This window comes from Typopeltis vanoorti, chromosome 4 (genome assembly GCF_054136105.1).
Source record: "Typopeltis vanoorti isolate ZY-2024b chromosome 4, IOZ_Tvanoo_1.0, whole genome shotgun sequence".
Classification (NCBI taxonomy): domain Eukaryota; kingdom Metazoa; phylum Arthropoda; class Arachnida; order Uropygi; family Thelyphonidae; genus Typopeltis; species Typopeltis vanoorti.
In genome coordinates, this window is record NC_143552.1 from 158,986,458 (window position 1) to 159,099,381 (window position 112,924).

General features: G+C 37.2%; 1 protein-coding gene and 1 pseudogene across 2 annotated transcripts; both read right to left on the minus strand.

The window, feature by feature from the left end:
* Positions 1–21,770: 21,770 nt before the first annotated feature.
* Positions 21,771–21,854, minus strand: LOC150107793 (U2 spliceosomal RNA; annotated as a pseudogene).
* An 11,438-nt stretch (positions 21,855–33,292) lies between these two features.
* LOC150107794 (uncharacterized) lies at positions 33,293–77,986 on the minus strand. 2 transcript variants are annotated; one of them, XM_090391547.1, is made up of 3 exons: positions 77,755–77,986; positions 42,192–42,314; positions 33,293–33,978 (listed from the first exon to the last, which is right to left on the minus strand). In XM_090391547.1, exons 1-3 carry the CDS (start codon positions 77,823–77,825, stop codon positions 33,492–33,494), a joined length of 681 nt encoding a protein of 226 aa, XP_090247673.1. In that variant the 5' UTR covers positions 77,826–77,986; the 3' UTR covers positions 33,293–33,491. The 2 variants fall into 2 exon arrangements, with proteins under 2 accessions (XP_090247673.1, XP_090247674.1); XM_090391548.1 differs by lacking the exon at positions 42,192–42,314.
* Positions 77,987–112,924: the final 34,938 nt, after the last annotated feature.

Consider the following 112,924-nt stretch of genomic DNA (forward strand, 5'->3'; position numbering starts at 1 on the left):
TTAGTTTATTTTCACAATATTTTTATATTGCCCAGGGGATAAAAGGCATTAGCTAATTTTTTGTTATAAAAAATCAGTTATCTCCTTTTATTCCCTTATAAGGAGTAGGTGAGGCCGTTTTAGCCCTAGCTAACTTTAGGAGACTGAGTGGACAATTCAACCTCCACTGGTAGCCAATTAGAGATAGCTGGCCCAAGGCTATCACTAATTTAAGTGGAACGCAGTGAAGACATCTGACAAGTGCTGCCATTTCATGTTCTTCTCTAATATCAACACAATATTTTTAATGACTGATATATTGTGTGTTCTACGGTCGTTTTTTTTTAGTTTCATGACGACAAAACAAGAGGTCCCGAAAAAAAAGAAGAAAAAAGATGCTCGCCTGTGCCAGACATCGACTAACTCTGGAACCGGTCGACAAAAGGCTTAGAAAAGGTTACGCTAGTCCGCGAATAGAATTAATCTCATGAGACTCATTCTTTGGGTGGCTTAGCACTGAGAAATACAAACACCAATTCCACTGAGCTATACAGGGTCTATATATTCTTATTCAAATTAAGTGGATATTGAACCCAAAATTATTTCAAAGCCGAATAGAAAAACTACAAGAGTTTCGTGCCGATTAGAGAAACTATAAAAGTTTCGGCCGATCCAAGCGTTAGCAAGCCTTTCATGACAGGGGTAACTCGTTGTTAAGGTGGGGTAAGATCTGATCACTATCCTTAGTATTTCACATAATGTAAAACACATCTCCTAGTGGACATGTATGATGTCATACATTATGGAGGGGGGGATCACTACCCAGACCGGTTTCGACCTTTGTTGAGGTCTTGTCTGACGAGACTTCAACATCAATATTCACTTAATTTGAATAATTTTGAATCGCCGATGTGAAACCTTTAGGTTCTTTATTTCAGTAGTCTGTATATTCTTTTTTTTTTTTTGGATGATTCTTCGATATATTATTATTGTAAAAAAAAAAAACAGCTAACGCCATTTATTACCGTACAGGCAATTATTATTATTATTATTATTTCATGGCATCTCCATGAAGTCCTGAGACTTATCGTGGGAACCCTAATTAGCCATTATATACGCAAATCCTATCATACATTTTCTTGAATCCCTTCACAGTCAGGGAAGTCAAAACTAATTCTGAAATTCATTCTGTTCACTCATTATTCTCTATGCAAACCCTCGAGACCTCTCAACTCTTATAACCCCACTCTTACAGAACTTCCATGGATGGCTCCTATTTCACTATTTGTCTTCTCCATTCTGCATGCTAGGCCTGCTAGCTTGTTACAAAGCTGTCTCCAGCCCTTATAAGGTGACGGGAATAGAACCCAGGACACTGCTTTCTCCAGGCATATGGTTGCAAAGCACGCAGCAACTAGGCTAACCACACAGACTTCTCTATTTGTGATATATTTAAAATGTTCACTTGCATCGATTTTATAAAACCCCTTTAATATCTTAAAAGTTTCTATCAGGTTCCTACTTTTCCCCTTATCAACTAATCTTTGTTATCCTCAAGCCTTCAACCAATCCAATTTCTAAGGAGTATTCATCAGACCTATTACCACCTTGGTCACTCGTCTCTGAATCCTCTCTCCCACTTCTGGTCCCTAAGATACCCAGGTGACCAAATCTATGCACCGGTCAAGATGTGGCCAAATCATAGCCTTATAAAGAGGGATAATAATTTTCTTATCTTTACCTGTTAGCGTGTTTTTCATCACTCAAGTAATTATTTGAGCTATTTTACCAACCTTTTGCTATATGCCCTCTATACTTCAACTCCTTGTTCGCCATTGGGGATTATGGTTTCCTACAATCCAATATCATCAATTTAATACACCACATGCAATGTGCAATGTTTTCAACCGAAGTGCATAACCTTACATTTTGTAATATTAAATTGACAATCATTATCCTTTTCCCAGTATTCCAATTTATTTAAATCATCCCGCAGAATACCTACATCACTTTTATTAACTATCGCTCTCTCCAGTTTTGCATCATCAGTAAATAACTGAATAATAATAGTAAAAAAAAAGCCAGTGTAAATCAGTAGAAGTGGCGTTTGCACACTACGACGCTTGACCGCACAACGAAAGACTTGGGTTCGAATCTAGTCACTGACTAGAGGAACATTTTCTAAGCCTTTTCTCTCGACAGGTTCCCGAGTTAGTGATCTCTGTTACGGGCAAGCGGGTTTTTTCTTTGGAAACTCGGGTTTTACTTCCCATAAACTCAAGAAAATCGGCCGTCAAACCAACACTATTTTCACATTAAAAAGAGTTTGATAGGGTTTGGGACCACTAGATGGCGGCACTTGTTAGCAGTTTTCTTCAGTGTGCACTGATTAATTAGTGATAGCCCTGGGCCAGCTATCTCTGATTGGCTACCAGTAGAGATTGAACTGCCCACTCAGTCTTCAAGAGTTAAATTGTGATAAAACGGCCTCGCCTACTCCCTATGCGGGAACAAAAAGGCGTTAGCTGAATAACTGAATATTCCATCTTAAATCTTTTCTTATGGCATTGATTTTCCTATTTCATCATCATGCTTCTGAATTCCAGTGCACCATATACTACTCTCTAGTGTCTGCCTGTTTGTCAACCATCCCCTCCTGTCCATGCTACTTGCCTGATATCCATTCCAATCTTCTCTAGTTTTTGTAATAGTTTTCCATGTGGGATTCTGTGAAATGCCTTGGCAAAGTCGAGCAGTATCATGATGTAGAACAGTTATCCAATTTTATCCAATTCTGTTGTCACTTTATTACAAAATATTAATAAATCATTCAGACAGGACCTACCCTTTATAAAGCCATGCTGCCCACTATAGACTGTCGCATTTTTATCCACCCACTGTTATATTCTACCTTACATCAACCTTTTTAATACTTTAATAACCACTTCTGATATATTAATTGGACTGTCGTCTGCAACCTCTGTCTTGGAGCCACCTTTATGCAATGGTACTATCATGCCCTCTTTCCACTTCCTTGGAAGCCTTCCAAAGCTGAGACGTAGATTGAACAACTTCTTTAGAACACTGCCGATTCTCTTGTACATTCACGTAATACACGGACTGATATGCTACCCATTTCCACTGCTGAGTTCACATTCATATTTTTTTATATGCTGAAAACCACCTGTTCATCTACCTCAATGTTGATATGTATCTCTGTAATATGAGCAACTCTAACATCACCACCTGGGCGATACACATTTGCAAAATGATCACTAAGAAACTCAAATATTTCTTTTGGTTCAGTCACCTTCCTATCATGAGCATTGTTTAAAATCATTCAAAAGTAGTAATTGTCCTCTTACTTGCTACATAAAGAAAAAACTCTTTTGGGATTACTTTGTTTGTTGGGCTAATTCTCTCTCATAGTCTGATTTGGCCTTCTTTACCATACTAGTCATCCTTGTTGCTTGCACTTTGTACTGCTCATGAATATGCTGATCACGTTTTTTCTTTACATTTGCCCCACAATATTTTCTTTTTCCTATTATAATTACAGCTATTTTGCCTGCTTCAGTTTAGGAGTACCCCTGTTTAAATGTCATTGGCTGTTTACTCATGGGTTCTTAGGGCATTATGAGTGTAGATGTACTAAAAAGTATATGTAGCTTAAGGAATAGAAAATTGCACATACCTTTTTCTGGGTGTTGTGGCTTTTCCTCTGTCTGCGATGTCGAGAACTGCAGAGTGTGTGTGGTGTGTGTGTGTGGGGGGTAGGCAGTTTGGTACACCCCCCCCCCACACACACACACCACACACACTCTGCAGTTCTCGACATCGCAGACAGAGGAAAAGCCACAACACCCAGAAAAAGGTATGTGCAATTTTCTATTCCTTAAGCTACATATACTTTTTAGTACATCTACACTCATAATGCCCTAAGAACCCATGAGTAAACAGCCAATGACATTTAAACAGGGGTACTCCTAAACTGAAGCAGGCAAAATAGCTGTAATTATAATAGTTTATAATGAGGAGTAACATGGGAGTTTTCCCAGAAATAATATACATAATTTTCTTTTTCCTTTTTTTTTCAGCTTTTGTTTTATATCTCTACTCATCCACTTAATTCCAACTTGGTTTATCCTCCTGACATTGAGTATACAGTCTGATATTACTACTGTTGGATCGTACTTCCTTGTTTTTGATCCGCCATCTTGTTTCAACTCTGTTCTTAAACAAATAATAAGTTGCTGGTTGATTACTAATTCAAATATAGAGAAATTTACATTTTTAGACTGCGCCACTCTATATTTAGATTAGTCTAATGAAATGTAGTGAAACCAAACATCAACTAATTTTATATCAATAATATTTCTTACGTGGACCGAGTTTATCTCTTATTTTTGATTTCACAGATTATTTCATGAACGGTGCAGTAAAAGAGATTCAGGCAAACACAATTTTAAAATCATCAAAACAAAACATTTAATTCAGGGTTATGTATTATACATATAAATTCAATTCTGAGAACAAGATAATATAAATGTCTTAGCTTAACTGGTCATAACATCTTACAAATTCAGTCTATGGGCATTCTGCTATCAGTTTTATAGCTTTCACAATATTAAAATAACTTTTAATAGAGTTCAATATCACAAAATCTCTTAGTAACAAATTTTACTCTTATCACACAGTCAGTAAAGTCTCAATACATTAATGGTGGCAACAACTGCTTTATGAGTATACACTTTCATACTTCATACTCCGGCCGATTTCAGCAAAAAACGTTATAGTTAATGTGGGGAATAAGAGGAGGAATTACGCATATATATCTCTGCACTGAAGTAATATAAAATTGGACAGTTGTTACCGGATAAATCCTTTGCTCATGGTATTCACTGACGCACACTCAAAACTTTAGTTAACTTATTTAACTATCACACTGGAGCTACACATTTCAAAAGTAATCTTCTTTAAAATAACTTAATCATTAATCTCTGCGCATCACTCTTTCACTAGAAAATTCACTTGTTCCTCATTTACTACTTTGCAATAAAATCAGCTTTTCACTAATCTTCCTTAAAAGCTCTGGAATTCGTCATAACTTTAGAATTCCTTATCAATATTGTGAGTTGCCAATTTACATCCCGATTCTTCTTAATCTAATTACAACACTTAATTCCCATTACTACAGCCTCTTACTTTACTCAGTGTTGCTAATAAGCTATCTCCTCATCTCTTCTTAATCTAATTAGCACCTAATTCCTATTACTACAGCCTCTTACTTTACTCCGTGCTACTAATAAGCTATCTCCTCATCTCTTTTTAATTTAATTACAGCACCTATTCCTATTACTACAGCCTCTTACTTTACTGCGTGCTGCTAATAAGCTATCTCCTCATCTCGTTTTAATCTAATTACAGCACCTAATTCCTGATTACTCCGTGCTGCTATGAGTGCTCCCTGCTTCTCGCCTCTCTGCACTGTCGTGAGTGCTTTCCCCCTTTCTCTTCACCGCACTATCGTGAATCTTTTTGGTCTACTGATCCCCTTGTATACTGATAACTGATAACTTCTGTGGCTTGATGGATATCAATCCCATGGATTCTGATCCCTTCATCGCTATGAAATAGACTTATATTAGAGGTTAGCGAGTACTTGGCTCACCCTGTTTAGGGCAATGCAGAAGCGCCTGAGCCGAAATGCAGAGTAGCTTTCGGGCACTTAGAAAACTCCTGAATGAGTTGCTTGGAAGGAAAAGCTGCTTAAGTGAATAAGTAGTGGTAGTGTTACAGAGCAATGTGGAAATATCTGGGATATCAGCATCGAGATGCAGGAGAGCATGTCATTTGCTGATCATGGCGAAGATGACTTCGGTATTCCTGAGGAATTTCTTAGTGTCGGCTTGGCTGGGGTTTATGTTGCTAAAGGCCGATAGCATCTCCCCTACTGAGGCAGCAAGAATCAGTGCAGAGGTTTGCTGTAAGCTGTCGAGGCTCCGGGTAAAATCCGCGGAGAGACCGCAGAAGCGTATGTTTTATTGGCGGGAACACTGTGATTTCCGGCGAAAGTTTCGTGGCATCTGAGTGGGCGCAGCAAACACCGCTCTTGTCTTCTGTAGGTTAGAAGGGTGAATTGAGCAGCCTTTATAATTGGCTGGATGGGGGCACCACAATTCGCACATTTGGCAGGTGTAGACCGTGATTTTGTGCAAGTGTGCGAGGGATGGCTCTCAACACACTTTACGCACTTGTAATCTGCTTTACATAACTTTTGTGCATGCCCAAATTTTTGGCAGCGATGGCATTGACCGGCGGATGCCTTTCTTCTGAGTGGTTCGGTCTTGATGACTAAGTTGCAGACTATCTTAAGGTCGTAAATTTCTCTGTGGTCTTTACTGATCTCCACTAAGACCAGAGGCATGGGGCGCTTGTTTGCGCGGTACATGCGCTATATCTTAATTGGTTCAATGCCTTGTGATCTGAGGTCAGTAGCTATTTCATCAGCCATATGGTTTCTGCCAGACCTCTAATGACTACCTTAAGGTTTTTTTCACTTTTCAGTTGGTATGTGATATGAGACATTCTTTTCATCCATAAGTCTGGTGAGCTGGCGGTAGTCCGTTGCTCCTTCGGGCTGTATGCGGACTCCATCGTCGGTGTTTTTAGCTGATGAGAACTTGATGTTATTGTTCTTCATCGTCTTTGCAAGTGACGCCCAGTTTCTTTAGCTCTCAAGATTACTGGAGGAATCCTCTCTTTTGGCTGTGTCAATGTATCTGTCTCTGTTCTTTCATCAGATAGTGCTGATGTGTCCATAGGAGCTGTAGTTTCCAAGGTCTGGGTTATTATTTCAGGATCTGCTACGGGGGATTTTTTCTTTCTCTTCTTCTGTCTGACCTCCTAAAAGCCACTGGAATTTGAAAGAGAGATCTCTTCAGTTGTTGTTGCTGGCTCGCTGGCATTGTCATGTGAAGAGGGAGGAAGTTCAGAGGGCTGGGGGTCCTCTTTCTCCACTTCAATAACCTGGTGTTTTCCGACTTTATCAGGCCATTTTGTGTTCAGTATGTTGTCTAAATGCTTGAAAAGTGCCAAAAGTTCTTTAAAACTGAGATCTTCAAAAGGCAAATCCATATCACGTTAAGGAAAACAAGTCTTACCTGCACTGCCGAACGATCACGTTGCTGACGCTACAGGAAACTCTCTCTCTCGCCTCCAAGCCTCAAGAATCAGGAACTTAGCCATCAATCCATCGCTGACAACTTTCACAATAAAGAAAAGCAGAATCATCCCCTTGTATACTCTCGATTTTCGCTTATATATCTTCACTTTCTTTCTCGCTGTTACGTCTTTAGTTTCTCTTTATTCTATTTGATTTCTTACTTGTACCAGGAGTTAGTTCCGGCAAATTTCTTTAGTTTTAAACGACTGCGCCAGCCAGCGACTATTTCCTGATTCTCAGGTCTACTTTAATTACTATCTCTACAATAATGCTTAGTAACGGGAACACGTGGTATGCAGTCGCGGCTTCCCCCCCCCCTTTTCTTACACAAATGTTTCCTCCTTCACTTACACGGGTTCGAAATTTTAATAAGTGATAGGTCAGCCTCGTTTAACAGAACATACAAACTTTGATCTAAAACAATGCATTTTAATACTACTAATTATAATATATATGAAATCAAGCAACGGTATTAATATACAAGAAATACATTTCTGCAGACGTGCAATGAACTCATGCAATCTCTCTTACGTACCTCTTAAAATACAGGGTTATGCAATCATAATTCAGAAGAATTATTTAATCAATGTTACTTTAGTGGTTTGCTCTAAGATTGAATGAGCTCATTGCACGTGTGCAGAAATGTATTTCTTGTATATTATTGTGTATGTGTGAACTTTTAATGGAACAGTTCAATCAATGCATTTTATATAACACTTCGTTTCTTGAACTGTTCCATTAAAAGTTCACACATACACACTTTCATAAGTCACAGCAGGAAGGTCCCAACAAGACGTTCAGTCCTAAACGGATCTCCTATTCGGGTCAAGCAAGGCTATGCTTAAGGCTTTTTCCCTTTCTCTTTGTTCACACTGGTTTATACAGCACTTCTTATGCATATAGGGTAGGAAATATTTGCCTTACCGGATAATCTCCTTAGCGAAGTTGTTCCTTGTTTTATGGCTGATCTTTCCTCGGATATGGCAAGACTTCCTTGTTGTCTCCGCTGTCTTTCTTTACTCAATCCTTTCGAAGTGTTGAATCCTTCAAAGTAGTCACATTGGCGGTAACTCAACAATGGCCCTGTCTGCTGGTTCCTCGTTGTACAGTTGGATGACTAGCACGTAACGGAACCCACTGCAACGTGGAGGGTTGCTGGAAACCGGCGACAAGCATCCTCAGCCTTCACGGCCGGGGTGAAAGTAAAGGAGGATCTCATCATTGGCCTACTAAAAAAAGCGCAGTCAGAGTGCCCCAGTAGAAAAGAGAAAGAAGGGAAGGGACAGTGAGGTTGAGGCAGGGAAATGAGGTGGGATGAGAAAGGGGAAAAGCAGAGGAGAGGAAATAAAATGGGAAGAGTGAGTGGGGGTGGGAAGTAGGAATAGGAAGGGTAGGCCTCAGCTCATATCTCACATCTTTCTAGCTCAATGCTATCAGATGATAACTTTTCCCCCCAGCCGACTTCCTGGCTCACAAGATCGAAAGGACTATGGAGGTAGCCGGTGCCCAGGTGACTTGCCCTTTCAGGGCAGCCCACCTCAGGGGACAACGAATCCCCCCCGCTTCTCCGGAAGTTGAAGGATCTTGATATCAACTTCCGGATAAGCGGGGGGGGATTGCCCCAGAAGAACTTCAGGGGCTTCCTGTAAAGCTGGATTTCTTGATCCTCGCTGATGTTGGTAATGTTCAGGGCATATGATGGTCTTAATGACAGAGGTCCTGGAGGAGAGTGACAGCTGTCCATTTTTCCAGTCCTTGAGTTTCTCGACGGTGTTGTTGTCGAGATGTTCTATGTTGAGCACGAGCTGTTCTTCAAACGGGAACCCCAGGATGATGAGGGGGTCGGGAGTAGTGACGAGACCTGCAGGAATGTTGTTCAGGTCCCAGACTCAATACGTTTTGATCTTGGTTTTGAAGGGAGTTGGATGTTAGCCACGACACTTTAAACTTCTCTAAGATGTTGTAGAAGTTTAATACAGAGCCATTGTCCCTAAGAGTGCCCACCACGTCATCCGTGTAGGCGATTACCTTGGAATCATCCGTGGTGAGAGGGAGTGGAATTCCTCTAACCACAGGAAAGTTGTTGACAGCTCGTAGGAACGGTTCAAGGGCTAGAGCAAAGAGCAGTGGACTGAGAGGACAACCTTGTTTGACCCCTTTCTGAACGGTAATGGGCTCAGATAGGTGTTTGTTGATGAGGAAGTGAGTGGAGTTGTTGTTGTAGCCTCCTCTGATGATGTTGAGGAGTCCACTGCTAACCCCGACTTTCTCCACGATGTTGAAGAGAAAGGAATGCCGGATGCTGTCGAACGCTCGGTTGAGATCAATAGTCAACAATGCCATAGAGTAGTTCTTGATGTTAACCAGATGTAGCACTTCTCTGATAAGGATGACATTGAACTCAATCGATCGACCAGGAACACCATACACTTGTGTACTTTTGATGATGTACCTCATCCCGATTTTCAGTCTGTTGTTGAGAACACGGGCGAGGATCTTATAATCCGTGTTCGACAGACTGATGGGGTGCCAGTTTTTGATAATGAAAGGGTCCCTGTTGGTCTTCGAGAATTTACGGACTTGGCATTCCGTAAATTCTCGTGGCATGTTTCTGGTGGTAAGGAAGATGATAAGTATTGCCACAAGAACAGGGAGGATGTGGTCCCAGGCCTCTCGGTAGAGTTCCGTGCCTAATCCGTCTGGCACAGGCGCTGTCTTTGTATGGCACTGTTTGAAAGCTGGTGTTATTTCAGTTGCTGTAAAAGGTGCATCCAACCCTGCTTGGATGTGCGCAGGGAAGGAGTCAGAATTCCAACGGGAGTAATCCCGGGGGGGGGGGGGTACTGTTTTCTTGGTAGAGCTGACTGTCATGGTGTTAGGTGTTGTGGTGTGGTCACACCCACCTTCACTGATGGTAGTAATGGTTCGCTCCTGCTGGAAGTTGTTGAAATAGCTGTTATAGAAGGCGGCCGATTGCCTGTCTTCCGAGCGGAGGTGAAGACGGATCTTGATGTTCTTTTCATCCATCTGCTTTTGTTTCTCCAGTTCAATGTCGAGATTAATGTCACGGATGGCGTTGTGACATGGAAAGCCTTGGCGTTGGCTGGCCACGAACCAGCTCCTCTCCTTGTAAAGGTCCCGGAGCTGAGCTCTTCTGAGGAAGGCACTTTCCTGGCCCGATTTTTTCTGTTTTCTTTGATGTTGTTCTTGAGTCGTGCCCAGGCGTCCCAGTCCCAGCGAGCGGTGCTCCAGGTGGAGCACAGTTGATTAAGCTTGGCTGAGAACAGGGATGGGAAGTCTGATGGTAACTTCCAGGGGCCCAGACCAACATCTCCATCCTTTAGAAGCTGTAGATGTTGGTCTGGGCCCCTGAAGCTAGCACGACTAATTTGTGGTCCGAGATGGAATAGTTAACTGGAACGTGCTTTATTGTCTCAGCTCTGGAGACAAGAGATGGTGATAGATAAAGGCGGTCGATCCGTGTGCCGATGCCTTGGCCTGTCCAATTATAATCCCGACAGTAGGGTTTGTGAGCCCTCCACATGTCTCTCAATTGGAGGGCTCACAACTGACATCATCAGGTACATTAACATCTACGCCCTCCGCCGGGGCGTAGATGTTAATGTACCTGGTGGTACAGCCCTGGGACTTCCAGTCGATGGCAAGGAATCTCCCTTCTGTATCCCTCTGGATGTTATGGAAGGCTCTGAGGAAGGGGGCTAGCATTAGTACCCAGACCTTGACACTGTGACTTGTGCCGAAGCTCCAATATGATTGTATGGAGTACTTATGGCTCAGTTCCTGCAAGTTCCTGTAGTGGAAGAAATGGGTCTCCTGCAGGAACAAGAGCCGGATGTTGTGGGCTAGCATGATTTTTCACACCTCCTCTTGTTTAGATGGTGAACGGAGCCCTATGATGTTGAGGGAGGCAACACAGAAGGTGGGTGGCGACCTTACGATGTTTTAAGTAATTAAACCCGACCTTGATCTTTAATACGTAATTTTCATACATATCTTTTAAGGTCTTCGATCTGTAGGTGGGGGAGGTAGAATATCCCGCATCCTGCAGACAGGCTTTCAGCCTTGTACGCGAGTTCGAGAGAACCTCGAAGTCGTGCTGGGTATTGACGATCTTGAAGCTGGTAATTCTGTCGTCTTTGATTTAGTAGTCATACAAGCTAAATTGGAAGTCGGTCAGTTTCTGGATTCTGGATTTGATGCTTTTTTTGTGGGAAGAGGAGGTTTCCACCTCCATCTCGGACTCTGATGTTGTATAGTCCTGACCTCCCTTGGGGCGACTTCGCTGATGTTTTTTCTCCTGTTTTGGCTCTTTTCGTTTTTTTGGGAGATCCTTGGAGGTTAGAAGAAGTTGTTCCCCCTCTTCAGCATTCAACTCCTGTGCAGGAAGGATGTTGGCTACCGCAGGGGAGATCTGCATAGCATCCCCAGAAGAAGCCTCCTCTGATATTGATGAGGGGCGGATAGCTGATGTTACGCTATCCATAGCTACTTCTGTACTCCCTCGGCTATGTGTTGTTCTTGTTCCTGTTCCGATGATGGTGGTGGTGGTGGAACGATGGTAATATCCGAGGGGGGACTGCCTCCTCAGCGGATGTTGTTTCTGGAGGGGAAACAGTCTCTTCTGCTGGTGTTGTTGCATTTGGACGCTTCTTTATTTTACCCAGCACTGTTTGTGCAAATGTCTTCTCCCCGATGGTAGTGGGTAAAACCGGAAATCCACCGTCTTCTTTTGCAGGTTGCAGCGATAGTGCCTCAATCGGGACCCCTGCCCTCTCTGCAAATGTGTGCAGAGAGCAAGATGTCACTGTGTGTTCGGTGCTTGCGCACTTTCGGCAGGGATGTGGGCACTGGTTTGAAATGTGCCTGACGCCGACACAACTGAAGCACTTGGCTTGGGGGAAGTCACTACCCAGATGTTCATTCGGACCGCACCGCGGAGACTGTCTTTGTACTCCGGGATATTGAACTAGGACACGCGACGTACCGATGTTAACAAGGTTTCGTACAGGCTGTCACATGTCCATGGTGAATGTGACTTCACCAGAGAACTAGGCGGGGTTTTACTGGGAGATGCTCTTCTTAACGTTGCTCACTTCCCACACTTGTTGAAAAATTTGTTTGAGCACGTCGTCTCCATCTTCGATGTATTCCATGGGGAAGCAGCTGATTTTGATTTGCCGCACCTGGAACCCGACCATGGTGGGGGTCACTTGCTTCCCCTGGACTTGAAAGCCCTCTAACAATTTGTCCATCGTCGTCATGTTCTTCACGACGAACAGAAATCAAACCCCCTCCATAAGAATTGAAGGAGAAGATATTCTGTGCTCCTACGGTCTCCTTTAAAACTTTTGTCAGTACTCTGGGGTCTTCCAATCCTGGAATCTCTACTCCTAAGGTCCGGGTTCTTGGGGGGACGAGGATCACTCGACTCATTCTTGATCTCTGCGTCGATAAAAAAAAAAGAAAGAAAATTAGAGTCCGTAGACTCTATAAGTAATCCCGTAGCACTTTAAAATGAAGTGCTACCAGCAGGTTAATGGTTAGTGGAACAAAATACAAACAGCAAGTTAGTACAATATAACAAGATGTTAGTATAATGTAACAATAGTAACAAAATCTGCAGGGTGATAGTGAGGGCGGTCTCATCATTGGCCTACTGAAAAGAAGTGGGGTCAGGGTGCCCCAGTAGAGAAGAGAAAGAAGGGAAGGGGAGTGACAGAGAGGTTGAGGTGGGAATGTTAGGGGGATGGAAAAGGGAAAGGAGAGGAGATGAGAGGGAATAGGATGGGAAGGGCGGTTGGGAAGGTGGGGAGTAGGAAAAAAGGAAATGTAGGCCTCAGCTCATGTCACACATCTTGCTAGGTCCACGCTATCAGATGATATCTTTTCTCCCCAGGTCTCCTGGCTCACAAGATTGAAAAGACCACGGAGGTAGCCGGTGCCCAGGTGACCTGCTCCATCAGGGCAGCCCGCCTCGAATAAGCCTGCCTGGGTTTTTCCTCCGAACTACCCCCGTGGGAAACCAAGGAACAAAACATACCTCAGGGGGGGGAGACGCAGAGACCAAGGCAATGACTAGGAATGGAGCTGCTGCTGTAGATGGAGATCTTAAAGCAGCAGCAGGCAGACTTGATGGTGTTGTGTCTGACACTGCACAGGATTGGAGGTGAACACCACTTGATCTTAAATGTGGTGTCACCCAGAGCCTCCCTTTCGAGATGTAAAAACCTCCTTAAGGAACCGTAGAACATGTAGAGAACGATCCGAGAGAGATCCAACAGATTGGGAGGATTAGCAGGATTAGAAAATTTTTTCTTACCTTCCAGATGTGGTATTTGAGCTCATTAATAATAAATACCACTAACTTCTGCTTGTTGTTGGCTGGGGGAGCGAACTGCAGGAAGATGACTTGCTCCTACAGTAGGAGGGGGATGCGGAGCTCGACGCTTAGCCTCCTCCAGATGTAGATGGAAATGTGACACCGGTAGAAGGCGTGCTCCACAATGTCCAGGCTCCTGCAGAAGTCACAAAAGTGGTTCCGGGTGTTGTGAAACCACCAGATGTTGATGTTGACTGGAAGGTGTCCGTACGCAATCTTCCATGCCAGGTCCTTTCTCGACGGGTAGCCTCGATGTTTGGAGAGGTGGCCGACGAGGTTCTCGTTGTTGTTGATCCTCAGATCCGGAACATCGGTACGAAGGATGTTAAAGAAATGTTCGTACCATGTGTAGCTGTTTCACATCCCGGCAATGTTCACACCCGATGAGAGGAGTTGTTGCATAAGCTGGCACAGTCTGTTGTAGTCTACTGGAACAATGTCCGCCTTGAGACCCTGGTGGACTGGGATCCCAAAAAGGTGAAGCTTGAAACCTAAGAAATACCGCACAGGATAGCTGCAGGGATGTGTGGTCTGCAGTACCCTGTTTAGATGGAAAGCGGTATTATATCACTTAGGTACCTGATGTTCAAGGAGGGAGAGGCCGAGGCCCCCCCGCTTCTCCGGAAGTTAAAGGATCTTGATATCAACTTCCCGACGTAGACTTCCTCAGAAGAACTTCAGGCGCTTCCTGTAAAGCTGGATTTCCTGATCCTCGCTGATGTTAATAATGTTCAGGATGTGCTGAAGCACAGGGCATATGATGTTTTTGATGACAGTAGCCCTGGAGGAGAGTGACAGCTGTCCATTTCTCCAGTCCTTGAGTCTCTCGACGGTGTTGTTGTCGAGATGTTCTATGTTGAGCACGGGCTGTTCTTTAAACGGGACCCACAGGATGGTGAGGGGGTTGTAGTAGGGACAAGGCCTGCAGGGATGTTGGGCAGTTCCCAGACTCCATACAACTTGATCTTGGCTTTGTCGGGGGATGGATGTTAGTCCCAACGCTTTAAACTTCTCCAGAGTGTTGAAGAAGTTTAGTACAGAGTGATTGTCCCTAACAGTGCCCACCACGTCATCTGCATTGGCGATTACCTTGGAATCATCCGTGGTGAGAGGGAGTGGAATTCCTCTAACCACAGGAAAGTTGTTGACAGCTCATAGGAACGGTTCAAGGGCTAGAGCAAAGAGCAGTGGACTGATTGGACACCCTTGTTTGACCCCTTTCTGAACGGTAATGGGCTCAGATAGGTGTTTGTTGATGAGGAAGTGAGTGGAGTTGTTGTTGTAGCCTCCTCTGATGATGTTGAGGAGTCCACTGCTGACCCCGTCTTTCTCCACGATGTTGAAGAGAAAGGAATGCCGGATGCTGTCGAACGCTCGGTTGAGATCAATAGTCAACAATGCCATAGAGTAGTTCTTGATGTTAACCAGATGTAGCACTTCTCTGATGAGGATGAGATTGAACTCAATCGATCGACCAGGAACACCATACACTTGTGTACTTTTGATGATGTACCTCATCCCGATTTTCAGTCTGTTGTTGAGAACACGGGCGAGGATCTTATAATCCGTGTTCGACAGACTGATGGGGTGCCAGTTTTTGATAATGAAAGGGTCCCTGTTGGTCTTCGAGAATTTACGGACTTGGCATTCCGTAAATTCTCGTGGCATGTTTCTGGTGGTAAGGAAGATGTTAAATATTGCCAGGAGAATGGGGAGGATGTGGTCCCAGGCCTCTTGGTAGAGTTCTGTGCCTAGCCCGTCTGGCCCAGGCATTGTTTGAAGGCCGATGTTATTTCGGCTGCTGTAAAAGGTGCATCCAACCCTGCTTGCATGTGCGCAGGGAAGGAGTCAATGTTCCAACAGGAGTAATCCTGGGGGGTACTGTTGTCTTGGTAGAGTTGACTGTAGTACTCCCCAGAAGGCGTTTATGATGTTAGGTGTTGTGGTGTGGTCACACCGGCCTTCACTGATGGTAGTAATGGTTCGCTCCTGCCGGAAGTTGATGAAACGCCTGTTATAGAAAGCGGCCGATTGCCAGTCTTCTGAGCGGAGGTGGAGACGGATCTTGTTGTTCTTTTTATCCACCTCCTTTTGTTTCTCCAGTTCAATGTCGAGATTAATGTCACAGATGGCGTTGTGACATGGAAAGCCTTGGGCTAGAGCCCAAGGCTTTCCATGGGCCTTCCATCCCGATCTTCCATCCCGAGATGGAAATGTTGCATTTGCCGGGTCGTAGATGTTAATGTACCTGGTGGTACAGCCCCGGTTCTTCCAGTCGATAGCAAGGACTCTCCCTTCTGTATCCCTCTGGATGTTATGGAAGGCTCCGAGAAGGGGGGGATAGCATAAGTACCCCGACCCCGGCGGTGGTATTTGTGCCGAAACTCCAGTATGATTGGACTTGGTGCTTATGGCGCAGTTTGTGCATGTCTTTAAAGTGGAAGAAATGTGTCTCTTGCAGGATCAAGAGCCGGATATTGTGAGCTAGCATGATTTTCCACATTTCCTGCTGTTTAGGTGGTGAACGGAGCCCTCTGATGTTGAGGGAGGCAACACAGAAGTGGGGTGGCGATGTTACTATGTTTAAAGTAATTAAACCCGACCTAGATATTTAATACGTAATTTTCGTACGTACCTTGTGAGGTCGTCGATCTGTAGGGGGGAGGTGGAATATCCCCTGCCCTGCAGACCAGCTTCCAGTTTTGTATACGCGAGTTCGAGAGAACCTGGAACTCGTCAGATCTTAAAGCTAGTAATTTTATTATCCTTGATCTTATAATTGTACAAGTTGAACTGGGAGCCGGTAAGTTTTTGTATCCTGGAGTTGATACTTTCCCTGTGGGAAGAGGAGGTTTCCACATCCATCTCGGACTCTGATGTCGTAGAGTCCAAACCTCCCGTTGGGCGACCTCTGGTGTTTTTTCTGAAATTTTGGAGCAGCCGCCTCTTTTCTTTTTTAGGGAGGTGTTGAGGTGGTGGAAGATGTTGTTCCTCCTCTTTTTTAATCAACCCCCTCTGCAGGGGGGATGCTGGTTACTACAGGGGGGGGGCTTGTGAAGTGTCCGCAGACGAAGCTTCCTCTGGTGTTGATGAGGGGGGATAGCTGATATTACACTATCCATAGCTTCTTCTGCACTCCCCTCGGCTGTGTGTTGCACTTGTTCCTGTTCCAATGGTGGTGGTGGTGGTGGAACGATGGAACTGTCCGAGGTGGGGACTGTTTCCTCAGCGGATGTTGTTGCTGGGGGAACTCTCTTCTGCTGATGTTATAGCAGGACGCTTTTTAATTTTCCCAAGACAGTCTGTGTGAAAGTCTTCTCCCCGATGGTGTTGGGGAGTACCGGAAATCCACCGGCGTCTTTTGCAAGCTGCAGAGATAGTGCCTCCATGGGCACTCCTGCCTTCTCTGCAAATGTGCACAGAGAGCAAGATGTAACAGTATGGTCAGTGCTTGCGCACTTTCGGCAGGGGTGTGAGCACTGATGTGATATGTGCCCTACACTGATGCAGTTGAAGCACTTCGCTCGGGGGCAGTCACTCCCCAGATGTTCAATGGAGCCACACCGCAGACACTGTCTTTGCACTCCGTGATATTGTACTAGGACACGCGACGTACCGATGATTACGAGATTTGGTACGGGCTGTCGCATGTCCATGGTAAATGTGACTTTACTGGAAAACCAGGCAGGGTCTTCCTGGCAGAAGCTCTTTTTGATGTTACTCACTTTCCCCCACTTGTTGAAAGTTTGAATGAGCACGTCGTCTCCAGCTTCTAGATATTCCATGGGGAATCGGCTGATTTTAATTTGTCGCATTTTGGGACTCGACCATGGTGGGGGTTACCTGCTTCCCCTGGACTTGAAAGCCCTCTAACAATTTGTCTCTCGTCGTCACGTTGTTCCCGACGAACAGAAATCTACCCCCTCCATAGGAGGTGAAGGAGAAGATATTCTGCGCTCCTACGATCTCCTTAAGAACTTTCGTTAATACTCTGGGGTCTTCCAACCCTGGAATCTCCACTGACGAGGATAACCTTACTCATCATAGTCTCTGCGTCTGTAAAAAGAAAGAAAAAAAATTAGAGTCCGAAGACTCTAGAATAATCCCGTAGCGCTAAAAAGCGCTACCAGCAAGTTAATGGTTAGTAACAAAACAACAACAAAGTTAGTATAAATGTTAGAAAAAAGAAGAAGAAAAACACAATAAATCCAATAAAGTAACTATAAGTAAAAAAAAATTTCCGGCTACCAACACTGCCACACAGGAAAAATGCAGGAAACAAGAGAGCGTTTGAAGAGCGCGCCACGCTTATATCATGGCAGCGAGCACCCTCTCTCTCTGGGTATGTTACTCACTCAGCCGTCTTTGAGTAGTCTCATACGGTCACGTTCTTTACTCGGCCGCCCTCTTGACGGAACTCTTACTGCAAGGATTACCGGATGAGGACTCGGATTTTTCTGCTGTGTCATGGACTGATACGTAATGATGAGACCCTCCGCTGATTGGTTAACAACTCCGAAACCACTTAACATAACTTTCCCTGTATCGGGCATGATTCTAACATAGTTTTTGAATTACCTTAAATAATATTATCCATTAAATTACTCTCATATTACTCTTTACTTTCAAATTACACTTTATTCATTGCTTCTAAGCCTTTGCTCTTGAGAGCTTAAGCATGTCTTTATCTTAAGTGAGTAATTTCTCATGTTGTGGCTGAAACAAATGGCGGACACAGAGAAATTGACATAAGAGAGCATGAGAAAGAATTTTGGGCGGTGTTGTGTCAATTTCTTCTCTGCAGTTGAATACCATATCTCGCGATCCATGCACGCGCTAACTATTTCTAGCCCGTCTTCATAGTAACAAACAAAATAAAATAAAAACAGAAATATTACATAATATTATACCTTTACATACTGGTATTGAAAATTAATAAAAAAAATATTATAGTTACTTAAATTTACCTTCACCTTCATTCACAATAACAAAAAAAAAAAAACATATATTACAGTTCTCATAAGGCTCATAAAGTTACATACATACAATTTCTTATAATATTATTGAAGGAATTATTATTATTATTATTATTATTATTATTCCTGACGCCTCCAAGGAGTCCAAAGACTCATCGCGGGAGGACACCTACAACTGTCTCAACCACTACACCGAACCTCTACTACGAATCATCTCCATCAACGCCATCTACCGGCCACCTCCACCACAACTGGTATCCTATGTCTGTAAATTGCGTGTGTTCGGAAGGGCCGATTTGTCTGTATGCGAGATGAAAACCCGAGTTTCCGGGAGAAAAAAAAACCTGCTACCACCGTATGAGATCGGTTAACTCACCTTCGATTGAAAATCGTACAGATAAAGATTCCTCCGGTCGCGACGAGAATCGAACTTAGGCCTATTCCAATCGAAGGGCGCAATGTACCGTTGTTCTTCCAACTGCGCTGCGGAGGCGCGAATAAAGTAATAAAATAAATGGCATTTACTACAGAGTCCTTTCATTATTATGACATATTCTAAAATTATATAATTAATTAATAACTGACAAAATACAGAACAATTATATGAGTAATACAGTTTAAGCAAGAGACAAACAATGAACAATATTTACAAGTCTTGCTTATGTTATGGAAGATCATGTTGGATTCTGAAAGAAATACCAATAACTTTAATTTCTCTTCATTCAGAATCCAACACTACCAAGCAATCTCTGACTACTGCCATTCTTTCCTTGGAGCTTCTCAAGCTATGGCACTGTTCCAAGATGATTGTCGAGTCTCTCATAATGACCAGCATTATAGTTAAACATAAACCCCCTTCTTGACAGGAGAATTCCACATGGTCACTCTCCCCAACTGGGTGCAGAGTATCTACCTTCGTTATGGATATGTCATCTGATGCTATTTTCAGATCCAATACTATCAAATCCCTTGTCCTCTCTATAATATATTGTTTCATGTAAGTATCCCTTAGCAAGTGCATAAATCCCACTTCCATCTTGCCATGCCCCCTTTCGTGCCTCCAATCGATGTTCCCATAATTAACGTCTCATGTAAGTATGCTCCTCTCTCACTGTGCTGTTCTGCCAATACATGGCATGTACATCTTAGGGTCCACAGGAATATGACCCTGTTGACGCTTTGGTCTATAGCAGCACCCAGCAACGTGTTTTGTCCTATTTGCCTCTATCTCACACCAGACAGCCTCAGATGAACCATCTCCCTCAGACCAAAAATCCTTTTTAACTTCCAATTTTGTTGGATGCAATTCTTCAGCTATTATCAGCAATACCCAACCTCCTGTGCTGGTTCCCTCTATCTTTGAAAATACAATACCCTTTACATTCTATCCCTGAAAGTATATCATTTTCAGTCAACCAGTTCTCGCTGATGCCTATAATTTTTGGCAATGTCTAGCTCGTCAATGCCAAAACTTCTTCACCCTTATTCTTGATACTTTTTGCATTCGTGTACATGCATTTCAACATCCCTTTTGTACGCATAGATACCCTTCTCTAATGTCATTATCAACCCATTCAAATCCGAAACCTGTGAAATCCCATTCAACATTGCATAATTATTACTATTCGCATGCTCATTTATCACAGGGGTCGCCAGACATAGCTATATTTTATCCTGCTAATACCTCTAGTTCCACTACCATACTTTTACTAAACAGCACTTTCTCCAAACATCTAAATCAGTGATTCCCAATCTGGGGTAGACGTATCCCTAGGGGTTCAAACCAGGACATTTACGGATTCGCGAAAAAAAAAAAACTGAATAAACGTGGAGGCAGGCACAGCCATCAACAGAGGAAGACATGATACAAGTCAAAATTTCTGAAAATAATTGAACACTATACTGAGTGAAGAAAACCTTTTCCTTTGTCAACCGCTGTCAGAGCACACAAGTGATGAGGATATACTGTATTTAGTGCGATTGATTGTTATTTCAAAGAAAACTACATTAATTGGTCTAATTGTTGTGGGCTATGCACTGATGTCGGAAAGCTATGTCAGGTTTTTACTCCGGTCTTCGCAGTCTTGTCATGAAGATAGCCCCAATATAACCGGGAGTCACTGTTGCATCCACAGGAAAAGCCTAGCATATAAGCATCTCCCTGATGAATTACAAGGTCGTTCTTCATGAAGCTGGTAAACTGGTTAATTTTCTAAAGTGAAAGTCCACAAACTCGAGGATTTTCAAAACACTGTGTGAAGAGATAATGAATCTTCATTCATTCTGTTCATTTATGCAGAAGTAAGAAGTAAAGTCCTTACTCCCGGCTGTTCGAACTTAGACATGAGGTCCAGATTTTTTTTTTTTTTTTTGAAGACCATCCTTTCCAACTTGCTTCCACGTTACATGACTGTGATTGGCTTTAGAGCCTTGCATACTTATCAGATATTTTTCTACAAATAAACAGTCTAAATTTAGCAATAGTTCGAAAACAATATTCAAAGTTTCAGACAAAGTCGAATCATGACTAAAAAATTAGATTTTTTTTTGTAGGTCATGTATTGCAAACGGCAAACAGAGGTATTCGAAACTTTAGACAATTTATTATCTGAGAACATGCCACAGCTCTCCTACGAAATTAGCGAGAAAATAACTGAACCTTATTTTCAGTTATTCTCTAAAAGTTATTTTCTAAAATTAATCTTTCGAAAAGAATTATACTTCTCGAAACGTGGAGAAGAGAATAACCGGATTGCGAATCCCTTTGAAGAAGAATACTTCCGAACTGCCAGATTATTTATCAAGGAAAAAGAGACATTGATCGAACTTTCGACAGATACTTCTTTAAACGCTGAATTTCTTATTATCTTATTAAAAATATCTTCATAACTTTGGGGCAGACATCAGCAGAGAATATGTACAACTTTCTGAACAGGCGCTTAAGGTTTTGTTGCCATTTACAAATATAAAGCTGGAGGTTAGGGCTTTCTCTTCTTATACCTTTATAAAAAAATAAATGCCATAGTAAGCAGAATGCATTTCAGATTTAAGACTTTATCTTACATCAACTGAACCTGATTTCAAAAAATTATTGGCTCAAAAAAAAACTCAAGGCTCACACTGAACATTTACATTTGTTGTTCTGTATAATATACTTGTTGTGTTTAATAAATATTATTTCAAAACGTATTAAAGTTTTTCAATTATTAATAAATTAAAATACCAAATTAAATAATACTACACTTTGATCTTAGCCAAAAGGCCGAGAAGCGATTTCCCGAGTTAGTTGATCTCTGGCACGGGCAAGCGAGTTTTTCTTCCCGGAAACTCGGGTTTTTCGTCCCGTAAACTCAAGAAAATCGACCGTAGAACCCACATTATTTCAGACATTAAATATATTGTGTTAGGGTTAGGGACCACGAGATGGCGACACATTTGAGCCGTCTCTCTTCACTGTGTACCGCTTAATTAGTGATAGCCTTGGGCTATCACTAATTAAGCAGTACACAGTGAAGTTTGTTCTTTGTTTATTATTGGTTTATCCTATCTATGCTGCGATGTTGTATTAACTTGTGTTGTGCTTACTTATCTGGTTATTATGCTACTCTATCTCTCAATTAATATTCTACCTTTGGTGACTCTGTACTCCTTACAACTGAGGGCAATGGAAATTTATTTTATTTTTTGACTGCGCCACCATGTCTAGATGTCGTACAAGGAATATTAGTACTTCCGGTAGATCCTAACTATACACAATAATGTCCTCTCTTATCCCAAATGACAAATTTTTACAGTAGTGGCTTCTATTAGTCCTCTATCATTACCTTTAACTATCTTTTAGTTTCCCGCCTATAGGATCGAATTATTTGGGATCAGTTTATTGCAAAGTGAGAGCAGACAACACTCTTTGATTTTAATTAACAAACATGTTTAATAGCTACAAAATTTAGAGAATATTACAAAACATAAATCAGGGGAATTTCCCTCCGTAATCTCAGTTTTAGTTATGCAAATTATAAAACTCTTAAAGCATTATCTTGTAATTATTCAATTAGTTTATAATATTCACTTCAGCTTAAATCTTAACCTATTTCAAATAATGGCATGACTTAAACAATAAAATAAGCACATTAAGCACAAAAGATATTAGGAGTACATACAATTATCAAATTGATCTCTTAGCCCAAACTACTCCTTAGGAAATTAGGTTTACTCAGTTCCACACCTTTTCACAAATTCAATCATATAATTGCACCGGTTACCCATAGGTTATATTTATCTTATTTTATCCATCCTAGCAGTCCATTAGGACTTTCTCTTATATTACAAGTTTAACAGTACACAATAAAAAAGACACACATCAACTCCTTCTTTTCTCCAGTGCACTTTTCTTCTCTGCTCCTCTCGGCGTTCTAAGTTTTCTTTCCCTTCTCGTGTTTTGAATTTCTTTCTTCAGGGTCTCGGAGTACCAATGAAACCGTTGAGTCAGCTAGCAGGATATGTGGAGAGGTTTCCCGGTGTCTGGAACGATCGGGCGAAGGATCACGGCTGTCGGGGAATGCACAGACTCAGCTGAGCGGCAACGCATCTGGTCCGAATGGGCTCGATTTCTCCTAAGTTAATCGCCTCTGGTTATCCTCATTACTGAACTTGAGCGGCTCATGGCAGATCGACCTCCGTTTTCCTCCCTCGGACTTCTCTGTGTCTGGCTACCATTCCCTCTCGAACCTTTCTCTCGATTTCGGTTCTTGAAGTCGATTCCTAAAAAAACTTCAAGATCAATGCCTTATATTATCCTCTCTCCTCGAACCTTGGGTTAGGTTTTGGAATCCCCTTACTTTCCCGTGCAAATCTGGCATACAGTTATTAGAACCCCAGACATCATCTTGTGACTCTTGGTTTTCGAACTTTCGCAGACCTCTTATGTCTCCCCTTTCATGTCTTTAATCCGATTTTGGTGGCTTGCGAAACTTACGTTTGATTCTCGTTGCCCCCTTTCCGTGCTGCCCTTGAAGGTCACCTGAGATTGAACTCATAAACAAAAATCAAACCACCTTCCGATTCCAAAGCATTGCCCTTGGCTTCACGGATTTTACATCCTTTGTTTAAGCAAGGAGCAAGCTAATTCCCTTTGGACTTTTCATATTCTACACAGAATAGTTTACAAAAACGAATAGAAATATTTGTACAAGGTTTCAAGATGTGACCTTTCTGTAAAAAGTCGATGCATTAAACGGAAGAAAATTTATGCGGCATCAGAGTTTTTACAATAGCTAGCCTATATGAGCATCAATAATTATAGGCGGCAACCGATGAAGAGACCGCCAGACAAGTCCAGCCATGTCTTGGTACCTGACCCTAACAGGAGATGTTATGTTACTATCTGAAATAATGCTAATTTCTATGGTCCATTTTCTGGAGTTTACGGGACGAAAAACCCGAGTTTCTGGGAGAAAGAAATCCGCTTGCCCTTGCCAGAGATCGACTACCTAGGGAATCGGTCGAATAAAGGTTAGAAAAAGTTCCTGCAGTTAAATATAATGTAATAATTAATGTAATGTAGTTTTCTATGCAATCTGTGATGTATTTATTCGAATTCATTGTATCTTTTGAGTGGGGAATGTAAATATATTTACACTGTCTGTTCACCTTATTATTCCATTGCATTTAATCCCATTATTGGGTTATTTATTTACAGTTACAACATACATTTGAAATAACAGCACTATATTAATTACAAACATTTTGGTAATATGAAGGATACAATTTATACAATAGGCTGCTAAGGGGTACACAAGTGAAAAAGGTTTAGAAGCCACTTTTATAATTCCAAAACTATTTAAATACAGTCCGTCGGGCATATATAAGTCCTTTCATGCATCAAATTCATTCCATAGAAAAACTTACATTTCTAGCACACGTTTGTCAACTAAAAGAGCAAGAGAGGGTTGAACCTCCTTCGCACACTGGGGGTGATGATCAAGCTTCATTGCGCCATCTTTATTGTGCACTTATGCGTTCAAAGCTGGATTATGGGTTTCAAGTCTATGGTTCTACATGACAGAGTAACCTGGGATGGTTGGATTCCATCCATCATCAGAGTATACGGATAGCTACTGGTGCCTTTCATACATCACCCACTCAAAGTCTTTATGTTGAAGCAAATGAACTGGCTCTATCACTTCGACAGAAACAGTTAACTCTTAATTATGCCCTAAAGATAAACTCTCTCCCAGATCATCCTACATGGACTAGTGTATTTTCTATGGGAAGCTCAATATCACACACTTCCAACTGCTATATGTACTTTCAGTATGCACGTTTAAGAGACTGTGCAAGCTGTTGATATGCCTACGCTAAACATAACAGTATCCCTCCATGGTAGCTTTGCACTCCATCCTGCAACCTCTCACTCTGTCAGCTACAGAAGTCTCACTCCATCACCTGTAATTCTATAACGTACACAAAGCAGCACACTCTGATTTCTTTCGCATCAATAATGATGGTTCAAGAACTACCTCAGTTGGCTGTGCTGTTGTGTTTCTTGACGTTACGAGGGTGGTGTGAAAATTTTTCGGCCTCGACCATAGATGCCAACACCATCTGCAATATTTTTTTTCTAAGTTGGTACATCTGTCACAAGCATCCATGTGAAATCGCAAGTCATTCTATCAAGTAGTTTGTTTTATACAGCTGGCTGAAATGTTTGTCTGTATCCCTTGAAATGGATAAAATTGAGTATCATATGGTTGCAAAATTCTTTGTAAAAGAAGGTTTAACGGAAAAAAGAAATTCATTCGAAGTTCATGAAAGATTATGCACACTATTCTCCTTCGTTTTCGACAATTAAAAAGGGCTGCCGCGTTTAAACATGGTCGTACCAGCCTTGAAGATGATCCACGTGAAGGACGTCCAAAAAGTTTAACAACGCCAGAAATCATTGATCAAGTGCACAATATGGTATTGGATGACCTGTTAGTCAAAGTGCGTGAAATTGCTAAGACTATAGGCATTTCAAATGAGCGTGTAGGATATATTTTGCATGAAGAATTGCAAATGAAAAAGCTTTGCGCAAGATGGGTGCCATGCTTGCTCACAGCAGATCAAAAACGCATTCGCATGAAAATCTCTGAATAGTGCTTGGAGCATTTTAACAAGAATAAAACTGATTTTGTGCGTCAATTTATTATTATTGGTGAGACTTGGATTCACCATTACATACCAGAATGCAAACAGCAGTCAAAACAGTGGACAGAAACCGGTTGTTCATTGCCAAAGAAGACAGTCGGTTCCATCAGCAGGAATGGTCTAAAAAAAAAAAAAAAAAATATATATATATATATATATATATATATATATATATTTTTTTTTTTTTTTTGATATGCTTACTGCTCTATGATCTTATATCCTTTCCTTAAATCTTGGCTTATGTTGTATTATTTTTTTTTTTATCTTTTCTTATTATTTCTTCAACTCTAAAATTTTGTCGTATACAATTCTTACAGACTCTACCCTTATTATTACCTATAACCCTTGGTCGCGATGCCCACGTGTGCAAAACTCAATAGACAAAGGAAATGCCTCTGGCCAGAGCCAATTTCTTTGTTAAAACTAGTATTAACCCTGTTTCAAATTTCGGAAAATTTATTTGTTAACACTGCACCACCAAAATCTATAGATAAATGTCTTCATCTAAGAGCAAACACCCAGTACGGCACACAATCCTGTATCCTTTCCTCCTCTATTTCTAAACAAAATAATCCAATATATTCTTATTTCGCACTGCAGTCGTGACTATCCCGAATATATTTACACATAGGTTCTCTTTATGAGTGGTGCATTGAGATTAGTGATCAGGCAAGTTATTTGGTAAAAAAAAAAAAATCAGCTAACGCCTTTTTATTCCCGTATACGAAGCCATTTAGCCCTATCTAACTTTTGGAGACTGAGTGGGCAGTTCAATCTCCACTGGTACCAATCTGAGATAGATGGCCCAAGGCTATCACTAATTAAGCGGTACACAGTGAAGAGAGACGGCTCAAATGTTCCGCCATCTCGTGGTCCCTAACCTTAACACAATATATTTAATGTCTGAAAATAATGTGGGTTCTACGGTCGATTTTCTTGAGTTTACGGGACGAAAAACCCGAGTTTCCGGGAGGAAAAACCCGCTTGCCCGTGCCAGAGATCGACTAACTCGGGAACCGGTCGAAAAAAGGATTAGAAAAATTTCCTCTAGTGGGCGACTAGATTTGAACCACCAAACCCTTTCTTCGTGCGGTCAAGCGCTGTAGAGTGCAAACGCCACTTCTACTGAGTATATTTTTATTAGCACTAAAGCATCTATGTACAATCAAACTAAATATATATACAACTATTTACAATATATACATTTGTACATAGAATGCTTATTCTAATTGACATTTTGATTTACCTTTCTTGAGGCTACTTCTACTGAGGTTATTTGTATCAACAACAGCAGCTGTGTACATTTAAAAATAAATATATATACAGCTATTTACAATTTGTACATAGGCTGCTAATTCTATTAGGCATTTTCATTTACTCGTTACAATATACTTGACACCTGTTTTACAATCACTGTTTAAATAAGATACAACATCACATGCTCAATTTCTATTTTCCTTATTGTCCTATTGAATTGCTTGAGCTGTTATTTTTGTTGGTATATGTTACATTGTGATTTCAGTCTATTTATAAGTTCCATTATCAGATCAGTCTATTCTCGTTTTTATATATATATATATATATATATATATATACATACATATACATATATACATCCATATACACCCAACCACACACACACACATATATATATATATATATATATGTTAGCATTGACATTTTCCATATGTACAATTCGTTTTACATATATCTTCATTTTATATCTTTGTTCACATATTTTGGAAGACTATTTTATTAACTTAATTTAAATGCACATCTTATTCTTAAAATACATACATTGCTTATGTTTTTATTTACATTTATATATGCATATATTTTGGTAGTATCTCTATATCTCATGCAGATTTTATTTTTTTGTAGGCACTCTTATTTTTATAAAAAAGAATTCCATCTTGCTTTATCATTATATTGTTTGCTTAACTTAAGAGATAAATCTGTAGTTTCTTATATACAAAGTTTTCTGAATTGCAGAATTAGTTACAGGTCTATAAATGGATAATATATCCTATTAACATGTTATGAACTTATGTTATCTGCATTTCTTACAATTGACATTTCTACCGTCCTTGTGTCTCTGTATATACAAGAACATATACATATGTCTGGTAGTATATCTTAATCTATATATTTATTACTAGAGTAGTACTGACTTATCTTAAGGAGTAATTTGCTATTTACTTTTTTTTTTTTTTTTTTTTTTTTTTTTTTTTTTTTTTACACAATTAGATATATATATATATTTACACTTAGCTATTTTTTTTTCCTTTGGGTTTTGACTTCCGGCTTTTGGTGATGTTAGGCGTAAAATTCATTTTTGCTCTCTTTACTGGGGTCTGTTTAGTATTCCATTCTGATTTCTCTACTTCGTTTTCTAAATCCGTTTTACTTTTTTCTGTAATTTGTGTTACCGAGATGGTTTGAATTATTTCACTGTTTGGAAGTTCTTCATCTTCAACCGGGCAATTATTATTTGATTCTTCATTTGTGTTATTCGGAGTGATTTCTACTGAGCTACACAGGCCTTAAGTTATTTGGTTGACAAGAAAAATTTTATTCATTACTAAAAAAGCAAGTTACAATTATTTTATAGACACTAACTTATCTAAAGTTGGTATGAAAGGCAAATAAGATAACTCGACGTAACATGGATATTCTAGTTCCCTTACAACATTTGATATTATCAATCAGTATTAAAATTGGATGTCCTTCTAATTATTTAACACTCCTAGATTATTTTCACACAATTATTTGTTCAAGAACTACCCAACAATGACAAACAAAATTATTTTCACACTGCACTTTTCCAAGTTTTCTGACTCAGATTAATCATTCCCTATTCATGGATCAACTCCTAAAGTCCTACAACACTTCATAAATCACAATTCTAATTAGTCCATTTACTGTCACAATCCAACTTTCTTTGTATACAAAAATTCTTACTTTACCGAGATCTCACTGGCCTTTACTTGCGCTCATCAATTGGAATAATACCGCTCGCATTTTCTTCATTTGGTCCCTTTTCAACGAAGTTACCTGGCTGATACGTTCCTTAGGTTCTTGCTTCTGGAAGGTAGATTTGCGAATACGATCACGATTCGTGCCTACGATGTTCACGAAGCACTGCTGCCGACGTTAGTCCACGAGGTTCCGCATTTCCTTCTCGTCATACGCTGACCTGTTATGCCGAAACCTATAGGCACGTTGGCCGCTCTCATTCATCTCACCCTGACCTCACTGGAACTTCCCTTCGCCGGGAATGACTCGAACAGATAGAAGGCAAAAGCCTCATTTCTTGTCTCAAAAAACTATATATCCCGTGAATGACTTCACACGGCACCTCAATTCCTCTGCACTCCGTTCTGACGCTTCTCGTTCTTGTCGATGGGATACCCCCACCCCCACCCCCTGCGCAACATAGACCTTTGCGTACGTGATGGCCTCAGGTCATGACTTAATCTTATCTTGTCTGGGATTTTAGCCTAATGTTTGCATACTAACACATATTTCACTCATTCCTAAATTGCTTCCCCCCCCCTTTTTTTTTCCGCATAAGACATTTGACAATACAATATTCAGCTATTTTCAAATCAAGGATGTTATTATCATTTCATTTACATTCAATTTCTTTTTTATTAATATACAAGTATTACATCGAGAATTTAGATACTTGTTAAATCTGAATGAAAGGCAATACATTATAAATTCTCTTTCATTCAAAATTTAACAATGGCATCAGTGCTTTGGGATACAAAAGGTATTTTGTTTATTATCTTGAAAAGGGTAAAACAATAACTGTGGAATATTATTCCAATCTTTTAACCAGACTAGACAAAAAAATTCATGAGACCTGGTTTTGCAGAAGAAAAAAATCATCTTTCATCAGGACAATGCACCTGCCCACAAGTGTTTTGGCAATGGGAAAATTAAGGGATCTGCACTGTGAATTGTTGGAACATCTACCCTATTCCTCATATTTGGCTCCCTCTGACTTCTGTCTCTTCCCAAAACTAAAATTCTTCCTCGCTGGTCAGCGTTTTTCTTCAATTCAAGAGGTGATTGGAGCTGTAGATGGGTATTTTGCAGATCTTACTGAGAACCACTACAGGGACGGGATAATGGTGCTGGAGCATAGCTAGAATAAATGTATTAGTCTTAAGGGAGTTCATGTTGAAAAATAAACATAATTTTGAAATTATAAATTTGTTTTTTCATTTTCATCAAGAACGTTTCAGACCACCCTCGTAACTTCAACCAGATCCCACTTGATTGCAGCAGTTATACAGGAGACTTACATGCCATTCAGCTTACACTCGTGCATATAAAAGAAAACTGCTACCAAATGTGTATAATTTATTGACTCACTGAGCTCTTTTACAGGCTATCTCCTCTCCCGTGTGTAATCCATATCCAGTACTTTATGAGGTGTTATACCTGTTGTACAAAATGAAAATCCTTAATTTTCATGTTCAGTTGTGCTGGATTCCTTGCCTTAGTGGAATTAAGGGAAATGAAGCTGCAGATGCTAAATCAACTCATACTTTTTCCACGTACTGTTTGACAGTACCATATACAGACAGTTTATAAGATCAAAGCTAATTGCTCAATAGGAGTCATCATGGCAGGAAGTATTGACAAACAAATTCTATGACATTAAACCTGAAATTAATCACTGGCATTCTAGTCAATGTATAAAGAGAAGAGAGGAAGTTGTTCTTGCTAGGCTTTGCATAGATCACAGTCATCATACACATTCTTATTTATTGAGGGATGATGAATCCTCCCATGCGTGAAAAATGGAATACACATCTCACTACTTGTCATATTCTTGTGGAGTGCCAGCACTTTAAATACGAGAGAGGAATGAAATTTTTACCTATCTAGCCAAGCCATATACACTCAAGCAGATTGCATGTTTAATTTTTGACAAAGAATTAATTTGTATACATACACATTTGACTATAATTTTATTTATATGTAAATACTGTACTAAATTCAACTTTGTACATATATTATTCGTGAATTTAATCTTTGATTAATTTAATTTTTGACCAATTATGTATTGCTATAACCTTTGATCATATATATATTTGTGTAACCTTGTTGTAATTTTGTTAATATGTAAATACCACATTGCTAAACTTAATTTTTATGCATACACATTGTATAATAATTCCTTTTTGACTCTATTATTGTAATAACATTTGTTGTAATCTTCTCTATATGTAGATACTGCATTCCTTGGTTTGGTTTTGTACATGCATTTTGATTATTAACTTGTACTGTTGTCTATTTATGTACTGCTGTAATCTCTGTAGTAATTTTGTTTATATGTAGACACTGCATTGCTTAACTTTTGTGCATACATATTATTTACTAGTTTATTTTTTGACTAATTATGTTTTGCTGTAGTACAAGCCATTAGGAAAAAGAAAACCAGGACATCCTCTTAAACGATGACTTCTAAGGCCAGAACATGCCTCACTAGGCCTAAATCCTTGATATGCATGATGATGATGTATTGCTGTAGGACACCTTGTATATTTGTGTAACCTTCTTGTAATTTTGTTTATATGTAGATACCACACTGCTAAATTTAATTTTTATGCATGCATATTGTATAATAATTCCTTTCTGCCTATTTATGTACTGCTGTAAAAACATTTATAATTTTATCTATATGTAGATACTGCATTCCTTGGTTCGATGTTTTGTACATGCATTTTGTTTATTAACTTATATTGTTGACTACTTCTGCACTACTGTAAACTTTGACCTTCTGTGTTGCTGTGCCCTCTGTAGCAATTCTGTTTATCTGTAGATGCTGGTTTGTGGAACTTAATTTTTGTAGAGACATATTGTTTACAATTTTCTTTAACTGCTTACGTATAGCTATAACCTTTAGTATGGCACAGTATGAGCTTTGTTGTTTTTGTGCCAAATAAACCATAAACCTAAACCAAAATTCTACAATGAGACTATTGACTCCACAGATGTTTAAGGCTTATGCTGTGTGCACTTGAGATTATTTAGTCGCAAAAATAGAACTGTTTTTAATATGAATGTTCACATATGTGACTAAATAAATTCAGTGATTAAAAAGATGCATGACACTGTTTTTCCTATACACAATTGCTGAAAATTAAACTAGCCATGTGGACTGGCACAAACCTGCACGCACTAGAGACTATTCAGTTGTAATTGTTGGCGTAGTGTCGAACCGCTAATTTGTATCCAATAACGATTCTAGCATCTTCTGGATTCGACACATAAGTATGTTGAATCCAGAAAAATTATAATTTATTATTATACTGATATCTCTATGGAGTCTGAAAACTCATCACGGGAGACCTAAACTACCCACACAATATCATAATGCTCCTTGAATTCAATAACAGACGAAGCATTCACAACTGAGGTAGCAATGCATTCCACTCGTTCACCACTTTATAACCAAAAATCTAGTTCTTATACCGTTGTTAACTACACTCTTCCTTAATTTCCAGGGATAACCCTCTTGTTCTCCCAACACTAACCAACTGCTGAAATATTTTCCCTGCATCAATCCTGTAAAACCCTTTTAGTAATTTAAATGTTTCTATCATAAAACGGCCTGCACTTTATAATACGAAAATTGAAAGAATATAGTGATCGGAATTTTAAAGAAAAATTGTGGAGAGAAGTTTGTACGAACGTTAAACAACTGGATAGAATTATCAGCCAAGGGAAAAAAGGTATTATGTATATTTTATTTTATTTTCGCAGTAAATATATTCTTGTGTGTGTAAAATAATATAATATAATTAAAGCCTTTTTAAATATAATTTATGTTTTATCATATCATAAAAAGTTCACATTAAACTATTCATCAGTAACATGCTTTACGGATGAATGATTTCTTCCACTCCTAAGCACAACACGCTTCTATAAAATCAATTTTGAAAATGACAATTTGCGAATCAACAGTCGCAAGTCTGAGCCATCGTAGCTCAGTCAGTATAGACAAAGCCCTTTGGTCAGAAAGACCCGGCTTTGATTCCCATCTATGATATGAGGAACCTTTATCTGGTCTCTTTTGACTAAAGGTAAGCTAACCAGTCTCATATGCTGGTGAAGGGTTTTTTCTTCTGGTAACTCTGGTTTTTCATCCCTCAAAACAGGCAAACCAGTCCCATGAACATGCACAGCAACAGTCATAAATATATTACGCGAAGGAAGGCAATGGGAAACCACCTTGCTCATAATCATCTCCTTAGTATGGTAGCATATAGCTACCCCCAGCAGCCATATGGCTGAGGGAATAGAATAGAATAGTCGCAAGTTATATCATAATATTTTGTTACAATTATGATTTTTCAATCACGACAACGGAAAATTGCAAGTGCGTGTGCAGCCTTAGCTGTTAACAAAATTTGAAGGTTGGATGACTGAAGTTTGATTAGTTTGGGTTGCAAATCATACATCCATATAAAATTAATTTTAAAAATAAGAAAATAATCCAGGCAATAAAAAAAAAACATATGAAATGTTTATTAACCACAAGTGCTTTATAAAAAATTTATGTAATATGCATACAAGTATTTACTATCTATGTAACAGATCTGAAACTGTTATATACACTACCTAAATTCAAAGAAAAAAACTAGGTGGTAATACGCTGTCTTTATACATTTCATTTTGAGTTAAAATAGAAGCAAAGTGAAAGTCACTTTATTTTATGCTTTAGATAAATCTTCATGCTTTTTTTGGTAGGTAATAATCCTTGTGTAAGTCCACTTCTTTTCCTTGATGGTAATGAATTATTCTTCTCATGAGAATTTGTACCCTGTTCATTTTCTGAATCTATGTTTTTAAAGCCAACCTGAACATTGTTTAATGCTGTTCCATTCACATGAGCGAAACGACATTTATTTTCCAAGTGGCATTTGCCTTTAAAATATTTCCAGCATACCTTATCTTTCACCGAAGCTGCTTCATTTCTTAATTCTGTCATTTTAACATGTTTTTCCAATGCTGATTGTTGACTTTCTTCTGCTTCGCGAAATGGATTGGAAAACACAGATCCACTTAATTTTCCGGTAAGGCAACATGATTTTGTGCTTCCGAGATTCAAAAATTCTGGAGATGGTAATTTATCTTTAACCTGTAACAATTTATCAGATTGTAAGGATTCTTTCACTTCAGATTTGGACCTTAAAAGAAAGAAAGAAAATAGTTTAGATACAGAATTCAATGGTATTAATAATTATATTAATAAATCGATTAATTGATTCTGATGTAACACTGTCACATAAGACAAAGCACTACAGAAATATCAGACATATTGTACAATATATGAGAAAGAAAAATATTATAAAAAGAAAAAAATTATAAACAAAACCTGCTATTATTGAAAATAATAATTGTGAAAAATAATTAAATTATGAAGATGCACTTAAATGCATTTATAAAATTTGTAATTAGCCTTCCAAACTGTTCTATACTGACTGAAATCACATATATAGTTAATGGTAATAAAATCTGATATGTGAATATAGGGGGTGGGGGGGGGGGGGGGAAGAGCCATCGACTAGTTATACAAAGCCTCCTAACAATGAAAAGTTGCCTTCAACAGAATTGAGGATAGGCAGCAGCAACAACATAAGCAGCCCCTTCAACTGTTCTTGTATACCTGATGCTTCATTAACAGTGAGGACAATTTCTGCGATTCACTCAGAGCTAATGTTTGGCTCAGAAGAATGAAAGCAGTACTTAGACCATGGAAAGGAACAGTAGAAGTTTTAAAGGTCATCTCATTTGTATTTGTAGTATCAAAAAACATGAGGCTGGGAATGGTTGGAGGGAGGGCATTTTATGAGAAGAAACTTGCACAAGATTGTGATCTGAGTTACTGAGAGGATAGGTGGGGAAAAAAAAGATCAAGAGCATTGGGAGAGTGGAAGAAGTTATCAGGAATTCAGGTGGGTGAGTAGATGTACATTTTGCATTAGGTTATTGCTTATAACAAATTTCTGCATCATATCCAGTTTAGTCAGGTGCTTAAAAAAACTGAGCCAGTTGCAGTTGTGGAGATTAAGGTCACCAGAAGGTGATTTTACTATTTGGATAGCCGGACTGCAGAAAGTTGAGTTTAGGAAGGTGAAGAGATCTTCTTCTTTTAGCTCTACAACCCTTTATAGGTTTACACTTGCTTCACAATATTTTTTCATTCTACTCTGTTTAGTACAATACTTTTCCAATTCTTATCTTTAAGAATTCCAAGATCTTTCTCAACCTCATCTAACCATCTCTTTTTAGGTCTTCCTCTTCTTCATTGTCCAATTATTTTCCATTTATACATATATATTTTTAACTCCTCTACTTTCTTCCATCCTTTCTAAATGGCCAACCCATGCCATTCTTTGTGCATTACTAAATCTAACAATATCTCCTCCAATTATCATTCTTCTCTTTAATTGGTCCATAAATTTTTCTCATCATTTTCCTTTCAAAAATCCTTAAACTGTTCTCTTCTTTTTGGAGTAGAGTCAATGATTCATATCCACATGTTATTACTGGTCTAATAATAGATTTATAAATTTTTAATTTAGAATTCTTATCTACACCTTTATTTCCCAATAATTCATTTATGTATGTGATAGCATTTATTTCACTATTATTCTATTATTTATTTCTTCTACTATGTTATTCATTATTGTTATTAGGTATCCTAGATATTTAAAATGATTTACTGATTCAAAATTATATCCATCTATAATACATTTAGAAGATATTCTATTTCCAATCCATATTGCATATATTTAGTTTTGTGTTCATTAATTTGTAAAACAACTTCTTTTGCATTTAAATTAATTCTTTGAACTTACTTTCTAAATCTTTTTTGGTCCAACTAATTACATCATCTGCATATGCACAAATCTGTACAGATTTATTACTAATATAGCCTCTTTATTGAGTCTTCTTATTTATATATTCAAATTGGGGCTAATTAGCGTGGTTAGTGTACTAAAGTGTTTTATAACATAATCTATGTCGGGAAGTCGCCGCTAGATGAATTCGTAATGTGTAGTGTTCGTGCAAGCTCCAGATAAGATAAGTATCATTTTCAGTTATCGATACAAATTACTTAATATTGTGTAGTTTTGTTTTGTTTGCCTTGCGTATTTTAGTGTGTCTATTTTTGGTGTGTTATAACGTATAATTTGACAAAACACGTTGCAAATAAGGATGGCACCTGTGCGAAGGAAAATGGCGGCCAGTAATGAAGTTTCGCCATCGTTATCAAAGAACGGTAGAATAAAAGAAATGAGTCAGTGTACTATCTGTGAAATGTACGTTTTGCAGAGTGCAGTCGGAGTGTGGTTAGATGATAATAAAGGATTGAATGTGTGTAGAAAATGTAGGGAGAATGAGGAATTGAAGTGTATTTCGGATCGTGAGTGTGATATTTTTGTCAACCTTCAGAATGAAGGAAATAGGGATATGACAAGAAATGGCAAGGTTGTACATGAAAATTGTGAGAGTGTGAATGTAGAAAGTGTGAATGATAGTATAAATGGTTTCTCAGAGAACAAAAAAGATAAGATAGATGCATTGAGTGAGATCGCGTTGTTGAATAGTGCGATAGAAAGAGCAAAACAACAGCTAGAGTGCATGAACAAAAGTAGACTGAATGAACCAACCAATAATAAAAGGTATGACAGGAAAAATAGACGTATGAATGTGAACATGAACAAAATGAAGGATAGAGTGCTGTATGCAGACTCGTTAGTACGAGGTGTGTTAGTAGAGGATTTGACAAAATCGTACCAACCTGGTACGACCATAAAGGACGTAACTGCGTCTATTAGAGAGCAAAAGGAAAGGGTGAAAGAAATGATTGTTGTGGCAGGTACGAATGATTTGAAAGGAGATAAAATGGAAATGATAGAAGACCTGAATGAATTGTTTGAGGTAGCAAAAGAAAAGAGTGAGAGAGTTAGAATGATTAGTCTTTTGCCACGGTATGACAGTGAAATGTTTAAAAGGAGGGCTATAATTGCGAATGACTTTATGCGTGGGTTATGTATGACGAGTGGTGTGGAATTTGTGGATGTGTGGAGTGAGTTTGATGGGCGAAAGGATCTATATAAGATGGATGGCTTGCATTTGAATGGTTACGGTGTAAGAAGACTTGACAAAGTGTTGCTGAATGTAGTGGATGTGCAAATTTAGGGAAACTAGATTTGTTAAGGGGGGGGGGTAGATATACAGTCCTTAGGGAGGCAGTTGAATGTAAGAATGAATATAATATGCCAGAGCAAATAAGGACAACAAACCAGAGTGGGATAGTTAATATAAGGCATCAAGGTAGGGTTGGGGCTAATGGGGGTCTTAAATTCATGTACACTAATACTAGGAGTATTAGGAACAAGAAGGAAGAGTTTTTGGCCATGGTTGGCACTTCCAGACCACAGGTTATAGGTATTAGTGAAACATGGCTGACTGTAGATGATATAACTAGTGGGATTGAATGTGATGGGTATAGTGTGTTCAGGAATGACAGAGAGAATAAAATGGGGGGAGGAGTATTGTTGATGATAGCTGATGAGCTCCAGCCAAGGAGAATAGAAGTTGAATTGCAGGATAGAGAAAAGAGCACATTTGAGGCCATTTGGTGTGAGATTGTGGCTAGCAGAACTAAATATAAAATTGGGTGCTGCTATAGACCAGGTGATGGAAAAGATGATGGTGACAGTATGCACAAGCAAATAGAAGGAATGGGTGGAAGGAGGGTGATTATTATGGGAGATTTCAACTATGGTCGCATTGATTGGAGTGAGGAGAGGACACACGGGAGGAAGGAACTGGATTTTATGCGGTTATTAAGGGATAACTATCTGCGACAGCATGTAATGGAAAATACTAGGGGTCAGAGAGTGCTTGACCTAGTAATTACATCTGAGGATTTGGCTGTAACAAATATGACCACATTGCCACCAATCGGTGAGAGTGATCATAGGGTCTTAACTTGAGAGGTGGCTAAAGGTGTAGAATTTTCAATTAAGACGGGGTACATGTGGAATTATCGGGCTGGAAAGTATGACATGCTTAGGAGTTTGATTGGTTCAGTGCCATGGCATGTACAACTGCAAGGACTAGAAGTTGATAGTGCATGGAAGGTAGTTAAGAAGTGCTTGCATGAAGCAATGACTGACTGTATACCTAGAGTCCGAATAATAAATCAAGTAGGGGTTAAATGGATGAATAACACCATTAAGCTTGAGTTGCAAAAAAGGAAACAACTATGGAGGGAATTTAAGGAGAAGGGTGACCGGCAAGCACATGAACGGTATAAAGCGCAGGCCAGAAGGGTGACGAGTGTGGTAAGAAAAGCAAAAAAGGATTACGAAAGAACATTGGCCATGCAGGCTAAAGAGAATCCTAAACAGTTTTTTAGATATGTAGCAAGTAAAAGGAAAAATGTACATGGCAGATTGATTTTAAAGAATGCTGATGGTAGGGAGGTAACTGAATCAGTTGAGATAGTTGAGTTACTGAGTGAGCACTTTGCAAAAGTATATCATCCAGGTGGTGACATTGCAGAAACGAATAAACCAGTAGATTATACGGGAATTGTGGTTAATGAAGTGGAGGTGAGTAGTCTATTGCATAACCTCAATGTCAATACATCTGTGGGATTGGATGGTATACCAGCTCGTGTTGTACGAGAAGCAGCTAAAGAATTGTCAGTACCCTTGACCATTTTGTTTAATTTGAGTCTCGGGTCTGGGTTAGTCCCGAGCGGGTGGAAAGAGGGGAAGATAGTTCCACTGCATAAAGGTGGTTCCAGGACTGCTGTTGAAAATTACCGACCGATTAGCATATCAGGAATCATTGTCAAGGTCTTAGAGAAATTGGTCAAGAAAAGAATACAGGATTGGATAGATGAAAATGGGATACTGTATGGGGGACAACATGGTTTTGTGAAGGGTAGATCATGCCTCAGTAACTTGCTCACATTTTATAACACAGTGACGGCTGAACTGGATAGGGGTAATGGGTTTACAGTGATACTACTGGACCTTGCCAAGGCCTTTGATAGGATACCACATGGAACCCTAATCAGTAAACTGGAGCAGATGGGTATAGATATAGGGTTGGTGAGATGGATAAGAGGGTGGTTGAAGGAGAGATATCAAAGAGTGGTTTATTCAGGAGTGGAGTCTAAAAGAGGTCTTGTGACTAGTGGAGTGCCACAGGGCTCTGTCCTTGGACCACTGCTTTTCAATTTGTTCATCAATGATATTGGAAAGGATCTGAGAGGAAGTGTTCACTTGTTTGTTGATGATGCAAAGTTGGGTAGAGCAATTGTTGAGTGCACAAGAGGTCAAAATTTTACAGGATGATTTGGATAGTTTGGAGGACTGGGCTAGGAAAAATGGATGTCAATTTAATATGGCAAAGTGTAAGGTTATGCACTTTGGGGTGAAAAGAATAGCAGCAGTATATCGCATTGGTGGAATCATACTCCAGGAGATTGATGAGGCCAGGGATTTGGGAGTGTTGGTGGATAGGGAGTTGAAGTTTAGGGGGCACATTGCAAAAGTAACTAAAACAGCTCACCAAATCACTTGGCTTCTGAAAAATACTTTAACATGCAGAGACGAACAAGTTGTTGTTCCTCTGTATCGAGCCTTGATAAGACCCCATCTGGACTTCTGTGCCCAGCTATGGGCACCAGGATTTCTTCGTGATGGGGAGGAAGTGGAGAGGGTCCAGAGACGAGTGACCAAGATGATAGCAGGTCTGTGGAATGAACCTTATGAGAATAGGTTGAAGATTTGTGGGTTGCAGAAATTGGACGATAGGCGAAGGAGGGGTGATATGATTGAGACATTCAAATTACTGAAGGGTTTTTATAAGATTGATCCAGAAGATATTTTTGAAAATATGACTGGTGGTGGGAGGACTAGGGGCCATGCATGGAAGCTGGGCAAGAGCGTGGTTGACAAGGGTGTTAGAGCTAGGTTCTTTACTTGGAGAGTGGTGAATGAGTGGAATAAACTTCCAGAGTCTGTTGTGGGTGCTACGACCGTGAATGAGTTCAAGGCAAGATATAATAGATACTGTGTGAATGTTGAATAGTTGTTCCAGACATGGCGTTAGGGCCTCCCTCGATGAGTCTGTCGACTCCTTGGAGTTTCCCGGAACAATAATAATAATAATAATAATAAATATCAAATTAAACAAACTTGCAGACAGTGCATCTCCCTGTCTCACTCCAGAATTTATTTCGAATGCTCTGTTAACTCACCTTGTATTTTAATCCTCGCCTTAGATCCTTCTAGTGTTGTTTCAATCATTCTAATCAATTTTTGTGGGATTCCCAATCTTTTAAGATTAATAATAATTTTTTGTCTATTTATTTTATTAAAGGCATGTTTAAAAGCAATATATACATTATATAATTCTATATTATATTTCATACATTTTTCATGCATATTCCTTAACATAAATATATTATCAATGGTAGATTCTCTTTGGTCTAAAAACCAGGTTGGTAATTTACTAAAATTTCTTCAGTACATGGTTCTAATCTGCTATTTATTAAACTTGATAAAATTTTATGTTTCATTTAACAATGTGATTCCTCTATAATTACTACAATTCAGTTTATTTCCTTAGGCGAAAAAGATCAGAATGGTAAATATAACAGATGAATATAACTGAATGGAGCATGGAAACCTTAAACCAGAGGAGGTCAAAAGCAGAAAAATTCTAAATTGTGCATTCTCAGATCTCACAAAAGCACAGGTGTGCCCCTGTGGTGAAAGGAATCATGAAGCGTGTGGTTTGGATATTGAAGGTGCTGCAATATGTGTTTCTGTCAAGAGAAGATCTTGTATAGATATCCATAAGTTATGGTGTATATCTTAGCATTTATGCTGTGGATAATGGTGAAGTTTTTTTTTTTTTCTTTGTAAGGATTTTGTTTGATTTGTCTTTTTTTGGTGAAATTGGTTTTCAAGGAAGGCTTATTTTAATCATATTGACAGGATATAGCAGGCACATGTGCAATGAGAGGGGTAGACTAGAACATTATTTCATTCGTATGGAGATACTACCTCTGTTTATCGAAATGGGCAATGGAATTCATCTCCAAACTAAAAATAATCACAAACATCCATGCCCATGGAAGGATTTGAACCCACAGCCTGCTAGTCAGAGATTAGATATACTAACCACAGTTCCACTGTATAAACACTAATCAGTGCCTTATGAAGAACCTGTAAAATACTAAAAATCAACATTTTTCCATATATGCATATATATTTATTATATGTCAGTCTTACATGAGAGATCATAAAACCTGCATCACACAAATATGGTGTATGGGCAAGCAGTTCAATGAAAAAGAAAGAACTTTTGTTTCATGAACAGCTAGAGGTCGTAGTTCTCAAAGAAAATTGGGAATGCTAAAGAACAGGGAGATGGAGTGAGAGAAAAGAACGAAGTTGATATGGTATGTTGCTCTTAAAAAGATCAAAAAATTAGTGAAGCAGCATCCAAAAAAGACATAGGGCAGAAAGAACATATGCAAGATAGACTGAGAAGGATCATCTATTAAGCAAGACTGTCCTCTCTGGATGACACCAAGCATTTTTAGGGATGTTTTTGATGCACCACCCAAAAGCATAAAAATGGTAGTGTGAGGTTGATTGAATATGGATTTATAGAGCGTCAGCAGGGGCGGCTCGTGCATAGGCACTGCGGAACTGAGCACCCCCAATTTTTCTCTATATATAAATATATTTATTAATTTATTTATATTTGCTTGTAATATTTAATTTTATCATCAGCAATCCTATACAATTCTCTTATTTTGTATAAAAAAATAATAAAAATCCATCTTGTAGCACTTAGGAGGGCGAAGGACGCTAGCAGCACCGTGTTTACCACAGTGTCATATTGCTATGCGCGTAAGCAAGTCATAATGAGATGCGATCTATTAGCATAATGCGGCACTGTCCGTAGCGCAGTTCCACTATTGTTTATATGCAGTTTGCGCCAGTAGTAGAGCGTTCACAGTGCTTATTGTGTTTACTCTGTCTCTTTAAATATTTGGACATTACAATTAAAGGATTTAATTGTAAGGTCCAAAAATTGTAAATCCATTCCTTTAATTACAATTAAAGGAATAGATTTTATTTTTAAGTAATTTTGAATTATACTAAACTATATAATTTTATCAATAATAAACAATATTTTTTCATGAAACAAAACAAGAAGATATATTTTATTTTTAAGTAATTTTGAATTATACCAAATTGTATAATTTTATCGATAATAAACAATATTTTTTCATTTTTAATTTTTACGATAATTTTGATATTTTATCGAAACACGTATACACTGTACTTACAGTGTGTATGTATATTTTGAAAGTTGCAGCACCCCCACGATTTCAAGCCATGAACTGCCACTGAGCGTTAGGAATTGTACACACGGGAATTTGTGTCTTGAATTAAACAGGATACCAAGTTTTCTGGCAAATAAAAAAGAATATGAATGTAATGTGTAACTCAGCCTGATAAAACAAATTCAATCTTGACTGAAAATTTGCCTAATATCAAAAAAGATTTAAAGCTAAAGAACGTTTAGCTAAGAGTTGCAAAGTTTAGTCAATAGACAGAAAAGAGGAGACATGATAGAAACTTATAAGTTATTAAAGGGGTTATATGAGATTGATAAGAATATAGGAAATTTTTTAATATATGATGAACAGAGAGCGAGAACTAAAGGTCACTCCCAGAAGTTATGTAACAGTGTTGTTAGTAAGGGCGTAGACTAGATTGCCAGAATTAGTCACGAGTACCCACCTGACAGTGAATGAGTTTAAGGAGAGGTATGATAATTATGGTGTTATATGATGTGTCTTCTGACTCCACAGAGATATCTGTATAATAATAAAACCCCTAGGATTATTTGAGTGTTACAAGGTTTGCTAAATGAAGAAGAGGAATAGAGTGGGATATTATCTACAACTATGCATGGATTTGAAGGTAGTGAAGGTCATTAATGTACAGGAGGAAGAGTATGGATGAAATAAGAGCAAGTTACTCTCCACTGGTGGTGAAATTTAAAGAGAGGAAACCATCCTCTACCGTTCTTTCTTCCCAATCAGTTGGCAAATAATCATGCTGCTATCAAGGCCACACTTAGGAATATGGACGCTGTCTGCATGGAAGTTACATGCCCTGCTGCATGTTCTGCTCTAAGTTTTTAAGCATTATTTCAACCAAGAAAGATAGCTAGATAAATGCTTGAGTTACTGGTTATAAAAAAAATTCTCAAAAAGAATTACACCCCAAATAAAATCAAAATTTCAAACAATGAAAAGCACTTCCAGGAATCCATTCATTTCATCAACTTCTGGGATATCAACATAAACATTAATGACATGCACCATTACCAACACCACCTACAAGCATCAAACTATTTATTTCTTAAACCTCATATAGCATTTTCAATAATTACAATTCAATCTCAGCTATTCCTGACTATATTATGCCCTTCACATATAGGAAGGAATATATGAAGGAACATATTAAGGAACATGGTAATCTGAATCTAAACTGTAAGATTATCTTCCCAGTACGCTTTAAATGTTCATAACTGAAACTTCCCTGCCAACAGAAATACCAGATAATCATCACTCTCTCTCAACTCACGTTAGACCTTTTCTTAACCAAATTATCTTCCAAATATGCTACAGAGTTTCTCTCCTCCTGGAAACTTTAATACCCTCAACCATGTTTCTTTTTCGACATATGCTTCCAGACAATCTCAGCCTTGTATTCTATGCCACTACAATGGTGCCAACCAGGACGACCTCCAGGATTTCTATGCATTCTTTCTATTTCTCTTTCATAGTCTGATTATTGTTTCAGCTCTAATAATCCAAACAGCTGCTTTGACCAAATAAATGAACTTATCTTTACTGGAATGAGGGGTTTTCAATTCTCTTCACTACACTGCAAACCTCTATCCGCACTGTCCTGGTTTTCTTACAAAAGTACCAAAGTTATTCAGAATATGTTCAATGGCTTAAGTCAAAAACTATAGTTTCTCATTCTGTCTACACTACAGCCCAAAACAAGTGTAAGAAAATCAAATCCAAAGAAGACTTGATAAGGAACCAAATGCCAAAAACTTTCTCCTTGTTCAAATAGCAGTTGAAACTTCTGATTCCTCACTAACACTATCAGGCATAACCTCTGCCCTTCCTTGTTTCCACCTCTCTGTCTCTCACATTTTGATGATACCATAGTAATCATCATCCAAAGGGAGGAGAGACTTCTTGACATTAGTCTTTTCCTCCAACTCTTGTACAGGCAACTAAAACAAATCACATCCTCATATACTACAACTGTTCATCACAACATGCTTTTTCTAACTTTTGTCAGAAAGATGTCAAAAATTCTCAATACTCTTGATACTAATAACTCTCCTGGTCTAGAAAGTATCCCTCCAACGGTGTTAAAATTTTGATATAGAATTAACATCCATCCTATACCACCTGTGCAACATACATCTTTTGACATTTACCCAATAGTACAGAAACAAGCTTTTATCTAGCCTCTTCCCAAAATGGGAGATAGGGCAGCCAAAGTGTCACCTCAATACTCTCAAAAGTGGAGTACCACTTTTGAGTTATCAATAATCAGCTTCTTCACTACTTGGAAACCCACCAGAAGGGCTCGAGGCATTGGAGTGCTCCACAACCCCATTGTTTGGGGCCCTTAAACTGCTCTAATTTTTCAGAGTCCCCAGTCTTGTGCACCTGAGCAAAAGTATGGCCCTGCCCACCAGTAAATTTGTAAAATAGATAAGATTAGCAAGTTGACCTAGCTAATCTTACCTACATTTGGATGCAGGCCATGCATAAGATTGAATATCTTGTGTGATTGTTCTGTATATTTTAAAGGCATTTGTTTGTGTCTGGAATAGCAACTATCTCATGGTCGCCCCCCTGCTATTTCTAACTGGATTGGCAGCTTCTACTCCAGTCATTCAGTGAATATCATGATGGTTGACTTCATCACAATTTTGGCATCAATACCAGAGTGCCCCAGTGCTCTGTAATCCTGCCCATGCTCTTTCTCTGTTTCTAACCTGAACTCCCTCCTCCCTGTTTTCCTGACAACAGTGCTCATCATTCCACTTCTTCATTAGATAAACCACATAGTATTCAAATGATTCAGGCTTCAAAATCTTCCATAACTGATGTCTTGAAGACTGATCTCACTATTCTAAAATTGCATGAAGATAATTTAGTTAATTTCAATACTATCAAACATAGTCCAGTCTTATTTACCATAAGAATGATCTACTTCACTCTCTCTTATTGTTGACAATGTTCTGATCCAGTCAAGATCAGTTTTCTAATCTTGGATAGCTTTCACATCTAGCCACTGGCTCAAACACATGCCATCAATAGCCTCCTGAGCAGCCAAAATACATGGCACTCCCTCCTCCCTGTTTTCCTGACAACAGTGCTCATCATTCCACTTCTTCATTAGATAAACCACATAGTATTCAAATGATTCAGGCTTCAAAATCTTCCATAACTGATGTCTTGAAGACTGATCTCACTATTCTAAAATTGCATGAAGATAATTTAGTTAATTTCAATACTATCAAACATAGTCCAGTCTTATTTACCATAAGAATGATCTTCTTCACTCTCTCTTATTGTTGACAATGTTCTGATCCAGTCAAGATCAGTTTTCTAATCTTGGATAGCTTTCACATCTAGCCACTGGCTCAAACACATGCTATCAATAGCCTCCTGAGCAGCCAAAATACATGGCACTCCCCCCTCCCATTCAAAACACTACTCTCCTGTTCAGCTTCCAACACTTTATAAATTCCAAATCCAGTGTCAACCTTAGAAAACTGTTTTTATATTTGGGTTAGTGCAGCTAAAACCTCCATAGGAATTCTAGAATGTATACAGAAAAGAGTAATTCACTTAACAGATAGAGGACATAACTACCTCCAGTCACTTTCTCATACACTCTTTCTACATTATATCTTTTTTTTTTTTACAAGGTACTTTCAGGGGGATCGACTAAAATGGCCACTACCATTCCTCTGCTTTCCTATAATTGCCTAAGAACACAAGCAGCCACTGACAACATTCATACAGTTCAACCCTAAACTTAATGAACCAACTTTTCACCTTCTTCCTTCATTCCATCTACCAGTTCTTTGGAACAGCCTTCCCCCAAAGAATACAACCAACCAGCTTTTCAAGAAACAGATTCCTTATTTTTTCCAATTACATGTCCCGCATCACGTGGTGCTGTTATGTTATATGTTTTGTGACCTCTCATGTGGGGTTAATACGTATATTTAAAAAAGACTGACATGGAGAAGAAAAGGATATGCTTAATACAGGATGGTAGCTTGGTAAGCAGGCTTCCATACCAGACCCAATTCAATGCCTTGAAGGTGTCAAACATGACTACAAACTTTCTCCAAAACATCTTAACAACTTTGTGTTCAAAAGATGGTAAGTTTGCCTGCAGCTGATCTAGAAAAATTGGTGGACCTGCAGGTAGTGAGGAAGTTGACTGTTAAGAAAATTCTCTATTCTTTTCAAGAGAACTGAGGTAATAACAATAGAACAGCACCTAACGACACTTTCTTGATGAACTGAATAATGGCCTGCATTGGTGCAGTTGGGTAAATGCAAAATGTGTAACAGCTGGCACAGATGATCCACAATGGATAAATTCTAGAGTTTAAATTTTGAGCATAACTGGTAAGATGCCTTCTATATCACAAGACCTCTTAGTATCCAAGTTATGAAAGATTCTGATTCCTTTCTGCTGAATAATGCTGTCAGTACGCCTGTTTAGCTTAGTGGGTAGAGCACTGGTCTTGTAAACCTGGGGTCGTAAATTCAATCCTCAATCAGAGGGTTCATATTTTTTTTAAGTGCCTCAGTAGTGCAATTGAAAGAACAATGGTATGCTGCAATCTTCGACTGGAAAAGGCCTGAGTTTGATTCTTGTAATGACAAGAGGAATCGTTACATGGGCTTTTTCAGTTAAAGGAGAGTTAGCCGATCTAATATGGAGGTAGAAGGGCTTTTTCTCCCGGAAACTCTGGTTTTTCATCCCACAAACAGACAAATCGGCCTTGAGAACATGCACAATTTACAGACAAAAAAAAAAAAAAAAAAATATATATATATATATATATATATATATATATATATATGCAGTAGATGGTGTTGGTGTAGATCAGCGCTTCCCAAACTGGGGGCAGTAGGTTTTGTTGACGAGGGCCGTGAAATAATGAAAACAAATTGAAAATGTTTTAAGACTAAGTAGATTATTTTATTTTAAAAGAAACATATTTAATTTTTATTATTTCTTTCTTGTTATTTTTATATTTTAATGGAAAAAAAAATCACACATTGGTGCCTGTTCACAAATTTTGCTTAATGAATATTGGTAAATCTATGCTTATTCAAATAAGTTTCATTTCAAAGCAGTAATCTAAGAATTGCAGTTACAAATATTTCACCTGATATTGACTTTTTGTGTAGCAGCATTGAAACACATCCATCACATTAAATTATTATTAAACTTCTTTTGTTTTTAATTCTTTCTTTATTACTAATCGTTTTACGTTTCATGTACTTGTACTGCAAATGTACAATAACAATATATCTATCTATATAAAAATATGAGATAATGTGCCTTGTCAAATGTGTATGTAAGATGCTAAAAATGGAATATTTGCATTTGATTTTTGCAATATTCACTGTGTATGTTTTGTATTGAATATAAATACAATAAATATTATAATAATATATGTCTATATTACGATTTTTTTTCGAGGGGGGGGCATGAAATATTTTAATTTTTCCAAAGGGGGCTCTGACATCCAGAAGTTTGGGAAGCACTGGTGTAGATGATGATGATAGTGGCAGTGGTATGGTTGGTAATCGTGGTGGAGACAGTTGTGGAAGTAGGTGCCTTCCCTCAATGAGTCTTTGGACTCCTTGGAGGTGTCTTTTAGTAATAATAATAATGAGAGGAGACATACAGATGAAATGTTTTTGTCTATGATATGATTTCCCTTCACTGCCTGCAAGAGATAGAGAAGATTCATGTCAAATACTCATCACCTTTGAGTAATGTTACAATGGCACCATTCAGAAGCAAGACATCTGGAAGCATGACAAGTTTTTCATTTTGAATAAAGTTATCTCAGAAATAGTTCGGATAAAAAAATTTAGTAATGTAGTAGTAGTGAATAACATAGTAATGAATACTATTTATTTGGACTACAGATGACATTTATTTGTTATATGCCTTTTAGTCTCTTGAGTGGGAGTGATTACACACTCTTTGGAATGAAGTCAACGGACAAGGTGTATCATGCTACATAATGAGTCATGTAGCTGCAATTATAGGAATATGATGCTCCCAAGTCAGTGCAACTGCGTCCAAGTGAATGGCTGTGAGAAGAGAACTGATGGAAGAGTCATTGTGATAGGATGCAATGTTGCAGGCCTATCTCTTTGGTAATTTGTTGAGAAATTGGGCCTTTCCAGGTCAACAATTGTACTGAGATGGAAGTGCAAAGAGTCAACTAAAACTGACTCCCTGCACTTCCACAGTGGACGACCCACCATACTCACCAAATGTGACCGTAGGATGCTATGAAGGATAATATGTAAAAACTGCCATTCTTCAGCTGACAGACTGAATGCAGAGTTCCAGGCATTGACTGGAACACAAATCATATCAATGATTTGTGCAGATTTGGTATGAAAACCCATGTTGTGAGCCTTGGCTCACAACATAGGTTTCCATGGTAGGGCTGCAAATGCAGCAAATGCCCAGCAAACATCTCTTATCAGAGTGCATAACCCCCATCTATGAAATTCAGAGGTAGCGGTATGATGGTATGGTCCTGATTTTCCTGGATTGACCTCGAACATCTATTTGTGGTGCTACAAACACTGAACTACAAGAGGTATCCGAACATGGATAATGCAATGCTTCCTACTTTGTGGTGTTTCTATGGAAATGACCATTGCATTTCAGCAAGACAATGAATGCACTGGGTCATAAGGCTGCTACTGTAACTGTGTGGTTTGTGAAGATGAATGTCACCACACTTGAATGGCCTCCACAGAGTCCTGATCTCAACCCTAATGAATATCTGTGGGATGAAATGGAACATCAGTGGAGGTCAAGGGACATCAGCCCCGCAAGACTCCTGGACCTCATTACATGCCTACAGGAAGAATGGTCCAAAATTTCCATTGATCACTATTATATGCTTGTGGAAAGTATGCTCCATAGGATTGCTGCAGTCATTGCAGTGAAATGAGGTTCTACATCTTAAGGTGGGTGCTGTGGCTATTTCTTCCTCATGCTATGGTGTCCATTGACTTCTTTCCAAGCAGTTTATATATATATGAAATGAAACGGATTTCAGTAATATAATGCATCATTTTTCTAAAATATAATTAAGAAAAATAGCACTAATCTAACTATTTATTAACTTTATTTTTCTAAACTATATTAATTATAACTTAGTCTCAAAATCACCTTTAAATAAGACTGAAAATACAAATGCTATTAAGATCTCAAAAAAGATCCTCCGCCTTTTGAGAAGCTCTGGGAGTCTGCAAAATTTAATGCTTATGCAGTAAGTCATATAACAGGGTAGATTACTAATCATCAAAAGTGTAAGCATGGGAAGATATTGGCAACTCTAACAAATGGTTAATATACCAAGTCTTATCGCTGTTACCTCAATTTAAAATAGCCTCAAGCAATGTCTCTATCAGATATTGAACAGGATGTCTGATATTCATATCAAAATGAGGATACAATTTTTTCTATTATAATTTACTTAAAACTACAAATAAAAATGCAAACAACGGACATTGAAACGATCAATTATTGGATGTTAAATAACTCAGGAAAGGTTGGATATTAAATAACTCTCTGTATGACTTTTAATCTGATTTTATACACTATTGCAGTAAACTCATAGGGACAACAGAAATAGTTTATTACAGTGGAGAGTTTGTTACATGAATTTCCCTTAGAATTTGTAGAACAGCAATTACCATTGCCATAGTGAGAATATGTAATAGGTTCTTTTTGTAGCCAATCAGTATATTACATGTTATCAAAAACAATGTTACAAAACAGGAAATATTTATTGCTACATAAGTCAAATATTTTCTTTCAATTGATGATGTGAAGATGAATAAAATACTAAATTGTTTGAAGAACTTTAAACAGCTGAAGGACAGGAAAGAGGTAGTAGATGTAAAGCAGAAAAACTTATGTATATACAAACTGAAAAGTAATTATTATTATTATTATTACATGATACCTCCAGGGAGTCCAAAGACTCATCGAGGGAGAGCACCTACTCTACAACTCTCTGTCTCCATCTCTGTAATTTTAAAAACGAAATTGACTGGACAAAGTTTGGAACAAACAGTTACTAAATACAGATTCTGATATCTGGTTAATAATGAATAAACTTTAAGTTTAAGTAAGAAAATACCACGAGTATACATATTACTTACTATTATAATAATGGAATTAACTCACATAAAATATTCTTTTTTCATAGAAATTTTGCCTGAGTATCACAGGCATCATCAGTACAGGTACAAAGGCCAATTAAACAATAACTGTTATATTCACAAAGCTCCACCTAAGTGGTTAAGGTTAAATTTCCTAAATTTATTTAAAAAATAAAATATAAAAAAAAGAATTTTTTTTTTTTTTAAATTAAAACTACATATATGTGTAAACAATTACAAGTTAGGAAAGACGTAGACCATCGGATCTGTTTAGGTTAGGGGGAGTGAAGTAACGTTTCAGATGTTTCTTTGCAAAGCCGTTCCATTAGGAACACTGACTTTTGTGAATGACTTTTGTCTTGTTCCACTGTATGTCTAGTGTTGATGGCATGCTCTGCAAGATCAGACTGTTCAGGTTCAAGGTACTGGATATACGACTTGTGTTCTGACAAGTTCCCACATCTCAGCTATCCGGGTGTCTACAAGATTCCCTGCTCTTGTGGGTTATCATGTTTCAGACAAACAGGAAGATCTGCTCTGATCCGGTTACAAGAACATAAGTCGTATATCCAGTACCTTGAACCTGAACAGTCTGGTCTTGCAGAGCATGCCATCAACACCAGACAGAGTTCAGTGGAACAAGACAAAAGTCGTTCACAAAAGTCGGTTCCTAATGGAACAGCTTTACAAAGAAACATTACTTCACTTCCCTAACCTAAACAGATCCAATGGTCTACGTCTTTCCCCCTTGTGGGAGATAGTACACTATAAATCAGCAAATCTTTCCTAACTTGTAATTGTATACACATATGTATTTTTAATTTAAAAAAAAAAAAAAAAAGAAATTAATTTAGGAAATTTAACCTTAACCACTTAGGTGGTGCTTTGCGAATATAACAGTTATTGTTTAATTAGCCTTTGTACCTGTGTGATACTCAGCCAAAATTTCTATGAATAAAGAATATTTTACATTAGTTAATTCCGTTATTATAATAGTAAAGAATAAAGTTTACTAGTAATCAGAGAGTTGAACTTGGAGGACATGTTGCTAAGGTAGCTTATAAGATTGCTAGCAGAGCTGTGTAAGAAGAAGGGAGTACAGTTTGTGGATTAAGCACGAGCTGCAGAAGAAGAAAATGCTGTGGAGAGTATATAAAGAGAAAGGTGACCAGCAAACTCACGAACAGGATAAGGCTCAGACAAGAAAGGTAACCAGCAATGAGGAAGGCAAAATCAGATTATGAGAAGAATCTAGCCAACCATGCCAAAGGAAATCCCACAGAGTTCTTTCATTATGTGGCAAGTAAGAGGAAGAATCGTTAACCTTCCTACCGGTCTAGGTGGATGAAATAGCCAGGCCAACCCAGCATTTTTCATGGATCAAAACTTCATTGGCATTCTACCTTTTAGCAAGTATTTACCCTCCTCCTCTGCTTAATCCCTTAATGCAATTTTAGAGCAATTAGCGGATTAACTGTGATGGAGTGACTTTTGTGTCACTTGGAATTTCCTTAACTCTACTAGGATATTTGATTGTTTTTTTTTTTTTTTGCTGCACAATTTATTTATTGTGTCTCTTTCCAAAAATAAAAATGAGTTTCACATCTGCCAAAATAAATAATCAATCCTGAAATGACCACAGATCAGCCTTTGCAATGAATATATTTTAGTAATAGTAAATTTCCTTCACTTTACTGACAATAGATTTTTTTCGTGAATTTTCAAATGTTTGTTTGCATTTAAAATATTTTGTCAAACATTTATATTTTTAAATAACATTTAGTGAAATAAATATGACATTTTACTTTCTTTCTTTGCAAAATACCTTTATACGGATTGCCACATATCAATTTTAGGAACAATTTTTTATTTTTTATGAACAACAAATGATTATAAACTGCATTACTCGGTTTCCAATTGTGTCTTTTTTAGTATCAAAAATTTATATCCAATAGTATTTTGTCAGACTTTTCGCCTTCTTCTTTTGCTTAAAATTGCAACAGATTTTTTTTTTTTTTGTAGGATGCACATTACTATAATATCCAGTGCTTAACCACTGTAGATATGTTGAAAAATATAATAGGAAGGATATCCTATATGGAATGATTCAAAATTTATGCCCATTTTTAAGATTTTTTAACTGCAACTCCCACGCCCCATCTCCTGGAGTTCAGTTACATAACTACTTTAAATTTCTATTGGTTTGAAAGCTTTCAGACAGTATTCAAAATCTCTTATTTCAGTTTACCATTCTGACAAAAGAAATAAAGCAATAATATTATCGTATATTCGAAGCTTCTAATTCTGTACTATTTCTTTGCATTTGAAGTCAGCTGTTCAGAGGTCTGCTGAAATTATTCCAAGATTTAGAAATACTATGCTATATTTTCAATATGTAAAATTTTTTTTATCCATACCACACAAAAGAAAGTTCAGTTGTGTTATTTCTGTTTCTTTTTTTAATCCTAAATATTACTACTTCTACTGCTGCTGGTTGCTATTTCTGAAATACATCTTAGAAATGCTCGACAATAATCCTCTTAGCTGGAGAAAAAGCTAAAGTCTTAGATTACTCTTACTGCTTTTGAGAAACACAAGAGAGAGAAAGTTTCCCCAGAAGTCACACTAAATTGCCTCTAGCAAGAATGTCTTGTTTTGTTTTCAGTGTTGATTAGCAGACATCCCAACACAGAAAAAAACTGGCATTTTTTTTTTTACAGGCTAATGCAGTATTTATGCCAAAAATGATTTCTTTATTTATAGTGTTCAGTTTCACTTTTATTATCGAAAAATTCTAAATTATTTGATACAATTATCATGAAGAAAGGATTTGAATTTTTTAAGAGAAAAGGTGCATGTTTTACATAATCATTTATTTTTTGGGTTGGGGAAGGGTTATAGACCTATTCAATCTGCAGGCAATTGTTACAAACGTAAATCACTTCAAGAACATGCTTGTGCATTTTAGTGTAAAATAGTAGCAAAAGTTTAACCACTTCTATAATGTCACATATTCTAAACTAGAAGAAAATGTCATTATATTTGCTGAAGTTAGAACTCTTACATAAATATTTTTACTGGCATGAATTCTCTGTCAGCTATAATGTAAATCAATTTACAGATTTTTGCACTCTTGTATGGACAAAAGAAATATGTGCAGTAATTTTAGCAAAGAGTGCTCACTTTGCTAAGATATATCAACCAAGTGCAGGGGTGCTTAAGGGTCAAAGCTGTATAACTGAGAGGAGACCTCCACATAGCCTTTAAAGGAATGCAGAGAACCGACCAGGGCTTCTGACCTAATGTCCAATCCTCACCTTCTCGTGGTGCACCCTATTGGGTATCTACTTGGATACTGAACGAACGAGGATGGGCTGGCAATTTGGGATTTAGCCGACCAAATTGTATTCTTTTGATTAAACCAAAATAAAAAATGATGGTACGACATGACAAAATTTCATGCCAGCTGGGGTGTCGCCTGGTTAAACAAGGCCCCCATTGTTTTCGCCAGGGAACCAGGGCAAACAGCGAAGAGTAAGCTACTGGAACAAATCTGAAAACAAACCGCAACTCAACATCACCAGAGTTAAAGATTGGTACTAACAATATAAGAAACATGAATGCAAGAAATGGAGCTAGCTGAGGAATTAGATAAGTACCACATCGACTTAATAGGGGTGACTGAAACAAAAAAGACAAAAACTGGTGAGATCTTTCTGAGCAATAAATAAAAAATGTTATATTCAGGCAATGACAATCAAGGAAAAGAAGGAGTAGCCATAGTATTCAACACAAAATACAAGGCTCAACTTCTTGAATAGCAGGCAGTGTCAAGTAGAGTGATTTGAGCAAATATGAGAATGGGGAACTGGACGATGAGACTTATTTGTGCCTATGGTCCCACAGAAGGTTCTACTAAGATGGAACGAAGGAATTTTTTGAAGCTTTAGAAAAAGCAACTAACACAATGAAAAAGGAAAAGTTGGTCCTTGTTGGGGTTCTAAATAGCAGAGTAGGAAATGATTGTGAGACATACAAAAATATTTGGGGAAAATTTGGAGAAAAGAACAAAGCTAATAAAAATGGCAAATACCTGTTGGATTTCTGCTCAGGACATGGACTGGTTATTACTAACACCATGTTCCAACATAAAAATGTGCACAAATTCACATGGAGAGAACAGGCAAGGAATAAGAAAATCATTGACTATGTTATTGTTGATAGTGATGTTTTCTCCCTGGTGCAGGACACCAGAGTGTACAGAGGATTTGAAATTGGAAGTGATCACTATTTAGTCTTGAGCAGGATAAAATTGAATTTCATATTGAAAAGAATAACATGTAAGAAAGTTTTAAAGCAAATAAAAGTTGAGCAACTCTCAGATGTGAACTGTAGACTAAAATACACAAAGATTATTGAAGAAAAAATGAAAGAGTTTGAGAACAGGAATCAAACCTTAGAGATTCAGTGGCAAACTCTGAAGAAAACATTGTTTGATTCTGGCAGAGAGGCATGTGGTGAGGTTGTCTGCAAGGATAAAAAAATCAGAATTCCCTGGTGGACACAGGAAGTTAAACAGGCAGTGAAGGAAAAGAAGAAAGCATACCAAAAGTTCCTGGCAAATAAGTCGGCTTGTGCTTTTAGAAAATACAGAGACAAATGCAAGAATGCTAAACACTGTGTAAAACTAGCTAAACAAAAGTCATGGGAGGACTTTGGCAAGAACATAGAAAGTAAATATCAAGAAGATGGTAAGATATTCTGGAGGTTGTTGAAGAAGCTTAGGAATGGAGGAAAGAGTGCTGTAAAAGGAGTTAGAGATGATAAAGGTGACATGAAAATGGAAGAAAAAGATATCCTTGAAGCATGGAGTAATTACTTTGAAAAACTGCTAAATGAAACAAGCAGTGATGACAGCACAGTGGTAAAAAACCAGGCATGCAGTCAGGAATACATATCCATACTTGAAGTAGAAAAAGCCATCAAGGCTTGAAATGTAGAAAAGCAGTAGGAGTAGATGATATTCGACCAGAAATCCTGAAGTATGGTTATATAAGAGTCTTACAGTGGCTGCACTGCATAATTCAGAAAGCCTGGACAGAGGGACGAATTCCCGATTATTGGAGTAGAGCTGTCATAGTACCCATATATAAAAAGGGAAATAAAACTGAATGTGAGAATTACAGAGGTATTTCCCTACTGAGTGTTCCTGGCAAGATCTATGCAAGTATACTTGAGAAATAGTTCAGAAGAATTGTGGAAGGAAAGCTTGGTGAAGAACAAGCTGGATTCAGGCCAAAGAGAGGCTGTCAAGATCAGATATTCACTTTACGACAAATAGTCGATGAAGCATGGGAATATAACAGAGATCTGTATTTAAGTTTTGTCGATTTGGAAAAGGCATATGACAATGTACCAAGAGATAAGCTATTCAATACGCTACAGTTATATGGTGTCAATGGGGCATTATATCAAGCAATACTTAGTCTTTATTTGAGTTGTAAGTCAGCAGTTAGAATTGAAGGAAGTACAGGAAGATGGTTTAATGTTAAATCTGGTGTGAGACAAGGATGTACATTATCCCCTCTGTTATTCATTATCTATATGGATCACATTATGAAGGAAAGTGGTATTAAACATGATATCAAAATTGGAGATGTTAATGTCAGCTCTTTGCTTTATGCGGATGATGTTATACTTCTAAATAAATCCGCTACAAGTCTGCAAGATTCTCTGACTAAATTGAATAGCTGTTGTAATAGATATGGTATGAAGGTCAGCAATAAAAAGACAAAGACAAAGACAATGAAAATAGGCAGAATCATTGAAAATATCAACTGTGTTGTGAATGGGGAATCTGTGGAACAAGTAAAACATTTGAGCTACTTAGGCACGATTTTCACTGAAGATGGTAAATTAAATATAGAAATAGACAATAGAATCAGCAAAACTGGTATGGTGGGAAGTCAATTGAATAAATTCATATGGAATAAGAGAGAAATTAGTCGGAACACTAAATTTGCTGTATACAAAACAGTGTTCAAATCAGTTTTAACTTATGGATCTGAGAGCTGGGTCAGAAGTAAAACACTTGACCAAAGACTAGAGACTACAGATGAAGTGAACAGATGTCATCAATGGCAATTTCATATTAAAAACGAGGATATTAGGAAAGAGCTTGACATTGTCAGCATCCAGGAATGTGTTAGCAGAGCTAATCTCAGGTGGTATGGTCATTTAAACAGAATGGACGAAGAAAGATTAGCAAAACAAGTGTTCTCTGCCAGGTTGGCAGGAAAACGTTGGCAGGAAAATGATGATGTGTATTGTGCATGGTGCTACTGCTACGTTGGATGAAGAGTTAGAGGTTCATGAAAATGAGCCTGAAGAGCTCTTGCATAACCTGGATAAGAATTTGTCAATAAGGACAGATGGAATATCTGACCATTTGTTAAAGGAGTGTTCAGCTGAATTGGCTAGGCCTTTCACACATTTGTATAACTTGAGTCTCAGCTCAGGAATGATACCACAGGAATGGAAGGAATGTATGATAGTTCCATTGCACAAGGGTGGTGCAAAAACTGATGTGTCTAACTACCAACCTATTAGTATCTCTGTTGTGGTAGTGAAGAATTTAGAGAAGTTGGTAAGAACTCGCATACAGAAATGAGTAGACAAGCATTCTATACTCTGCAGGGAGCAGCATAGGTTTACTAAAGGAAGGGCATGTTTTAGCAATTTGCTCATATTTTATAACAATGTTACGGCCAAGTTGGATAAAGGGAATGGATACATTATGATAATGTTGGATTTTTTCTAAGGCATTTAATAGGATACAACACAATTGACTGTTGTGTAAACTGGAGAATATAGGATTGGAACATAATCTATTGACTGGGATCAGGGGATGGTTGACAGACAGATATCAAAAAGTGGTATATGCTATCATCAGATTTGCAATTGTTTGCTGATGATGCGAAGGTAAGCAGGGCAATCAGGGATGCGACTGATATTCAGCAATTGCAAAATGATTTGAATAGACTGGAAATCTGGGCAAATGAAAATGGCTGTTAATCAATTAAGTGTCAAGTTATGTACTTGGGCGTGTTTTAGCAATTTGCTCATATTTTCTAAAAATGTTATGGCAGAGTTGAATAAAGGGAATGGATACACTATGATAATGTTGGATTTTTCTAAGGCATTTGATAGAATACCACACGATAGGCTGTTGTGTAAACTGGAGAATATGGGATTGGAACATAATCTATTGACTTGGGTCAGGGGATGGTTGACAGACAGATATTAAAAAGTGGTATACAGTGCTATCATCAGATTTGCAATTGTTTGCTGATGATGTGTAGATAGACAGGGCAATCAAGGGATGCTAGTGATATTTAGCAATTACAAAATGATTTGAAAACTGGAAATCTGGGCAAACGAAAATGGCTGTTAATTTAATGTTAGTAAGTGTAAAGTTATGCACTTTGGCGTGATTAGAGTTCCAGCGGCATATTATATTAGTGTGGTTATGCTACAAGAAACTGAAGAGGCAAGGGATCTTGGTGTATTGGTGGATAAGAATTTAAAGTTCAAAGGTCACATAGCAAAAGTTGCAAATACAACTCAGAGGATAATTGCTATGTTGAAGGGAATCTTGATATGTAAGGATAAGGAAGTAATTCTGCCTCTTTATAAGGCTTTGATAAGACCACACTTGGATTATTGTGCGCAGATTTTGGTCTCCTGGGTTCCAAGGGGATAACGAAGCTGTGGAAAGGATGCAAAGAAGAGTTACAAAGATTATATCTGGATTATGGGATTTAGATTATGAGGACAGATTGAGAGTATGTAGATTACAGACTCTGGTTAACAGGAGAAAGAGGAGTGATATGATAGAGGTCTATAAACTTTTGAATGGGCGTTATAGCATTTCAAATGATGGAATTTTTTATTATATGGAAGGCGAGGAGAGAACATGGGGACATCCATGGAAGTTAAGGTTGTTCTCAGTTAAAAAAGGGTTAAGAGCTAGGTTTTTATCCCAGAGGGTAGTGAGTGAATGGAATAATTTGCCCTTACAGGTAGTGAGTGCATCTATTGTAAATGAATTTAAGGGAAGATATGATAGCTAGGTTGCATAATTTACAGCCTCCCTCGACGAGTCCTTGACTCCCTGGAGGTCTCAGATAATAACAGAAGAAAAATATATAGTAACTATAACACTTTTTTTTGAGGTTAGTCAAGTGAGTTTTAATTTATCGTCCAACGTGTTTCACCGATTTTTGCTGTTGGCATCTTCAGAGAATACAATTGGTAAGCCATATGAAGGTAACAGACTAGGTTTTTAACTGACAGTTCTAATTCATACAAAATTAGTATTGTGCGAGACAATGCACGTGTCTCAGAGAACATGATTTATTTGTTGTGAGACATAATGTAATTGGCATGAAAGTTCATTTCTTTGATGTTTAGTGATCTGATTAAAGCTTTCGAATTTCCAGTAGGATTAGACCTTGATTCTTATTTAGGTTTCCTGTTGAACGGCGAACGTAGCAGCCTCCTTGAAGGTTCTAAGTTCATCTGCAACTTAGAAAAAGCCATCTCATTGCTTTCACACCCAATAGCTAATGACTTAAGATTAAAAAGCAGCATTATCCTTTCCTCTCCATCAAGACTTCCTAACTCTAACCAAATGGAAAGAAGAACACTACTCAAATTAAAGAATAATAAAGACATCATCATACTTAAAGCTGACAAAGGCAACAATACTGTTATCTTAAATACAAAAGATTATGAAGAAAAAATTAAAATCTATTATCAGACACGTCTGTCTATAATGTTCTCAGTACAGATCCTATGCAAAAAAACCATAACGACACAAATGAACTATTACGTGGAACGACTAACTGGCCTATAGACTTAACAAGAAAGCTAAAATCCATGCACCCATTGACTCCAAGATTGTATGGCGTTCCTAAAATACATAAAGAAGGTATATCATTACGTCCAATAGTTGATGTTATCTATTCTCCTACTTGCCAACTGTCTAAATATCTAGCCAAGATTTTACAACACATTCACAACTCGGATACTTATATTAAAAACTCACAACATTTTATTGAAAAATTAAAAAAATCCCTATCTCTGAAGATGATATACTAGCAAGCCTTGACGTCACATCTTTATTTACAAACATTCCAGTTGTGGAAGTCATCAACATCTTAGACAACTTGTTCCCAAGAAACATCGCTACTCATTGTTTAACTTCGAATTATTTTATTTGGCAAAAAACAGTCTACAAACAACTTACCGAATTAGCCATGGGTAGCCATGGCTAATTTTTTGTTTCCAAAAAATTGGCTATCCTTCTAAAACCACAATATATTAGAGTAGCATTCAAGCCAGTCAATACTATTCGGAAATTTTTAAGATCACCGAAAGACCCTCATCCATTCTACAAGTACTCTGAAGTATAAAATATACCTTGCTCCTGTGGTGTTAGTTATGTTGGTCATCCCTCTAGAAGCTTTGAAACAAGACAGAAGGAACACATAGGATATTTAAGAAACAACAGACAAGATATTTCAGGCCTTTCTTGCCACTACCAACCATCTCATTGAGTGGGATAAGAGTCATATGCCTCATATAGAAGAGAATTACCATTCCAGAACCTTCAAGGAGGCTGCTACAGTCGCCCGTTCAACAGGAAACCTAAATAAGAATCAAAGTCTAATCCTATCGGAAATTTGGAAAGCTTTAATCAGATCACTAAACATCAAAGAAATGAACTTTCACGCCAATTACATTATGTCTCGTAACAAATAAATCATGTTCCCTGAGACACATGCATTGTCTCGCACAATACTAATTTTGTATGTATTAGAACTGTCAGTTAAAAACCTAGTCTGTTACATTCATATAGCTTACCAATTATATTCCCTGAAGATGCCAATAGCAAAAATCGGTGAAACATGTAGGACGATAAATTAAAACTCACTTGACTAACCTCCAAAAAAAGTGTTATAGTTATTATAGAAGTAGTCAAGAAAGAAAATCACACAAAAATATATAGTATTTTCTTTTTCATTGGGTGAATTTACAATGTTCTTTTTTTGTGTTTTTAAATGAAAGTGCAAATGATTATTTTCTTACCATTTTTGCCAATAGAAAATCTGCTATAATTATACGAGTGACATTTTACCGTTTTTCTCCTACAGGAGAAAAGAAATAAGGCAATAATATTGTTCAATCTGTCGAACTTTATTGTATTGTTCGCCCACTGATTAGAGGTCCCTCGACACTTCTGCGCATGTCAAAAAAGGAGACCCCATTCCGATAATAGGGTAATCAATCTGTCTTCTGGGATGAGTTTGTTTATTATTACAACAAAATTCGGAAAATTTAGCTTTTCTTTTACGAACATTGTAGTTTTTAAAGTGTAACTATTTTGCTTGTATAACAGTTGGAAAAATGTACGTAGAGTATTAACAAAATTAAAAAAGGTATAGCATAAAACAAAAATTTAACTAAGTTTATTTTTAAGAAAGTTTTCTATAAAATAAAAATAATTATACAGAAAAATAGAAATTTTTTCAAATGAACTTAGATATTCTAAACTTACAGTTGAGAGAACTGAGACACTTTCATGTCCTAAACCGATTAATTATTTATGACTTGTTGTGACTCTTTTAACAAACCCATGCAAAAAAAGGTTGGAAAAAAATTAAATGCCATTATCAAATCCTTTTAATCTTCATAGTCATCTGAATCGGTGTCCAAATCGCCATCATTTTCACTTAAACTGATCACCAATAATTCAGTCTCTGTCCCGATACATATTTTCCAATGAGGTGACATGAAAGCAATATTTTCCCCAGTTTTGAACTGTAATACTTTCAATCGCTGTTCTGAGAGCTTAAAAAGTTTCGACATGTCAATATCTCCAGTTACGTTGCGATGGCGAATGAAACTTTTCACTTCTGCCCAAACATTCTCAATAGCATTAATATCGCAATGATATGGTGGTAGCCTCAAAGCTAGAAATCCATGCTCTTTGAGCATTGTGTCGAATTTAAATAGTTTAGTTGTGGGCGAGTTTCTTTTGACCAAATTAAGCAATTCAATTTTTCATATATCTGGGGAATGAGAAATGTTATTTGCAGAGAGCCAATCCATAAGAACTTGCTTCTTATTAGATCAATTTGGAACTTTGTTTAATCGAATAGTGTGATATGAAGAGTTATCAATTATAACAACAGCATTTTTAGGAAGGTTTGGAATCAGTTTTTCTTCTGCCCACTTTTCGAAGATCGTAGAATTCATTTGCCTATGGTAATTGGCTTTGTATAGTAAGTTTGAATTCGGTAAAAAACCCATTTCTCCACTCTCATACAAAATTATTATGTGCCGCGAGGCATTTCCGGTTTGTAGCACTCCACATTCTTCTTTAGACTGCCAACATTTTCCATAAGTTAAATTACTATCAATCCAAGTTTCATCTAGATACACAATCGGTCTTTTCTCCTCCTTGAAACGTCTTATTGCTCTCAAATACTGCATTCTAGATAAAACAATGTCACTTCGCTCCATGATAAGTTACCTTTTATTCTGGGACTTTTTAAAACAAAATCCGATTTCATGAACTATTTTCCTTAAAGTTTCTCTTTTCCAAGGAAAATTAATTTTTTTAATACAAGCACAGGAATCAATTTCAGAACAGTTGGCACTCTTTTCTCGACCATGTAAAATTCGTGAATACTACTTCTTATAATGTCTACATCAAAATCATTCAAAGCAACGGTTTCGGTGGTTTTCTTTACTCTGGAGATTTAAATTTTGGCTTACCTTCACCTTTTGATTCCCTACGAATTCTTTTAACAGTTGACCTCGATACGCCCACAATTACACTTGCACGTTTTATGACTTGAGAAAGGGGAACAAGGAGACAATTCTTTTTTTGCAGAATGTCAGTACATTATTCAATATTCTTTTGCAAGAGCTACTGAAACATTTAACAACAGAACTTGTTGACTGTAATGGATCCATCAAACAAATTAATAATAAAAAATAATGCAAAAAAGCAACAACAAAAATCAAGCTAGTACTAGTACAGTGACAGACAAGAAAGCACATGATTTTGGATGTTGGCAACCAATTTGTACATCCTTCATTTCTTTCTCCCCTTCATCATGAATCGACTATTCTTGGTAAAATGCCAAGGAGAGATCTACAAACAGTGGGTGAACTATAGCAGGCAGAAATTTTTATTATCAAACTTTGCTGTTTTGCAATAAAAAAAAATATTATTCGTGCTACTTGGAAAATTTCTAATCTGTGGCACACACTGCTATGAAAATTTAATAGACAAAGTTTCGGCAAACTATATTCTTATTTACAAAAAAAACAATCTTATAATAAGCATATTTGAAAAACAGATGCATTAGGCTAGATTGTGGTACACAGAATATTTCAAAAATTAAGAAATAAAACATCTCAGAGAATGATTTACCCTACTATTCAGAGTAGTTTAGAATATAATTAAGATTTATATATATATATCTCCCACACAAGAAATTTGGAACTTTTATCACATCAATGCTGTGTGCAGTAGTGTGTTGGCAAGGGGAAAATGTTCATGTTATTATTTATAGATTTTAATTATTTATTTTATTATTTATATTTTTAATTTTTTGGTGAAATAATTTACTTGAAAGATGAAATGGAAGCAGTACAGTCAGGCATCTCTCTCTCTCTATCAATATTTGTAGTCCTGAAAAGGACTGTTTTGATGGCCCTGAAAAGAAACATTTTTGATTTTACTGTTCAAAATTTATAGATGTTGAACAGTATGGAACACCCTAAAAAAAGGGTGAAGGACACCTGCTTTTTTACTGATATTTTATTCCTTCGAAAATATACTATTAGACATTTCAAAACAACAGTATATCATTGATATAAAAATAACTTAAAAAATTTGCCTTCAAGATGAAATGGAAACAGTACAATCAGGCATCTCTCTATCAATATTTGTAGTCCTGAAAAGGTCTGTTTGATGGCCCTGAAAACAAACATTTTTGTTTTCATACTGTTCAGAATTTAAAAATCTTGAACAGTATGGAATACTCTAAAGCAAGGGTAACCACTCAAAGCAGTTTTACATTCAGGACACCAGATTGTTGTCTCCCTTCTGATATGGTTTTTTTTGCATACATAGCATTTGAGTTCAGGTTTTTTTTTTTTTATTAGCCGTGGCTGGTAGATTCTGGGTATACTTTCTAATATTCCTTTCTGCCCAGTAAGTTACAACATCTTCTTCTTATTGTGCTATCTTCTATCGAAGGTCAGCGACCATCTTGGCAAACAAACTGCGCTCTTGTGCTAATCTGAGCAGTTGTGCACTGCTCTTTCCTGTCCACGTCTTGATGTTGTCAAACCATGATATTCTTTTTCTTCCTCTAGTTCCTTTGCCATCAATTCTTCCTACCAAAATAGTTTGTAGAAGTTGGTATTTGCTGTTTCTCATGATGTGTCCAAGATATGATGTTTTTCGTTTCTTGATTATTTGTACAAGATGTTTAGCTTTGCCAATGGATTTTAAGACATCTTCATTGGTAATTTTTTCTGTCCATGATATCTTTAGCATTCTTCTGTATAGCCACATCTCAAAGGCTTCGATTTTCTTGATGGTTGTCGCCTTCAATGTCCATGTTTCAACTCCATAGAGCAGAATAGACCACACGTAACATTTCAGCATTCGGCATCTGACTTCCATGTTTAGGTCTTTATTGCAGAATAGTGTTCTCATTTTCATGAAGGACTGCCGTGCAACTTCAATCCTTGTCTTTATATCTATTTCTGGATCCCACCGTTCATTAAGCCAGCAACCAAGATATTTATATCTTGACACTTGATCAATATTTTTCCCATTGAGTGTCAGTTTCATTGATGAGGCTGGATGTTTGCTGATGATCATGTATTTTGTCTTGTTGATGTTTATATTTATTCCCATTCTTTGGCTTTCTATGTATACTCTGTCAACGAGTTTTTGGAGATCCATAATGTTATCTGCAATTAGCACGGTGTCATCTGCATATCGTAGGTTGTTAACAATCTTTCCATTTATTGCGATTCCCTCTGGACATTCTTCCAATGCTTTTTTAAAGATTACCTCTGCATATATGTTGAACAGGAGTGGTGAGAGCACACATCCTTGTCTCACTCCTCTTTTGATGTTAATATCACTGGTGGTAATGTTGTCTAATTGAACGGTAGCTGACTGATTCCAATACAGATTTGTTATTAGTCTTATGTCTTGTTCGTCTAGCCTTATTTGTTGAAGGATTTTTATTAAGTTGGTGTGTATGACTTTGTCGAATGCTTTTTCAAAATCTATGAAACACATAAAGACAGATTTCTGTTTTTCTATGCATTTTTGTATCAATATTTGGGTACAGAAAAGGGCCTCTCTAGTACCAAAACCATTCCGAAAGCCGAATTGTGTTTCACTTAGAGTTTCTTCACTTTTTTTATAAATGCGATTCTGAATTACTTTCAAAAATATTTTTAATGTCTGGCTCATTAGACTAATAAGTCTGAAGTCACCACAGGAATTCGCTTTGGGTTTCTTTGGGATAGTGATAAATGTAGATTTGAGCCAATCTGATGGAAATTCATCACTTTCATATATTTTATTAAATAGTTTTTCAAGAAGTTTGATGTTATCTGGTTCGATTAATTTTAAAAATTCTGTTTGCACACCATCTGGTCCACTGGCTTTTCCTGTTTTACTTGTTTGTATAGCATTCTCTATTTCGCATTTCATGATTGCTGGTCCTTGAATGTTATCTTTTATATTTATAGGCTTCTGTCTAGTATCATTGAAAAGTTCTGTTACATATTTTATCCAAATCTGTGCTTAATTCTCTTCTTCTAGAACTATTTTTCCATTTTCGTCTCTTAGAGACACTATTTGCTTTTTCCTCAGTTTTCCGGAAATTTCGTTGATTTTCTTATATTGATTGAAATTATCATGTTGTTTCTGAAGCAGTTCAATTTCAGTACATAAATTTTTTATCCAATTTTCCTTGGCTTCTTTTATTTTTTTCTTGATGATGTTATGTGTTTCTGTATACCTGGCTAGGTCTTTGTTTTTATACATTCTTCTTGTATCAATAAGAGAAAGAATCTCATCTGTCATCCATTCCTGTTGTTTTATATTATTCACATAACCTACTTCTTCAATACTTGTTGTTACGATGGCATTCTTTAAGCTATTCCAAAGAGATTCCACACTTTTATTTTCTTCTATGTTAATCTGTTGTAATCGCAGGTTAAGCTGTGTCTTGGCACTTTTATTTATGTTTGGGTCTTTCAGTTTTTCTACATCAATTTTCTTTTTCTTCTTTTGTGATTTTTTAGCTGATTTTAATCTAAGACGTACTTCTGCAACTATGGGATTGTGGCCTGATGAGATATCTGCTCCAGTCTTTGCACTCTTTATACTACTGTGGAATCTTTTATTTATCAGTATATAATCAATTTGATTTCTGACAATATTATGTTGGTTATCTTGAGGCGATTTCCAAGTGTACAGTCTTCTTGGTGGAAGTTTAAACCAGGTATTTGCTATTGTTAGATCTTCTTCCTGACAGAATTGGACTAGGCGATCTCCTCTGTCATTTCTGGTGCCTAAGCCATGTTCACCAACAATTTCTCCATCACCCCCTCTTCCCACTTTTGCATTGAAGACACCTATCACTATGTTTATATCATGTTTCTTTGTTAGGTTTTTAATCTCTTTTAGGTGTTCATAAAACTCTTCAACATCTTCTTCACTTTTGTCAGCTGTGGGTGCATAAGCTTGGATGATATTTATGTTAACGGGGTTTCCCTTAAGTTGTAACAGCATTATCCTTTCAGAAAATGGAATCCAATTTATTACTGATTTATTGATTTCTTCATCTACTATTACAGCTACACCATGTCGATGTTTGTTCTCATCATTCCCAGAGTAATACATTGTCATATTATCTTGTTGACACTTTCCAGATCCTGGCCATCTTGTCTCGTAAATTCCCAAAATCCAGATGCCCAGCCTCTTCATTTCTCTTGTGGCATTTCTTAATTTGCTAGCTTCATACAGAGTTCTGGCATTCCAAGTTGCAATTTTAAAAGTGGACACCATTTTGAGCCCGGAGATTCTTCGCACCCCTGTCCCATTTAAGGGACGCCGGGAACTTGGGGCCAATTGTAAGGGTTTGCTCGCCATGGTGGTTGTTCTGGAGATAAGGTAGAGCAGTAGTTTCTCCGTTTGCTTTCTGCTCCGCAGTATTGCAGACGTACACAATATAATCATATTGCCATCTGCAAATCTCTGATCACAAGCTTTTCCGTCATCATTTGGCTTCAACCTTGTGTCAGTACTGACAATGCTGCTTCCCATTGTCAGGGGCAGTGACCCCAGCAGGTACTTATTTAATGGCGGCACTACTCGCCATGTCACCGAGTTGTCATTGGGCTTTGTGAGGTTTTAAGTGAGACAGAGTTGCCACTTCTGCTCCCCCACGCCCTGATAGCTCAGTCGCTGTTGGTCCACGGCTGCTTATTCGCCAGATTGCTCTGCTTATATCGCAGCTAACCTCCATATCTGAAGGCTGTTCCCCGATCCGCCACCTGGGGACGCACCCGGTAGTAGTCAGCTCTGCCCCGGGAAGTTACAACATAAGTTGTAAATTAATGGAGATTACTGATCCCCCATCCCCACTAGGAAACAGATCAAAAGAATATGCCCAGCAAGCAGCACACTCAAGTGCCTCGTGCAATAACTGAATATTGCACAGGCAAAAATTCCTTGTTTTGTTTTTCCATCTTTCTGATTGATGAGCAGACATTTGAAACATATTGTTCTGATATTGCATTTGTAGGATGACAGTGTTCTTAAATATTAATTTCCCCTATTACCCAATATCACATAACTTCCTGATTTATAATAATCAGGAAATAATATGTATATTTTATAGGAAAGATTTCTATTTGGGTTTATAGGTCAGGTTTATTATTATTATTATTATTATTCAAGCTTCCATGGAGTCAAAAGACTCATCGTGGGGGGTCCTTCCTAAGAACATAAAGTCTGTCAAGACTCAACGAAGGGAGGTTCCCCCCCTAAGAAACACAGTCTATCATATCACTCCTCAAACTCATTGACCGTTCTCGCTCTCACCACTCCATCAGGCAATGCATTCCACGGTTCAACCACCCTCCATGCAAAGAAACCACTCCTCACCCTCTTGCTCAGTTTCCTTTCGTAACTTCCAGGAATGGCCTCTTGTCATCACTCCTTCCTGCTGTTCAACCAAGCGAAAGAACTCCCCAGTGTCAACCCTGTAACCACCTCTCAACAGTTTAAAAGTTTCAATCATATCACCTCTCCTTCTTCTATCCACCAAACTCTGCAGTCCACATTCCCTCAGCCGATCCTCATAACCAAAATTACAGTCCTGAAACCATCTTTGTACCCTTTCCACAGTTAATTTATCCCCTTCAAATCCTGGGGACCGAATCTGAGAACAATAGTCTAAGTGTGGTCTGATCAGAGACTTATACAACGGAATGATAACCCTTTTATCTCTGCAGGTCACTGTCCTTCTCATTATTGCAGCAATCCTCTGTGTTCCCTTCACCACCTTTGCAATATGTCCCCTAAATTTCAGGTTTCTATCAATCATCAACCCCAGATCTCTTGTCTCCCCTGCTTCCTCCAGTATAACTCCTCCCATAGAGTATGCAGTGTCCCATCGATGTGTCCCAAACCTCAAGACCTTACATTTTGCTGCATTAAACCGACACCCCATTTATTTGCCATCTATCTAGCTTATTCAAATCCTCTTGCAGGGCTGCCGCATCTGCACTATTACTAATAATCCTTCCCAGCTTTGCATCATCCGCAAACAACTGAATATCCCCTTGCAATCCACTGACAATGTCATTGATATAAAGGTTAAACAATGAGTCCCAAGGTAAACAAGGTAGTTCAACATGGTCAAGGGTTTTTCACCCTTGACAATGTTGTTTAATCTGGGTCTCAGGTCTGGATTAGTCCCGAAGGGGTGGAAAGAGGGGAAAATAGTACCACTGCAAAAATGAGGTTCTAAGACTATTGTATCAAATTACCGACCCATCAGAATATCAGGAGTCATTGTCAAGGTTTTTTGGAGAAAGTAGTCAAGAAAAAAATACAAGTATGGATAGATGATAACGGGATACTGTATAGGGGACAGCATAGTTTTGTGAAGGGTAGATCATGCCTCAGTAACTTGCTCACGTTTTATAAAACAGTGACGGCTGAACTGGATAAGGGGAATGGGTTTACAGTGATACTGCTGGACCTTGCTACGACCTTTGACAGGATACCACATGGAATTCTAAGTAAACTGTAGCATATGGGGATGGATATAAGGTTGGTAAGATGGATAGGAGGGTGGTTGATAGAGATATCAGAGAGTAGTTTATTCAGGAGTAGAGTCCAAAAGACTGCCTGTGACTAGTGGTGTGCCACAGGGTTCTGTTCTTGGACCACTACTATTTAATTTGTTCATTAATGATATCAGAAAGGATCTGAGAGGAACTATTCATTTGTTTGCTGATGATGCAAAGTTGGGTAGAGTGATAGTGAATGCACATGATGTCAAAATTCTGCAGGATGATTTGGATAGATTGGAGGACTAGCCTAAGGAGAATGGATGTCAATTTAATGTGGCAAAGTGTAAGGTTATGCATTTTGGGATGAAAAGATTAGCAGCAGTATACCACATTGGTGGGACTGTACTCCAGGAGATTGACGAGGACAGGGATTTGGGAGTGTGGATGGATAGGGAGTTGAAGTTTAGGGGACACATTGTAAAAGTGGCTAAATCAGCTCATCAAATCACTTGGTTACTGAAGAATACCTTGACGAGGCAGAGACAAGCAAGTTATTGTCCCTCTGTATCGCCTTGATAAGACCCATCTTAACTACTGTGCCCAGATTTGGTCACCTCGGTTCCTTCTTGATGGGGAGGAGGTGGAGAGGATCCAGAGGCGAGTGACTAAGATGATGACAGGTCTATAGAATGAACCATATGAGAACAGGTTGAAGATTTGTGGGTTGCAGAAATTGGTTGATAGGTGGAAAAGGGGTGATATGATTGAGACATTCAAATTACTGAAGGGTTTCTATAAGATTAATCCAGAAGATATTTTTGAGAATAGGATTGGTGGTGGGAGGACTAGGGGCCATACATGGAAGCTGGACAAGAATGTGGTTAGCAGGGGTGTTAGAGCTAGGTTTTTTACTTGGAGAGTGGTGAATGAGTGGAATAAGTTGCCAGAGTCTGTTGTGGGTGCCATGACTGTAAATGAGTTCAAGGCAAAGTATGATAGATACTGTGTGGAAGCTGAATAGTTGTTCTTGACATGATGTTTTGGACCTCCCTCGATGAGTCTAAGGACTCCTTGGAGTTGCCCATAATAATAATAATATTTTCTGATTTATAATTTGGTAATTTATAATAATCAAAACCTAGTTTCAGTGTCGAAAAATTAAACGTTATGTGGAACAATTACTATGGGAAAATAACAAATTAAATAAAAACTGTACGTATGTTTAATAACAGTTTTCAAGTGTGTGGTAGTGTTGCAGCGGGAGGGGGGGATGTACAACTAACAAAGTTGAAATAAAGTTCAATTCTATTGTAAAAATATGAAATTTTACATTTGAAGCATGTACATATACATATTTTGTATGAGAGAATATATGCAAAAGTATCGCTTACTTTAAAGTTGGGGCAAAATATATAAACTAGCAGAAAATATATACATATCAATTTAAATAATAACCGTTTATTTCATTTTGTAAAGACCAATTATACTGGGAAACCAACAAGGTGAAAGTGAAAAGAACACTAGATTACGATATTTTGAAATAAAAAATAGTGATATCATTAAAGAATTGCATATTATTCTCTATAAAACAAAGTTGTCAAAGAATAATTCAGATTTTTTCTTCAGGAAATCTGTGAATTATTCTTTGAAATATGATTTTGAACAAAGATAACATAATCTAGAATGTCGGCAGCCGGTTTTTTTTTTTTTTAAATAATATTTCAAATAATTATCGTGAATTAATTTCTTCGAAAACTAAGAAAATGTTCTGTCGAGTAAGCGATTAGACAAAATTAGCACAAAAACATTAAACATTGGTTCTCCAAGGTAATGCAATATTTAAGTGAAGAAAGTATGCAAGGATTTATATTTTGTCCTGGAATTTAAAACTGTACAATAAAAAGAGAAAATAAAAATAATTTCTATATTTTTAGTCTCTCTAATATAACTAAGCGTTCACTTGCCCAGCGTAAAAAAAGGAACTGCATTCCTTCTTATAGAGAACTGAGATTCAGTTTCGCGAGATAATCTGGTTAAGTGTTCTCTACAGCGTGAAGGATTATCGCACCTTCTAAAGGACAGAGCAGCCAAATTGCACTTCTTATCCATGTTCTTTCAACAGGTGTACTGAATTGTATCCAGATTTAGCTGGACGTATATATATGTCCTGGCCATTTGGAGGATTAATCTTCCTTAACAGGAAGATTAATCCTCCAACCTTCCCTCTTTCATGTCCCCATAAGAGAGACATTAAAGAGGGAAATAGTGGCAATGGTTATGAAGCAGTGTGGTGTAACATGGAACGAGGAGTTGAGCAGTAAGGAAATAATTGCTGCTTTGGAACTGACAAAGAAATACATAACGGCATCAGTGTGATTGTATTCCAAATACCTTATTCAGCCTATTGGTTTTTGGATTAAATCTGAAAGAAGAAGGTACTTTGGAGGCAGTACAAGATGAATAATGGTAATAATCAGTTACATTAAGAGTATAAAGAACAAGCCAGGAAAGCAACAGAGTAAGAAAAATAAAAGTGCAGTATGAGCAGATAATTGGCAAATCAGCAGTTTTTTAGATATGTGGCAAGTAGAAGAAAGAATGATCATAGTAATATGATGTTAATGGATGAAAATGGTAGAAAGGAAATAGCTGCAGAAGACATTTCGAGGTACTCAGTGATCAATTTATGAGGGTGTTTCACCCTGATCAGGATGGAACCATCGCTGGAAACTGTATGAAGAGTGAAGAGCAGGTTCTTTGTGTGGTGAGTGGAATGCATTGCCAGAGTGTATTGTGAACGTAGATACATTGAATCAGTTTAAGGCACACTTGAATGAGCATTGTGCACAATAGTGTGTACTTCCCACGATGAGTCTCTGACTCCATGGAGATGAAGTGATGACAATAACAATAATAAAAGGTTACTTGGTTATTGAAGAACACACAAGTAAATATAAAGAAGTCATTATTCCTGTTTATAAGGCTTGATATCTCTGTAACTAGATTGCTGTGCTCAGGTCTGGTCTCCTTGGTTTCTTGGGGATGATGAAGTGATGAAGAGGATTCAGAAAAGAGCAACCAAGATGGTGAGTGATCTGTGGAACACTGTGAGAACAGATTGAGTGTGTATGTGGGATGCAGAAGTTGGTTGATAGGCAAAAAAAAAAAAAAAAAAAAAACAGAGGATATGATATAAACATTTAAGTTTATAAGTTTAAACCTATAATCCTATAGGTTTTATAGGATTGATGCATTAGAAATGTTTTGATACTTAGCTAGAGTGGGGGGCAGAAGTTAAGTAAAAGTGTGGTTAATAGGGGCATGATGAATAGATTTTCCATTTGGAGAGTTGTAAATGATGATGGTCATGACGAGACAAAAGAAGATGAAATAGTCAAGTTGCTGGGTAACCACTTTGCAAGGGTATATCATCCAAGTGAGATTACTGCTTTAACATATATGACAGACACTAATGCAGGAACAGGGGTGGATGAATTGGAGATTCTTAGGATATTGCAGAATCTCAATGTAAATACAGCTGTGGGATTAGATGGAATATCACCTAGGGTTTTGCAAGAATGTGCAATGGAACTAGCAATGCCTTTGAAGGTTCTTAAAGTCTCAGCTCTGGTAGAATTTCAAGGGAGTAGAAAGAGGGCAAAATAATTCATTTGCATAAAGGAGGTTCTAAGAACTAAGACTGCAGTAGTAAATTATAGACCAATCAGTATCTCACGCATGGTGGTAAAAGTACTGGAAATATTCAATTGTGTGATTATGCAAAATTAGGTGAAGTAATAGTTAATCAAGGCGATGTGGAGAGCTTGCAGGATGACTTAAAAAGCTGTCAGTGTAGACAAAAGATAATTGGTATCGTCCTAGTGAGATTACTGCTTTAACATATATGACAGACACTAATGTGGGAACAGAGGTAGATGAATTGGAGATTCTTAGGATATTGCAGAATCTCAATGTAAATACAGCTGTGGGATTAAATGGAATGTGGAGCAATGTAAAGCAATGCATTTTGAGATAAATAGATTACAAACCATGTATCACATTGATGGCACTGTACTGCAGAAAATAGATTAAGCTAGAGATTTAGGGATGGTGATAGACAGAAAGTAAAAGGAGGACATATTGCTAAGGTGGCCCATAAAATTACTTGGCTACTGAAGAACACATTAACAAGTAGAGATAACGAAGTTATTCCTCTTTATAAGACCTAGATGTGCACATCTGGATTAATGTACTCAAGTCTGGTTCCCTGAGTTTCTTGGAGATGAGGAAGTGGTAGAGAGGTTTCAGAGGAGAGTGGCCTGTGGAATGTTTCCTATAAGAATAGATTGAGAATGTGTGGATTGCAGAAGTTGATTGATAACAGAAAAAGAAGGGATACAAAAGAAACATTTAAGGTGCTTAAAGAGTTTTATAGGATAGATGCAGAGGAAATGTTTCCGCACTTGGCTGGAGGGACCAGAACAAGGGATCATCCCTGGAAGCTGAAAAAAGGTGTGCTTAGTAGGGGTGTCAGGACTAGATTTTTTGCTTAGAGAGTTGTGAATGAGTGAAATGGGTTGCCAAAGTCAGTTGTAGTGCTCTGTCTGTTAATGGGTTCAAGGAGAGGTGTGATAGATTGGGTCTCAATGGAGGTGCCTATATTATAATAATAATAATGTATGGCATGTTTGATGGAAGAATGAAATTATACAGATGTGGTGAGTTGCATTTGAATGGTTTTGGAGTGTGTGCACTGGAGAAAATGTTGCTGGATGGAAGTATAGTGTCTGATGCATGCAAGGGATCAGAAGCAAGAGATAAAGTGAAAAATCAGGAGAGTGGTATTGAAGAGACAGAAGTGCTTGGCAGTGAAAACAATAGTGATATGAGAGATGAAGAGAGAATGGGAATGCAAAAGGAACATGGAAATGGTGGGAGAGTCATGTCTCTCTCCCCAGTGGACAGGGAGACATGGCATAGGGAGAGACGGATGCTGAAAGTGGCAGTGAATGTGTGTATGAAGATGGGGTATATTGGTTGAGATACCACTCTCCTGATATGGGTTGAGAAGTTGAGACTGAGCAGATATATGTGGTAAGGGTGATAAAGGTGACTGAACAGGTGTGGTGGAGAAATCACAACCAACAAGTGGCTTGGATAGGTCTGGTTATAGACCAAAAAATGAATTACCGTGTTTGTTTACAAATGCCAGAAGTATCAGAAATAAGGGAGAGGAAATGGTTTCAATGATTGAGTTTATTTGCCCCGAAATTGTTGGAATAAGTGAAACATGGTTGAATGAAGATTATATTCTAACGGGAATAGAAATGGAAGGATACAGGATTTTTTGCAAGGATAGAAAGTACAAGAAGGGGGGGGGGAGTGCTGCTGATGATAGAAGGAAATTATGTCCCCATAAGGTAGACATGAAAGAGGGAAATAGTGGCAATGGTTATGAAGCAGTGTGGTGTAACATGGAACGAGGAGTTGAGCAGTAAGGAAATAATTGCTGCTTTGGAACTGACAAAGAAATACATAACAGCATCAGTGTGATTGTATTCCAAATACCTTATTCAGCCTATTGGTTTTTGGATTAAATCTGAAAGAAGAAGGTACTTTGGAGGCAGTACAAGATGAATAATGGTAATAATCAGTTACATTAAGAGTATAAAGAACAAGCCAGGAAAGCAACAGAGTAAGAAAAATAAAAGTGCAGTATGAGCAGATAATTGGCAAATCAGCAGTTTTTTAGATATGTGGCAAGTAGAAGAAAGAATGATCATAGTAATATGATGTTAATGGATGAAAATGGTAGAAAGGAAATTGCTGCAGAAGACATTTCGAGGTACTCGGTGATCAATTTATGAGGGTGTTTCATCCTGATCAGGATGGAACCATCGCTGGAAACTGTATGAAGAGTGAAGAGCAGGTTCTTTGCGTGGTGAGTGGAATGCATTGCCAGAGTGTGTTGTGAATGTAGATACATTGAATCAGTTTAAGGCACACTTGAATGAGCATTGTGCACAATAGTGTGTACCCCCCACAATGAGTCTCTGACTCCATGGAGATGAAGTGATGACAACTGTGCTCAGGTCTGGTCTCCCTGGTTTCTTGGGGATGATGAAGTGATGAAGAGGATTCAGAGAAGAGCAACCAAGATGGTGAGTGATCTGTGGAACACTATGAGAACAGATTGAGTGTGTATGTGGTGGGATGCAGAAGTTGGTTGATAGGCAAAAAAAAAAAAAAAAAAAAAACAGAGGATATGATATAAACATTTAAGTTTATAAGTTTAAACCTATAATCCTATAGGTTTTATAGGATTGATGCATTAGAAATGTTTTGATGCTTAGCTAGAGTGGGGGGAAGAAGTTAAGTAAAAGTGTCGTTAATAGGGGCATGATGAATAGATTTTTCATTTGGAGAGTTGTAAATGAATGGAATGGGTTTCCAGAATCAGTTGTTAGTACTTTGTCTGTTAATGGGTTCAAGGTGAGGTATGACAGATTGTGTGGAGAGTTAAGTCTCCTGTGATGATTATATATGATGAGTCTTCTGACTCCATAGAGGTGCCCATACAATAATAATAATTTGAATGGATTTCAAAGAACTGGCATTATTAATCCTTTCAGCAGTAAAGCAGTGTGTGTATACACAGACACATCATCATGGCCCTATTCCAAAAACAGTATCAAATTTAAAACAGTTAAAATATGATGTTCAAATTTCATCTATAGTAAAGCATGTCAGCTTTTTGAATTTTTGCAGAGATGAGCAGTAATCTTTGCAGTTTTTTTCATGTATGTATGCACTATAGAATATGAGAGAGTATTTTTAATTTGCTGCTCAAGAGGCTAAGAAGCACTCTTATGTTAAGAGCATTATAAAGGATGCATATTCATTCTCCAACTAACATGCTGTAGATTCAAATCCAACTATCGACATAAATGTCTATAAATGACTTTAGTTAGTAGATGATTCATCTACTCAGTATGAGATTAATAGAGACCTGAAGTAGTTTGAAAAACTACTTCAGGCTTCCAGTTTGGTTTATGGAGCAGTATTTCCAAATTATCTATTTCTTGATCTACCCACCATACATGTTATCGCAGTTTACCTTTCACAGGTGGATTCACATAAACATTTCTTTCTTTTTTATAAAATGCAAGTAGAACGTGTAAAGCAAGACAACAGAATTCTGTCTTTAACCGAAACTTATTTCTATTCCTAACCTATAAACTTCTTTGATACCTTAACAATAACCACAGATCTTTGAGGAAAAAGCATGTAAGACTAAGGAAAGTAACTTTATGGAATTACTGAGGAATAACTACTCTAAGTAGCACATGATGAAAGAGATGTGTGAATGAAAACACTAGATCTAGTGAATGCTTGAGCTATCTGTCTATAAATGAGGTGGCATGTCCTACCTGGTGTGAGTGATAATGCAGTTTTGACTTGGAGGTGGCAAAGCATTTAAAAACACTAAGGAATATACATGGAACTATAAGGCAGATGATTATAATAAACTCTTATGGCAGCCAGAAGCAGTGCCTTGGCATGAGAAACTGTATAATCAACAATGCATGGAAAGCAGTCAAAGGGTATCTAAAGGAAGCTATATCCAACTGCATTCCCAGAACTACAAGAACAAATAACATGAAGTTAAATGGACGAATAACACTTCAGTGCAAGAGCTGATGTGACTGTTCGTGGATGTATTTACCCATGTGTGTGGGGGGGGGGGGGAGGAGGTTCTATAGACAGTGACTATACCATCTGTATCACATCTATAGAAAACCTACAGGTAAATAGATCAACCAACATTCACATACCCCCCCCCCCCCTCAACAGTATTGTATTATAAAAACACTGGTCTACAGGACAAAAATGATTTGTTCTCATAACAAAATGTTTAGTACTGAACTCAACTACATACAAAACACTTTTTTTGGCCACATACTACAACAAATCGTTCACCATTCCATATATCTGTGACACCTCTGAAAAGGTAGACAAATCCTAAAAAAATATGATTTTGTGACTGCCTACAAACCACACAAAGTTAGCATCCCTTATCTGCTCACCCAAAGACCAGCTGCAACCTCTGGATTTACCTGGGGTCTGCCAGGTATTATTATTATTATTCGTGACACCTCCAAGGAGTCTGAAGACTCATTGCAGATGGACACCTACTATACAACCATCTCCACCACTACACCGAACGTCTACTACCAATCATCTCCAGGTATCATGCAGCAACTTTCCTACTATGGCCAAAGAGGAAGAATGGCTATCATTAGGATATCAGACACCAAGACTACATACATTTTCACCACTATGGCAACTAGCAGACCATGCTTTGGATGCCCACTACAGGATCTGCTGAAAGAACAACAACAACAACAAAAAAAGTCTTAATCTACCAAAACAAATTTAAATTTGAGAGGTTTCCTTGAATTTACTTAGGATAATTAGTGATTTGCCCTAACTAACTATCCTAACCTCAACAAATGGCTGGAAAAGGCAACTTAAAAGTAATTGCTTATACTTTGTGGATTATGATATCCAACTCATATCACTTCAAAAACTGTACACATAAAAATCTGAGATCCAAAATACAACAACGTAGCGCTCGTATCATACAATAACATTTTTAGGTTTTCAGTTTGTCACAGGAAATTGTACTTATGATCATGGACACCTCTGGGTAATATGTGCTTACTGCGATTAAATTAGCCCATTCAGCGAGAAATTAACTTACGCAGAGAGAGAGAGAACTGAATTCAAAACGATCGTTGAGTAACAGTGCAGGAATACTAGCACACCTGCTCTTTGCAGTGTTTATTGTTTGGATGATATTATATCTACATCTGCACCCTCTTTACATAAATAAACAAGAATTGTAACAGATGCTACTGCTTACTCGTTATTAGGTGCTTCTTCATCTGAGTCTGTTGAAAACGTATCAGAACTATAATCAGCTACTAATGACATCACAGTGGAACTAATAGGCACTTATGAAAATATATCAGTATATTTAATTGACAGCTGATCACATCTCCGTATCTAAAACTTATATCGCTATATATAATAAATAAAACAAAAATCGATCGCTACTTTTGGCATAAGACCCTGCTGGCAAAAATATACACTTTACGAACGTAATACCACCTATGTATAGATTTCGTCATAATCAAAGTAAAAATGACCACCGATGTTTGTGAAGATATTTAATTTAAGCCTCAGTTCTGGTAAAGTGCCAATAGAGTGGAAAGAGGGGAAAATAGTTCCATTGCACAAGGGAGGCTCTAAGACTGATGTTGCAAATTATAGACCAATCAATATATCTGGAGTGGTGGTTAAGATTTTGGAGAAATTAGTTAAAATTAGAATTCAGTACTGGGTGGACAGCAATATGATACTTTATAAGGGGCAACATGGTTTTGTGAAAGGTAGGTCTTGCCTAAGTAATTTGCTTACGTTCTATAATAAAGTAACAGTGGAGTTGGATAAAGGAAATCCTTACTCAGTGATACTGCTTGACTTTGCAAAGGCTTTTGACAGGATTCCACATGGAACTCTGTTACATAAATTAGAGCAAATGGGTTTGGATCCGAAGATGGTGATTTGGATTAAAGGATGGCTGGCGGACAGATATCAAAGAGTGGTTTACGGAGGAGCTGAGTCCAGGAAAAGGCAAGTGACTAGTGGTGTACCTCAGGGCTCAGTTCTTGGTCCTCTATTGTTTAATTTGTACATCAATGATATTGGAAATACCTTGAATGGAAATATCCACTTGTTTGCTGATGATGCAAAATTGGGAAGAGCGATAATCAATTCAAATGATGTGGATATTTTACAGGATGACTTAAATAGGCTGACGCTATGGACTGAGGTAAATGGCTGTCAGTTCAACGTGGCTAAGTGTAAGGTGATGCACTTCGGGAGGATGAAATCGCATGCTGTTTACTATATTAACGGAACTGAACTGCAGGAAGTTGATGAGATAAGAGACTTGGGAGTTATTGTGGACAGAGAACTTAAGTTTAAAGGGCATATTGCTAAGATTGCCAAAACATCACATCAAATTACATGGTTGTTGAGGAACACACTAACAAGCAGGGATAGAGAAGTTATTATTCCACTCTATAAGGCATTAATAAGGCCGCATTTGGACTATTGTGCACAGATCTGGTCGCCAGGATTTCTTGGTGATGCGGAAGTGGTAGAAAGGATTCAGAGGAGGGTTACAAAGATTGTTGCAGGTCTGTGGGATGTTCCCTATGAGGATAGATTGATGATCTGTGGGCTCCAAAAACTAGCTGATAGATGTAGGAGAGGAGATATGATAGAGGTATTTAAATTGTTAAAGGGATTTTACAGGATTGATACTGATGATATTCTTAAGACCAATGCAGGATGTGAGAGAACGAGGGGTCATCCCTGGAGATTGTGTAAGAGTGTGGTTAACAAGGGTGTTAGGACTAGATTTTTTACTTGGAGGGTTGTGAATGGGTGGAATGCTTTGCCAGAACTGGTTGTGAATGCTTCAACTGTTAATGAATTTAAGGAGAGGTATGACAGGTATTGTGTAAATAATGGTTAGTGTGTCAATGTCGGGTCTCCCGCGATGAGTCTTTTGACTCCATGGAGACACCGTTAAAATAATAATAATAATAATAATAATATTACATTAAAATATTAAAAAAATATACATTAACATTTTTATAGCCTTAAAAACAAATAGATTTTAAATAGTATTTTTTAAGTCTTCAAGTACACGCATTAAATTCTAACAGTCGTATTATTGTCAGCAACAACGTAAGCTGAGGATATCATGCATGTAGCATTGGATTAGCTCAAGACAGGAATTGGGACAGGTGGTAGATTGATCAGTAATAAATCTGAGGTATGCCAATAATACAGTACTCCTCCGTAATGACAAGGAAGAACTAGGACAAATTCTTCACAAAGTTAACGAGATCAGTAAGAACATAGGACTTCAGTTCAATCCTAGCAAGACAAAGATTATGATTCTCAAAGGAAATACAGACAGAGAAAATCCTGAGAAACAAGTGTATCTTAATGGAGAAAAAATCGAAAATCAGCAAATTCGATTACTTGATATCCATTATCAGTGTGAAGAATTGCTGTTCAGAAGACGTCAGAAGATTAGAAATGGCCAAAACAATAGTCAGGGACTTGTCTAAAATCTGGAAGGATGGATCTATTTCCACTAGAACAAAACTGAGAATTTTGGATGCAGCTGTTTTTCCAACAGCGACTTGTGGATGTGAAACTTGGAACCTAAAGAAGTCTGACACTTCAAAATCTAACACTTCGGACACGAGTGTCAGATTTAATATAACTACATACAGTGATAATTGAACAATAACACCAACTGGGGGGAGTGATCGTGGGGCTCTGATGTGGTAAGTGGCTATGTAAATACAAGCTTCATTAAATAACAGCTATATTGAATTACACAGCATTGCAGAACTTGAAATCCCGGAACACTTCCCAACTCAACATCAACAGAGTTCAAGATTGGTACTATCAACATAAGAAATATCAATGGAAAAGAAACGGAACTAGCAGAATAATTGAATAAGTACCAGATCGATATAATAGGCTTGGCTGAAACTCGAAACAGGAATGCAACTAGGAAGACATATCCATACTTGAAGTAGAAAAACTCATCAAACATTCAAAATGTGGAAAAGCAGCTGGAATAGATGAAATTTTACCAGAAATGCTCAAATATGGAGGTATAAAAGTTTTACAGTGGCTTCATTGCATAATTCATACTGGTCCTACAGAACAAGGAAAACGTTTCAGCGATTTATACGCTATTTGTAGTGAAGATGGTAAATTAAATATGGAAATGGACAAAAGAAGTAGTAAAGCTCATATGATAGAAATTCAGCTGAATTAATTTATATGGAATAAGAAAGAATTTAGCCAAAACATTAAATTAAGTGTATAAAAGGCAGTTTTCAAACCAATATTAACTAATGGATCTGAGAACTGCATTGTCCTGAGAACTGGATTAGAAATAAAACAGTTGATCAAAGGCTGCTGACATCTCATAAGAGATTTCTGAGAAAGATTATTGAAGTGAACATATGCCATCAGTGGCAGTATCACATTAAAATGAGGATATTAGGAGAGAGCTTAATATTGTCAGCATTCAAGAATGTGTTAGTAGAGCTAATCCCAGGTGGTATGATAACTTAAACAAAATGGGAGAGGAAAGACTAGCAAAACAATGTTCTTTGCAGTTTGGAAGGAAAAACACCCAGAGGAATACCGATATGTGGATGGATTGAAACAACAAAAAGCGCCTTAAAAGATCTGATAATATTGGTGTCTTGACAGATAACAGATTAATTTGAAGGAAAGTTTTGATAGGAAGTTGGTAATGATGTAAGTTTTTCATGTAGTACTATCATAATTACACTGTGTGAGAAAATTACCTTCGTACACCCCTTAAGGTTACATATCGGGAATTGGATGATGATGAATTACAAAGTAGGGGGCTATGATAAATTAAGAAAACAGACTGGTGATGTGTCTTGTCTTGATTAATTAAAGGCGAATAGAAAACATCAGTCTGAGACAGTCTGTAATTAGTTGCATATGGCAATGTCCAGATTCCATTTGCAATGTAAATAAAATCCACTAACTTCTTTTATTCCCAGAGGAAATTGGTGAGGCCATTTCGCTGTAACCAACATTTGAAGCTAGGCAGCTAGTCATCACGTTCATTTAATCACAAAATAGCTAGCTTAATAGCAATAGTTATTTTAATTACACATGAGGAGGAGAGTTTAAGGAAAACAACTGATGCCACCGGGTGGTCCCTGAACCTGATAATATATATATATATTCTTTTGTGATGTGCTGTGAGTTCTATGGTTGAATTTACATGATGAAAAACCCGAGTTTCTTGGAGAAAAAACGCGTTGCTCATGTCATCCAACTTGGAAAGTAGTCTATGAAAGGTGTAAGAAGGCTACTGTAGTCAGCAAATAGAACTGAACTTGGAATGGTCTTTCTTCGAGTTTCCTAAGAATATGGATGCAAATGTCATTTCCCCAGAGTTAAGCAGCCTCTAAATCCTGTGCACTAAAATGTTCTTAACTTTCTACCAAGAATTCGAATCCAGATCTATTCGTAGCAAGGGCTTCCAAACGAACTGAAGTACATAAGCTCCTTAGTGTTAGAAAAATAAAGTAGGGGTGAAATAGTAAAAGCATGGAATTAGCAGGAATATCTAAGAAAGTGAATATTATGGTGGAGGTATTAACATATGAAAGGAAATTAGTAGAAGTAAAAAATCAAAATCCCAGAGAATTCAACAGCGCTGCCACCACTATAAGAACGCGTGAACATTGAAGACTTCTTTCATTGGTGGAGGTAGAACATACTGTATATATCTCCTGATAGTGCGGTGGAAATATTCGGTGAACATCGTCTGTATTTCGTGTTGGAAATGGTAGGAGTAGTGTGGAATAACAAAAGGAAGGAGGGAAAAAATATTGACAGTTCAGAAATGGGGATTATTAACAATATTTAATTACTTTGATGTTAATAAGACTGCAAGACTGCACCAAAAGAAACGATTCCAGAAAGTAGAAAGAACGAAAACTGGTGCCTATGAGCAGAGAATTCAAACCAATTGTGTCCAACTATAAGCCATTAGGTTATATCAGATGTAGTATGAAGATGTTAGAGAAAGGATACAAATCTGGATTAATGACAACGGAAATCTTTCAAGAGAGTTATGTGGAACTGTTAAGGGGCAGTCATACTTTGTTAACTAGGTTACATTTTATAATATAGTGGCTAGTGTATCGGACAGTGGAAATGCTCATATAGTCATTTACCTTAACTTTCATAAAGCATTTGACTTTAAATTTCCACAGTAAACGACTGGTGAAATTGGGCACAGGATGAGGAGATAGTTAATTTGTAGCTTTGTTACTGGAATGGTTGACTGATAGTAAATTCTATACAAGGATGGTATCATGTGATTTGGGAATTTCTTTGGCCAGAATAGATGGAAAAGACGTTTATCATATTTGAAAAATTTGACTTTAAGAAACAATGAACTGGGAATTTTGGTGAATGGAGAATTAAAGTTTGGGAGACTGTAAAAGTTGTAAGAGTTATTCCGAAGAGGATATTTCTGCCATAATGTGAAGAACCTCCAAAAGTACATATAAAGAGGTGATGATTATGCAGCAAAGACAATATCAGGTGAAATTTTAATTTCTGTCCACAGATCTGGTCATAAGTTTAACTAGTTGCCGACTAGTGGAACTTTTACTAAGCTTTTTTTCCAGGCTGCTTCTCGAGTTAGTCGAGTGGGTTTTTTCTCCTGGAAACTCTGATTTTTCGTCCTAGAAATTCAAGAAAAGTAATCCTAGAATCCTCACTATTTTCAAACAGTAACCATAGGATTAGCAATAGGGACCATGAGATGGCTGAACTTGTCAGCAGCCTTTTTTCACTGAATGCCCTTTGTAATTAGTGAGATCTTTGTGCCAGCTATCTCTGATTCACTACAAGTGAAGATTGAATTCCCCCCCCCCTCAGTCATCAAAAGTTAGATAGGGCTAAAACGGCCTTGACTACTCCCTATATGGGAGTAGTCAAGGCCGAGGGCGTTGTGCAGGTATACGAACGGTGGCACGGTGATATCGCTGCTCCAGTTTTTTATAGTTTTAAAGTGGTTCCAAGTCCTGTTTTAAGTTGAAAGTGCTCCCAAGTAACCCTAGTTATCACGCCGAAGACAGTGATATAAAATTCAACGAGATCGGCTAAGAAGAAACCAAATTTTGAAATGTTGAAAAGGGAACAGGGAGGACTGTGGTCAACAACCAGCGAAGAACAAAGGACGTCGCCATCTTTATAATCACGCCTCACTGCCTAAGGGAAGAAAGGTGAGTCATGAAGTGTATCAAATGCCTCGAGGAGTTATCGTCCAACGGAAATAATATAACTTGTACGAAATGCAGTAGGATTCTACACTTAAAATGTGCCAGCTTTTCAGAAACAACCGGGCAACATAAATATGAACACGTGAGGAATGGAAGTGTGTAATCTGCATGAGGTACAAAGAAACGCACGTAATGCAGCTACCTACGATGCAGCCGATTATACCGGAGACAAAATCAGATGACGAACTGAACAGACAAAAAAATGCAGGTGAGTCCTATAATTTAAACTCTTTAAGTATACTAATAGAAAACGGTCTAGTGACTATAAAAGCCAGCTTAGTAGATCTTGTGCAAGAACTCTTTAAGAAACAGAACAAACAAATAACAAAAAAATCTAGCGAATATTAAGATTTGGTAAAACATAATAATTTAGCAGTTACAGAAGTGTTGCAAACGGTAAAAGACATTAAAATGAGCATTAACGCACTAAAAGACAGGCAACATAATTTGATGAAAGAGACATCCGAACTCCGTCAAGAACTCCATTCTCTAAAACTACAATACGAACGTTTAAATCAGCAACAACATAAAAAAGATCTTGTCATAAACGGTCTTCATGAAACTGCACCTACAGAAAACCTCAGAGACGTGGTTTTAAAATTAGGCCATGTAATTGATATCCCCCTACAGCTTAACGACATTCAGACCGTAAATTGGATTCCTAGGAAGAGCAAAAACCAAGGCTTCCCACGACCTGCACCAGTCATAATTTGTCTTAAGAGCAAGTCCACAAGAGACAATCTCATAAAAGCCAGCAGGCAGAAAAAAACAGTTGCCAAGGACTTGAACGCACAGCAAGACAATACACCAATCTTCCTATCCGAATATTTAACACCATTCAACCAGAATCTGTTGTACCAAACAAGAAATGCAAAAATGGAAAAAAATTACCAATTTTTGTGGACCAGAGATCCCAAGATATTCATAAGGAAGTCACAAACTTCAAAGCCGATACAAATTAAAAGCACAGAAGACATAGAAAGGCTGCTACTGTGAAGAAAAAAGCCTCCTAAATAGTACAAAAAGAAGCCCACAATAAACAAAGAACGTGAACCATCAAGACAGATGCAATAACACAGGATATATCGGCAATTTCACTTTGATCCGACCTTTCAGATCATTCATTTGACCTCCCAAAGATCTGCCTACTTCCAACACAGCAACCAAATCAATAACAAATATGTGTATATATAATCAGTATCACCCTCAGATAAGTTAATTACAAAGCTTCGAGGGTGCAGTTGAGTTACATCCAAGTAGTAGTATTTATCTAACATTATTCACTTAACGTTCTGTAACGAATTCTAGTAGTAAACAGAAAGTGTGATAATAATACTTCAGTCATATATTTAAGTTTAAAATTATATATTTAATTTACAATTTAAATTTAAAAAAATTATTATTATGTAAACTGCAACATAAGTAATATTGTTTAACTTGTGAGTCATTAATAATAAACACGATTACTATGATTATTATTAGTGGTAATAATACACACTTTTTACTCTTGTGTCAATGAAAAATTCTGCAAATGATAATGATATTAAGAGTAATTATAATTCTTACTGAACCGTTTTGCAAGAAAAAGATGCATTGTTGCCTAAATATTAGTATATTCATGTAATTATTTGAGAGATAATAAAAAAAATATTATTATTATTATTATTATTCAAAGCTTCTGAAATCATTTTAAGATACGAAATTCACATATGCATTTTGTGCAGACCTAATGGATTACAAATGCTGCAAAATAAAATGGTGAAATTGATATTTGGGGAACAAAGAAAAGAACCTACATTCACACATTCATGCGAAAACTTCAGTCCAACCTATAGAGTAACAAGAACAACACATCAGATAACAAGACCATAGTCAACAAACTACATAACATATTTATATAATAATCACTACGGAAAACCCACCCGATGCTTCTACATACCTGACATGGTCAACAAACTGTCATTTCATGAGAGAAATCCAAGGACCTACAGAGAGTTGAAACAAGTGCTGTATAGACATTACAGCATGACTGAAAATTATAGGGAAATTACACACACACACACACACACACACACACACACACACACACACACACACACACACACACACACACACACACACACACACACACACACACACACACACACACACACACACACACACACACACACACACACACACACACACACACACACACACACAGCACCATATTCAAATCCAACCCCCTTGAAATAGGTCAAACAATGCTCATTCAAATAGGTTCATTCAGTAGTCTGTAGGCACATATACTTGCCTCTCTACAAGTTAACTTGAAAAAATGCATATATATATATATATATATATATACACGCGCACTTTCAAATTAAAAACTCCTGTTTTTAATTTGAAAGTGGTACAAAGTAATTCTACTTGTCATGCTGAAAACACAGATATATAATTCATCGAAATCGGCTGAGTAGAATCAAAATTTTGAGTGCTGAAATTGAACAGAGTGGACCGTGGTCACCAATCAGTTGAACAAGAGAATAAAGGTGAGTCATGAAGTGGAACAAATGCCTGAAGGATTTATCGTACAACTGAAATCATATAGCCTGTAGAAAATGTTTTAGGAATCTTCACTTTACATGTTCTGGCCTTTCAGAAACAACCTGTCAACATAAATTCAATGCAAAACCCGAGGAATGGAAGTGTCTATAATGCAGGGAGAACAAAGAAACGCTGCTTCCTATGGCGCAGCCGATTATACTGCATTCAGATCAGACAATGAACTGAACAGCCAAAAAAATACAGGTGAGTCCAATAATTTGAATTCCTTAAATATACTACTAGAAAATGGTTTAGAGACTATAAAAGCCAACTTAACAGAGCTTGTTCAAGAACTCTTTTGATAAGCGGAACGAACGAATAACAAAAAAATTAAGCGAATATGAGGATTTTGTTAAATATAATAATTTAGCAGAGGAAGAAGTCTTGCAAACGGTAAAAGTCATCAAAATTTGTGTTATCATACCAAATGACAGGCAACGTCATTTGATGAAAAAGACATCCGCACTCCGTCAAGAACTTAATTCCCTAAAACTACAATAAGAACTTTTAAATCAGCCAATTTAAAGCAGTCCATCATAAATGGTCTTCCTGAAACTGCAACTACAGAAAATCTCAGAGACGTAGGTTTAAAGTTTGGTCATGCAGTTGACATCCCCCTACAGCCTAACGACATTCAGATCGTAAATCGGATTCCCAGGAAGAGCAAGAAATAAGGCTTACTACAACTCGCTCGAGACAGTCTTTCATGCAAGTCTACAAGAGACAATCTCATAAAAGCCAGCAGACTGAAAAACCCAGTTGCCAAGGACTTGAACCCATTGCAAGGCAATCCACCAATATTCCTAGCTGAGTATTTAACACTGCTGAAACAGAATCTCTTGTACCAAGCAAGAAAAGGAAAAACAGAAAACAAATATCAATTTTTGTGGATCAGAAATGCTTAGATATTCTTGAGGAAGTCATAAACTTCAAAGTCGATGCAAATAAAAATCTATGTCTTATCTATGCCACAGTGAAAAGAAAAGACTCCTTAGATCAAAAGGAAGACCTCAACACAACAAAAAATGAACCCTCCCGAGACAGATGAAATAACACCAGAGTATATCAGCAATTGTACTTTTGACTTGCTCAATGCATGGAAATAACATACAGTTCAAACATGCCTACTCTCCATCCTGTATATTAATATTAGGAGCACTCGAACACAATGGTTAATGTTACAAACCTATCTGAAGAATTACACCAGTCTTATTGATATATTGGTCCTAACAGAAGTATCCGTTACTAATGATAAAGCATGTGCCTTCCAAATTAGAAGCTTTTAGCAACAGAGGAGTGGAATTTTAGTACTTACCAAACATAAATTAATAGCAAAAGAAATTTTTTATCAGTTTGAGAATCATGAAAATACCCTTTTATACTAAATACCGACAGAACCATGCCAAGAATTATGCTCGACTGAATATCAAATAATAATTGGTGACATAAACAAATATTACAAACAAATACCATAGCTACACCTTACAAAACCTAGATATGATATCTATGTATAACCTAATACCAACCATACCATCATGTACTAGAGAAGAAATAGTCGGAAATACGATCACTGCATCTTGCTTAGATCATTTACACCAAACAGTTACACTGCAGCAGTCATACAGTGCAAAGTAGCAGACCATTACTTCATGGCTCTTCTCCTGCATACTAAGACAATATCAATGCAATGCTCCACATTTGAAAAGCCACACAAAACAATAATATACGAAGAAATAGTCAACCAGGAAATAAGAAAAAAGCAACTGGAAACACATGGCGTCACCGGATTCAATAGATGCCTTATACAACAACATTAAACTCACACTAGAGGAAATATATAAGAAATTCAGAATTGGCTCAAAAACAAGCCAAAATCCTTGAATAGCGCAAAACATAATCATGCATATATACACAGAAAGGACATCCTATGGAAACAATTAAAGCGATTTCCAAATAACGCAGATTTAAAAATCGAATATAAGATAAAAAGGAATCGCCTTACAACGCAAATAAGAAATGCAAAAAGAAACTACTACAGAGACAAATTAATCTCCGCACAAAATAACATGAAACAAACTTGGCTTCTGATCAAATCAGCGAGATTCTAGATTGTGCTCCCAATACCACCTCCTCTGAAACCATAAAACACAGCTTCATAAAAGACACTATATCTATCCAACAACTAGCAAATGAATTTAACCAACACCTTGTACACCCCATTCAAGAACTACAGAGAAATATCCCTCCAATTACAAAATGTGTTCCTCCACTTTGACCAGAAGCAAAACATGGTTCCCAACCATAAAAGATGCAGAACTTCTCTCTGTAATACATGAAATCAAACCAAACAAAAGCCCAGGAATCTATGATATAAGGCTTAAGAATATCAAGCAACACACAACTAGCCTAAGCCCATTCCACTAAAATTAATAAATAAAATATTTAAAACCGGACAAATACCAAGTATGATAAAGACTGCCATAATCACATCCATATACAAACACATGGAAAAAAGAAATTTCATCAAAAATTACAGACCCATAGCAACACTACCAATAAAAGTACTTTTTGTAAAGTTCTTTTACAACACGACTTTCCTTTCATTTAGATATAAATCATAAAAAATAATGATAGCGTTTTTAGAATATTTTTTATTTATTTTTAATAAGGAAAAAATTTGATTTTTATAGTGGAATAATATAATATATATTTTAAAAATAATTTTATAGATATTTTACAAAATATATAAAAAATAAAGAACTTATAGTTAGTAACCTGTTAGTGAGTTAGTCGATCTCATACGGAGGTAGCAGGGTTTTTTCTCCCGGAAACTCGGGTTTTTCATCCCGCATACATACAAATCGGCCCTTCAGAACACACGCAATTTACAGACAAAAATTACTAGTTGTGGTGGTGTTGGAGGTGGGCGATAGATGGCGTTGATTCGTAGTAGAGGTTAGGTGTAGAGACAGTTGTAGGTGTCCTCCCGCGATGAGTCTTCGGACTCCTTGGAGGTATCAGGAATAACCTTATTATGCCTCACTTAAAATAAAAAAAAAATCAGCTAACGCCTTTTTTGTTCCCGTATAGCGAGTAGGCGAAGTTTACACTTTACGACGCTTGACCGCACGACGAAAGACTTCGGTTCGAATCTAGTCACCGATTAGAGGAACATTTTCTAAGCCTTTTCTCGACTGGTTCCCGAGTTAGTCGATCTCTGGCACGGACAAGCAGATTTTTTTCTCCCGGAAACTCGAATTTTTCCTCCCTTAAACTCAAGAAAATCGGCTGTCGAATCTATACTATTTTCAGACATTAAAAACATTCTGTTAGGATTAGAGACCACGAGATTGTGGCACATGCTAGCTGCCTACTTCACTGCGTACCGATTAATTAGTGATAGTTTTGGGTAAGCTTTCTCTGATTGGCTGCCAGTGGAGACTGACCTGCACACTCAATCGCCTCACTTAGTATCCTGTACTTTATTCTCGCTGTGAATTGTATCGAATGTTATAAAATAAACAGTTTATATTTTTCAATCAGCTGAAGCATGCTTTATGCTTTCTTAGTTGAATAATTGTTACAAAGCATGCATTATGATGAAGAAATACTTTTCTTGATACTTTTTATTATAAGCAAGTATGAAAATGACATGACAATAATAAAAATAAGAATTTCACACCTTTGGCACAGGTCCATTTTGTTAAGTGACATAAAAACAAAAACATCTGTAAATTTATTATAATGACAACAACAATCACTGAATCATATGCCAACAAAGAATGCAAAAACACTAAATAAAATAACCTAAAAGGATTTTACAGCGCTCATTATAGAATTGGTTAATGGATGCTTATTATTCATTATGAAATGATGATCAGAATGTGATATCATTCATCATTAAAAATAAAAAATACTCTCTATTATTAACAGTCCTCAGTATACCAGTAATTCTGACTTCCATAGCCCATTATTATTATTATTATTATTATGGCTTTCAAAAAAAATAAAGGAACAGCAACACTCCTGGAAGATTTCACAGATCTGATAAACGCTGCATTGGATAAAAACAGAATAACATTAGTGGTATTCATTGACCTAACAAAAGCATTTGGCACACTAACACATAAAACCTTGTTAACGAAACTTACCCATATCGGAATTGGAGGTCGTCTACTCCAATGGTTTAAAGCATACACGAAAAACAGAAAGCACATCACACGTATAGGATCAGCACACAGCAAAGAGGTACATGTAACCTGTGGAGTACCGCAAGGAGCTGTCCTATCTCCTATTCTATTTAATATATACACACACGACATAAGCCAACTCCCCCTAAAAAGTAAAATCTTCCAGTATGCAGACGCCACTGCCATAGTATCCATTCACAACAATGCAAATATCGCTTTCAAAAATATGCAACACGACATCAATCAAATCACTAACTGGTTAACCGAAAACAGCATATATATAAACCCTGGAAAAACAAAGCTAATGATATTCAAAAACCCCCAAACCCTGCCCATAGAAACTAAATATCTCACTATCAAACATTCATCCTCCTATACACAAAGTGCAGAACCTAAAATCACAACCATCACACAGGTGAAAATAACACGCTACCTTGGACTTCACTTCGATGCTGATCAAAGTTGGAATAGCCATACAAACTACCTACATACCAAGCTTAGGATAATAGCAAGCAAACTATACAGATTAAAAGACATTGCTCCAACCCACATAAAAATACTAATCTATAAAGCATTACGTGAAAAGATTTTAAGATATGCAATCACATCATACGCATTCTGCGCAGACTACAGACTTCACAGGCTACAATGGTTGCAAGATAAAATGATAAAACTGATATTCTGGAAACAACCCACTCTTATGCAGGAAGCACGGACAAAACACAAAATATTTAAGGTGAAACACTTACGCCACTACACAGTCATGTTAAAACACTACTACAGCCCAACATATAGAGTAACCAGAACAACATATCAAATAACAAGACCACAGTCAACAAACTACATAACATATAAGTACAACAATCACAACGGCAAAGCCACCCGAAACTTCTACGTACCTGACATGATAAAGGAACTGCCGTTCGACAACAGAAACCTAGGAACATACAGAGAGCTGAAACAGGCACTATATAAATATTATAGCGAGAATGAAAATTAGAGCAATTCCTGTCTCTCTCTCCCCCACCACACACACACACACACACACACACACACACACACACACACACCTATGACAACCCCCCCCTCAAAAAATATCACTACAAGAACACAAAGAAACAAACACACCACGTCTAAATCCAACCCTATTTGCACACACACAAAAAAAAGTTAAACTGTAATAGCAGTCGAAGTCTTTCAACCACGTACCAACAAACAGTAAAATCAACACCTGGCTTGTGACCAGTATAGGAACACAACCATGAAACCACCACCCTCTGTCATCTATTATCTTCCTCAGATAAGCTCTGCTAAGCTTCGAGAAAGAAAATTACTAACTTGCAAGTATCTGTTATACACACTTGTAATGCGTTATAAATATTATATATATATATATAATTACTACAGCAACTATGTATGCAATTCATCTGAGACATAAAAAAAAAAATTCTGTATAATCCTTATTGTAAATACTGTAAATATTATTATTGTATGTAACTTATACTGAGACATGATAAAATGGTTTAAAAAAATAATAATAATATTATTATTATTATTATTATTATTATTAAGCTTACAAATAAGCTTCGAGGATGAAAGCTGAGAAATTATACCTCACCCAAGATAAAAAAAAAAAAAATCCAAACCCATATATCACATTTCAGTCCTGTAGTTACAGTGCTTAAACATACTAAAAAAAATCAATATTGTAAATATATATAACTCATTGTTAAACGAATAAATGCTGTATTATATTATTATTATTAATACATTATACTGGGAAGAAAAGAAAAGAAAGAAAAATAATCTGTACGAATTTCATTGTAACAAAAAAAAAAAAAAAAACAGAATTAAACCTGTTGTAAATAGGTAATCAGAGCCTTCTTAGCTCAGTGGATTTGGCGTTTGTACACAACGGCGCTTGACCGTACGAAGGAAGATTTTGTTTCAAATCTAATCGTCGACTGGAGGAAATTGTTCTAGCCTTTTTTCGACCGATTCCCCAGTTAGTCGATCTATGGCACTGGCAAGTGGGTTTTTTATCCCGTAAACTCAAGAAAATCGACCGTAGAACCCACATGATTTTAGACATTAAATACATTGTGTTGGGGTTAAGGACCACGAGATGACGGGACTTGTTGAGCCCTCTCTTCACTGCATGCCACTTAATTAGTGATACCCTTGGGCCAGTTATCTCTGATTGGCTGCCAGTGAAGATTGAACTGCCCACTAAGTCTCCAAAAGTTAGATAGCGCTAAACCTATCTAACTTATCCACGCCTACTCCCTATACGGGAATAAAAAGGCATTAGCTGATTTTTTTTTTGTAAATAGCCAATCTTATGTGTTGTAAATATGTAATCACAATATCAATCATAATTTTACTAATAAAAAATGATTGAATTTTTTTAAAGAAAAAATATGTTATCAAGTATGTATCAAATGTAATCAAATGAATGTAATAAATGTATCATATGTTAGATTAAGAACTACTGTTAAATTGTGAATGAAGATATTCTGTGTATTATAATACTTCGTTCGTATTTAATATAATCCACCATGTCATAAGGAAGACTTGTAAATATTATTTGTTGTTAGTCTTTTACTTGTAATATATTATTCATATAAATGCTTTAAGTTTTTTTGTTATTAATTAATTTATAACCTTAGGATATGTAATAGTAATAAAAATACTCTATATAAAAATGACATTCAATTTATTTACTTAATTCTGCAAAATTTATTATAAGAAACTGTGGGTATATAAATTTAAATGTACCTTATATGAACCGTGATATATATTTTTTGTTATTTCTATAAGTAAAGGTAATTTTATGGAATTCTACTGATGGGATTTAATTGGCTACTGACAGAGAAACGGAGTTAATTTTAGTTAGCTCGTGCTGAGAGTGTGAGCTACTGTGTATAAACAGAAAAGCCTCGATATAATCTAAACGGGTTAAAACCGGATTTTGGCGGGAAAAGGAGCACGTAGTTGATTGGAAAGAAAAAGTAAGGAGAGAAGCCCTGGAGACAGCATAGAGATCGGTAGTGAGTGGCAGAAGGGGAGTTGATATGCTGAAAATCGTCTAGGAAAGGACAAGGAATTAATAGGTGTTTGGAATTACTTCTATAGAAGTTCTGATACTTCAATAATTTCCTAATGGTTAGTGGAAGAATAGTGCAGAACTGAAGTCAATACATAGAAGAAAATAAGCAATCAGTAAAAGACTTAAATCAAGTCTTACGTATTTCTGTGTCTATAATTCAGTTATTATACTGAAAGATTTCTTTTAAATTGTGTTGCTATAAAGTAAAAGTCGATAAGAAATCCTGTTGTGCCTATGCGAATTCGATGCTTATAAGAAGTAACCCGGTAAGAGTTGTCCTTTGTATGACTTGTGAAGCAATGTCAGTTAATTCCGTTGATATATTTTGACCTTAGCTGTGGTATTATGTCAATCAATGGTCGGAAGTTAGATGTACTGAAGTACTTTCCCCTCGAAGCTATAAGTGTTATGTTGTTCTATTAAATGTTAGTTGGCTGAGAAAGAATACAGTGTAGCCTGTCATTAGATTAGTTATTGTAACATTGGGAAACTTAAACGTTTAAGAACTAATCTCAACTTGATTGACAAGCATAAAGAACTGAGAAATGACTGTTTGATAGTTAATGGATTTTAATTATTCTGAATACTTTAAACTAAGTTAATATATATTTATGATATGATTCATCCAATTGGATAGAGAGAACTATGAAAAAGAAATACTAAAGCTTTAGAATTAAGAAATGTCAACATTAGTCACAATCCACAAACCGAACTTAGAAGTTACTAATATCTGAATATGTATTCTTGTAAATTTTAATTTGATAATTTTTTGCAGATAGTTATACTTGTATGTTTATGTTGTACCATTCCACTCTAAATGTTTTCTTTTGTTGAATTAAACTTGGTGTTTGCCTGATTTTCCTTCATTGCATCACTCAGAAAATTAATCGGACCTTTGCGGAAGCCTTAAATGCTATTAACAACGTCGGCCTGAAAATAAAGTGATAATATAAATATAGTTGATGATTAATTCTTCTATATTATTTGGACTAATATGAATATAGGGTGACGCAGTATAATATAAATTTCCCTATATTCAGATAAGCATCAATCAACAACTAACAAAGAAGAGAGGATTTTAAAGAGGTAAAAATAAGTTTAACAAAACATCATAATCGGGACAGTGAGTTAAGTGAGACATTCCAATGCAGGATACCTGGCTTTCACCCAGGAGGTCCGGGTTCGATTTCCAGCATGGGAAACAATTTTGTTGGAATGTCCCACTTAACTGACTCTTAAGTGGGATGTTCCAACAAAGAATTAAGTAAATAAATTGAATGTTATTTCTATATAGAGTCTTTTTATTACTATTACACATCCTAAGTTATACAATTAACTTATAACAAACAAAACTCAATTCATTTATAGAATAATATATTTCAAGTAAAAGACTAACAACAAATAATTTTTACAAGTCTTGCTTATGATATGGTGGATTATGTTAATTATGAATGAAGTATTATAATCTATAAAATATCTTCATTCGCAATTTAACTAAGGCCTACTCTTTCTCTGAAAAATGTTTCTTTAAAGAAAATTTTTTCACATAAGATTCATTGGTGGAGGAATCAGACTACTACTACGTTTCTTCTGGGTCTTAGGTTATACCTCGTTTGGGTGAAATTCCTTCCTGAGTTTTCTTTAACGCATGTATTTCCTTCTCCTTCCTTTCTTGGATCCCTACTGTTATCACATTCGAGTGCAGTATATCTTCTATATCGGTAAACTGGGAGGTTTTCTTCAGTATAAGAGTCCTTCCTTAGGCTTTAGGCGAGGCGACTAGGTTGTTTCATTTTTATTTTTTCTGACACCAAGTTATTTCTTCCAAATTCACTCACTTTTTGATAATTTCTTTTTCTACCCCATTCCTTTTCAATGGGATCTCCCAGGAAGACCAGACGATCTGGCCTATTCTTAATTAATTTAAATCTGCTGAATGGACAACTATGATTCTTTTTTGTCCCGATATTTCTATTATTCTATAGTTCACTGGGTATGTTTTATCGACTAGCTCATGAGGGCCTGCAGCACCTTAACCAAATTTCCCAACTCTCTTATTGCTGGGTTGCTGTTCTAGAAACATGAGGTTCCCAGGCTTTAGCTCCTTATACCTTTTTATCTTATTTGCATAAGCTCTGGCTTTTTGTGAGCTATTCAGATTGGCTTCTACCACAAGATAATATGCAACTCTATTCTCATAAATCAGGTTGTTAAGATACTCGTCTATGTCAAGGAAACCAGAAATAACTTTCAAGTCCTTAAAGTCATGAGGGAAAGGGGGTTCAAACTCGTATAGGACCACTGCTGGAGCCTCCCTTATAGCAGAGTGTAACGCTGTTCTACAGGCGAAGAGCATATGTGAGAGGAAGTTGTCCCAATCAGTCAATTGACCATCTGCAAGTTTAGATGGGGTTTTCTTCAGAGTTCGATTCATTCTCTCACACATCCCATTTCTTTGAGGATGGTAGGGAGTGGTGCACAGTTTCTATATTTTCAGTAATTTACATAACTGAAGCATGACTTCAGCTGTGAAATTTGTTCCCTTATCAGTGAGAAGGGTTTGGGGGGTTCCATATTTTGAAATTATTAGCTCAAAGAATTTGTTTACCCAGTCTGGGCAATTTGGTCCTTCATAGCAGTGGCCTCTGGAAATCTAGAAAAGGTGTTAATTACCACTAGTATATATCGGTTTCCTCTCAACCGATATATAACATATGCCACAGCTTGAAATGGACGACTTGGATTGGGAAAGGGTTGGAGGGGAGCCTTTTTTCCATTACCTGACTTACGTTGACACACCATACATGAAGATACATAGGCTTCGGCATCTCCTCTCATTCTTTTCCACACACACACCTATCTTTTATTCTGTTCCAAGTTCTGAAAAAACCCTGGTGACCTGCCAAACCTGCATCGTGAAAGGAATGTAGTATCCAGGGGATCATTATCATGGGAGCTACTATCTTATTTTTCCAACGTCCAGTGATGTTTTTGCCAACAGAAGACCATCACTGTCTATGAATACAGATTATGGGAATGTTCTTCCAAAATTCCATTTCCCTTTTGGATCTGTAGATAAATTTTCCCCATATTGGGTCTTACTGTTGAGCTTCCCTTATGGGCGACTTGCCCCAATTCTGGAGGTGGGGCGGTTTCTTGTGGTTTTGCTGTTCTCTTCCTGCCTTTATTAATTTGATGTTTCCTTCCACATAATCTGGGTTCTCTCTTGTCTCTTCATCTAGCCTCTGGAAATGTAGTCAGCGATGACATTATGCTTTCCAGGAATGTAGCTTATCTCGATCTGGAACTCTTGTATCGCCAATGCCCAGCGGATTATTCTCTGATTCTTGTCCTTCATGGAAGACAAGAATGTCAGAGGTTTGTGGTCTGACCTTAAAAATATCTTCTTCCCCAGCAGCATGTACCTGAACTTTCTTAGGGCATGTACAATGGCTAAGGTTTCTTTCTCAATTACAGAATAATTCCTTTCAGATGTCTGTCTCGATTTCAGATGCTTATCTCGATCTGGAACTCTTGTATCGCCAATGCCCAGCGGATTATTCTCTGATTCTTGTCCTTTATGGACGACAAGAATGTCAGAGGTTTGTTGCCTGACCTTAAAAATACCTTCTGCCCCAGCAGCATGTACCTGAACTTTTTTAGGGCATGTACAATGGCTAAGGTTTCTTTCTCAATTACAGAATAATTCCTTTCAGATGTGGAGCTTCCTACTTAAGAACGCTATTAGTCTAAGATTTCCACCTTCCACTACGGAAGCAATGTGTCATTAGAAGCATCCACGGCTAGATAGAAGGGCTTCTAGAGTTTCGGGTAAGCTAAGACTGGAGCATTGGTCAGTGCAAGGTTGAGGGAGTTGTGGGCGAGCTGTTGTTTTTCCTCCCAACGAAACTTTTCTCCTTTTTTGGTTAGTTCGACGATGGGTTGCATTATTTGGGAGCAATTAGGAATGAACTTTGTATAAAAGTTCACCATTCCCAAGTAATTTCGAACTTGCCTCACAGAAGTAGGAATTTTAGCCTTTAGGATGGCGGTGACATTTTCTTGGGTGGGAATAATGCCTCTATCGCCTACTACATAACCCAGGTATTCTACTTTCTTCATGACGAGCTTACACTTCGAGCACTTCAGTGATAGTCCTGATTTGTCTAATCTTTCCAACAGACCATTCAAGATATTCATGTGAGACTTCATGTCCTGGGTGTAGATCAACAGGTCATCCTGAAAGCACATGACTCCCCTTCCCAACATGTCTGAGAGAACAGTGTTCATTAGACACTGATAGCTCATGGCTGAGTTTCTTGCCCCCTGTGGAAGTCGACAGAGCTGATATTTCTGCGAACAAGTTGTGAAGGTGAAAAACATAGCCAGAGTTGAGGTCTAATTTTGAAAAGAACGTTGCTCCCTCTAGACTTGTTAACAGTTTTTCTATGTTGCAAAGCGGAAAATCAATGGGCTAAGTGACCTTATTAATCTCACGCAAGTCCAGGATAAATCTTAGGCTCCCATCAGGTTTCTCTACTAATATGAAGGGGCTGTTCCACCTGGAGTTAGACTTTTCTATGATTACCACCCTTTCATATTCACTCAAGAGGTCTTGAAGTCTGTCCAAATATTTTATGGGGGGCTTGTATTGTTTTATGTACACAAGAGAGTGTGGTAATCTGAATGGAGTGCCCGATTTATGTTTTAAATATGTAATCACAATATTAATCATAATTTTACTAATAAAAAAAAGGATTGAATTTTTTTAAAAGAAAAAATATGTAATCAAGTATGTATCACATGTAATCAAATAAATGTAATGTACGTATGATATGTTAGATTAGGACCTACTGAAAGTATTACTTGTTCTTATACCACAAGGAGGCCTGATAGCAGAGCTTGACAAATAAATTTCTAGTGCTCTCTCCAGTATAAGAATATAGAGTCACGGAAGGTAGGGTAAGAGATAGAACCAAGAATAAGAATTAAATAATACAGCTTAAATTGATAGCAATAGTTTACAATGGCAAAGCAATAGCAGAACCGTTTACAATATGTAAACAAATGTATTATATGTAGTCAAATGCATGTAATGTACGTATCATAACAAAAATCAGAATAAAAAAATCAACTAACGCCTTTTTATTCCCGTATGTACAGGGAGTAGGCGAGGCCATTGTTTAGTCCTATCTAACTTTTTGGAGACTGAGTGGGCAGTTCAATCTCCACTGGTACCCAATCAGAGATAGCTGACCCAAGGCTATCACTAATTAAGCGGCACGCAGTGAAGAGAGACGGCTCTACAGGTGCCGCCATCTCGTGATCCTAACGCTAACGCTTGTATTTAATGTCTGAAATAATGTGGGTTCTACAGTCTATTTTCTTGAGTTTACGGGACGAAAAACCCGAGTTTCAGGGAGTAAAAACCCACTTTCCCGTGCCAGAGATCGACTAACTCGGGAACCGGTCGTAAAAGGCTCAGAAAAATTTCCTCTAGTCGCCGACTAGACTCGAAACCAAATCTTCCTTCGTGTGGCTAAGCGCCGTGGTGTGCAAACGCCACATCCACTGAGCTCCACAGGCTCCACATTAATAGATAAATAAAAAATATTCAAAAAAATTATTATTATTATTAGTAGTAGTAGTAGTAGTAAGAGAAACCTCGAGGAATCAGAGACTCATCGAGTGAGGTCTCGTACTACACACACCAGCTATCATAATTATTCTTGAATTCATTCACACTGCTTGCACTCACAACAACCAAAGGCAATCCATTCCAATCACGTACCACCCTATGAGAGAAAAATATAGCCATCACCCCTCTTCTTAGCAGCCTTCATTCTCAGCTTCCCAGGATGCCTTCTTGTCCTTTCCCCGTCCTACAGAAATTGAAAAATTCCATCAACTGAAATCCTGTATGACTCTCAGAAGTTTTTAAGTCTCAATTATATCATCCCTCTTTCTTCTGTTTGCTAGTGTCTGCCGTTCACAAATTCTCAATCTCTCTTCATAATCAGTATTCCACAATCCTGATATCATTTTTAAACTGCTTTGTACTCTCTCCTCTGTTCCAAAATCACAGTGGAAACCAGGAGACCAGGCCTGTGCACAATAGTCCAAGTGAGGTCTTATAAAGGTCTTGTAAAGAGATAAAATGACTACCTTATCTTTACACGTCAAAGTTCATTACAGCATTGCCATTATTCTCTGAGTTGTATTTACACTTTTTGCTATATGATCCTTGAACTTCAACTTCCTGTCTACTAAAACTTCAAGATCCCTAGCATCATCAGTTTCTTCTAGCATAATCACATCAATATAATACGACATATATATATAATCACTTCAAGTGCATGCCTTTGCATTTACTGACATCCTTTTTTCCATGCCCACAGTTTCAGCCAATTTAAATCATTCTGCAAGTACTGCATATCCGCAGCATTCCTGATTACCTTATGTATCTTTGGGCCATCAGCAAATAGCTGTGTGTCGCCTGTCAAATCCTTCCCAGTATCATTAATGTACTGATTGAATAACATTGAACCAACGGCTGATCATTGTGGAACACCAATAGTTTACTTAAATCTTGATAACTCACATTCAGTTTTTGATATATGTCAATCACTCATCCCGTTCTCCAGGCTAATATTTTAAAATCCAAACCCATATTCTCCAATTTATGCAACAGTCGTCCATGCTGTATTCTGTCAAAAAAGACTTAGCAAATTTCAAAAGTATCATGGTTTATCATAGTATCATGGAAACGCTGTAGAAAACTCCGTAAGCCCTGTTTTCCATCATGGTGGGAAACGAATGAATATTTTAATCATTAATTAGTGATGGAAAGTATTACTTCATTAATTTTTCACCGTTTGGAAATCGTGGGAAATGATTCAAACAATTTAGGAAAAGATTTCGAAAGTATACATATAATATTAATAATGACGAAATCATTCTTAGGTAATCTCTCTGTAATAAATTAGGAAACCTTTTTCTAATTCATGTCAATAGAGAAGGGTGGCGTTTGCACTCTACTGCGCTTGAGAGCAGGACGAAAAACTTTGGTTCGAATCTAGTCGCTACTAGAGGAACATTTTCTGAGCCTTTTCTTGATCGGTTGCCGAGTTAGTCAATCTCTGGCATGGGCAAGCGGGTTTTTTCTCCCGGAAACTGGGGATTTTCGTCCCGTAAACTCAAGAACCCACACAATTGTCAGACATTAAAGATAGTATGTCAGGGTTAAGGACCACGAAATGGTGGTACTTGCTAGCCGCCATCTTCACTGCGTACTGATTAATTAGTGATAGCCTTGGACCAGTTATCTTTGATTGGGTATCAGTGGAGATTGAACTGCCCACTCAGTCTCCAAACGTTCATCATCATTATCAAATTCCTGATATATATATATACCCTCAAGGGGTGTACAGGATATGACAGTAATACATGAAACATGAAAAATTTACATCATTACTAACTTTCTATCTACAATTTTCCTCCAAATCAGTCTGTTACTTGTCAAGACTCCAACATTATCAGATCTTATATTTCTATCGTCTAAGGCACATTGTACCGTATCAATCCACCTATATCTTGGTCTTCCTCTGGGTATTTTTCCTGCCAATCTGACAGAGAACACTTGTTTTGCTAATATTTCGTCTCCTATTCTGCTTTAGTGACCATACCACCTAAGATTAGGTCTGCTAATGCTTTCCTAGATGCTGACAATATCAAGTTCTTTCCTAATATCCTCGTTTTTAATATGATATTGCCATTGATGTTCATGCGTCTGATCTTTCTCAGGACTCTCATATCTATTTCCTCTAGTCTTTGGTCAAGTGTTTTACTTCAAACTCAGGCTCTCGGATCTTTAATTTAAAATTGGTTTGAACACTGTCTTGTATAAAGCTAATTTAGTGTTTTGACTAATATCTCTCTTATTCCATTTAAATTTATTCAGTTGACTTCCTACCATGCCAGCTCCACTAGTTTCAAAATGGTGATCTATATTGATGAATAAGTTGCAGAACGACAGAGCACTTGATAGTTAACCCACGATTTTCAAAATATTTAAATATTAAAATTTTGCTTTACAGTTTTTACTGAACTTTCTTATAAGTTTAACTAAAAGAGCTCACGTTGATAAAAGTGAAAGATAATAAGTGAAGAGAATCCCATTTAATATGTTCGATATTCCAATATTCTCTTCACAAACTAAATTTTACATTTTTTTTTTTTTTTCCAGTTTTGGTCAGTGTTGGGAAAAAAAAAAAAACCATGTCAGTGTGGAACCATCCAAACGCGTAGATTCTTCACTTGTGCACAGATAGCGGTGCAGATCCGCTCAAGATGGAGGGTTATTTTATTATTCTTTCTTCTTCTTCTTCTTCTTCTTCTTCTTCTTTTATAAGAACTACTTAGGGAAATACAAAATTTAGAGGGGATAAGATAGGTATCGTGAAGGAATCATGTAACATCCTTGTGCACCTTTTCTTACTGAATCTGAAAATCGTGAATAAAGCAAGTGGTTTTGGACATTAACATAAATATTCATGCGGCTATAAATTTCATTGACTTCCCAGCAATTCCTGAAAAATGCCCAACGTGAATGAATATGATGAGCAAGTGAATCAGGAAACGTCATTGCAGTAAAGGGGAGTATGATGCCTGTGATGCGTTCTCAACGAAAAAAAAAAAGGGAAATTATTAGGACAATTGGTTCATGTCATTTTGAGAGAAAATCTTTTCAATTTATTGAAATTTTAAAGGAACAAAAAAAATTAATTCAAAAATGAAATATCGCTTGCTGTATGCATAAATATGAATGGAATTCTTTGTATACACACCAGTCAGATTATGTCATAAACGGAACGAAAACGCATTTCATACCCAGAAAATAAGCTGCTCGATGCAGATGCCCACAGGTCCCTACTCATCCTTCTCCTTCTTCTTCTTCTTCTTCTTCTTCTTCTTCTTCTACTTCTTCTTCTTGTGTCTTATCCCATCTATTTGGGATCTGCATTGCGAGTCCTCTTTTTCAATTCTTTCCTGTCTTGCACCATTTCTTCAGCTGCTCCACAATCTTCCATATCTCTTCTCATCACTTCTCCCCATGTCTTTTTCACTCTATCTCTTCCTATCCACATTCAGATTCATAGTCCTATTGACACTTTGAACATGCCCAACCATCTTAACCTGTTCTCCTCAATTTTTTTCAACTATTGGTACTACTCCCACACTGACTCTGATAAATCCATTTCTAATTTTATCCTTTCTCGTTACTCCATACATCCACCTTAACATTCTCATCTCTGCCACATTCATCCTTTCCTGTATTTACTTCACCGCCCAACATTCTGATCCATACAACATGGCAGGCCTCACAACTGACTTATAGAACTTCCCTTTAAGACAAATTGGGACACGCTTGTCACACAAAACAGTGCTGGTTGTCTCCACTTTGACCATCCAGTGCTAATTCTACTAGTCACATTTGCATCATTCTCACCATCTCTCTCTCTCTCTCTCTCTCTCTGTAACATTGAACCTAGACACCGAAACTTTACTTTTCCCCTCCCAAATATAATTTTCGATCATTACTTAGGTAGGTAATCTCTTCATCATTTCTTTCTCCACTAAAACAGCACTCCATATATTCTGCTTTTCTCCTACTCACTCTTAATCCGTTACATTCCAAGGCCTTCCTCAACTCTTCCAATCTTGAATTAACCCTCTCTCTCTCTCTCTCTCTCTCTCTCTTGTATGCTCAATCAAAACTACATCGTCTGCAAATATCATACACCATGGCGCCTCTCATGGCGTCACTAATTCAGTAAGATCGTCTAATATCCGTGAAAACAAATATGGACTAAGGGCAGAGCCCTTGTGTAGTTCAACGCTCACAGGGCGTTGAGCTACGATACTCACTGTCACCACAGGAACTTCTTACAGATGCTACCGCGTCATTGTACATATCTTGAATTATGCATAAATAGTTAAATGGGACTGATTTTCCTTCGAGTACTCTCCAGAGCACTTCTCTTGGAACTCTATCGTATGCTTTCTCAAAATTTATGAATATCATGTGCAAATCTTTTCTTCTTTCTCTATACTTCTCCATTAGTTGTCGTATGCAAAAAACTAGTTCAGTTGTTGCACTTCCGGGCATAAATTCAAACTGATTTTCTGATATGGAAGTTCCCATTCTAATTATGTTCTCTATGACTTTCTCCCAAACCTTCATCATGTGACTCATGAGCTTGACCTCTGTAGTTTGTACAATCTTGAATATCTCCTTTATTTTTATAAATTGATATCAAGTAGCTTTGCCTCCAAGAGTCTGGCATCTTTCCTTGTTTTAATATTCTATTAAAAAGTTAAACCAATTCTTCTTAGCCATTTTATATATTTCAAAATCTGACTATTATTTTAATGGCTAATATAGCCTACATTCGTTTAGGAGTGCCCCTTTTTTGCAATATCATTGGCTCTTTACTCAAATCTTAGGACATTACTGAAGTGTTATAAAACTAATATATGAAGAATAATATAGGAGGAAAATTCGGACATACCTTTTTTGAATGTTGTTTTCTGTCTCCTTATCCTGGCGATATACATTCATCTGCTATTAAACTGTTAAAGGAGGGGATTTGGGGAAAGTTGGACAACATAATCTGGGGGAATTATTATTATTATTATTATTATTATTATTATTATTATTATTATTATTATTATTATTATTATTATTATTAAGGGTGGGTAGAGAGCATTTGGGAGGGGGATGTAAGAGAAAGATCTGTAGATAGATATACTCGATAAACTAAGAATAGTCTATCAGGTAGTGTCATAAAATATGGAATGTTCCGAGTAGTGGCATTTTTGTAGATCAGATGTGGTCTGTTCGTTGATGCTTAATTCTTGGAAATATGATAGCCTCTTTGAAATTGAACCAAGTGCACCGTTAACAGTTGGGATGACCTTGGTGTGTTTAAGCGCCACAGCAATAAACTTGGACTACCAGATTTTTTTCCCTGATGTTTGTTAGAATATATATAATATATATATTTATATTGATGGATTGAGTTGGTGGAGTTGTAGAGCAGGTGCCTTTCCTTGATGAGTCTCTGGACTTCCTGGAGGTGTCAAATAATAATAATAATAATAATAATAATAATAATAATAATAATAATAATTTTTTTTAAACATTTTATTGTCTCAGATAAATTACATACATAGATACAACAATAGTTTTATATACACGTATATATATATATATATATATATATATATATATATATATATATATATATATATATATATATATATATATATATATATATATATATATATATGTATATATATATGTATATACATATATACACATACATATATGTATGTATGTATATATATATGTATATGTATATACATATATATATATATACATACATATATGTATATGTATATGTATATATATATACATATACATAATATTTATAATACATTACAATTGTGAATAACAAATACTGGCGAGTTATTAATATTTTTAAATTATAATAATTTTTTTTAAAATAAATAATATTTTGGTTCACTGCTAAAATATTTACACATACATATATACAATAGTTATCTTGAGTATAATAGTAATCATTTTTTTTCTTTCTTTTTTTTTTATTTAAAAAAAAACAATTTATTATGTCTCAGTATAAGTTACTTACAATAATAATAATATTTACAGTAATTACTATAAGGATTATACAGAATTTTTGATTTTAGAATATATGTAATAATAATAATAATAATGAATAAATGAATAAAATAATTTATTTATTTTATTCATTTATTTATTATTATCTTTTTTTTATGTCTCAGATGAATTGCATACATAGTTGCTGTAGTAATTATATTATTATTATTATTATTATTATTATTATTATTATTATTATTATTATTATTATTATTATTATTATTATTATTATTATTATTATTCCTGATACCTCCAAGGAGTCCGAAGACTTATCGCGGGGGGACATCTTCAACTGTCTCTACACCTTACCTCTACTACGAATCAACGCCATCTACCGCCCACCACCAACACCACCACAACTAGTAATTTTTGTCTGTAAATTGCGTCTGTTCTGAAGGGCCGATTTGTATGTATGCGGGATGAAAAACCCGAGTTTCCGGAAGAAAAAACCCTGCTACCTCTGTATGAGATCGGCTAACTCACCATCGATTGAAATTGACCAGATAAAGATTCCTCCCGTCGCGACGAGAATCGAATTTAGGCCTATTCCAATCGAAGGGCGCAATGTACCGTCGTTCTTCCAATTGTGCTACGGAGGCGCTAAATATATATATAATATTTATAACGCATTACAAGTGTGTATAACAGATTCTTGCAAGTTAGTAATTTTCTTCCTCGAAGCTTAGCAGAGCTTATCTGAGGAAGATAATAGATGACAGAGGGTGGTGGTTTCATGGTTGTGTTCCTATACTGGTCACAAGCCAGGTGTTGATTTTACTGTTTGTTGGTATGTGGTTGAAAGACTTCGACTGCTATTACAGTTTAACTTTTTTTTAATTTAATTTTATTTTTTTTATTTTTGTGCAAATAGGGTTGGATTTAGATGTGGTGTGTTTGTTTCTTTGTGTTCTTGTAGTGATAGTTTTTGAGAGGGGGGGTTGTCATAGGTTTGTGTGTGCATGCGTGCGCATGTGTGGTGGGGGAGAGAGAGACAGGAATTGCTCTAATTTTCATTCTCGCTATAATATTTATATAGTGTCTGTTTCAGCTCTCTATATGTTCCTAGGTTTCTGTTGTCAAACGGCAGTTTGTTTATCATGTCAGGTACGTAGAAGTTTCAGGTGGCTTTGCCGTGGTGATTGTTGTACTTATATGTTATGTAGTTTGTTGACTGTGGTCTTGTTATTTGATATGTTGTTCTGGTTACTCTATATGTTGGGCTGTAGTGGTGTTTTAACATGATTGTGTAGTGGCGTACTGGGTTGGGGCAATGTCTTTTATTCTGTATAGCTTGCTGGCTATTATCCTAAGCTTGGTATGTAGGTAGTTTGTATGGCTATTCCAACTTTGATCAGCATCGAAGTGAAGTCCAAGATAGCGTGTTGTTTTCACCTGTGTGATGGTTGTGATATTAAGTTCTGCACTTTGTGTATAGGAGGATGAATGTTTGATAGTGAGATGTTTAGTTTCAATGCCGTTTTCAGTTAACCAGTTAGTGATTTGATTGATGTCGTGTTGCATATTTTTGTAAGCGATAATAATAATAATAATAATAATAATAATAATAATAATAATAATAATAATAATAATACATTTACATATTATTTATATACTATCGGAAAAATCTCATTATATTATAAGTATATGATATACATTACAGTTTACAGAAAAAGCTACATTACATTTGTTACATTAATTTATTAATAACTAAAAAATTTGATATGTTTTGCCATTATTAATACATTAAAGTAACAAATGTAATGTAGTTTTTTAATGTAAATTGAGATTGAAAAACTTTAATATGTTTATTTATGCCCATGTAGCTCAGTAGAAGTGATACTTGCATCCTCCACATTAGGCTGCCCGAAGATAGACTAATAGTTCAAGTCTGGTCACTGACTGGAGAAATTTTTTTTTCTAAGCCTTTCTTCAGCTGGTTACTGAGTTAGTCGATCTCTGGCACAGGAATGCAGGATTTTTTTCCAGGAAATTCTGGTTTTTCGTTCCTTAAACGGAAGCAATTCGACCGTAGGTCACACATTATTTCACATAGTAACATGTCTTGTTAGGGTTAGGTATCAGGAGATGGCAGGACTTGTTTGCCAGTCTCTTCATCGGTTGCCATCTATAATTAGTGGTAGTCATGGGCCAGTAATCTCTGATTGGCTACCAGTGGATAGTGAACTGCTCACTCAGTCTCCAAAAGCTAGATAGGGTTAAAAGGCTTTGTCTACTCCCTATAAGGAAATAAAAGGCGTTAGCTTAAAATCCAATCAATAATTTTCATCAAAATTAGTCCATTACCAGTCTTCACTCTAATATTGTCACATTTCATTCTTCTTAAGGCACTTTTTTTTCCTGCCATCTAAGCAACAAACACCTGTTTTATTTTCCTCCCATTTTGTTTAAGTGATCATACTATGTTAGATTATCCCTACTCACACATAAGGGAATAAAAGGCATTTGCTTATGATTATTAACCAGCTAATGTCTGCAGGGTAAGGATGTTAGCAGTGCATGGGATATAGTTAAGGGTGATCTAGAGGAAGCAATATTAAATTGTATACCTAGGATAAGGGGGGTTAATCGGGTAGGAGTTAGAATGGATGAGTAATATCATTAAGCACGAGCCGAAGAAGAATAGGCTGTGGAGGGCATATAAAGATAAAGGTAACCAGCAAACTCATGAACAGTACAAAGCTCAGGCAAAAAAGGTGACCAGCCTGGAAAGGAAGGCAAAATCGGATTATGAGAAGAATTTAGCAGAGCAGGACAAAGGAAATCCCGAAGAGTTCTTTCGTTATGTGGCAAGTAAGAGGAAAATTAACTATGGAAGATTAACCTTAATGAGTGATAATGGTCACAAGGAGACAGAAGCGGATAAAATAGTTGAGTTACTGAGTAACAACTTTGCAAGCATATATCATCCTAGTGAATTTACTGCTTTAGCCTATGCGAGAGACACTAATGTGGGAACAGAGGTGGATGAATTGGAAGTGCTTAGGATATTGCAGTATCTCAATGTAAATACAGCTGTGGGATTAGATGGGATAGATAACAGCTAGGGATTTGAGAGAATGTACAAAGGAACTCGCAATACCCTTGACAAAGATGTCTAATTTGTCTCACCTGTGGTAGAGTTCCAAGGGAGTGGAAAGAGGGCTAAAGTATTCATTTGTACAAGGGAGGCTCTAAGACTATCTATCTATCTCAATGGCTTTAACAGGCATTTAAGGCCCATACCCCTCCAAGCATGCTTGGATTTCGTAACCAAAATACGAGGATAGAATGGTTACCTCTATGCCTCGATGTATTCCTGGCTGTATCCCTGTTCGTTCACGGGGCCGGTTTGCCTGCTTGCGGGATGAAAAACGCCAGATAAACTGATGGAAAAAACCCTGCTGTCCACGCCCAAGACCGGCTAATTTGGCTATGGCTGAGGAAGATCCTTCAGCTCCTCACATCGTCGACAGAAATCGAACCTAGGACACTCCTTCCCCAGTCATATGGTAGCAAAGCACAAAGCCACTAGGCTAACTGTGCAGACGGTTCTAAGAATACAGTAACAAATTATAGACAAATCAGTATAATTATAGACAAACCAGTATCTCAGGCATGGTGTTAAATGCATTAGAAAAATTGATTAAAAAAAGAGAATTCAAGAATGGATAGATAAAAATATGCTACTGAATGAGGATTAACATGGTTTTGTGAAGGGTCGGTCATGCCTTAGTAATTTATTAAATTTTTATAATAGAGTAACAGCTGAGTTGAATAGAGGAAATGACTACACGATGATTTAGATGGATTTCGCAAAGGCATTTGATAGAATACCACATGGAACATTGTTACACAAATTAGTAGAAATATGGATGGATATGACACTGGTTAAATGGCTAAGAGGGTGGCTGCTGGACAGATGTCAAAAAATAGTATATGGAGAGGCAAAATTGACACGAAAACAGTTGACTATTGGCGTGCCAGAGGGTTCAGTGCTGGGACCATTGCTGCTTAATTTGTACATAAATGATATAGGAAATAACCTTAAAGGAAATATTCAGTTGTTTGCTGATGATGTGAAATTAGGTAGACTGATAGTTAATCAAGGCGATGTGGAGAACTCGCAGGAAGATTTAAATAGGCTGTCAGTATGAGCAAAAGTTAATGGATATCAGTTTAATGTCTGGAAATGTAAAGTTTTGCATTTTGAGATAAATAGATTACAAGCTGTGTATCAAATTGATGGCACTGTACTCCAGGAAATAGATGAAGCTAGAGATTTAGGAGTGATGGTAGACAGTTAAAGTTTAGAGGACATATTGCTAAGGTTGCTAAATTAGCCCATAAGATTACTTGGTTAGTGAAGAACACATTAACAATTAGAGATAAAGAAGTTGTATTTCCTCTTTATATGGCCTTGATACTCCCACATCTGAATTACTGTGCTAAATTCTTGTTCCCTTGATTTATTGGTGATGAAGAAGCGGTGGAGAGGATTCAGAGGCAATTGACCAAGATGGTGAGCAGCCTGTGGAATGTTCCCTATGAAGACAGAGTGAAGCTGTGTGGAATGCAGAAGTTGGTTGATAGGAGAAAATGGGGGAGATATGATAAAAACATTTAAGTTGCTTAAAGGATTTCATAGGATAGATGCAGGGAAATGTTTCAGCACTTGGCTAGAGAGACCAGAACAAGGGATCATCCCTGGAAGTTGAATAAAGGTGTGAGGACTAGATGTTTTGCTTGGAGAGTTGTGAATGAGTGGGATGGGTTGCCAGTCAGTTGTAGTGCTCTGTCTATTAATGGGTTCAAGGAGAGGTGTGAGACTGTGCGGATAGATTGGGTCTCTTGCGATGAGTCTTCAGACTCCATGGAGGTGCCCGTAATATAATAATGTATGGCATGTGTATGAAGGAAGAACGAAATTATACAGGCGTGATAGGTTGCATTTGAATTGCTTTGGAGTGAGTGCACTGGAGAAAGTGTTGCTGGATGGAAGTACAGTGTGTGATGCGTACAAGAGATAAAGTTAAAAATCAAGAGTGGTATTGAAGATACAGACGTGATTGGCAGTGGAAACAATAGTAGTATGAGGAACATGGAAACGGGGGGGGGGGGGGAAGGAGGAGCTCGGGTGGACAGGGAGATATGGCATAGGGAGAGTGGATGTTGAAAGTGGCATGCATGTGTGTATGAAGATGGAGTATATTGTGATATGGGCTTGGAAGTTGAGACTGAGCAGACGTGGGTAAGTCGTTCATTGGTAAGTGTTAGACGTGTCCTGAGAAATTCTTGATTAGTCAGTATCCACATTATGTTTCACCTTTTTTTTTTTACTGTGCCGGTTTTCAACAACTGATCCATATCTGATAATACACGAATTCAGAAAAAAAAAAAAAATCAGCTAACGCCTTTTTATTCCCGTATACGGGGAGTAGGCGAGGCCATTTAGCCCTATCTAACTTTTGGAGACTGAGTGGGCAGTTTAATCTCCACTGGTACCAATCAGAGATAGATGGCCCAAGGCTATCACTAATTAAGCAGTGAAGAGAGACGGGCTCAAATTTGCAGCCATCTCGTGGTCCCTAACCCTAACACAATATATTTAATGTCTGAAATAATATGGGTTCTACGGTCGATTTTCTTGAGTTTACAGGACAAAAAACCCGAGTTTCCGGGAGGAAAAACCTGCTTGCCCGTGCCAGAGATCGACTAACTCGGGAACCGGTCGAAAAAAGGCTTAGGAAAATTTCCTCTAGTCGCCGACTAGACTCGAAATCAAGTGCGGCCAAGCGCCGTGGTTGGCAAACGCCACATCCACTGAGCTACACAGGCTCCTGAAAAATCAATTAAAAACGATGACAAAGAAAAGAGACGTTGAGAATGCTCGGAAAAACTTACTCACCATTCACTCAATCATCACAAATGGTAGAGGGACTCACCACTATTTGCCAAAATAACAATGGGAAGGACTGGGGCTTTTCTCGAAGTTAAATAGCAAAGAAAACTCGCTCCAGTACTCATAACGTTCAATTAATTTCACAACTTTTGACTTTGTATCTTGTCTTACGCTGTTGACATATGTACCTTTTGCTGCCATTATTCAATTTTTTTCGTGTACCCCTATATCCTGATTCTTAGCACTGGGGATTAACTTATTCCAGTTTGGAATCGCTGCCCTATAGGGAGTAGGTAAGCAAAACTCTAGTTATGCTCCCATTCTGTGCCATGTTTATTGCTGCTTAGCTTTTATTTCACTGTCTTCAATTGCTTTTTGTATAAGTTTGAAACTTAATTTTCACATTTCTTCCATAATTGGTTTTCTGAGTGAAACACTCAACGAAGCATAGTTTGGTGTATTCAATTGTATCAAGTAGGCTTGCAGTTTGTTTTATTAGTATCCGATTCTTCAGAAATTCAGCCCTTTTGTTCTATGGTACCAACTAAATGAGCATTGCAAAAGCTTTGGCATTACTTTCTGATGGACCAGCAATATTCAAGATTTTAAATCTGTTATATCAGTATGGAATATTTCTTTTTTTGATGTGGAGTTTGAAAACATTCATAAAATCCGCTAATGCTTCTTATTCTCCACTTGGAGAATAAGTATTATAATAAGAATAATAATGCTTCTTATTCTCCAAGTGGAGTAAGCGAGGCTATTTATCCTTAACATTTTGAAGACTAGGAGGAAGCTAACCTCCACGCTTAGCCAATCACAGAATAGTTGACACTTGACCACGAGTGATTTTAATTGGCATACTTGGAAGAGTACTACAGATGGATGCTCTCATGCCGCCCAAAAAAAAAAAAAAAAAACGTTAGATATTGTCTGACAGTGTGGGTGCACAGTCCGTTTTGAGTATATTTAAGCATTTTTGGCAAATCTTCGTACGTAGAAGCATGCTTCATTTCTTGGTATACCTGGGACTTGTAAAGATATGCACATAATTTATGGAGATAGTCCTAAAGTTCCTGAAAATATGTCCTCCCCTTTGTCATTTTAAACTGTATAAATGTGTATTTTGTTTTATTTTTTAGATCTTTTAAAATATATCGATTTTGCTTCATTTCACATTCTAATTTTGATTTCTTTTATATTTTTTGCTATTTTAATTCTCATATTGTAATCTTTGCTATACACTAACGACCAATAGTTGTAGGGAGACACCTGTTATTTGAAGTTATGGAACATTTGAGGTTTGTTAATAACAAAAACCAGTGTACAGATAGCAGGAAGGCAGTCTTTCAACGTAGCAGTTGAAAGACTGCTATGTTTCAACATAACAGGTGGTATGGCAACCTGAGGTGAACTCAGTACTCAAGATGTCATCGTGGGCTGTCACATTGGTGGCATGTCCATATGCCATTACCACTCAACTGGAGCATCCAACATCATCGGTTGGCGATGTGATCAACAAATACAGACGTTCTGGCATCACTAATGCAGGAAAACATAA

Excerpts from the sequence above, each read along its gene's own strand:
- LOC150107794 (XM_090391547.1), bottom strand. The coding sequence starts at position 77,825 with ATGTCATTAGTAGCTGATTATAGTTCTGATACGTTTTCAACAGACTCA. Across the intron at positions 42,315-77,754 it reads GAAGAAGCACCTAATAACGA|AAAACTTGGTATCCTGTTTA; the intron begins GTAAGCAGTAGC and ends TTTATTTGCCAG. Across the intron at positions 33,979-42,191 it reads TCAAAATATACATACACACT|GTCCAAATCTGAAGTGAAAG; the intron begins GTAAGTACAGTG and ends CTTTCTTTTAAG.